Raw genomic sequence first — 144,179 nt, 5'->3', positions numbered from 1 at the left:
AATCTGTTATCTTTTTTTTTTTCTTTTTTTTAATTGCTCCAACTTTCATGGAATAGTTCAGCCTCTGGCTAATTAAACTGTGTGCAAATAATAGGTGGACTTTGAAGGACTTTTGTTAATGCGGACGGTTCTTTTTGCTTTTAATCAAATCATTTCCAGACCCTTCACACCAGCCCGGCGTCCCCTCTTCCCCCCGCTTTCCTTAGCAATGCAGGAGGGTGGGCAGATGAAGACAGTCTTTCATTCGAGTGGGTCCTGGTGATCAGGAAGAAATTAAGCTCCTAATAACGGCAAAATCAAAAGAAATTTTCACAAAATGATTTTGCATCAGAGATTTTGTTTACTAGCGGGTAATTAATTCTCCACATATGCTGGGAACATCTGTCGCACTGACCCGCACGGCGTTCCTGCAAAGTGACTGCTGTGTCGTTCCTCCACAGGTCATTAGCAGCGTACCTGGAAAAAACACTCCCGTTTCTCACCCGGCGGATTTTCAACTTACAGAGCAAGGGTGTTTTTTTCTTTTCACCTCCAATCCATTGAAGGGATATTGGGCCTGATTCCCAGTTACTGTAGAGGAAATTTTAAAAAAAAAGGTGCAAAAATGGAGCAATCTGCTCCTGGAACGAGCCATGGTGCAATGCAAGGGCGCAAATGTAGGCGGTTTTTATTTTTTTAATACAGGGGAATACGGTATGTAGCAAACGAATACTGGTTAGTGACAACTCCCAACTCTAAATCTCCACCTGCACCATGGTGCACCAGGTGCAGACTGCTGCTTTTTTTTATATGCTCCGAAATGTGAATTAGCCTTAGAGTGTCTCTAAACCACTATAAAATGACAAAGTGTAACGCAGTGTAGCACAGATATAGCCAGAACTTTGTGGGCCCCCCGGCAGCTGCACCCCCTGCTCCATCCCAACACCGGAATCCTGACACCACTTAGAATCCCAGCGCTGGAACACCGACCGCCGACATTCCAAAGGTAAGTATAGGGGTAACGGTTAGGATTAGGGCCCAGGGGCGGGGGTTAGGATTAGGCACTAGGGAGGGGGGTAACCATAGCTTCAACCCCCCAAATCTTAGCCCAAGCTGCCACCTCAGGCGGGTTAGGGTAGGGCACAGAGGAGGGGTAAAATAATTACCCCGTCCCCTGTTGCATTGCAATTTGGGGATGCTGGTGTCGGTCATGTGACCGCCGGGATACTCTATCACGCCCCCTGCGCCTGAGGCAGCTGCGCCATGCATTGTAGCCTTTCATTTATGCATTTTTATTTGAAATAAAGATTCACTTTTTTAAGACACCTGCACATCACTAGGAACAGGAGGGATTCCCAGAGATATCCTGAAAAATTAACTAACACTGATCTCAGTGCTCTACTAACAACTGAAAGTGACCTGACTGAGAAAAACTCCAAAAATGTCATTGTCACAATTTGTATTTTCAATCTATAAATTAGATTAGTTTTTTGCTACAGTATGCAAGGACAGTATACAAGGACAGTATACAAGGACAGTATATAAGGACAGTATACAAGAACAGTATTCAAGGACAGAATACAAGAACAGTATTCAAGGACAGTATGCAGGGATAGTATAGAATGACAGTATACAAGAACAGTATACAAGGATAGTATACAAGAACAGTATACAAGGGGGTATATTTACTAAGGTCCCGATTTTGACCGAGATGCCGTTTTTTCTTCAAAGTGTCATCTCGGTAATTTACTAAGCAAAAATCACGGCAGTGATGAGGGCATTCGTAATATTTTGGAAGTCCTAGGAAAAAATCACGAATCAATACACCATCGGTCAAATACGCCTGCAATTTGGTAGAAATCGGTCATTTACTAAAAAGTGCAAAACACAAACACTGCCGACAATAGCCAAACACTGCCGTGCTAAAATACAAATCGTGAAAAAGTGCTAAAAAAAAACAGACCTTCTTTTTTATCCCGTGTTTGTATAGGCATGCACGGATCCATGAGATCCGTGCATGTTTTTCAGTGGGAAGGGGGGGGAAATGTTATAATTTTTCCAAAAAAAAAATGCGTGGGGTCCCCCCTCCTAAACCAAACCAGCCTCGGGCTCTTTGAGCCGGCCCTGGTTGCAAAAATATGGGGAAAAAATTGACAGGGTTTCCCCCATATTTAAGCAACCAGCACCGGGCTCTGCGCCTGGTCCTGGTTCCAAAAATACGGGGGACAAAAAGCGTAGGGGTCCCCCGTATTTTTGAAACCAGCACCGGGCTCCACTAGCTGGACAGATAATGCCACAGCCGGGGGTCACTTTTATACAGTGCCTTGCGGCCGTGGCATCAAATATCCAACTAGTCACCCCTGGCCGGGGTACCCTGGGGGAGTGGGGACCCCTTCAATCAAGGGGTCCCCCCCCCCAGCCACCCAAGGGCCAGGGGTGAAGCCCGAGGCTGTCCCCCCCATCCAATGGGCTGCGGATGGGGGGCTGATAGCCTTTGTTGAAAGTAATGAATATTGTTTTTAGTAGCAGTACTACAAGTCCCAGCAAGCCTCCCCCGCAAGCTGGTACTTGGAGAACCACAAGTACCAGCATGCGGCGGAAAACCGGGCCCGCTGGTACCTGCAGTACTACTACTAAAAAAATACCCCAATAAAGACATTACACACACACACCTTAGTATAACTTTAATGCATACATACACACCACCATATACACATACTTACCTTATGTTCACACGAGGGTCGGTCCTCTTCTCCAGTAGAATCCATGGTGTACCTGTTGAAAAAATCCTACTCACCAAATCCAGTGTAGAGGGCTCCTCGGATAATCCATTTGTAATCCACGTACTTGTAAAAATAAAAAAACGGGACACCTGACCACGAACTGAAAGGGGCCCCATGTTTTCACATGGGACCCCTTTCCCCGAATGCCAGAAACCCCCTCTGACTGATGTCTAAGTGAGTTTCTTCAGCCAATCAGGGAGCGCCACGTTGTGGCACCCTCCTGATCGGCTGTGTGCTCCTGTACTGTCTGACAGGCGGCACACGGCAGTGTTACAATGTAGCGCCTATGCGCTCCATTGTAACCAATGGTGGGAACTTTGTGGTCAGCGGTTGACCGAAAGTGACCTCACCGCTGACCACAAAGTTCCCACCGTTGGTTACAATGGAGCGCATAGACGCTACATTGTAACACTGCCGTGTGCCGCCTGTCAGACAGTACAGGAGCACACAGCCGATCAGGAGGGTGCCACAACGTGGCGCTCCCTGATTGGCTGAAGAAACCCACTTAGACATCAGTCAGAGGGGGTTTCTGGCATTCGGAGAAAGGGGTCCCATGTGAAAACATGGGTCCCCTTTCAGTTCGTGGTCGGGTGTCCCGTTTTTTTATTTTTACAAGTACGTGGATTACAAATGGATTATCCGAGGAGCCCTCTACACTGGATTTGGTGAGTAGGATTTTTTCAACAGGTACACCATGGATTCTACTGGAGAAGAGGACCGACCCTCGTGTGAACATAAGGTAAGTATGTGTATATGGTGGTGTGTATGTATGCATTAAAGTTATACTTTCAAGGTGTGTGTGTAATGTCTTTATTGGGGTATTTTTTTAGTAGTAGTTCTACAGGTACCAGCGGGCCCGGTTTTCCGCCGCATGCTGGTACTTGTGGTTCTCCAAGTACCAGCTTGCGGGGGAGGCTTGCTGGGACTTGTAGTACTGCTACTAAAAACAATATTCATTACTTTCAACAAAGGCTATCAGCCCCCCATCCGCAGCCCATTGAATGGGGGGGACAGCCTCGGGCTTCACCCCTGGCCCTTGGGTGGCTGGGGGGGGACCCCTTGATTGAAGGGGTTCCCACTCCTCCAGGGTACCCCGGCCAGGGGTGACTAGTTGGATATTTGATGCCACGGCCGCAAGGCACTGTATAAAAGTGACCCCCGGCTGTGGCATTATCTGTCCAGCTAGTGGAGCCCGGTGCTGGTTTCAAAAATACGGGGGACCCCTACGCTTTTTGTCCCCCGTATTTTTGGAACCAGGACCAGGCGCAGAGCCCGGTGCTGGTTGCTTAAATATGGGGGAACCCTTGTCAATTTTTTGCCCATATTTTTGCAACCAGGGCCGGCTCAAAGAGCCCGAGGCTGGTTTGGCTTAGGAGGGGGGACCCCACGCAATTTTTTTTTTTTAAGATTAAACATTTTTTATTTTTTTTACAAGGTGCACAATGAAGCCCAGCACGGATCTCTCAGATCCGGCCGAGATTCATTGTATTAAAGTCGGCAGTGTTTTACAAGTCACTCACGTAAAACACTGCCTAAAAAAACGAATGACATCGACATCGGAAAAACCGAAAATGCAGAATACGGCAGCTTAGTAAATTAGTCGTAATCAATTCAAAAAGTTGCATATTTACACTTTCGATGTCATTCGTGATTGAACTTTGACCTCAAACGGGAAAATACGATTCTTAGTAAATTTACCCCAAGGACGGTATAGAAGGGTAGTATTCAAGGACAGTATACAAAGATAGTATACAAGGACAGCATACAAAGATAGTATACAAGGACAGCATACAAAGATAGTATACAAGGACAGCCTACGCCAGTATACAAGGACAGCATACAAGGACAGCATACAAGGACAGTATATAAGGACAGTATATAAGGGCAGTATATAAGGGTAGTATGCAAACACAGCATACAAGGACAGCATACAAGGATAGTATACAAGGATAGGGTAGACCTGCAAGTGAGCAAGACAAAAGAAGACTAAAAGTCTAACCCGGGGCACGCTTTCTGTATCTATAGATTTAAAATGTAACTTTTATTATTACTTGATAAAACTGTAAGTTACACAAAATCACTAGGTAATAGTATAAGACAATATTAAGACATAAATATTAGGCCACAAGGCCATTCATGGGAATATATTGAAAAGTAAGTTCTGACTAATGTGGCAGACCTTTCTCTGCCATGAGCGAAAATATTAATCGGTAATAATGCTCTAAGTTTTCATGTGGTGAAAACGCCTATAGCACATACCAGTGATACCATATATAGGTGTGCTGGTTCACCACATAAATTGGCGAGCACCAATGTTTAAATTATATTCTCTCCCACGGTCTATAACCAGATTGCCACAATAATAGGGAGAGTGAGCTTCACGGTGCGCGATTTCAAACCACCAGATTTGATTTCAAAAACATCCGCACACAATTCGTGTATGTTACATGTCATGAATGCAGGCGAGGTTGAAATCAAGCAATATCAGACCTATCCACATCTGTAGAGGGTTTTCATCATCATTTATGTGGATTTTATATGCACCTCAAACCTCCATTCAGAATTCATATCAAACTTCACCATATAATATAAATAAATAGATTATACTGCATGTCATTCACAATCAATTTCATCCCTGTGTGGGGTTTTGTATGTGCTTCAAATGCCAATTGTGAATAGGTAGAGCCGTAGGCCTCCTTCATGGAGAGTGCAGCTCAGCAGAAAATAATGCACAGTTTATCATGTGTGTGGGGTTTGTATGTACTTCAGACCGTCATTCAGAATTTGTATCCATCTGCACAGTATATTGTAGATAGAGAGCGCTACATATCATTCATAATCAATTTCAGTTCAGAATTCATATCAATCTATACACCACAATATGAGAAAAATGAATAGCATTGCATGTCATTCATAATTAATTTCATCACTGTGTAGAGTTTGTATGTGCTTCAAACCACAGTTGTAAATCAGTAAAACAGTGGACTTCCTTCATGGAGAGTACAACTCAGCCGGAGATAATGCACAATTTTGAGTACCCAATATCAATATTTTGGATTCAGCATTTAATGTAATTCACAATTTTTTTTTGAATAAAATAGAAAAGAATACCGGAGTATTTGGAAGGTACAGACCTTCTGCTGTCTCAACATCTGCTTAGAGCATCGAATGTCGGGATGAGACAGGCCTGTCCCCTTCACCACGGTATTGAATAAGAAAAATAGAGGTACCCACTTCTGCTTTTCCAATCTTGCTGCTCAGAGCTCTCTGTTGCTCAAAATATTGCAGAGTATCCCGGCTGCTGGAATGAGAGAGTGCGTATATAGAAAAGAGATCACACAGTTATTGAATTTAGGTAGAATTAGGAGGATAGAATTTAGTACCGGGGTACTTGAAGGGTAAGACCTTCTGCTGTCCCAATATCTGCTACTGGCATCGGATATCGGGATGAGAGGGGCCCGTTCCCTTCACTTCGGTATGAAATAGGAAAAGTAGAGGTCTCACTTCTGCTTTTCCAATATTGCTGCTCAGAGCCCTCTGTTGCTACATAACATTGCAGAGTAGCCGGCTGCTGAAATGAGAGAGTGAGTACCTATATAAATAAGATGAATAGAGAGCTATATAAGATGAAATGATTCTGCAAGTCTCTCTATGTTAAAGTATAGGGAATTGTCTAATAGACCATATTTATACTGCTGAGTTGTAAGGCTTCCGGTTGCGGACCCTGGACGCCGGAGGCTTCCCAGCGCGCGCAGACCATCAGATGCTTGTTATTGCTACCACACCAGCCCTTTACCCACAGATAAGTAGTGCCAGACACTGCATGGCAGTATTATAGCCAGCAGCAATTTTAGTCCGGTGCACCACATTTATATTATATATTTTCTCATTGATGTGGTTACAGTACATATTTTGTAGTAGATTCCACCTCATGTCCTACATTTGTGTATTGGGTAATATGTGGTAAATATAAATACTGCATGGTAGTATTGTAGCAAATAGCAAATTTCAGACTGGTGCACCACAGGTACCACATATATTCAGATTAATTATGGTCATAGTATATTTTCTGTGCCAAACTTTACAACTCAGCAGTATAAATATGGTCTATTAGACAATTCCCTATACTTTAACATAGAGAGACTTGCAGAATCATTTCATCTTATATAGCTCTCTATTCATCTTATTTCTATAGGTACTCACTCTCTCATTCCAGCAGCTGGCTACTCTGCAATGTTATGTAGCAACAGAGAGTTCTGAGCAGCAATATTGGAAAAGCAGAAGTGAGACCTCTACTTTTCCTATTTCATACCGAAGTGAAGGGAACGGGCCCCTCTCATCCCGATATCCGATGCCAGTAGCAGATATTGGGACAGCAGAAGGTCTTACCCTTCAAGTACCCCGGTACTAAATTCTATCCTCCTTATTCTACCTAAATTCAATAACTGTGTGATCTCTTTTCTATGTACGCACTCTCTCATTCCAGAAGCCGGGATACTCTGCAATATTTTGAGCAACAGAGAGCTCTGAGCAGCAAGATTGGAAAAGCAGAAGTGGGTACCTCTATTTTTCTTATTCAATACCGTGGTGAAGGGGACAGACCTGTCTCATCCCGACATTCGATGCTCTAAGCAGATGTTGAGACAGCAGAAGGTCTGTACCTTCCAAATACTCCGGTATTCTTTTCTATTTTATTCCCCCAAAAAATTGTGAATTACTTTAAATGCTGAATCCAAAATATTGATATTGGGTACTCAAAATTGTGCATTATCTCCGGCTGAGTTGTACTCTCCATGAAGAAAGTCCACTGTTTTACTGATTTACAACTGTGGTTTGAAGCACATACAAACTCTACACAGTGATGAAATTAATTATGAATGACATGCAATGCTATTCATTTTTCTCATATTGTGGTGTATAGATTGATATGAATTCTGAACTGAAATTGATTATGAATGACATGTAGCGCTCTCTAACTCTACACAGTGATGAAATCAATTATGAATGACATACAATGTTATCCATTTATTTATATCGTGGTGTATAGATTGATATGAATTCTGAACTGAAATTTATTATGAATGATATGTAGCGCTCTCTATTTATCTACAATATACTGGGCAGATGGATACAAATTCTGAATGACGGTCTGAAGTACATACAAACCCCACACAAATGATAAACTGCGCATTATTTTCTGCTGACCTGCGCTCTCCATGAAGGAGGCCTACGGCTCTACCTATTCACAATTGGGGTTTGAAGCACATACAAACTCTACACAGTGATGAAATTAATTATGAATGACATGCAATGCTATTCATTTTTCTCATATTGTGGTGTATAGATTGATATGAATTCTGAACTGAAATTGATTATGAATGACATGTAGCGCTCTCTAACTCTACACAGTGATGAAATCAATTATGAATGACATACAATGTTATCCATTTATTTATATCGTGGTGTATAGATTGATATGAATTCTGAACTGAAATTGATTATGAATGATATGTAGCGCTCTCTATTTATCTACAATATACTGGGCAGATGGATACAAATTCTGAATGACGGTCTGAAGTACATACAAACCCCACACAAATGATAAACTGTGCATTATTTTCTGCTGACCTGCGCTCTCCATGAAGGAGGCCTACGGCTCTACCTATTCACAATTGGGGTTTGAAGCACATACAAAACCCCACACAGGGATGAAATTGATTGTGAATGACATGCAGTATAATCTATTTATTTATATTATATGGTGCAGTTTGATATGAATTCTGAATGGAGGTTTGAGGTGCATATAAAATCCACATAAATGATGATGAAAACCCTCTACAGATGTGGATAGGTTTGATATTGCTTGATTTCAACCTCACCTGCATTCATGACATGTAACATACACGAATTGTGTGCGGATGTTTTTGAAATCAAATCTAGTGGTTTGAAATCGCGCACAGTGAAGCTCACTCTCCCTATTATTGTGGCAATCTGGTTATAGACCGTGGGAGAGAATATAATTTAAACATTGGTGCTCGCCAATTTATGTGGTGAACCAGCACACCTATATATGGTATCACTGGTATGTGCTATAGGCGTTTTCACCACATGAAAACTTAGAGCATTATTACCGATTAATATTTTCGCTCATGGCAGAGAAAGGTCTGCCACATTAGTCAGAACTTACTTTTCAATATATTTCCATGAATGGCCTTGTGGCCTAATATTTATGTATTAATATTGTCTTATACTATTACCTAGTGATTTTGTGTAACTTACAGTTTTATCAAGTAATAATAAAAGTTACATTTTAAATCTATAGATACAGAAAGCGTGCCCCGGGTCAGACTTTTAGTCTTCTTTTGTCTTGCTCACTTGCAGGTCTACCCTATCCAGTTTGTTGAACTAATTTCCTGGGAGCACCAACAACCCAGTGCCATAGGTAATAGGTATCACACTAATTGAGCCTTTATGTTGGTCTAGACATTACTGAGTAACTCCTAGAGAGTTGAAATTATCTGTGGCTACTTTCCACAGGTCCAGTGCGGTTTCAAAACCTTTTGTTTAGCTTAGTATACAAGGATAGTATGCAAGGACAGTATGCAAGGACAGCATACAAGGACATTATATAAGGGCAGTATTCAAGGGCAGTATGCAAGGACAGTATACAGGGACAGTATATAAGGGCAGTATGCAAGGAAATGCTAAATGAAGAGCAGCGTGAGGCTTAGCGTAGAATGACAGATATGCGGTTATTTTATAGTAATTTTCACTAGAGATGAGCGGGTTTGGTTCTCAGAGAACCAAACCCTACCGGACTTTGCCTACAGAGTTCGGTTCCGAGCCAGGCTCGGGTTTTCCCACCTGACTCGGAAACCCGAACGAGGCAAAACGTCATCATCCCGCTGTCGGATTCTCGCGGGATTTGGATTCAATATAAGGAGCCGCGCGTCGCAGCCATTTTCACTCCAGTCTCGGAGAGTGTATAGAGAGGACGTGTCCTCAGTGTTCAGTGTCTGTGTGGGGGCGGGAAAGTGGGGTGGCGACTCTTGTGCTGTGTTGTGCTGCTCAGTCCAGTCCAGTATAGTCACTCAGTGTATTGTGCTGCATCAGTCCAGCCAGTCACAGTGTTGGTGTCCTCTGCTGCCATATATCCAGTGTAGCTGTATAAAGTGGTGCTGTGTTGTGCTGCATCAGACCAGTGGTAGTGTCCTGTCCATCAGTAATTCCAGTGACGATATACGCTGCTGCTATATGTCCACTGCTGCAGTATAATAATTATAACAATAACCTGTTGTGCTGTATCAGACCAGTGGTAGTGTCCTGTCCATCAGTCATTCCAGTGACGAGGCAGTCACAGTGGTATACGCTGCTGTTTATGACAGTGTGAAGAGCGCCCGTAGGGCGGGATGAATCACATAGTATTATTATAATAGCTCCAAATAAAAGGGTTATTATCCAAATTAATTTTACAAGCTTTGCCGTGTGTGTGTGTGTGTGTGTGTGTGTGTGTGTGTGTGTGTGTTTTATAGGTACACTCTCCTGTGCCACCAATATTGTGCGTGTATTACATCTGGGCAAATTCCAGCACGTCCCATGTTGTTTGTGTCGGCCACTTGGGTCGCTTAGCTTAGTCACACAGCCACCTTGGTGCACCTCTTTTTCTTATTTCCATCATGTGCTGTTTGGGGAGGGTTTTTTGGAAGGGCCATCCTGTCTGACACTGCAGTGCCAATCCTAGATGGGCCAGGTGTTTGTGTCGGCCACTTGTGTCGCTTAGCTTAGCCATCCAGCGACCTTGGTGCACCTCTTTTTTTCTTTGCATCATGTGCTGTTTGGGGACTATTTTTTTGAAGTGTCATCCTGCCTGACACTGCAGTGCCACTCCTAGATGGGCCAGGTGTTTGTGTCGGCCACTTGTGTCGCTTAGCTTAGTCACACAGCGACCTTGGTGCGCCTCTTTTTCTTATTTGCATCATGTGCTGTTTGGGGACTATTTTTTGAAGTGCCATCCTGTCTGACACTGCAGTGCCACTCCTAGATGGGCCAGGTGTTTGTGTCGGCCACTTGGGTCGCTTAGCTTAGTCATCCAGCGACCTCGGTGCAAATTTTAAGCCTAAAAACAATATTGTGAGGTGTGAAGTGTTCAGAATAGACTGGAAATGAGTGGAAATGATTGTTATTGAGGTTAATAATACTATGGGATCAAAATGACCCCCAAATTCTGTGATTTTATCTGTTTTTATGTTTTTTTCAAAAATCATCCAGATCCAAAACCAAAATACGAAAATGGAATTAGAACTAAAACCAAAACACGAAAAGTGCCCGCCACACATCTCTAGTAATAAGTAATATATGTGTTACACATGTTCTGAGCATGTAATAAGTAATATATGTGTTACACATGTTCTGAGCATGTAATAAGTATATATGCGTTACACATGTTCTGAGCATGTAATAAGTATATATATGTGTTACACATGTTCTGAGCATGTAATAAGTATATATATATATATATATATATATATATATATATATATGTGTGTGTTACACATGTTCTGAGCATGTAATAAGTAATATATGTGTTACACATGTTCTGAGCATGTAATAAGTAATATATGTGTTACACATGTTCTGAGCATGTAATAAGTAATATATGTGTTACACATGTTCTGAGCATGTAATAATAAGTAATATATGTGTTACACATGTTCTGAGCATGTAATAAGTATATATATATATATATATATATATATATATGTGTGTGTTACACATGTTCTGAGCATGTAATAAGTAATATATGTGTTACACATGTTCTGAGCATGTAATAAGTAATATATGTGTTGCACATGTTCTGAGCATGTAATAAGTAATATATGTGTTACACATGTTCTGAGCATGTAATAAGTATATATGCGTTACACATGTTCTGAGCATGTAATAAGTATATATGCGTTACACATGTTCTGAGCATGTAATAAGTAATATATGTGTTGCACATGTTCTGAGCATGTAATAAGTATATATGTGTTGCACGTTAGAATGGTTATGGTATAGATTAGACTGAGCAATCTGGAGCCCCCGGAATTTGTCATTGTGCGCGATGACACCGTTATTGTGATTAATTACTTTTTAATCAGTCATAATTTTGTGTTAAGTGTTGTATAAATGCCCTTTGTTTCACGGCTTCAGCCCTCGCTGACTAACAATGTGAGGCACAGACTAGACTGTCATTAAAAGCCAAAAAAATCAATAGCACTTTTAATTAAAGACAGGGACTGTTCTGCCTCACATATGTAATTCCCTCCCCTGCTATCGCCGCTCTGTCACCGCAGAGTTCAGCCGCAGCCGCCATTGCTCATACCGCGTTATTCTGTGCATGACAATAGCACAGCGCGCTTACAGTATGTACTATAAGGAGCAGCATGCTCCCTACTGTAAGTGATGCTCTCCTCATTGTGCATTGTGTAGTACAGTAAGTAGCGCACACTGTCCAACACCTCGTCCATATCTTATGCTTATAGTGTACTCCAGCGGTCTATCGGCATTTATAAAATGTACTGGATCCAGGATGTACTGTATGGACTAATTCATGTCTGTACGCAGACGCATGTGCGATTCTCTAGGCTACGGAGCTGCTAGTGTGAGCAAGTGAAGCTGCCGCCCAAAAGAGACGCCCGCCGGACTCATCGCAACTCGCCACAATTGCGTACACATTCACGGCCTACACGCCAAAACAAAGACCATTGAGGCTACGGGAACGCAGACTGGACACCGCAGTACAGACGCAGGTGCCATGTTGTAGCACACAATAGCTCACAGCTGACGGCAGATACACGCTGCAAAAATGTCCATGACACACCTGCGTTTTATGTAACCACTCCCATTGAACTGAAGAGGGATCACAGCGGCACCTTGACGCAGCACATGCGCAGTCTGCGATAATCACTCCATTGCGTGATCATCCGCCATTGCATAAAAAGCTGAATTAGCCCCAATGTCCATCCCCGGGAGTCCTACTCTATGGTCTGTGTTCCTGCTGGGCAGACCCCCTCCCTCAGCGCTCAGAGCTTGGGCTGAAGTATATCCGTAATGGCGGCCAGAGACTACACGCTTACTGCAGACGATACCTGGAATGGGGGAGGAGCGAGAGCGCGATGATCAGTGTGTGGCCGTACCGTGCCTGCCAAACGCTGCACACACGTGACCCGATTCAGAGATGGACGTAACTGAGACAAATGCTGGTGCTCCCGGATATTCCTATGGTGCATGCGTGACCCGAGTGCTATGGTGTCAGGGGTCAGGGGGATCAGAAATGAGCGGTGACTGGGAGACGGCCCTAAGTGAACACGAAAAATCTCCACCATGTGGACGTGTCATGTGAGTGTCAGTGATGGCAGCTGCGTTCTCACGCACATCGCCATTTCCACAGAGATGGAGGCACTGCGTCTGCCATAGGTGGAGTGCAGGAGAACAGGCAATGGGCGTCCGATGGTGGAGTGCAGGAGCAGACAATGGGCATCCGATGGTGGAGTGCAGGAGCACAGACAATGGGCGTCCGATGGTGGAGTGCAGCAGGGCAGGCAAGAGAAATTCTGGGGCCAGGTACACCGATATCTCTGGGGCCCCCTGCAATCCCCCTTGATTTGGCAGAGTGGCTCTAAAAACACACATTATATATATATATATATATATATATATATATATACACACATACACATATATATACACATATATATATATATATATATACATACACATACATACACACATATATATATATATATATATATATATAATGCTTCAGTTATATGGTGGGAGAAGATTTGCTCCTGTCTGTGCACACATTATGATTAGCAGTTACCAGCTCTGGTTTTGCCTATAACACTGACTATACATAATGTGAATTGGTCCTGGACACCACCCAGCCCCCCCCTGCACGTGTCCTGAGTCCCCCCATGGTACACAGTGTGAGATCCTCTGGTCTAGGGGGTATTGCAGCTGGTCTGTGGGTTACAGCTCCCAGCTCCACTTCTGCAGAACAATGCAACAATGTAATGTGAGTGACAAGCTGCAGAGATTAACCCTTTCTGTGACTGCTGCAGAGGATCACACAACCTCTATTCATAGCGCTGAATTCAATTAGGGGAGAAGATCTCACCCCACGAGTAAGTGCAAGTATATACCGCACTTACCGTACAGCTGAATTCACAGATATGTTCTTGCAATGGGGGTCATTCCGAGTTGTTCGCTCGCTAGCTGCTTTTAGCAGCATTACACATGCTAGGCCGCTGCCCTGTGGGAGTGTATCTTAGCTTAGCAGAATTGCGATTAAATAATTCCTTGCAGTTTCTGAGTAGCTCCAGACTTAGTCCTACAATGCGATCAGCTCAGCCCGTTTCGTTCCTGGTTTGACGTCGCAAACACGCCCTGCGTTTGGCCAGCCACTCCCCCGTTTCTCCAGACACTCCCGCGTTTTATCCTGGCACGCCTGCGTTTTTCCGCACACTCCCAGAAAACGGGCAGTTTCCGCCCAGAAACACCCACTTCCTGTCAATCACACTCCGATCACTTTAACGATGAAAATTCTTAGTTCGGACGTGAGTAAATCTACTAAGTTTTGTGCTAAAATACTTAGCGCATGCGCACTGCGTACCATGCGCATGCGCATTTTTGCCTTAATCGCTCTGTTGCGAAAATCGGCAACGAGCAAACAACTCGAAATGACCCCCCTATATACATAGAAACACAGAATTCTACTGCAGATAAGAACCACATGGACCAGCCAGTCTGCCCTTTAGGATCTATGGGGCATTGCCAAGAGAAAGATGAGAGACATGAGACGGAGCAATGCAGAAGAGCTGAAGGCCGCTATTGAAGCATCCTGGTCTTCCATAACATCTCAGCAGTGCCACCGGCTGATAGAATCCATGCCACGCCGCATTGAGGCATTAATTCATGCAAAAGGGGCCCAAACCAAGGGCCTAATTCAGATCTGTTCGCTCGCTAGCGTTTTTTGCTGCGCAGCGATCAGGTAACTACTGCGCATGCGTATGCACCGCAATGCGCAGGCGCGTCGTACTTGTACAAAGCGGATCGTTCCTGTGCACTGGTTCTAGCGAAGAAACCAACCATTTGCACAGCCGATCGCAAGGAGATTGACAGGAAGAGGGCGTTTGTGGGTGGCAACTGACCGTTTTCGGAGAGTGTTTGGAAAAACGCAGGCGTGTCCAAGCGTTTGCAGGGCGGGTGTCTGACGTCAATTCCGGCCCCGGACAGGCTGAAGTGATCGCAGCGGCTGAGTAAGGTCAGAGCTAATCAGAAACTGCACAAACTGTTTTTGTACAGGGCGGCTGTACAAGTGTTCGCACACTTGCAAAGCTAAAATACACTCCCCTATAGGTGGCGACTATCTGTTCGCAGCGCTGCAAAAAATAGCTAGCGAGCGATCACATCTGAATTAGGCCCCAAGTACTGAGTACATAGGCATGATTATACTTTTCAGAGGGCCAACATTTCTGTATGTAAAATCCTTTTTTTATTGATTTTATGTAATATTCTAATTTCCTGAGATTTTGGATTTGGGGTTTTCTTAAACTGTAAACCACAATCATCACAATTATAACAAACAAAGGCTGAAATATCTCACTTTGTATGTAATGACTCTATATAATATATTACTTTCACCGTTCAAGTTGAATTACTGAAATAAATGAACTTTTGCACAATATTCTAATTTTCTGACTTTCACCTGTATATAATACTAATTGACACACACACACACACACACACACACACACACACACACACACACTATATATATATATATATATTTATATACATACTATATGAAAAGGGGATCACCTTCTTCTCTGTAGGGAGTGGCATTGGACAGCGGTGGGGCAGCGGGGGCATCTGTGTGGAGCCTTTGACTAAGTCAGTGACCCCGGCAGGTGGTTTCCTGCTGGGCTACCCGGCCCTTCGGTGGCAGGGACATACAGAATAGCGCCAATACAGCTTGGAACACAGGGGCTGGACACAGTGATGGGGGTAGGTCTGTACATGGTACAAGCTGCGTGGCAGTATATGTATAGGAGAGGTAAGTTACGCCTCCTTTGGATGTTGGTTCTCTGTAACTGTGTATGTACTTAGTGGGGTATCCAACAAGTCGCGGTTAATTGTCTCGCCGGGGGATATCCAATTAACCCTGTAAAGCCGCGGCTCGCGCTGGATTTTTTGCTTTTGTGTCACCTGCTTCAGGCAGGCAAATCCACATTTCCAGAGACTGCCCCGTTTTCATCCGAAAACACCCAGGTGTCACCGAGGCTGTGCGTTATCGGGAGATAATGTATTTTTTTTACAGGTGACCAAATTCGTTAGCCTGTAAAAAAAATCCAGGTGAAACATTGAGAAAAATCAGGAAAAACGGATGTATTACATGCCCAATGTTTCTTCACCTGTAATTGGATTCCCCTCGTAGTTGTAAGCCTGACAAAGGTCTGTATGGATTGAAACGTTGCAGAGGCGTCAAGTAAGCCATTAAAACATTTAGAAATGCTGCTGCTTTGGTGAGCGCCTTCCTCCTACACTTTGGGGCAAATGTAATAGGGTCCGAGTTTGCTGAGGTCCGGGAATTCGCCCGAGATTACCCATATTTTTAAAGCGGCGATCATCTACACGGTGAAACCAGGCTGGTATTACCCTGTAAATGATTGGCGCTATAAGAATATGGGTAATCTCTGTCGAAATCATGAACCTCAGCAAACTTTGGGGGTAATTCAGATCTGATCGCTGGGCTGCGTTTTTTGCTGCCCTGCGATCAGATAATCGCCGCCAACAGGCGGGAGTGTATAATCACTGTGCAAGTGTGCGATCGCTTGTGTTGCAGAGCTGCACAAAAAAATCAGTTTGTGCAGTGTGTACGCAGCCCAGGACGTACTCTTCCAGTGCGATGAGATGAGGCTGATCGGGCCGGAGCTGACGTCACACACCCTCCCTGAAAACGCCTGAACCCGCCTGTTCTTTTCCGGACTCTCCTGGAAAACGGTCAGTTGCCACCACAAATGACCTCTTCCTGTCAATCACCTTGCGAACGCCCGTGCGTTCGGATTTTTTGCACCATCCCATTGCTAGGCGCTGATACCTGTCGCTGTTGTGCGACGCACTGGCACATTGCGGTGCATACGCATGTACAGTTCGGATCTGATCGCCCGCTGGGCGAAAACGCACAGCAGCGATCAGATCTGAATTACCCACCTTGTCATTGTCAGAATTTGTGTCTGATACTTTGTTACATTTATTGTTCCAATAATACATTTATGTTATAAGAAAAGCAGCAGATTAGCGTCAGTTTGGCGGCATCTCACGGTGTATTTATTGTGCTACTTGGGTACGTTCAGCATCACTGAGGGACTCAGCTTGTTACTTATATCTCCAAGGGAGGCAGATTGGTCAGTGACTATAGGCAGCACTGAGTAATGGTGCTGGTCCTGTCACTGGTCAGCGCTGGTAGAAACTTATTGTCATTACAATCCCTGGGTATCAGGCCAGCTCACATATGGTAGATGCTGATGATGTCACAATGCGTTACTGGTCACTATGATGTCACAGGCTGATCACATTCTCTCAGCTACTTGGCTTTGGGATCACTCCTTGTTGGGAGCTTGTGGTAAGAGGCATCATGGGTTGCTGTGGCAGTAGGTGCTGTGGTGATGATGAGGCGGATGATGATGTGTATATTGCGGCACCGGTCAGAGGGCAGGATCCTGTTACTCCTACAGAGACAGAGTTCTCCGACATGGATCATGCGTATATTCTGATGAAAATTATGGTGACCCCGCCCATGTACCGGCGAAGCAGGATCCAACAGTTCCAGTGCTACAGCTTCACACCAACACTGTCCACCATTGATGAAGTGGAGGAACCTGCTGAGGAGCACGTGGAGGAGAGCGGTGAGAGCGGAGCAGAGGACATCACTGCCATAGTGTTATATAGGTATTGGTACTGGTAACTATGACGCCATAAGACGTTGCTAACGCTAAACACAAATTCTATTGCTTACAAAGTGTAATGAAATCTTGTGTAACATAAGGTGTAATATACCCTTACATTACATTACTGTTTATATAAGAAGTCACCCCAGGGTTCTGTGTATAACAAAAGGTGTAATATACCCCCTACATTACTGTACTGTGGATATAAGAAGTCACCCCAGGGTTCTGTGTATAACAAAAGGTGTAATATACCCCCTACATTACTGTACTGTGGATATAAGAAGTCACCCCAGGGTTCTGTGTATAACAAAAGGTGTAATATACCCCCTACATTACATTACTGTGGCTATAAGAAGTCACCCCAGGGTTCTGTGTAAAACATAAGGTGTAATATACCCCCTACATTACATTACTGTGGATATAAGAAGTCACCCCAGGGTTCTGTGTGTAACATAAGGTGTAATATACCCCCTACATTACATTACAGTGAATATAAGAAGTCACCCCAGGGTTCTGTGTGTAATATACCCCCTACATTACATTACTGTGGATATAAGAAGTCACCCCAGGGTTCTGTGTAAAACATAAGGTGTAATATACCCCCTACATTACATTACTGTGGATATAAGAAGTCACCCCAGGGTTCAGTGTATAACATAAGGTATAATATACCCCCTACATTACATTACTGTGGCTATAAGAAGTCACCCCAGGGTTCTGTGTGTAACATAAGGTGTAATATACCCCCTACATTACATTACAGTGAATAAAGAAGTCACCCCAGGGTTCTGTGTGTAATATACCCCCTACATTACATTACTGTGGATATAAGAAGTCACCCCAGGGTTCTGTGTGTAACATAAGGTGTAATATACCCCCTACATTACATTACCATGGATACTAGAAGTCACCCTACGGTTCTGTGTATAACATAAGGTGTAATATACCCCTACATTACATTACTGTGGATATAAGAAGTCACCCGAGGGTTCTGTGTATAACATAAGGTGTAATATACCCCCTACATTACATTACTGTGGATATAAGAAGTCACACCAGGGTTGTATGTGTAATATAAGGTGTAATATACCCCCTACATTACAGTACTGTGGATATAAGAAGTCACCCCAGGATTCTGTGTATATCATAAGGTGTAATATACCCCTACATTACATTACTGTGGATATAAGAAGTCACCCCCAGGGTTCTGTGTATATCATAAGGTGTAATATACCCCTACATTACATTACTGTGGATATAAGAAGTCACCCCAGGGTTCTGTGTATAACAGACTAGGCCTACAGACTTGTACATCTAGATGGTCCCTGAGGGCTGAGTTTTGGGGTTCCTGAGGGCTGAGTTTTGTGGCTCCTGGGGGCTGAGTTTTGGGGTTCCTGGGGGCTGAGTTTTGGGGTTTCTGGGGGCTGAGTTTTGGGGTTTCTGGGGGCTGAGTTTTGGGGTTCCTGAGGGCTGAGTGGGAGAAACACTGCTGTAGAGAGTAGATATTCCGCTGTATTCATACACAAAGTTATAATCAAGCCCAGGTCCGGCCCCAGGTCTACTAGCACCGTGTGAGAAGAATTTGTGGAACCCCCATTCCAACAGGATCCCCTCCAACAGTAACAAAGAACACACATTGGGTGGGATGTAATGAAGTTCGAGTTCGGTGGCTGAGCGGGATACTGGATGAACTCTGGCTTTTTTTTAAAGGGGAAATCATGTACTAGGTATGGTTTAGCCTTGTTCTACTAGCATCCCGCACGCCCGCTGAACTCAGACTCCATTACATCCCGGCCGTTGTTTCCCACAGAAAAAGAAAATAGATTAATTCCCCCCAGAAGACTGAGCAGATATGAAGACAGAGCTTCCATGGAACATACTGCAGAACTTGCAGTAGAGGCTCCCTCACTTGCCCTCCCTTACCCTTAGTGCAGCCTCAGAGAGTCAGTCACTGCAGGGAAATGAAAAGCGCTGGTATATGAGCAATTCTAATTCTGCTTTACAAATGACACATATTTATAAAACACAGACATACATATGTCAATAATCACATTAATAAACAGAGTTACTGGCTGGTACAATTATAAATTAAAAATTATTCTATTATATCACCAGCGTTGTATAAACCTTGCTGTAATAATTATGGGCCTAATTCAGCAAGGATCGCAAATCAGCAAAATTAGCAAAAAAAAGCGTAAAAACGCAAATTCAGCAACTTAAATAGCAAAAACTGAGACAAAAAAAATTTCTTGAGACTTAGCAAAAACTGCATATGCACTACGAAAAGTAGGCGTGTAGGGGGCGTACTAAAGGGCTGGACTCACAAAAACTACGATCAGGGGCGTGTTGTGGGCGTATGCTGATGGTCGGTGGGCGGTTCATTCGCAATTTTTACAACAGATCGCACATTTCTGATGTACAGTTTCTGAGTGACTACAGGTCACAAGCTGACCTCAGTTGTAGACTGTTCGATGTATACTGCAATCATTGCTTCATTACCCCCAGCTGAAGAAGCTCACGCCTCAGACCACAAATCACTTCATTCAGCTGTATTGGAACTTTCCCCTTCCCCCTTCCCCCTTCCCCCCTCCCCTGAACCTATATAGCAGTCCCTACCCCTCTTCCCTGAACCAGGGATGCCTACCCTCCCGCATTTAGCGGGAGGCTCCCGTTTTTAACATGAGCCTCCCGCTGCACCGCAAAAGCTCCGGGTCCTCCCGGTTTTTCATCCTACTCCCTGAAAGTGCGGACTACGCATGCGCGAGTCCGGATTGCCAGGGGGCGGACCTGCACGGCAACATCATGAAGGGGAAGTCATTATTTAAATGCCGGCCGCCCATACCCACAACCACGCGGTGGCTCTCATTTAAATTACATGACGCCCACATCATGATGCCGCCCGTGCAAGCCCCGCCCCTGTCATTCCGGACATGTGCAGTCCGCATTTTCTCGACGTCGGTATGGTCTGGCCACCGCGGAGTTGAGGGTTGCTGTGGCTTTGCCAGGAAGCCGTACTCCCCTGCTCTAGCGCTGTGGCTGTACTTCAAGCTCCTCCGTGTATTCTGTACGGCGAGAGGAGGCGGGCTGCAGCTGACACCAGCCAGCAGCAGCTGGTCTTGGGATGAGAGAACTGAGGCGGGGGTGCCCTCAGGTGGATCAGGCACAGCAGCGATGGAGCCCAGCCATGACTGGGGAAAGAGCAGAGAAACCCTTACAGGAAAAAAGGTTAGTGTGTGTGTGTGTACCAGGTGTGCACAGGAATCTGAGGAGTGAGGACAGCTATGGGCACCTGATTTATGTGGAGGCATGGGTAACTAAATGCAGGGACTCGGGCTGGAAGTCGGGACCCAGCAGAGCTGTGGACCTCCCCCTCTTGCTGCTGCTGTCTTTCACTTTAAACTCCTGCAACTCAGAGTCCCCTGTTTTCATTTGCCCACTTGAAGCCCCACCTCCTCTCACTGCACAGCTGTCAGTTGGCAATGTGAGTCTGCAGCTCACTGATACCCCTTTTCCACTAGCTCAAAAAACACGGGTAAATGCACTGGGGCGTGCATTTACCCGTGTTTTTTGCGAGTGGAAATGGCTCCCGGTAAGCTGTGCAGTGTAAACGGAAGCCGTGTCGATGTGACACGGCTCCTGTTCACAGTGTATGGAAGGGCGACGCTGGGAGATCATGTGATCTCCCAGCGCCGCCCCTGCCGCATCACCAGCAGCGTCACCAACCCGGCAATATGCTGGATTGGTGAGTGCAGTGGGAAAGGGGGCTCTGATGCGGTTCGCAGCCGAGTAGCACCCGTGTCAGGCTCCCGGCTGCGACCCGCATCACTAGTGAAAAAAAAGGGGGTATGAATAGAGATGAGCGCCTGAAATTTTTCGGGTTTTGTGTTTTGGTTTTGGGTTCGGTTCCGCGGCCGTGTTTTGGGTTCGAACGCGTTTTGGCAAAACCTCACCGAATTTTTTTTGTCGGATTCGGGTGTGTTTTGGATTCGGGTGTTTTTTTCAAAAAACACTAAAAAACAGCTTAAATCATAGAATTTGGGGGTCATTTTGATCCCAAAGTATTATTAACCTCAAAAACCATAATTTACACTCATTTTCAGTCTATTCTGAATACCTCACACCTCACAATATTATTTTTAGTCCTAAAATTTGCACCGAGGTCGCTGTGTGAGTAAGATAAGCGACCCTAGAGGCCGACACAAACACCGGGCCCATCTAGGAGTGGCACTGCAGTGTCACGCAGGATGGCCCTTCCAAAAAACCCTCCCCAAACAGCACATGACGCAAAGAAAAAAAGAGGCGCAATGAGGTAGCTGTGTGAGTAAGATAAGCGACCCTAGTGGCCGACACAAACACCGGGCCCATCTAGGAGTGGCACTGCAGTGTCACGCAGGATGTCCCTTCCAAAAAACCCTCCCCAAACAGCACATGACGCAAAGAAAAAAAGAGGCGCAATGAGGTAGCTGTGTGAGTAAGATTAGCGACCCTAGTGGCCGACACAAACACCGGGCCCATCTAGGAGTGGCACTGCAGTGTCACGCAGGATGTCCCTTCCAAAAAACCCTCCCCAAACAGCACATGACGCAAAGAAAAAAAGAGGCGCAATGAGGTAGCTGTGTGAGTAAGATTAGCGACCCTAGTGGCCGACACAAACACCGGGCCCATCTAGGAGTGGCACTGCAGTGTCACGCAGGATGTCCCTTCCAAAAAACCCTCCCCAAACAGCACATGACGCAAAGAAAAAAAGAGGCGCAATGAGGTAGCTGACTGTGTGAGTAAGATTAGCGACCCTAGTGGCCGACACAAACACCGGGCCCATTTAGGAGTGGCACTGCAGTGTCACGCAGGATGTCCCTTCCAAAAAACCCTCCCCAATCAGCACATGATGCAAAGAAAAAGAAAAGAAAAAAGAGGTGCAAGATGGAATTGTCCTTGGGCCCTCCCACCCACCCTTATGTTGTATAAACAAAACAGGACATGCACACTTTAACCAACCCATCATTTCAGTGACAGGGTCTGCCACACGACTGTGACTGATATGACGGGTTGGTTTGGACCCCCCCCAAAAAAGAAGCAATTAATCTCTCCTTGCACAAACTGGCTCTACAGAGGCAAGATGTCCACCTCATCATCACCCTCCGATATATCACCGTGTACATCCCCCTCCTCACAGATTATCAATTCGTCCCCACTGGAATCCACCATCTCAGCTCCCTGTGTACTTTGTGGAGGCAATTGCTGCTGGTCAATGTCTCCGCGGAGGAATTGATTATAATTCATTTTAATGAACATCATCTTCTCCACATTTTCTGGATGTAACCTCGTACGCCGATTGCTGACAAGGTGAGCAGCGGCACTAAACACTCTTTCGGAGTACACACTTGTGGGAGGGCAACTTAGATAGAATAAAGCCAGTTTGTGCAAGGGCCTCCAAATTGCCTCTTTTTCCTGCCAGTATAAGTACGGACTGTGTGACGTGCCTACTTGGATGCGGTCACTCATATAATCCTCCACCATTCTATCAATGTTGAGAGAATCATATGCAGTGACAGTAGACGACATGTCCGTAATCGTTGTCAGGTCCTTCAGTCCGGACCAGATGTCAGCATCAGCAGTCGCTCCAGACTGCCCTGCATCACCGCCAGCGGGTGGGCTCGGAATTCTGAGCCTTTTCCTCGCACCCCCAGTTGCGGGAGAATGTGAAGGAGGAGATGTTGACAGGTCGCGTTCCGCTTGACTTGACAATTTTGTCACCAGCAGGTCTTTCAACCCCAGCAGACTTGTGTCTGCCGGAAAGAGAGATCCAAGGTAGGCTTTAAATCTAGGATCGAGCACGGTGGCCAAAATGTAGTGCTCTGATTTCAACAGATTGACCACCCGTGAATCCTTGTTAAGCGAATTAAGGGCTCCATCCACAAGTCCCACATGCCTAGCGGAATCGCTCCGTGTTAGCTCCTCCTTCAATGTCTCCAGCTTCTTCTGCAAAAGCCTGATGAGGGGAATGACCTGACTCAGGCTGGCAGTGTCTGAACTGACTTCACGTGTGGCAAGTTCAAAGGGCATCAGAACCTTGCACAACGTTGAAATCATTCTCCACTGCGCTTGAGACAGGTGCATTCCACCTACTATATCGTGCTCAATTGTATAGGCTTGAATGGCCTTTTGCTGCTCCTCCAACCTCTGAAGCATATAGAGGGTTGAATTCCACCTCGTTACCACTTCTTGCTTCAGATGATGGCAGGGCAGGTTCAGTAGTTTTTGGTGGTGCTCCAGTCTTCTGTACGTGGTGCCTGTACGCCGAAAGTGTCCCGCAATTCTTCTGGCCACCGACAGCATCTCTTGCACGCCCCTGTCGTTTTTTAAAAAATTCTGCACCACCAAATTCAAGGTATGTGCAAAACATGGGACGTGCTGGAATTTGCCCATATTTAATGCACACACAATATTGCTGGCGTTGTCCGATGCCACAAATCCACAGGAGAGTCCAATTGGGGTAAGCCATTCCGCGATGATCTTCCTCAGTTGCCGTAAGAGGTTTTCAGCTGTGTGCGTATTCTGGAAAGCGGTGATACAAAGCGTAGCCTGCCTAGGAAAGAGTTGGCGTTTGCGAGATGCTGCTACTGGTGCCGCCGCTGCTGTTCTTGCGGCGGGAGTCCATACATCTACCCAGTGGGCTGTCACAGTCATATAGTCCTGACCCTGCCCTGCTCCACTTGTCCACATGTCCGTGGTTAAGTGGACATTGGGTACAACTGCATTTTTTAGGACACTGGTGAGTCTTTTTCTGACGTCCGTGTACATTCTCGGTATCGCCTGCCTAGAGAAGTGGAACCTAGATGGTATTTGGTAACGGGGGCACACTGCCTCAATAAATTGTCTAGTTCCCTGTGAACTAACGGCGGATACCGGACGCACGTCTAACACCAACATAGTTGTCAAGGCCTCAGTTATCCGCTTTGCAGCAGGATGACTGCTGTGATATTTCATCTTCCTCGCAAAGGACTGTTGAACAGTCAATTGCTTACTGGAAGTAGTACAAGTGGGCTTACGACTTCCCCTCTGGGATGACAATCGACTCCCAGCAGCAACAACAGCAGCGCCAGCAGCAGTAGGCGTTACACGCAAGGATGCATCGGAGGAATCCCAGGCAGGAGAGGAATCGTCAGAATTGCCAGTGACATGGCCTGCAGGACTATTGGCATTCCTGGGGAAGGAGGAAATTGACACTGAGGGAGTTGGTGGGGTGGTTTGCGTGAGCTTGGTTACAAGAGGAAGGGATTTACTGGTCAGTGGACTGCTTCCGCTGTCACCCAAAGTTTTTGAACTTGTCACTGACTTATTATGAATGCGCTGCAGGTGACGTATAAGGGAGGATGTTCCGAGGTGGTTAACGTCCTTACCCCTACTTATTACAGCTTGACAAAGGGAACACACGGCTTGACACCTGTTGTCCGCATTTCTGGTGAAATACCTCCACACCGAAGAGCTGATTTTTTTGGTATTTTCACCTGGCATGTCAACGGCCATATTCCTCCCACGGACAACAGGTGTCTCCCCGGGTGCCTGACTTAAACAAACCACCTCACCATCAGAATCCTCCTGGTCAATTTCCTCCCCAGTGCCAGCAACACCCATATCCTCCTCATCCTGGTGTACTTCAACACTGACATCTTCAATCTGACTATCAGGAACTGGACTGCGGGTGCTCCTTCCAGCACTTGCAGGGGGCGTGCAAATGGTGGAAGGCGCATGCTCTTCACGTCCAGTGTTGGGAAGGTCAGGCATCGCAACCGACACAATTGGACTCTCCTTGTGGATTTGGGATTTCGAAGAATGCACAGTTCTTTGCTGTGCTGCTTTTGCCAGCTTGAGTCTTTTCATTTTTCTAGCGAGAGGCTGAGTGCTTCCATCCTCATGTGAAGCTGAACCACTAGCCATGAACATAGGCCAGGGCCTCAGCCGTTCCTTGCCACTCCGTGTCGTAAATGGCATATTGGCAAGTTTACGCTTCTCCTCCGACAATTTTATTTTAGGTTTTGGAGTCCTTTTTTTTCTGATATTTGGTGTTTTGGATTTGACATGCTCTGTACTATGACATTGGGCATCGGCCTTGGCAGACGACGTTGCTGGCATTTCATCGTCTCGGCCATGACTAGTGGCAGCAGCTTCAACACGAGGTGGAAGTGGATCTTGATCTTTCCCTAATTTTGGAACCTCAACATTTTTGTTCTCCATATTTTAATAGGCACAACTAAAAGGCACCTCAGGTAAACAATGGAGATGGATACTAGTATACAATTATGGACTGCCTGCCGAGTGCAGACACAGAGGTAGCCACAGCCGTGAACTACCGTACTGTACTGTGTCTGCTGCTAATATAGACTGGTTGATAAAGAGATGTCTATGTAACTATGTATGTATAAAGAAGAAAGAAAAAAAAACCACGGTTAGGTGGTATACAATTATGGACGGACTGCCTGCCGAGTGCAGACACAGAGGTAGCCACAGCCGTGAACTACCGTACTGTACTGTGTCTGCTGCTAATAATATAGACTGGTTGATAAAGAGATGTCGTAGTAGTATGTATGTATAAAGAAGAAAGAAAAAAAAACCACGGTTAGGTGGTATACAATTATGGACGGACTGCCTGCCGAGTGCAGACACAGAGGTAGCCACAGCCGTGAACTACCGTACTGTACTGTGTCTGCTGCTAATATAGACTGGTTGATAAAGAGATGTCTATGTAACTATGTATGTATAAAGAAGAAAGAAAAAAAAACCACGGTTAGGTGGTATACAATTATGGACGGACTGCCTGCCGAGTGCAGACACAGAGGTAGCCACAGCCGTGAACTACCGTACTGTGTCTGCTGCTAATATAGACTGGTTGATAAAGAGATGTCTATGTAACTATGTATGTATAAAGAAGAAAGAAAAAAAAACCACGGTTAGGTGGTATACAATTATGGACGGACTGCCTGCCGAGTGCAGACACAGAGGTAGCCACAGCCGTGAACTACCGTACTGTACTGTGTCTGCTGCTAATATAGACTGGTTGATAAAGAGATGTCTATGTAACTATGTATGTATAAAGAAGAAAGAAAAAAAAACCACGGTTAGGTGGTATACAATTATGGACGGACTGCCTGCCGAGTGCAGACACAGAGGTAGCCACAGCCGTGAACTACCGTACTGTACTGTGTCTGCTGCTAATATAGACTGGTTGATAAAGAGATGTCTATGTAACTATGTATGTATAAAGAAGAAAGAAAAAAAAACCACGGTTAGGTGGTATACAATTATGGACGGACTGCCTGCCGAGTGCAGACACAGAGGTAGCCACAGCCGTGAACTACCGTACTGTACTGTGTCTGCTGCTAATATAGACTGGTTGATAAAGAGATGTCGTAGTAGTATGTATGTATAAAGCAGAAAAAAAAACCACGGTTAGGTGGTATACAATTATGGACGGACTGCCTGCCGAGTGCAGACACAGAGGTAGCCACAGCCGTGAACTACCGTACTGTGTCTGCTGCGACTGGATGATAAATGATATAAAAAATATATATATATCACTACTGCAGCCGGACAGGTATATATTATATATTATATAATGACGGACCTGCTGGACACTGTCTGTCAGCAGAATGAGTTTTATTTTTATAGAATAAAAAAAACAACAACACACAAGTGAAGTCACACGACGAGTGTTTAACTTTTTCAGGCAATCACAATATAAGTATACTACTAACTATACTGGTGGTCAGTGTGGTCAGGTCACTGGTCAGTCACACTGGCAGTGGCACTCCTGCAGCAAAAGTGTGCACTGTTTAATTTTAATATAATATTATGTACTCCTGGCTCCTGCTATAACCTATAACTGGCACTGCAGTGCTCCCCAGTCTCCCCCACAATTATAAGCTGTGTGAGCTGAGCAGTCAGACAGATATATAATATATATAGATGATGCAGCACACTGGGCTGAGCCTGAGCAGTGCACACAGATATGGTATGTGACTGAGTCACTGTGTGTATCGCTTTTTTCAGGCAGAGAACGGATATATTAAATAAACTGCACTGTCTGGTGGTCACTCACTATATAATATTATGTACTCCTGGCTCCTGCTATAACCTATAACTGGCACTGCAGTGCTCCCCAGTCTCCCCCACAATTATAAGCTGTGTGAGCTGAGCAGTCAGACAGATATATAATATATATAGATGATGCAGCACACTGGGCTGAGCCTGAGCAGTGCACACAGATATGGTATGTGACTGAGTCACTGTGTGTATCGCTTTTTTCAGGCAGAGAACGGATATATTAAATAAACTGCACTGTCTGGTGGTCACTCACTAGTAAACTCTCTGCACTCTCTACACTTCTACAGTACTCCTCCTAGTCCTAAGCTCCAGTAAATCTCTCTCTCTTATAATCTAAATGGAGAGGACGCCAGCCACGTCCTCTCACTATCAATCTCAATGCACGTGTGAAAATGGCGGCGACGCGCGGCTCCTTATATAGAATCCGAGTCTCGCGAGAATCCGACAGCGTCATGATGACGTTCGGGCGCGCTCGGGTTTACCGAGCAAGGCGGGAGGATCCGAGTCTGCTCGGACCCGTGAAAAAAACCATGAAGTTCGGGCGGGTTCGGATTCAGAGAAACCGAACCCGCTCATCTCTAGGTATGAATAACACCTTGTAAGTCTGAGCTGGCTTGAGGAGGGGAGCTCATGGATATGTTCCGTGGTGCCCCCTCTTTGAGAGGTGCTTTCCCTCCTCCTATTGCTGCTACTTTCTGCTGGCAGTTTCTTTACTTTTTACTTAGTTCTAAAAAATAGATCGTACGCAGAATTCCCATATGCACTGCCCTGGTTATTGGTCTGTGCAGCAGCTGTCTCCATTCCTGGGTACCCCTCTCTGTAAGTCTGTGTCCCCACCCCCTGACAGCAACACACACAGTCACAGGCAATGCTCGAAGTGGGACGGTATACACAGGGCCGGTTCTTGGTCTTGTGGCGCCCCGGGCAAAATATAGGGGCGTGGCTTCAAATGGGGGCGTGGTCACGATGCTGAAAGAAAAAAATTTATTAAAAAAAAAGTATACTTACCATCCCCGTTCCTGATCCAGACCGCTGCAGACCCCCTACGTCTCTCCCATAGAACAGCATAGACACTAGAGGTCAATTATGACCCCTAGTGTCTGTGCCACTATGCTGTGCGGTGCGCGATGATGTCATCGCGCATCGCACAGCAAAGGTCCTCTACATGAAGGGAAACTAGACCGTAGCGTCTAGTTTCCCTTCATGGAGAGGACCTTTGCTGTGCGGTGCGCGATGACGTCATCGCGCACCGCACAACTAAGGTCCTCTCAATGAAGGGAAACTAGACGCTACGCGTCTGGTTCCCTTCAAAGCGGGGGGGCACAGCAGGGCACTGCGGGGGGCACAGTGGCGGATCTTGCCCTGGTGCGGCGCCCTCCGGAAGGCAACGCCCCGGGCAAAAGTACCGCTTGCCCGTGGCAAGAACCGCCACTGGGTATACACTGGTATGGCATACCGGCACTTCAAGCACTGACCGCTGAAGACCCCTGCCGCCGCTATCATTCCAAATTTAGCGCTATTCAAGAGCCAATTGGACCCCCAAACCGGCAGCCAGTGAGGAGCGGCCGCTCCTGATTGGCTGCTGGTCCGCAACAGATTTGAAATGATAGGCGAACTGGATGCAGGGGGAGGCACCAGAGTTGCACTGAAGGCCACAGCAGTCGTCGCCGTCGACCACATCCTCATCTGTTCCGCCACCTACGACGACCACAGCCTCCTCCACACCACCGCTACAGCTAACCACAGCCTCCTCCTCGGTACCGCCGCCGCCAACCACAGCCTTCTCCTCCTCCACACCATTGCTGCAGCTGACCACAGCCTCCTCCTTGGTACCACCGCCGCCAATCACAGCCTCCTCCTCCGCACCACTGTCCATTAGGTAATCTTAACCTGCTGCCTTTCTCTCTCCCTACTGTATGTATTTCCTGTCCCTCTCTCTGTCACTCTCACTGTTCCTGCTGTCACTTTCCCTGTCCCTCTGTCATCTCTCTGTCCCTATGTCCCTGCTGTCACTCTCCCTGTCCCTCTGTCATCTCTCTGTGCCTATGTCCCTGCTGTCACTCTCCCTGTCCCTGCTGTCACTAAATTTTGTCTCATTCCGTGTGGCGTAATGTGAATTTTGGCTCATTCCATGTGGCGTAATGTGAATTTTGGCTCATTCCATGTGGGGTAATGTGAATTTTGGCTCATTCCATGTGGCGTAATGTGAATTTTGGCTCATTCCATGTGGGGTAATGTGAATTTTGGCTCATTCCATGTGGCATAATGAGAATTTTGGCTCATTCTGTGTGGCGTAATGTGATTTTTGGCTCATTCCATGTGATGTAATGTGAATTTTGGCTCATTCCATGTGGCATAATGAGAATTTTCGCTCATTCTGTGTAGTGTAATGGGATTTTTGGCTCATTCTGTGTGGTGTAATGGGATTTTTGGCTCATTCTGTGTGGCGTAATGTGAATTTTGGCTCATACTGTGTGGCATAATGTGAAAGGGGCAGTACCAGTACTAGATAGTATAAGAGGTCCTACTATTAAGGGTATACGGCGTGGTACAGTACATTTAAGGACATGCCCCCTTTTGAGAGGCCACACCCCATTTTCCAATGCGGCCTTTTCTACACCCTCACTTAAAAATTTTTACTTCCACCACTGGTCACAGGAGAATGGGCCGCATGAGAGGCAGAAGAATTATCTTTGAAATGTTAAGTGCTACAGGAAGAAAAGTAAATGTGGGGCTCTGAACCTCTTGCTAGGAAATACATTGTTAAAATATAATGAATGCTTCATTTGCATACAGTGTGTGGGGTCCTAAACAGAAAGGATTGCAATGGGAAGGTCCACCTCCAAATCAGGCTCAGAGTGTTCCGGACCTCAGCTACATCAATTTGTCTGATGTCTGAATCTCGTGTCTGGAGAGACACCCATACACAAACCCCCCAGGCAGCATGCTGCACTTAGGGCAGTGATGGCTAACCTTGACACTCCAGCTGTTGTTGAACTACACATCCCAGCATGCCCTGCATCAGTTTTAGCATGGCCAAATAGCAAAAATGTAGCAGGGCATGCTGGGATGTGTAGTTCAACAACAGCTGGAGTGTCAAGGTCAGCCATCACTGACTTAGGGGGTCATTCCTAAATGAAATTTAGTACAGCTACGATCATTCACACTGACATGCAGGGGGACGCCCAGCACAGGGCTATCCCGCACCGCATGTCAGTGCCCCCCCCCCCCCCCCCCAAAGAAGTGCAAAGGCATCGCACAGCGGCGATGCCTTTGCACTTCAAGAGTAGCTTTAGCGTGCTGGCCGGGAGCTACTCATCGATCCCCGGCCCACAGCGGCTGCGTGTGACGTCTCGCAGCCTCTCCGGCCCGCCCCCATTCGGTCCGGCCACACCTGCGTTGGCCGGACCACACCCACGAAACGGTGCATATGCAGTTCTGACCCGATCGCACCGCTGCAATAAACTGCAACGTGCGATCGGGTCAGAATGACCCCCTTAGTACTTTAGATTTCACCTGCCACTGCAGGACACACCCCTTAGTGACACTAAATACGCCCATAAGTGGAGCTAGATACACCCTTTGGGCGGAGCATGACACACCCTCTCATCGGTGCGGTGCATTCTACTACCAGCTAAAATCTCCCTCAAACTAGTTTTCAAAAGTAGGCAAGTATGCCCTGAACCTATATAGCAGTCCCTACCCCCCTTCCCCTGAACCTATATAGCAGTCCCTACCCCTCTTCCCTGAACCTATATAGCAGTCCCTACCCCCCTTCCCTGAACCTATATAGCAGTCCCTCTGCCCCTTCCCCCCTCCCCTGAACCTATATAGCAGTCCCTACCCCCCTTCCCCCCTCCCCTGAACCTATATAGCAGTCCCTACCCCCCTTCCCCCCCTCCCCTGAACCTACATAGCAGTCCCCACCCCCCTTCCCCCCTCCCCTGAACCTATATAGCAGTCCCTCCCCCCTCCCCCATATAGCAGTCACTACCCCCCTCCCCTGAACCTACATAGCAGTACCCACCCCCCTTCCCCCCTCCCCTGAACCTATATAGCAGTCCCTCCCCCCCTCCCCCTGAACCTATATAGCAGTCCCCACCCCCCCTTCCCCCCCTCCCCTGAACCTACATAGCAGTCCCCACCCTCCTTCCCCCCTCCCCTGAACCTATATAGCAGTCCCTCCCCCCTCCCCCCCTGAACCTATATAGCAGTCCCTACCCCCCTTCCCCCCTCCCCTGAACCTATATAGCAGTCCCTACCCCCCTTCCCCTGAACCTACATAGCAGTCCCCACCCCCCTTCCCCCCCTCCCCTGAACCTACATAGCAGTCCCTACTCCCCTGCCCCCCTCCCCTGAACCTATATAGCAGTCCCTACCCCTCTTCCCTGAACCTATATAGCAGTCCCTACCCCCCCTTCCCCTGAACCTATATAGCAGTCCCTACCCCTCTTCCCTGAACCTATATAGCAGTCCCTACCCCCCTTCCCCTGAAACTATATAGCAGTCCCTCTGCCCCTTCCCCTGAACCTATATAGCAGTCCCGACTCCCTACCCCCCTTCCCCTGAACCTATATAGCAGTCCCTACCCCCCTTCCCCTGAACCTATATAGCAGTCCCTCTCCCCCTTCCCATGAACCTATATAGCAGTCCCTCTCCCCCTTCCCCTGAACCTATATAGCAATCCCTCTCCCCCTTCCCCTGAACCTATATAGCAATCCCTCTCCCCCTTCCCCTGAACCTATATAGCAATCCCTCTCCCCCTTCCCCTGAACCTATATAGCAATCCCTCTCCCCCTTCCCCTGAACCTATATAGCAATCCCTCTCCCCCTTCCCCTGAACCTATATAGCAATCCCTCTCCCCCTTCCCCTGAACCTATATAGCAGGGACGTGCAGTCAGGGGAGGTAGGAGGCAGTGTCTCCCCTGTCATAATGATTAAAATAATAAAAAGAAGATATTTATAACAGAGTCTGTGATAAATATCTTCTTTTATTATTGTAATCATTTTTCCCCTCTTACAATGGCTGCATGTTAGTTAGGGTGGGAGGCAGCGGGAGAGGTGCCTCCTGCTGCTAACACTAAAAGTCCGAGCAGCGGGGGGCGGGCAGGGGGCGGGGCACAGCAATGGGCTGTGAAAGCCCATTGAAAATGAATGGTGAAGCGGCACCTTTACTGGTGCCTCAATGACATGGGCGTGCATTCAGCCCCGATGAATGCACGCCCCTGTCAGTGCCCCAGATGTGATTGGCCCAGCGGATCCAGTGCTGGATCCGCTGTCCAATCACTAGCAAGCCCCCTTCCCAGCTGCAGCGAGCGTCGTGGGCTGTGTGGGCGCCCGCTGCAGCAGGCGCCGCTGACTGACACCAGAGGTCATAATTGAACCCTAGTGTCTGAGTGGCGCTACTATGGGAGAGACGTCATGAGTCATGACGTCTCTCCCGTAGTAAAGAGGAGCCGGCGGCCAGAGACGGAGGCAGCACTGCAGGAGCGGTAAGTATGTGTGTGTGTGTGTATTTTTTTTTAATGTGTTTGTGTTGGTGGCACAGCAACTGGGGGCACAACTACAAGGGACACAGCAACTGGGGGCACAGCTACAAGGGGCACAGCAACTGGGGGCACAGCTACAAGGGGCACAGCAACTGGGGGGCACAACTACAAGGGGCACAGCAACTGGGGGGCACAACTACAAGGGGCACAGCAACTGGGGGGCACAACTACATATATATATATTTTGACTCCAAAAAAAGTGTGTTTGTTAAGACAAATCCCAATAATTGCTGTTGTGTAGGGTTAGAGGCGAGAATTCACACTCTCTCTAGGTGAATATATTTGAACACAGTTCTGGGCATTAGTCAATGTTTGAAGAAAAACACTCTGGTGTCTAAGATAATAATTGCTAAATTACCACAAGATCATTTGACCAATTAAGTGATGATTGAATTGATTTACAATTGTTGAGTAGTTTCTTTAATTTGGGTTCAGGAAAGTAGGTTGTGCAATTTTTAAGGGAAAAACACTTGTTAGCAAAAAATGCAACATCAGAAACATGGCCCTCATTCCGAGTTGTTCGCTCGGTATTTTTCATCGCATCGCAATGAAAATCCGCTTAGTACGCATGCGCAATGTTCGCACTGCGACTGCGCCAAGTAACTTTGCTATGTAGAAAGTAATTTTACTCACGGCTTTTTCATCGCTCCGGCGATCGTAATGTGATTGACAGGAAATGGGTGTTACTGGGCGGAAACACGGCGTTTCAGGGGCGTGTGGCTGAAAACGCTACCGTTTCCGGAAAAAACGCAGGAGTGGCCGGAGAAACGGTGGGAGTGCCTGGGCGAACGCTGGGTGTGTTTGTGACGTCAACCAGGAACGACAAGCACTGAACTGATCGCACAGGCAGAGTAAGTCTGAAGCTACTCTGAAACTGCTAAGTAGTTAGTAATCGCAATATTGCGAATACATCGGTCGCAATTTTAAGAAGCTAAGATTCACTCCCAGTAGGCGGCGGCTTAGCGTGTGTAACTCTGCTAAATTCGCCTTGCGACCGATCAACTCGGAATGAGGGCCCATGTACGCAAAAATTGCGATTATTAGGATGGTTTTCGCAATATTTGCACATTTCACAAGGCCACCTTCTTTTTGTTAAATTAAATTAGTGTTGCGGTTTTTCCATTTGGGCGTGCTTTTGCAATTTTGCTTTTGCGCACAATTTTTGCTAATTTGTCATGTTTGCAATCCTTACTGAATTTGCCCCAATATTCATTAGTAAGCAGGTATAGAGGAAAGAGCAGCTTGATGTTAGTAAATAGCCAGGGATAGTATTTCTCAGAATAGTCTATACAGAGCTGGGTAAGTGATAGATGTTATATGCTGTCTAATCACAGCGCAGCTGTAATTCCATTGTATGTATATAGGGTTATATAGATATTACCCCTACGCCTGGTAAGTGATTGCCGCTTTACACAAATGTCCGAGATCATGAGGCATCCCGCACCTCCGGCAAACACTGATCCTATTACATATGCCCCTGAGGCTGACTTACCGCAGCGCTGTCATATACCGTAGCGCTGTCATATACCGTAGCGCTCTCATATATCATACTGTATATAAATGATGCCTTAAGTGTGTAAGAAGATACAAGTGCAATACACAATCCTATTTCCCGCAATCTCCTGATATTACCCTAGTAATGAATGTGCGTATTAGTAATAATACATGCAGAAAGTATTGTTTATGTAGCGGCGTATTAGTGATAGGCTCCGGGGTGTAGCGGCGTATTAGTGATAGGCTCCGGGGTGTAGCGTGACATCCAGTACAGAATCATCCCTTCTAAGAGTGCGCTGCGGCAAAGTGTTCTGCCGTTACAGATATCCGCACATGCAGTGGGACGGAGTATATAATGAGATCTATGTGTGCGCAGCGCGCTCAGTGATGGCGGCGCCTTTGTTAGACAGTAAATAAGCAATGTTATGTAGGGTTGGTAAGTGACATAGAAAGTAGCTATTACCTGAGGGTTATTACTTAATGTCGCTTAGTCAGGTGAGATGGTCCCTAAAGTCCAGCGGTGCAAGTATGCGGGTACGGGTGGGTACGGCGTACCCTTAAGAATTTCGCCGTGGGAATGCCGTACCCACACCGACGGGCCGCCGCTCGCTACCGCTGATGTGAGGGGAGGAGAGCGCAGCCTGCGCCTCTCCTGCCCCTCAATGTCATCTTTCAAATCAGCACCACTCGTGAGCCAATCAGAGCTCGCGGAGCTTTGATTGGCTCACGAATCGGCGCTGAATTGAACTCACCCGCTGGAGACTGAGGGGAAGGAGAGGCGCAGGCTGCGCTCTCCTCCCCTCACACAATACAGCAGCAGCGGTGAGCAGGGGAAGGGGGGGGGGGATTCTGCTGCTTCATGAATATCTGGCACTGTGGGGGGCAATGTATACCTGGCACTGTGGGGGGCAATGTATACCTGGCACTGTGGGGGGCAATGTATACCTGGCACTGTGGGGGGCAATGTATACCTGGCACTGTGGGGGGCAATGTATATCTGGTACTGTGGGGGGGCAATGTATACCTGGCACTGTGGGGGGGGGCAATGTATACCTGGCACTGTGGGGGGGGCAATGTATACCTGGCACTGTGGGGGGGCAATGTATATCTGGCACTGTTGTGGGCAATGTATATCAGGCACTGTGGGGGGCAATTTATATCTGGCACTGTGGGGGGCAATGTATATCTGGCACTGTGGGGCATTCGTGTATCGGGCACTGTGGGGCATTCGTGTATCGGGCACTGTGGGGGCCATTTGTGTATCTGGCACTGTGGGCCATTCGTGTATCTGGCACTGTGGGCCATTCGTCTATCTGGCACTGTGGGCCATTCGTGTATCTGGCACTGTGGGCCATTCGTGTATCGGGCACTGTGGGCCATTCGTGTATCTGGCACTGTGGGGGTCATATGTGTATCTGCCCCTCCCCCATATGTGTATCACGCCCACGTTTTCATTGGCCACGCCGCATATGGCATTTGGCCACACCCATTTTTTGGCGCGCGCACACTATCTGTATGACATTTTCTCTAACGTCCTATAGGATGCTGGGGACTCCGTAAGGACATGGGGATAGACGGGCTCCGCAGGAGACATGGGCACTTTAAGAAAGAATTTAGTTCCTGGTGTGCACTGGCTCCTCCCTCTATGCCCCTCCTCCAGACCTCAGTTTGATACTGTGCCCAGACGAGCTGGGTGCTTTTCAGTGAGCTCTCCTGAGCTTGCTGTAAGAAAGTATTTTGTTAGGTTTTTTATTTTCAGGGAGATCTGCTGGCAACAGATTCCCTGCATCGTGGGACTGAGGGGAGAGAAGCAGCCCTACTCTCTGAAGCTAGGTCCTGCTTCTTAGGCTACTGGACACCATTAGCTCCAGAGGGATCGTACGCAAGATCTCACCCTCGCTGCCCGGTCCCAGAGCCGCGCCGCCGCCCCCCTCGCAGAGCCGGAAGACAGAAGCCGGGTGAGTATGAGAAGCAAAGAAGACTTCACAGGCGGCAGAAGATTCCGTGATCTTCACTGACGTAACGCACAGCACTGCAGCTGTGCGCCATTGCTCCCACACACCTCACATACTCCGGTCACTGTAAGGGTGCAGGGCGCAGGGGGGGGCGCCCTGGGCAGCAATATAAACATCTTATTTGGCAAAAGAAGCATATATACAGCTGGACACTGTATATATGTATGAGCCCCCACCAATTTTACACTTTTAGCGGGACAGAAGCCCGCCGTCGAGGGGGCGGGGCTTCTCCCTCAGCACTCACCAGTGCCATGTTTTTCTCCACAGCACCACTGAGAGGAAGCTCCCCGGACTCTCCCCTGCTTATACCCCGGTAGAAGAGAGGGTTTTAAAGAAGAGGGGGGGCACATAATTCGGCGCAGATAATAACAGCGCTACTGGGTAAACATTAAATTACTGTGTTTTTTCCTGGGTCATATAGCGCTGGGGTGTGTGGTGTGCTGGCATACTCTCTCTCTGTCTCTCCAAAGGGCCTTGTGGGGGAATTATCTTCAGAAGAGCATTCCCTGAGTGTGTGGTGTGTCGGTACGTGTGTGTTGACATGTCTGAGGTAAAAGGGTCCCCTAAGGAGGAGATGGAGCAAACGTGTGTGTGAGTGGTGTCTCCGTCGACAACGCCGACACCTGATTATATATGTGAAATAAAGTGCTGAGGTAAATTTATTGCACAAAAGATTAGAGAACAGACAGGGAATCTACCCATGTCTGTCCCTATGTCGCAGAGACCTTCAGAGTCTCACAATGCTCACTATCCAAAATAATAGACACTGATATCGACACGGAGTTTGACTCCAGTGTCGACTACGATAATGCAAAGTTACAGCCAAACAGTGTCGGACTGGGGCATGAAGGGCCCAACGGGAAATCCAGTGGTAGGGGCTCATGTTTAGGGGTGTAGTCAGTCTCCAGAGGGGGTGTGGCCAGCCGTTATATTGGATTGCCTAACCATTAGTGAGTGCATGGGCTGGGCCCCTTGACAAATATTTAAATACTTCTAGTGCGTGCATGATAATGTACCAGATAAATATTGGCAATACACTGTAGAGAATACATTATAGTCCTGTGTAGTATAAGGTAACATATGTATAATGTATAATTCATGTTCACAGTCTGGAACCTGATTACTAGAGGAGGAGGAGGGCCCCCAGGCAGTGGGGCCCACCGGTGGTTTCCCCTGTACCCCTGTGGGCTAGTCCGACACTGCAGCCAAAACTGTCAGAAAAGTATTCAATATATGATTATTGTAATAAAAGATGTTTTGCATATCACTGATGACCCATCTGTCCCTGACACGAGGGTACACAGGTTTAAGGGGAAGAAAACTGAGGTAAATTTCCCTCCTCTCATGATGAAAAAGAGCGGGAATCTCCAGACAAGAAGCTGCAGCTTCCCAAAAAGACTTCTCAGGCAGTATCCTTTCCCTACTAGAGCCAGGATACGATGGGAATCTTCCCCTAGGGTGGACAAAGCTTTGTCACGTTTACCCAAAAGTTAGCGCTGACTTTACAGCTATCCTCAGGGATCCTGCAGATAGCATGCAGTAAAAGTACTTTGAAGTCCATTTACACACATTCTGGTACACTACTCAGACCGGCGATTGTGTCGGCATGGGTTTATAGCGCTGCAGCAGCGTGGACAGATACCCTATCAGCGGAGATTGAAACCCTAGATAAGGATACCATGGTATTGACCCTAGTATATGTATGTATATATATATATATATATATATATATATAAATAAAAGATGCTGTCTTATATATATATATATATATATATATAAAACATGCCCACAGAGACATTAGTCTACTGGGTTCTAGAGTCAACGCTATGTCGATTTCTGCTAGAAGTGTCCTGTGGAACATGCAATGGACAGGTGATGCCGACTAAAAGAGGCATATGGAAGGTTTACCTTATAAGGCTGAGGAATTGTGTGGAGAAGGGCTCTCGGACCTGGTCTCCACAGCTATAGCTGGTAATTCTGATCTTTTGCCTTATATTCCCTCACAGCCTAAGAAAGCACGACATTATCAAATGCGGTCCTTTCGGTCGCAGAATAACAAGAAAGAACGAGGAGCGTCCTTTCTTACCAGAGGTAAGGGTACAGGGCACAGCTAGTTCCCAGGAACAGAAGTCCTCCCCGGCCTCTACTACATCCAACGCATGATGCTGGAGCTCCGCTAAGGGAGTCCGCCCCAGTGGGAGCACGTCTTCGACTCTTCAGCCACATCTGAGTTCACTCACAGGTGGTTCCCGGGGCAATAAAAAATTGTTTCTCAGGGTTACAAGCTGGAATTCGAAAGGTGCCTCCTCGCCGGTTTTTCCTTATCGGACCTACCGGCTTCTCCCCCAGGAAGGGAAATAATATTAAAGACAATTCACACATTGTATCTCCAACAGGTGGTGGTCAAGGTTCCCCTCCTGCAACAAGGAAGGCGATATGACTCAACCTTGGCTGTAGTCCCGAAACCGTACGGTTCGGTCAGACCTATTTTTAAAATTAAAATGAACCTATACGGGAAAAGGTTCAAATTTAAAGTGGAATCGCCCAGAGCGATCATCGCCAGCCTGGAAGGGGGGGATTTGATGGTGTATCTAAACATAAAGGCTGCATACCTTCATGTTCCCATTTATCCACCCCATCTGGCGTACCTGACAATTGCGGTACAGGATTGTCATGACCAATTTCAGGGTAATTGGCGGAAATAATGGTGCTCCTACGCAAGCAAGGAGTCACAGTTGTCCCATACTTGGACGATCTCCTAATAAGGGCGAGATCAAAAGAGCAGTTGTTGAACAGCGTGTCACTTTCGCTGAAGGTGTCACAGCAACACGGCTGGATTCTCAATTTCCAGAGGTCACAGTTGGTTCCTATAACTCGTCTGCCCTTCTTGGGTATGATTCTGGATATAGACCAGAAATGGGTTTACCTTCAGATAGAGAAGGCCCAGGAACTCATGACTCTAGTCAGGGACCTATTGAAACCAAGACAGGTGTCAGTGCATCACTGCACTCGAGTCCTGGGAAAAACATTCCCTTCAGCAGGTTCCATGCGAGGACTTTCCAATGGGACCTACTGGACAAGTGGTCCGGGTCACATCTACAGATTCATCAGTTGATCACCCTATCCCCCAGGGCCAGGGTATCTCTCCTGTGGTGGCTGCAGAGTGCTCACCTTCTAGAGGACCGCAGATTCGGCATTCAGGACTAGATCCTGGTGACCACGGACGCGAGCCTCCGAGGCTGGGGAGCAGTCACACAGGGAAGAAATTTCCAAGGTCTTTGGTCAAGTCAAGAGACTTGTCTTCACATCAACATATTGGAACTAAGGGCCATATACAATGCCCTATGTCAAGCGGAGACCTTTCTTCGCGACCAACCGGTTCTGATCCAGTCAGACAACGTCACCGCAGTAGCTCATGTAAACCACCAAGGCGGCACAAGGAGCAGAGTGGTGATGGCGAAAGCCACCAGAATTCTTCGCTGGGCGGAGAATCATGTAAGAGCACTGTCAACAGTGTTCATTCCGGAAGTGAACAACTGGGAAGCAGACTTCCTCACCAGACATACGTCCTGGAGAGTGGAGACTTCATCAGGAAGTCTTCGCACAGATTGCAGTTCGGTGGGGACTGCCACAGATAGACAGGATGGCGTCCCGCCTCAACAAAAAGCTGCAGGGTTATTGCGCCTGGTCAAGAGACCCTCAGGCAGTAGCGGTAGACGCCCTAGTGACACCGTGGGTGTTCCAGTCAGTCTATGTATTTCCTCCTCTTCCTCTCATACCCAAAGGTTGAGAATAATTAGAAAAAGGAGGAGTGAGAACAATCCTCATTGTTCCAGATTGGTCACGAAGGATCTGGTATCCGGATCTGCAGGAAATGCTTACAGAAAATCCGTGGCCTCTTCCTCTAGGGCAGGGCCTGTTGCAACAGGGCCCATGTCTGTTCCAAGACTTACCGCGGCTGCGTTTGACGGCATGGCGGTTGAACGCCGGATCCTAGCGGAAAAAGGCATTCCGGATGAGGTCATTCCTACGCTGATAAAGGCTAGGAAGGACGTGACATCTTAACATTATCACCGTATATGGCGAAGATATGTTTCTTGGTGTGAGGCCAGGAATGCTCCTACGGAAGAATTCCATCTGGGCCGTTTCCTTCACTTCCTACAAACTGGAGTGAATTTGGGCCTAAAACTTAGGCTCCATTAAGGTTCAGATTTCGGCCCTATCCATTTTCTTTCAAAAAGAGTTGGCTTCTCTACCAGAAGTTCAGACGTTTGTAAAAGGAGTGCTGCGTATTCAACCTCCTTTTATGCCTCCGGTGGCACCTTGGGATCTTAACGTGGTGTTAAGTTTCCTAAAGTCACACTGGTTTGAACCACTTAAAACGGCGGAGTTAAAATATCTCACGTGGAAGGTGGTCATGTTATTAGCCTTGGCTTCGGCTAGACGTGTGTCAGAATTAGCGGCTTTGTCACATAAAAGCCCCTATCTAGTTTTCCATATGGATAGAGCAGAATTGCGGACCCGTTCACAATTTCTGCCAAAAGTGGTATCATCTTTTCATATGAACCAACCTATTGTGGTGCCTGTGGCTACACGTGACTTGGAGGATTCCGAGTTACTTGATGTGGTCAGGGCTTTGAAAATTTACGTGGCCAGAACGGCTAGAGTCAGGAAAACTGAAGCGCTGTTTGTCCTGTATGCATCCAACAAGATTGGTGCCCCTGCTTCAAAGCAAACTATTGCTCGCTGGATTTGTAATACGATTCAGCAAGCGCATTCTACGGCTGGATTGCCGTTACCAAAATCGGTCAAGGCCCATTCCACTAGGAAGGTGGGCTCTTCTTGGGCGGCTGCCCGGGGGGTCTCGGCACTACAGCTGTGTTGAGCTGCTACTTGGTCGGGTTCAAACACTTTTGCTAAATTCTATAGGTTTGATACCCTGGCTGAGGAGGACCTCCTGTTTGCTCAATCTGTGCTGCAGAGTCATCCGCACTCTCCCGCCCGTTTGGGAGCTTTGGTATAATCCCCATGGTCCTCACGGAGTCCTCAGCATCCTCTAGGACGTTAGAGAAAATAAGATTTTACTTACCGGTAAATCTATTTCTCGTAGTCCGTAGAGGATGCTGGGCGCCCGTCCCAAGTGCGGACTTTCTGCAATACGTGTATATAGTTATTGCTTCAATAAGGGTTACGTTATAGTTGCATCGGTCTTGCACTGATGATATGTTGTTTTCATACTGTTAACTGGGTAGTTATCACAAGTTATACGGTGTGATTGGTTTGGCTGGTATGAATCTTGCCCTTGGATTAACAAAATCCTTTCCTTGTACTGTCCATCTCATCTGGGCACAGTTTCTCTAACTGAGGTCTGGAGGAGGAGCATAGAGGGAGGAGCCAGTGCACACCAGGAACTAAATTCTTTCTTAAAGTGCCCATGTCTCCTGCGGAGACCGTCTATCCCCATGGTCCTTAGGGAGTCCCCAGCATCCTCTACGGACTACGAGAAATAGATTTACCGGTAAGTAAAATCTTATTTTTTCTACTTGCACCACTGCTAAAGTCTCTGACACATTCTAGAGGAAATGGGGAAAATTGGGACAAATAATCCCGTCTTCCATCAGCCAGAACCTCTCCTGGGTGCAGCCTGGTGCACGGGATAATGGAAATATTAGCAGGGTCAGATTAACAATGGGGCGGATGGGGCGGATGCTCCAGGCCTCCACATAAAATAGGCCCATCCTCATGACAGCACGGGCGTCCATAAATCAGAAGTATTAAAATTCCATTTCTATTTTCCACACAGAATTTTGCAATTGTTGCACTTTTATATATTTAGGAGCCATTGGGGCTGATAGTGACGGGTGTACATACCTACATGATAGTGACGGGTGTACATACCTACATGATAGTGACGGGTGTACATACCTACATGGCACTGGCCTCATCTCCTCTACTTCTCATAATAGGCCCTTGTACATTTTCAGCTCCAGGCCCATGAGGTCTTTACTCCGGCCCTGCTGGCTTGTGAGCCGCACCCATCTAGGCCCTATATACAGTAGTGATGAGCGGGTTCCGTTCCTCGGAATCCGAACCCGCCCGAACTTCACCTTTTTTTTACACGGGTCCGAGCGACTCGGATCCTCCCGCCTTGCTCGGTTAACCCGAGCGCGCCCGAACGTCATCATCCCGCTGTCGGATTCTCGCGAGACTCGGATTCTATATAAGGAGCCGCGCGTCGCCGCCATTTTTCACACGTGCATTGAGATTGATAGGGAGAGGACGTGGCTGGCGTCCTCTCCGTTGTATTAGAAAAAAAAAAAAAACTGAGTGACTTAGTTATAATTGTGGGGAGGATTGGGGACGGGGAGCAGCTGTTAGGGAGTACAGTGCAGGGTTTTGAGTTTAATCCGTTGTTTCTCTGCCTGAAAAAAAACGCTCCACCATATCTGTGCTCACTCAGTGTGCTGCACTGCTGCATGATATATCTGTGCTACTGAGTGCACTGCTCACATTGCCTAATTGTGGGGACTGGGGAGCAGTTATAGCAGGAGTACAGTGCACAGTTTTGCTGACAGTGACCACCAGTCCAGTATACGTTTGTCTGCCTGAAAAACACTGTGGTGTTTTTTTTTTTCTTTCTTCATGCTAGTTTGTTTAGCAGTCTGCTGACAGTGTCCACCAGGTCCGTTATACAGTATATTATATATATAATTAAGCACTAAGCAGCAGTACGGTAGGCCACGGCTGTACCTACCTCTGTGTCGTCAGTGCACTCGTCGTCCATAAGTATAAGTAATACTATACTATCCATCCATCTACATTGTATACCTGTGGTGTTTTTTTTTTCTTTCTTCATACTAGTTTAGCAGTCTGCTGACAGTGTCCACCAGGTCCGTTATACAGTATAAATATCATATATATAAGCACTAAGCAGCAGTACGGTAGGCCACGGCTGTACCTACCTCTGTGTCGTCACTCGTCGTCCATAAGTATAAGTAATACTATACTATCCATCCATCTACATTGTATACCTGTGGTGTTTTTTTTTTCTTTCTTCATACTAGTTTAGCAGTCTGCTGACACTGTCCACCAGGTCCGTTATACAGTATATCATATATATAAGCACTAAGCAGCAGTACGGTAGGCCACGGCTGTACCTACCTCTGTGTCATCACTCGTCGTCCATAAGTATAAGTAATACTATACTATCCATCCATCTACATTGTATACCTGTGGTGGCTTTTAGTTGTGCGCAAAATATGGAGAACAAAAATGTGGAGGTTAAAAAAATAGGGAAAGATCAAGATCCACTTCCACCTCGTGCTGAAGCTGCTGCCACTAGTCATGGCCGAGACGATGAAATGCCATCAACGTCGTCTGCCAAGGCCGATGCCCAATGTCATAGTACAGAGCATGTAAAAAAAATGACCCAAAAATCAAAATTAAAAGCGTCTGAGGAGAAGCGTAAACTTGCCAATATGCCATTTACGACACGGAGTGGCAAGGAACGGCTGAGGCCCTGGCCTATGTTCATGGCTAGTGGTTCAGCTTCACATGAGGATGGAAACACTCATCCTCTCGCTAGAAAAAAGAAAAGACTTGCGGCAAAAGCACAGCAAAGAACTGTGCGTTCTTCGAAATCACAAATCCCAAAGGAGAGTCCAATTGTGTCGGTTGCGATGCCTGACCTTCCCAACACTGGACGGGAAGAGCTTGCGCCTTCCACCATTTGCACGCCCCCTGCAAGTGTTGAAAGGAGCACCCGCAGTCCAGTTCCTGATAGTGAAATTGAAGATGTCAGTGTTGAAGTACACCAGGATGAGGATATGGGTGTTGCTTGGGCTGGGGAGGAAATTGACAAGGAGGATTCTGATGGTGAGTTGGTTTGTTTAAGTCAGGCACCCGGGGAGACACCTGTTGTCCGTGGGAGGAATATGGCCATTGACATGCCTGGTGAAAATACCAAAAAAATCAGCTCTTCAGTGTGGAAGTATTTCAACAGAAATGCGGACAACAGGTGTCAAGCCGTGTGTTGCCTTTGTCAAGCTGTAATAAGTAGGGGTAAGGACGTTAACCACCTCGGAACATCCTCCCTTATACGTCACCTGCAGCGCATTCATAATAAGTCAGTGACAAGTTCAAAAACTTTGGGCGACAGCGGAAGCAGTCCACTGACCAGTAAATCCCTTCCTCTTGTAACCAAGCTCGCGCAAACCACACCACCAACTCCCTCAGTGTCAATTTCCTCCTTACCCAGGAAAGCCAATAGTCCTGCAGGCCATGTCACTGGCAAGTCTGACGAGTCCTCTCCTGCCTGGGATTCCTCCGATGCATCCTTGAGTGTAATGCCTACTGCTGCTGGCGCTGCTGTTGTTGCTGCTGGGAGTCGATCGTCATCCCAGAGGGGAAGTCGGAAGACCACTTGTACTACTTCCAGTAAGCAATTGACTGTCCAACAGTCCTTTGCGAGGAAGATGAAATATCACAGCAGTCATCCTGCTGCAAAGCGGATAACTGAGGCCTTGACAACTATGTTGGTGTTAGACGTCCGTCCGGTATCCGCCGTTAGTTCACAGGGAACTAGACAATTTATTGAGGCAGTGTGCCCCCGTTACCAAATACCATCTAGGTTCCACTTCTCTAGGCAGGCGATACCGAGAATGTACACGGACATCAGAAAAAGACTCACCAGTGTCCTAAAAAATGCAGTTGTACCCAATGTCCACTTAACCACGGACATGTGGACAAGTGGAGCAGGGCAGACTCAGGACTACATGACTGTGACAGCCCACTGGGTAGATGTATTGCCTCCCGCTGCAAGAACAGCAGCGGCGGCACCAGTAGCAGGATCTCGCAAACGCCAACTCGTTCCTAGGCAGGCTACGCTTTGTATCACCGCTTTCCAGAATACGCACACAGCTGAAAACCTCTTACGGCAACTGAGGAAGATCATCGCAGAATGGCTTACCCCAATTGGACTCTCCTGGGGATTTGTGACATCGGACAATGCCAGCAATATTGTGCGCGCATTACATCTCGGCAAATTCCAGCACGTCCCATGTTTTGCACATACCTTGAATTTGGTGGTGCAGAATTATTTAAAAACGACAGGGGCGTGCAAGAGATGCTGTCGGTGGCCAGAAGAATTGCGGGCCACTTTCGGCGTGCAGGCACCGCGTACAGAAGACTGGAGCACCACCAAAAAAACCTGAACCTGCCCTGCCATCATCTGAAGCAAGAGGTGGTAACGAGGTGGAATTCAACCCTCTATATGCTTCAGAGGATGGAGGAGCAGCAAAAGGCCATTCAAGCCTATACATCTGGCCACGATATAGGCAAAGGAGGTGGAATGCACCTGTCTCAAACGCAGTGGAGAATGATTTCAACATTGTGCAAGGTTCTACTGCCCTTTGAACTTGCCACACGTAAAGTCAGTTCAGACACTGCCAGCCTGAGTCAGGTCATTCCCCTCATCAGGCTTTTGCAGAAGAAGCTGGAGGCATTGAAGGAGGAGCTAAAACAGAGCGATTCCGCTAGGCATGTGGGACTTGTGGATGGAGCCCTTCATTCGCTTAACCAGGATTCACGTGTGGTCAATCTGTTGAAATCAGAGCACTACATTTTGGCCACCGTGCTCGATCCTAGATTTAAAACCTACGTTGGATCTCTCTTTCCGGCAGACACAAGTCTGCATGGGTTCAAAGAACTGCTGGTGAGAAAATTGTCAAGTCAAGCGGAACGCGACCTGTCAACATCTCCTCCTTCACATTCTCCCGCAACTGGGGGTGCGAGGAAAAGGCTACGAATTCCGAGCCCACCCGCTGGCGGTGATGCAGGGCAGTCTGGAGCGACTGCTGATGCTGACATCTGGTCCGGACTGAAGGACCTGCCAACGATTACTGACATGTCGTCTACTGTCACTGCATATGATTCTCTCACCATTGAAAGAATGGTGGAGGATTATATGAGTGACCACATCCAAGTAGGCACGACAGACAGTCCGTACGTATACTGGCAGGGAAAAGAGGCAATTTGGAGGCCCTTGCACAAACTGGCTTTATTCTACCTAAGTTGCCCTCCCTCCAGTGTGTACTCCGAAAGAGTGTTTAGTGCCGCCGCTCACCTTGTCAGCAATCGGAGTACGAGGTTACTTCCAGAAAATGTGGAGAAGATGATGTTCATTAAAATGAATTATAATCAATTACTCCATGGAGACATTCACCAGCAGCAATTGCCTCCAGAAAGTACACGGGGATCTGAGATGGTGGATTCCAGTGGGGACGAATTAATAATCTGTGAGGAGGGGGATGTACACAGTGAAAGGGGTGATGAATCGGACGATGATGATGAGGTGGACATCTTGCCTCTGTAGAGCCAGTTTGTGCAAGGAGAGATTGATTGCTTCTTTTTTGGTGGGGGCCCAAACCAACCAGTCATTTCAGTCACAGTCGTGTGGCAGACCCTGTCGCTGAAATGATGGGTTGGTTAAAGTGTGCATGTCCTGTTTATACAACATAAGGGTGGGTGGGAGGGCCCAAGGACAATTCCGTCTTGCACCTCTTTTTTCTTTCTTTTTTCTTTGCGTCATGTGCTGTTTGGGGAGTATTTTTTAGAAGGGCCATCCTGTCTGACACTGCAGTGCCACTCCTAGATGGGCCAGGTGTTTGTGTCGGCCACTTGGGTCGCTTATCTTACTCACACAGCTACCTCATTGCGCCTCTTTTTTTTCTTCTTTGCGTCATGTGCTGTTTGGGGAGTATTTTTTGGAAGGGCCATCCTGCCTGACACTGCAGTGCCACTCCTAGATGGGCCAGGTGTTTGTGTCGGCCACTTGGGTCGCTTATCTTACTCACACAGCTACCTCATTGCGCCTCTTTTTTTTCTTCTTTGCGTCATGTGCTGTTTGGGGAGTAGTTTTTGGAAGGGCCATCCTGCCTGACACTGCAGTGCCACTCCTAGATAGGCCAGGTGTTTGTGTCGGCCACTTGGGTCGCTTATCTTACTCACACAGCTACCTCATTGCGCCTCTTTTTTTTCTTCTTTGCGTCATGTGCTGTTTGGGGAGTATTTTTGGAAGGGCCATCCTGCCTGACACTGCAGTGCCACTCCTAGATGGGCCAGGTGTTTGTGTCGGCCACTAGGGTCGCTTAGCTTACTCACACAGCTACCTCATTGCGCCTCTTTTTTTCTTTGCGTCATGTGCTGTTTGGGGAGTATTTTTTGGAAGGGCCATCCTGCCTGACACTGCAGTGCCACTCCTAGATGGGCCAGGTGTTTGTGTCGGCCACTTGTGTCGCTTAGCTTAGCCATCCAGCGACCTCGGGGCAAATTTTAGGACTAAAAATAATATTGTGAGGTGTGAGGTGTTCAGAATAGACTGAAAATGAGTGGAAATTATGGTTATTGAGGTTAATAATACTATGGGATCAAAATGACCCCCAAATTCTATGATTTAAGCTGTTTTTTAGGTTTTTTTGTAAAAAAACACCCGAATCCAAAACACACCCGAATCCGACAAAAAAAATTCGGTGAGGTTTTGCCAAAACGCGTTCGAACCCAAAACACGGCCACGGAACCGAACCCAAAACCAAAACACAAAACCCGAAAAATTTCAGGTGCACATCCCTAATATACAGCAGCCTTGATTGGAAGCAGCCATGACAGCTGCGCTGCAATGGTCTGTCAGGCCTCTGTGTTAGTCATACTTGCCTACCTGCCCCTCTCCATGAGGGAGAAAATGCTCTGTTCCTGGACTTTCCAGGTAATGTATGATTGCCATCACCTGTGGTGAAACACCTTTCTTATCAATTACCTGGCTCACCACAGGTGATGGCAATCATACATTACCAGGAAAGTCCAGGAACAGAGCATTTTCTCCCTCATGGAGAGGGTCAGGTCAGGTAGGTATGGTGTTAAGGTGCATACACACGGAGCGATATAACTGCATACCTCCCAACATGACCCTCTCCAGGAGGGACAGAATGCTCTGCTTCTAGACTTTTCTCCTTATTTATGATCGCCTGCACCTGTGTTGAACAGTTTAATGGAGAAGAAAGGTGTTTCAGCACAGGTGATGGCAATCATACATAAAGAGGGAAGTCCGGGAGCAGAGCATTGTGTCCTCCTGGAGAGGTCATGTTGGGAGGTATGACATAGGTATGAGCACTGGGTCAGTATTAGGGTACAGCACAGGTGATGGTAATCATACAGTAAGAGGGAAGAGCAGGAGCAGAGCATTGTGTCCTCCTGGAGAGGTCATGTTGGGAGGTGTGACTTAGGTATGAGCACTGGGTCAGTATTAGGGTGCAGCACAGGTGATGGTAATCATACAGTAAGAGGGAAGAGCAGGAGCAGAGCATTGTGTCCTCCTGGAGAGGTCATGTTGGGAGGTATGACATAGGTATGAGCACTGGGTCAGTATTAGGGTACAGCACAGGTGATGGTAATCATACAGTAAGAGGGAAGAGCAGGAGCAGAGCATTGTGTCCTCCTGGAGAGGTCATGTTGGGAGGTATGACATAGGTATGAGCACTGGGTCAGTATTCGGGTACAGCACAGGTGATGGTAATCATACAGTAAGAGGGAAGAGCAGGAGCAGAGCATTGTGTCCTCCTGGAGAGGGTCATGTTGGGAGGTATGACATAGGTATGAGCACTGGGTCAGTATTAGGGTACAGCACAGGTGATGGTAATCATACAGTAAGAGTGAAGAGCCGGAGCAAAGCATTGTGTCCTCCTGGAGAGGTCATGTTGGGAGGTATGACATAGGTATGAGCACTGGGTCAGTATTAGGGTACAGCACAGGTGATGGTAATCATACAGTAAGAGGGAAGAGCAGGAGCAGAGCATTGTGTCCTCCTGGAGAGGTCATGTTGGGAGGTATGATATAGGTATGAGCACTGGGTCAGTATTAGGGTACAGCACAGGTGATGGTAATCATACAGTAAGAGGGTAGAGCAGGAGCAGAGCATTGTGTCCTCCTGGAGAGGTCATGTTGGGAGGTATGACATAGGTATGAGCACTGGGTCAGTATTAGGGTACAGCACAGGTGATGGTAATCATACAGTAAGAGGGAAGTCCGGGAGCAGAGCATTGTGTCCTCCTGGAGAGGGTCATGTTGGGAGGTATGACATAGGTATGAGCACTGGGTCAGTATTAGGGTACAGCACAGGTGATGGTAATCATACAGTAAGAGGGAAGAGCAGGAGCAGAGCATTGTGTCCCTCCTGGAGAGGTCATGTTGGGAGGTATGTAACTGAGCGATTTTAACTATATAGTCAGAATCGCTCAGAAAGTTAGTGCATGTCGCTCTGTGTGTACACAGCCAGCGATAGCGATGCGCGTCCCCGCCAGGTCGCTATCGCTGCTAAAAATAGACTGCGCAGGCAAGTCAATTTTGGCTAGGTCGCTGGAAAAGAAAAAGCATCCCCTTGCTTAAATGAGTTAGCCAAAATCGCCCATAGCCAAAATCACTGGTAAAGTTAGTCAAAATCTCCTACAGCCAGTTCAAGGGAAAACGCTCAGTCAAAATCTCTCATAGTCAAAATCTCTCCGTGTGTATGCACCTTTAGTGTAGGGACTTGCAGAGAGTTGGGGTCCCTGATGACGGGCCGCAAGCAAAGATGTTATCATAATATAAACAAAATCCCCAATACGGTTATGTGCTGGATGCGCCCAGACTTGCAGCGCTAGTGATAAGTGCCGACACCATCCGTCTATCTATATGTTGCAGAGTCGTATTCTGCTGCCCCCTACATGCCAGTCATACTATGCACAGACTGTGCCCCCACCCCCTGGCATTATTACACTCCCTCTATAAAGACGTGACACATATAACGTTTCCCAGCTACAGCATTAATAATAGAGATGTGCACTTGAAATTTTTCGGGTTTTGTGTTTTGGTTTTGTGTTCGGTTCCGCGGCCGTGTTTTGGGTTCGACCGCGTTTTGGCAAAACCTCACCGAATTTTTTTTGTCGGATTCGGGTGTGTTTTGGATTCGGGTGTTTTTTTCAAAAAACACTAAAAAACAGCTTAAATCATAGAATTTGGGGGTCATTTTGATCCCAAAGTATTATTAACCTCAAAAACCATAATTTCCACTCATTTTCAGTCTATTCTGAATACCTCACACGTCACAATATTATTTTTAGCCCTAAAATTTGCACCGAGGTCGCTGGATGACTAAGCTAAGCGACCCAAGTGGCCGACACAAACACCGGGCCCATCTAGGAGTGGCACTGCAGTGTCACGCAGGATGGCCCTTCCAAAAAACACTCCCCAAACAGCACATGACGCAAAGAAAAAAAGAGGCGCAATGAGGTAGCTGTGTGAGTAAGATAAGCGACCCTAGTGGCCGACACAAACACCGGGCCCATCTAGGAGTGGCACTGCAGTGTCACGCAGGATGGCCCTTCCAAAAAACACTCCCCAAACAGCACATGACGCAAAGAAGAAAAAAAGAGGCGCAATGAGGTAGCTGTGTGAGTAAGATAAGCGACCCTAGTGGCCGACACAAACACCTGGCCCATCTAGGAGTGGCACTGCAGTGTCACGCAGGATGGCCCTTCCAAAAAACACTCCCCAAGCAGCACATGACGCAAAGAAGAAAAAAAGAGGCGCAATGAGGTAGCTGTGTGAGTAAGATAAGCGACCCTAGTGGCCGACACAAACACCGGGCCCATCTAGGAGTGGCACTGCAGTGTCACGCAGGATGGCCCTTCCAAAAAACACTCCCCAAACAGCACATGACGCAAAGAAGAAAAAAAGAGGCGCAATGAGGTAGCTGTGTGAGTAAGATAAGCGACCCTAGTGGCCGACACAAACACCTGGCCCATCTAGGAGTGTCACTGCAGTGTCACGCAGGATGGCCCTTCCAAAAAACACTCCCCAAACAGCACATGACGCAAAGAAGAAAAAAAGAGGCGCAATGAGGTAGCTGTGTGAGTAAGATAAGCGACCCTAGTGGCCGACACAAACACCGGGCCCATCTAGGAGTGGCACTGCAGTGTCACGCAGGATGGCCCTTCCAAAAAACACTCCCCAAACAGCACATGACGCAAAGAAGAAAAAAAGAGGCGCAATGAGGTAGCTGTGTGAGTAAGATAAGCGACCCTAGTGGCCGACACAAACACCGGGCCCATCTAGGAGTGGCACTGCAGTGTCACGCAGGATGGCCCTTCCAAAAAACACTCCCCAAACAGCACATGACGCAAATAAAAATGAAAGAAAAAAGAGGTGCAAGATGGAATTGTCCTTGGGCCCTCCCACCCACCCTTATGTTGTATAAACAGGACATGCACACTTTAACCAACCCATCATTTCAGTGACAGGGTCTGCCACACGACTGTGACTGAAATGACTGGTTGGTTTGGACCCCCACCGAAAAAGAAGCAATTAATCTCTCCTTGCACAAACTGGCTCTACAGAGGCAAGATGTCCACCTCATCATCATCCTCCGATATATCACCGTGTACATCCTGCTCCTCACAGATTATCAATTCGTCCCCACTGGAATCCACCATCTCAGCTCCCTGTGTACTTTGTGGAGGCAATTGCTGCTGGTCAATGTCTCCACGGAGGAATTGATTATAATTCATTTTAATGAACATCATCTTCTCCACATTTTCTGGAAGTAACCTCGTACGCCGATTGCTGACAAGGTGAGCGGCGGCACTAAACACTCTTTCGGAGTACACACTTGTGGGGGGCAACTTAGGTAGAATAAAGCCAGTTTGTGCAAGGGCCTCCAAATTGCCTCTTTTTCCTGCCAGTATAAGTACGGACTGTCTGACGTGCCTACTTGGATGCGGTCACTCATATAATCCTCCACCATTCTTTCAATGGTGAGAGAATCATATGCAGTGACAGTAGACGACATGTCCGTAATCGTTGTCAGTTCCTTCAGTCCGGACCAGATGTCAGCATCAGCAGTCGCTCCAGACTGCCCTGCATCACCGCCAGCGGGTGGGCTCGGAATTCTGAGCCTTTTCCTCGCACCCCCAGTTGCGGGAGAATGTGAAGGAGGAGATGTTGACAGGTCGCGTTCCGCTTGACTTGACAATTTTGTCACCAGCAGGTCTTTGAACCCCAGCAGACTTGTGTCTGCCGGAAAGAGAGATCCAAGGTAGGTTTTAAATCTAGGATCGAGCACGGTGGCCAAAATGTAGTGCTCTGATTTCAACAGATTGACCACCCGTGAATCCTTGTTAAGCGAATTAAGGGCTCCATCCACAAGTCCCACATGCCTAGCGGAATCGCTCCCTTTTAGCTCCTCCTTCAATGCCTCCAGCTTCTTCTGCAAAAGCCTGATGAGGGGAATGACCTGACTCAGGCTGGCAGTGTCTGAACTGACTTCACGTGTGGCAAGTTCAAAAGGTTGCAGAACCTTGCACAACGTTGAAATCATTCTCCACTGCGCTTGAGACAGGTACATTCCACCTCCTATATCGTGCTCAATTGTATAGGCTTGAATGGCCTTTTGCTGCTCCTCCAACCTCTGAAGCATATAGAGGGTTGAATTCCACCTCGTTACCACTAGAGATGAGCGGGTTCGGTTCCTCGGAATCCGAACCCGCCCGAACTTCAGCTTTTTTTACACGGATCCGAGCGACTCGGATCTTCCCGCCTTGCTCGGTTAACCCGAGCGCGCCCGAACGTCATCATGACGCTGTCGGATTCTCGCGAGGCTCGGATTCTATCGCGAGACTCGGATTCTATATAAGGAGCCGCGCGTCGCCGCCATTTTCACACGTGCATTGAGATTGATAGGGAGAGGACGTGGCTGGCGTCCTCTCCATTTAGATTAGAAGAGAGAGAGTGAGATTGAGACAGAGACACTTGATTTACTGGAGCTTAGGAGTACTAGAGAGTGCAGAGTTTACTAGTGACTGACCACTGACCAGTGACCACCAGTGCAGTTTTATTTAATATAATCCGTTCTCTGCCTGAAAAAAACGATACACAGTGACTCAGTCACATACCATATCTGTGTGCTCAGCCCAGTGTGCTGCATCATCTATGTATAATATCTGACTGTGCTCACACAGCTTAATTGTGGGGGAGACTGGGGAGCAGTTATAGGTTATAGCAGGAGCCAGGAGTACATATTATTAAAATTAAACAGTGCACACTTTTGCTGCAGGAGTGCCACTGCCAGTGTGACTGACCAGTGACCTGACCACACTGACCACCAGTATAGTATACTATATTGTGATTGCCTGAAAAAGTTAAACACTCGTCGTGTGACTTGTGTGGTGTTTTTTTTTTTATTCTATAAAAAACTCATTCTGCTGACAGACAGTGTCCAGCAGGTCCGTCATTATATAATATATACCTGTCCGGCTGCAGTAGTGATATATATATATTTTTTATATCATTATTTATCATCCAGTCGCAGCAGACACAGTACGGTAGTTCACGGCTGTAGCTACCTCTGTGTCGGCACTCGGCAGTCCATCCATAATTGTATACCACCTACCCGTGGTTTTTTTTTCTTTCTTCTTTATACATACTACATCTCATTATCATCCAGTCTATATTAGCAGCAGACACAGTACAGTACGGTAGTCCACGGCTGTAGCTACCTCTGTGTCGGCACTCGGCAGTCCGTCCATAATTGTATACCACCTACCCGTGGTTTTTTTTTCTTTCTTCTTTATACATACATACTACATCTCATTATCAACCAGTCTATATTAGCAGCAGACACAGTACAGTACGGTAGTCCACGGCTGTAGCTACCTCTGTGTCGGCACTCGGCAGTCCGTCCATAATTGTATACCACCTACCCGTGGTTTTTTTTTCTTTCTTCTTTATACATACATACTACATCTCATTATCAACCAGTCTATATTAGCAGCAGACACAGTACAGTACGGTAGTCCACGGCTGTAGCTACCTCTGTGTCGGCACTCGGCAGTCCATCCATAATTGTATACCACCTACCCGTGTTTTTTTTTTCTTTCTTCTTTATACATACTACATCTCATTATCATCCAGTCTATATTAGCAGCAGACACAGTACAGTACGGTAGTCCACGGCTGTAGCTACCTCTGTGTCGGCACTCGGCAGTCCATCCATAATTGTATACCACCTACCCGTGGTTTTTTTTTCTTTCTTCTTTATACATACTACATCTCATTATCATCCAGTCTATATTAGCAGCAGACACAGTACAGTACGGTAGTCCACGGCTGTAGCTACCTCTGTGTCGGCACTCGGCAGTCCGTCCATAATTGTATACCACCTACCCGTGGTTTTTTTTTCTTTCTTCTTTATACATACTACATCTCATTATCATCCAGTCTATATTAGCAGCAGACACAGTACAGTACGGTAGTCCACGGCTGTAGCTACCTCTGTGTCGGCACTCGGCAGTCCGTCCATAATTGTATACCACCTACCCGTGGTTTTTTTTTCTTTCTTCTTTATACATACTACATCTCATTATCATCCAGTCTATATTAGCAGCAGACACAGTACAGTACGGTAGTCCACGGCTGTAGCTACCTCTGTGTCGGCACTCGGCAGTCCATCCATAATTGTATACCACCTACCCGTGTTTTTTTTTTTCTTTCTTCTTTATACATACTACATCTCATTATCAACCAGTCTATATTAGCAGCAGACACAGTACAGTACGGTAGTCCACGGCTGTAGCTACCTCTGTGTCGGCACTCGGCAGTCCGTCCATAATTGTATACCACCTACCCGTGGTTTTTTTTTCTTTCTTCTTTATACATACATACTACATCTCATTATCAACCAGTCTATATTAGCAGCAGACACAGTACAGTACGGTAGTCCACGGCTGTAGCTACCTCTGTGTCGGCACTCGGCAGTCCATCCATAATTGTATACTAGTATCCATCCATCTCCATTGTTTACCTGAGGTGCCTTTTAGTTGTGCCTATTAAAATATGGAGAACAAAAATGTTGAGGTTCCAAAATTAGGGAAAGATCAAGATCCACTTCCACCTCGTGCTGAAGCTGCTGCCACTAGTCATGGCCGAGACGATGAAATGCCAGCAACGTCGTCTGCCAAGGCCGATGCCCAATGTCATAGTACAGAGCATGTCAAATCCAAAACACCAAATATCAGTAAAAAAAGGACTCCAAAACCTAAAATAAAATTGTCGGAGGAGAAGCGTAAACTTGCCAATATGCCATTTACCACACGGAGTGGCAAGGAACGGCTGAGGCCCTGGCCTATGTTCATGGCTAGTGGTTCAGCTTCACATGAGGATGGAAGCACTCAGCCTCTCGCTAGAAAAATGAAAAGACTCAAGCTGGAAAAAGCACAGCAAAGAACTGTGCGTTCTTCGAAATCCCAAATCCACAAGGAGAGTCCAATTGTGTCGGTTGCGATGCCTGACCTTCCCAACACTGGACGTGAAGAGCATGCGCCTTCCACCATTTGCACGCCCCCTGCAAGTGCTGGAAGGAGCACCCGCAGTCCAGTTCCTGATAGTCAGATTGAAGATGTCAGTGTTGAAGTACACCAGGATGAGGAGGATATGGGTGTTGCTGGCGCTGGGGAGGAAATTGACCAGGAGGATTCTGATGGTGAGGTGGTTTGTTTAAGTCAGGCACCCGGGGAGACACCTGTTGTCCGTGGGAGGAATATGGCCGTTGACATGCCTGGTGAAAATACCAAAAAAATCAGCTCTTCGGTGTGGAAGTATTTCACCTGAAATGCGGACAACATTTGTCAAGCCGTGTGTTCCCTTTGTCAAGCTGTAATAAGTAGGGGTAAGGACGTTAACCACCTCGGAACATCCTCCCTTATACGTCACCTGCAGCGCATTCATAATAAGTCAGTGACAAGTTCAAAAACTTTGGCCGACAGCGGAAGCAGTCCACTGACCAGTAAATCCCTTCCTCTTGTAACCAAGCTCACGCAAACCACCCCACCAACTCCCTCAGTGTCAATTTCCTCCTTCCCCAGGAATGCCAATAGTCCTGCAGGCCATGTCACTGGCAATTCTGAAGATTCCTCTCCTGCCTGGGATTCCTCCGATGCATCCTTGCGTGTAACGCCTACTGCTGCTGGCGCTGCTGTTGTTGCTGCTGGGAGTCGATGGTCATCCCAGAGGGGAAGTCGTAAGCCCACTTGTACTACTTCCAGTAAGCAATTGACTGTTCAACAGTCCATTGCGAGGAAGATGAAATATCACAGCAGTCATCCTGCTGCAAAGCGGATAACTGAGGCCTTGACAACTATGTTGGTGTTAGACGTGCGTCCGGTATCCGCCGTTAGTTCACAGGGAACTAGACAATTTATTGAGGCAGTGTGCCCCCGTTACCAAATACCATCTAGGTTCCACTTCTCTAGGCAGGCGATACCGAGAATGTACACGGACGTCAGAAAAAGACTCACCAGTGTCCTAAAAAATGCAGTTGTACCCAATGTCCACTTAACCACGGACATGTGGACAAGTGGAGCAGGGCAGGGTCAGGACTATATGACTGTGACAGCCCACTGGGTAGATGTATGGACTCCCGCCGCAAGAACAGCAGCGGCGGCACCAGTAGCAGCATCTCGCAAACGCCAACTCTTTCCTAGGCAGGCTACGCTTTGTATCACCGGTTTCCAGAATACGCACACAGCTGAAAACCTCTTACGGCAACTGAGGAAGATCATCGCGGAATGGCTTACCCCAATTGGACTCTCCTGTGGATTTGTGGCATCGGACAACGCCAGCAATATTGTGTGTGCATTAAATATGGGCAAATTCCAGCACGTCCCATGTTTTGCACATACCTTGAATTTGGTGGTGCAGAATTTTTAAAAAAACGACAGGGGCGTGCAAGAGATGCTGTCGGTGGCTTGAAGAATTGCGGGACACTTTCGGCGTACAGGCACCACGTACAGAAGACTGGAGCACCACCAAAAACTACTGAACCTGCCCTGCCATCATCTGAAGCAAGAAGTGGTAACGAGGTGGAATTCAACCCTCTATATGCTTCAGAGGTTGGAGGAGCAGCAAAAGGCCATTCAAGCCTATACAATTGAGCACGATATAGGAGGTGGAATGCACCTGTCTCAAGCGCAGTGGAGAATGATTTCAACGTTGTGCAAGGTTCTGATGCCCTTTGAACTTGCCACACGTGAAGTCAGTTCAGACACTGCCAGCCTGAGTCAGGTCATTCCCCTCATCAGGCTTTTGCAGAAGAAGCTGGAGACATTGAAGGAGGAGCTAACACGGAGCGATTCCGCTAGGCATGTGGGACTTGTGGATGGAGCCCTTAATTCGCTTAACAAGGATTCACGGGTGGTCAATCTGTTGAAATCAGAGCACTACATTTTGGCCACCATGCTCGATCCTAGATTTAAAGCCTACCTTGGATCTCTCTTTCCGGCAGACACAAGTCTGCTGGGGTTGAAAGACCTGCTGGTGAGAAAATTGTCAAGTCAAGCGGAACGCGACCTGTCAACATCTCCTCCTTCACATTCTCCCGCAACTGGGGGTGCGAGGAAAAGGCTCAGAATTCCGAGCCCACCCGCTGGCGGTGATGCAGGGCAGTCTGGAGCGACTGCTAATGCTGACATCTGGTCCGGACTGAAGGACCTGACAACGATTACGGACATGTCGTCTACTGTCACTGCATATGATTCTCTCACCATTGAAAGAATGGTGGAGGATTATATGAGTGACCGCATCCAAGTAGGCACGTCACACAGTCCGTACTTATACTGGCAGGAAAAAGAGGCAATTTGGAGGCCCTTGCACAAACTGGCTTTATTCTACCTAAGTTGCCCTCCCACAAGTGTGTACTCCGAAAGAGTGTTTAGTGCCGCCGCTCACCTTGTCAGCAATCGGCGTACGAGGTTACATCCAGAAAATGTGGAGAAGATGATGTTCATTAAAATTAATTATAATCAATTCCTCCGCGGAGACATTGACCAGCAGCAATTGCCTCCACAAAGTACACAGGGAGCTGAGATGGCGGATTCCAGTGGGGACGAATTGATAATCTGTGAGGAGGGGGATGTACACGGTGATATATCGGAGGATGATGATGAGGTGGACATCTTGCCTCTGTAGAGCCAGTTTGTGCAAGGAGAGATTAATTGCTTCTTTTTTGGGGGGGGTCCAAACCAACCCGTCATATCAGTCACAGTCGTGTGGCAGACCCTGTCACTGAAATGATGGGTTGGTTAAAGTGTGCATGTCCTGTTTTGTTTATACAACATAAGGGTGGGTGGGAGGGCCCAAGGACAATTCCATCTTGCACCTCTTTTTTCTTTTATTTTTCTTTGCGTCATGTGCTGTTTGGGGAGGGTTTTTTGGAAGGGCCATCCTGCGTGACACTGCAGTGCCACTCCTAGATGGGCCCGGTGTTTGTGTCGGCCACTAGGGTCGCTTATCTTACTCACACAGTCAGCTACCTCATTGCGCCTCTTTTTTTCTTTGCGTCATGTGCTGTTTGGGGAGGGTTTTTTGGAAGGGACATCCTGCGTGACACTGCAGTGCCACTCCTAGATGGGCCCGGTGTTTGTGTCGGCCACTAGGGTCGCTTATCTTACTCACACAGTCAGCTACCTCATTGCGCCTCTTTTTTTCTTTGCGTCATGTGCTGTTTGGGGAGGGTTTTTTGGAAGGGACATCCTGCGTGACACTGCAGTGCCACTCCTAGATGGGCCCGGTGTTTGTGTCGGCCACTAGGGTCGCTTATCTTACTCACACAGTCAGCTACCTCATTGCGCCTCTTTTTTTCTTTGCGTCATGTGCTGTTTGGGGAGGGTTTTTTGGAAGGGACATCCTGCGTGACACTGCAGTGCCACTCCTAGATGGGCCCGGTGTTTGTGTCGGCCACTAGGGTCGCTTATCTTACTCACACAGCTACCTCATTGCGCGTCTTTTTTTCTTTGCATCATGTGCTGTTTGGGGAGGGTTTTTTGGAAGGGCCATCCTGCGTGACACTGCAGTGCCACTCCTAGATGGGCCCGGTGTTTGTGTCGGCCACTAGGGTCGCTTATCTTACTCACACAGTCAGCTACCTCATTGCGCCTCTTTTTTTCTTTGCGTCATGTGCTGTTTGGGGAGGGTTTTTTGGAAGGGACATCCTGCGTGACACTGCAGTGCCACTCCTAGATGGGCCCGGTGTTTGTGTCGGCCACTAGGGTCGCTAATCTTACTCACACAGCTACCTCATTGCGCCTCTTTTTTTCTTTGCGTCATGTGCTGTTTGGGGAGGGTTTTTTGGAAGGGACATCCTGCGTGACACTGCAGTGCCACTCCTAGATGGGCCCGGTGTTTGTGTCGGCCACTAGGGTCGCTTATCTTACTCACACAGCGACCTCGGTGCAAATTTTAGGACTAAAAATAATATTGTGAGGTGTGAGGTATTCAGAATAGACTGAAAATGAGTGGAAATTATGGTTTTTGAGGTTAATAATACTTTGGGATCAAAATGACCCCCAAATTCTATGATTTAAGCTGTTTTTTAGGGTTTTTTGAAAAAAACACCCGAATCCAAAACACACCCGAATCCGACAAAAAAAATTCGGTGAGGTTTTGCCAAAACGCGGTCGAACCCAAAACACGGCCGCGGAACCGAACCCAAAACCAAAACACAAAACCCGAAAAATTTCAGGCGCTCATCTCTAGTTACCACTTCTTGCTTCAGATGATGGCAGGGCAGGTTCAGGCGTTTTTGGTGGTGCTCCAGTCTTCTGTACGTGGTGCCTGTACGCCGAAAGTGTCCCGCAATTCTTCTGGCCACCGACAGCATCTCTTGCACGCCCCTGTCGTTTTTTAAAAAATTCTGCACCACCAAATTCAAGGTATGTGCAAAACATGGGACTTGCTGGAATTTGCCCATATTTAATGCACACACAATATTGCTGGCGTTGTCCGATGCCACAAATCCACAGGAGAGTCCAATTGGGGTAAGCCATTCCGCGATGATCTTCCTCAATTGCCGTAAGAGGTTTTCAGCTGTGTGCGTATTCTGGAAACCGGTGATACAAAGCGTAGCCTGCCTAGGAAAGAGTTGGCGTTTGCGAGCTGCTGCTACTGGTGCCGCCGCTGCTGTTCTTGCGGCGGGAGTCCATACATCTACCCAGTGGGCTGTCACAGTCATATAGTCCTGACCCTGCCCTGCTCCACTTGTCCACATGTCCGTGGTTAAGTGGACATTGGGTACAACTGCATTTTTTAGGACACTGGTGAGTCTTTTTCTGACGTCCGTGTACATTCTCGGTATCGCCTGCCTAGAGAAGTGGAACCTAGATGGTATTTGGTAACGGGGGCACACTACCTCAAGAAATTGTCTAGTTCCCTGTGAACTAACGGCGGATACCGGACGCACGTCTAACACCAACATAGTTGTCAAGGCCTCAGTTATTCGCTTTGCAACAGGATGACTGCTGTGATATTTCATCTTCCTCGCAAAGGACTGTTGGACAGTCAATTGCTTGGTGGAAGTAGTAAAAGTGGGCTTACGACTTCCCCTCTGGGAGGACCATCGACTCCCAGCAGCAACAACAGCAGCGCCAGCAGCAGTAGGCGTTACACGCAAGGATGCATCGGAGGAATCCCAGGCAGGAGAGGACTCGTCAGAATTGCCAGTGACATGGCCTGCAGGACTATTGGCATTCCTGGGGAAGGAGGAAATTGACACTGAGGGAGTTGGTGGGGTGGTTTGCGTGAGCTTGGTTACAAGAGGAAGGGATTTACTGGTCAGTGGACTGCTTCCGCTGTCGCCCAAAGTTTTTGAACTTGTCACTGACTTATTATGAATGCGCTGCAGGTGACGTATAAGGGAGGATGTTCCGAGGTGGTTAACGTCCTTACCCCTACTTATTACAGCTTGACAAAGGGAACACACGGCTTGACAAATGTTGTCCGCATTTCTGTTGAAATACTTCCACACCGAAGAGCTGATTTTTTTGGTATTTTCACCAGGCATGTCAACGGCCCTATTCCTCCCACGGACAACAGGTGTCTCCCCGGGTGCCTGACTTAAACAAACCACCTCACCATCAGAATCCTCCTTGTCAATTTCCTCCCCAGCGCCAGCAACACCCATATCCTCCTCATCCTGGTGTACTTCAACACTGACATCTTCAATCTGACAATCAGGAACTGGACTGCGGGTGCTCCTTCCAGCACTTGCAGGGGGCGTGCAAATGGTGGAAGGCGCATGCTCTTCACGTCCAGTGTTGGGAAGGTCAGGCATCGCAACCGACACAATTGGACTCTCCTTGTGGATTTGGGATTTCGAAGAACGCACAGTTCTTTGCGGTGCTTTTGCCAGCTTGAGTCTTTTCATTTTTCTAGCGAGAGGCTGAGTGCTTCCATCCTCATGTGAAGCTGAACCACTAGCCATGAACATAGGCCAGGGCCTCAGCCGTTCCTTGCCACTCCGTGTGGTAAATGGCATATTGGCAAGTTTACGCTTCTCCTCCGACAATTTTATTTTAGATTTTTGAGTCCTTTTTTTACTGATATTTGGTGTTTTGGATTTTACATGCTCTGTACTCTGACATTGGGCATCGGCCTTGGCAGACGACGTTGCTGGCATTTCATCATCTCGGCCATGACTAGAGGCAGCAGCTTCAGCACGAGGTGGAAGTGGATCTTGATCTTTCCCTAATTTTGGAACCTCAACATTTTTGTTCTCCATATTTTAATAGGCACAACTAAAAGGCACCTCAGGTAAACAATGGAGATGGATGGATACTAGTATACTTATGGATGGACGAGCGACTGCCGACACAGAGGTAGCTACAGCCGTGGACTACCGTACTGTGTCTGCTGCTAATATAGACTGGATGATAATGAGATGAAATCAATATATATATATATAATATCACACTAGTACTGCAGCCGGACAGGTAGATATATTTATTATGTAATGACTGATGACGGACCTGCTGGACACTGTCAGCTCAGCTGCACCGCAGACTGCTACAGTAAGCTACTATAGTAGTATGTATCAAGAAGAAAGAAAAGAAAAAAACCACGGGTAGGTGGTATACAATTATGGATGGACCAGCGACTGCCGACACAGAGGTAGCTACAGCCGTGGACTACCGTACTGTGTCTGCTGCTAATATAGACTGGATGATAATGAGATGAAATTAATATATATATATATATATATAATATCACTAGTACTGCAGCCGGACAGGTATATATATTTATTATGTAATGACTGATGACGGACCTGCTGGACACTGTCAGCTCAGCAGCACCGCAGACTGCTACAGTAAGCTACTATAGTAGTATGTATCAAGAAGAAAGAAAAAAAAAACCACGGGTAGGTGGTATACAATTATGGATGGACCAGCGACTGCCGACACAGAGGTAGCTACAGCCGTGGACTACCGTACTGTGTCTGCTGCTAATATAGACTGGATGATAATGAGATGAAATTAATATATATATATATATATATATATATAATATCACTAGTACTGCAGCCGGACAGGTATATATATTTATTATGTAATGACTGATGACGGACCTGCTGGACACTGTCAGCTCAGCAGCACCGCAGACTGCTACAGGAAGCTACTATAGTAGTATGTATCAAGAAGAAAGAAAAAAAAAACACGGGTAGGTGGTATACAATTATGGATGGACCAGCGACTGCCGACACAGAGGTAGCTACAGCCGTGGACTACCGTACTGTGTCTGCTGCTAATATAGACTGGATGATAATGAGATGAAATTAATATATATATATATATATATATATATAATATCACTAGTACTGCAGCCGGACAGGTATATATATTTATTATGTAATGACTGATGACGGACCTGCTGGACACTGTCAGCTCAGCAGCACCGCAGACTGCTACAGTAAGCTACTATAGTAGTATGTATCAAGAAGAAAGAAAAAAAAAAACACGGGTAGGTGGTATACAATTATGGATGGACCAGCGACTGCCGACACAGAGGTAGCTACAGCCGTGGACTACCATACTGTGTCTGCTGCTAATATAGACTGGATGATAATGAGTTGAAATTAATATATATATATATATATAATATCACTAGTACTGCAGCCGGACAGGTATATATATTTATTATGTAATGACTGATGACGGACCTGCTGGACACTGTCAGCTCAGCAGCACCGCAGACTGCTACAGTAAGCTACTATAGTAGTATGTATCAAGAAGAAAGAAAAAAAAAACCACAGGTAGGTGGTATACAATTATGGATGGACCAGCGACTGCCGACACAGAGGTAGCTACAGCCATGGACTACCGTACTGTGTCTGCTGCTAATATAGACTGGATGATAATGAGATGAAATTAATATATATATATATATAATATCACTAGTACTGCAGCCGGACAGGTATATATATTTATTATGTAATGACTGATGACGGACCTGCTGGACACTGTCAGCTCAGCAGCACCGCAGACTGCTACAGTAAGCTACTATAGTAGTATGTATCAAGAAGAAAGAAAAGAAAAAAACCACGGGTAGGTGGTATACAATTATGGATGGACCAGCGACTGCCGACACAGAGGTAGCTACAGCCGTGGACTACCGTACTGTGTCTGCTGCTAATATAGACTGGATGATAATGAGATGAAATTAATATATATATATATATATATAATATCACTAGTACTGCAGCCGGACAGGTATATATATTTATTATGTAATGACTGATGACGGACCTGCTGGACACTGTCAGCTCAGCAGCACCGCAGACTGCTACAGTAAGCTACTATAGTAGTATGTATCAAGAAGAAAGAAGAAAAAAAAAACCACGGGTAGGTGGTATACAATTATGGATGGACCAGCGACTGCCGACACAGAGGTAGCTACAGCCGTGGACTACCGTACTGTGTCTGCTGCTAATATAGACTGGATGATAATAAGATGAAATTAATATATATATATATAATATCACTAGTACTGCAGCCGGACAGGTATGTATATTTATTATGTAATGACTGATGACGGACCTGCTGGACACTGTCAGCTCAGCAGCACCGCAGACTGCTACAGTAAGCTACTATAGTAGTATGTATCTAGAAGATAGAGAAAAAAAAAACCACGGGTAGGTGGTATACAATACATATACAATTATATATATATTATATACAATTATATATATATATATATATATATATATATATATATATATATTAAACTGGTGGTGATTAATTAAACTGGTGGTCAGGTCACTGGTCACACTATCAGCAACTTGCAAGTAGTACTCCTAAGCAGACAATCACAATATATACTGGTGGTCAGTGTGGTCACAATGGCAGTGTGGCACTCTGGCAGCAGAGTGCCAGCAAAAGTGTGCACTGTACGTTAAAATATGTACTCCTGCTCTCAGACTCTAACTGCTCCCCACTGTCTCCCCCACAAGTCAGATATACAGTCACACTATCACTTCAGCAAGTAGTAGTACTCCTCCTAATGCTCCCCAAAATTACTAAAGTAAATAATACTGTGTCTCTCTCTACTCTAGTAGTCTCACTCTCTATAAACGGAGAGGACGCCAGCCACGTCCTCTCCCTATGAATCTCAATGCACGTGTGAAAATGGCGGCGACGCGCGGCTCCTTATATAGAATCCGATTCTCGCGATAGAATCCGAGCCTCGCGAGAATCCGACAGCGGGATGATGACGTTCGGGCGCGCTCGGGTTAACCGAGCAAGGCGGGTAGATCCGAGTCGCTCGGACCCGTGTAAAAAAAACTGAAGTTCGGGCGGGTTCGGATTCCGAGGAACCGAACCCGCTCATCTCTAATTAATAATTGACCATATTCAGCGGCATATTATAATATATTATATTATATTTTACCAAAAGTTACCGTATTTCATAATAACTGTAAGAAAGTTCCAGAAAGTGAAGCAGCCACTTATCACACAAGTAATAATCCGGCAAATAAAACAAATGCTACAACAAGTGCTGCTCTTTCTGCGCACGGCGAGAGCCCCCTGCGCTGAGCAGCTGCCTGGCAGTGTGCTCTTAGGTACAGATGTCTAAGCAACGCTGTCACTTTTACTCATAGCCAGAGGCCCAATCCAGGGCTGGGGCGCGCGGTGAGCGGAGGTCGCTGCAAGGAGACCGGGAGGAGCTGGCTGTGCTGCAGAATGCAGGGACTGTAAGCTGTGCTCATACATGACATGGGAAAAGACCGGGGGATTAATGCTGTGTACTTGTAGCAACACAAATGGCAGAGCATTGTATATCCGGTGTGGTGTCCGCCATGGCGCTGTGTCCTGCTGAGAGTAGCCACGTGTGATCCCGCGTGCGTACTGCAGACGCCTCTCTGACACATTACTACTGCACCTCTTGTACAATTCTACATGTCACCTCCATGATGGAGACGCTAGCCAGAATAAACAGTTACGTAACGACAAGCAGCGTAGAGATGAGCGCCTGAAATTTTTCGGGTTTTGTGTTTTGGTTTTGGGTTCGGTTCCGCGGCCGTGTTTTGGGTTCGACCGCGTTTTGGCAAAACCTCACCGAATTTTTTTTGTCGGATTCGGGTGTGTTTTGGATTCGGGTGTTTTTTTCAAAAAACACTAAAAAACAGCTTAAATCATAGAATTTGGGGGTCATTTTGATCCCAAAGTATTATCAACCTCAAAAACCATAATTTACACTCATTTTCAGTCTATTCTGAATACCTCACACCTCACAATATTATTTTTAGTCCTAAAATTTGCACCGAGGTCGCTGTGTGAGTAAGATAAGCGACCCTAGTGGCCGACACAAACACCGGGCCCATCTAGGAGTGGCACTGCAGTGTCACGCAGGATGTCCCTTCCAAAAAACCCTCCCCAAACAGCACATGACGCAAAGAAAAAAAGAGGCGCAATGAGGTAGCTGTGTGAGTAAGATTAGCGACCCTAGTGGCCGACACAAACACCGGGCCCATCTAGGAGTGGCACTGCAGTGTCACGCAGGATGGCCCTTCCAAAAAACCCTCCCCAAACAGCACATGACGCAAAGAAAAAAAGAGGCGCAATGAGGTAGCTGTGTGAGTAAGATTAGCGACCCTAGTGGCCGACACAAACACCGGGCCCATCTAGGAGTGGCACTGCAGTGTCACGCAGGATGGCCCTTCCAAAAAACCCTCCCCAAACAGCACATGACGCAAAGAAAAAAAGAGGCGCAATGAGGTAGCTGTGTGAGTAAGATTAGCGACCCTAGTGGCCGACACAAACACCGGGCCCATCTAGGAGTGGCACTGCAGTGTCACGCAGGATGTCCCTTCCAAAAAACCCTCCCCAAACAGCACATGACGCAAAGAAAAAAAGAGGCGCAATGAGGTAGCTGTGTGAGTAAGATTAGCGACCCTAGTGGCCGACACAAACACCGGGCCCATCTAGGAGTGGCACTGCAGTGTCACGCAGGATGTCCCTTCCAAAAAACCCTCCCCAAACAGCACATGACGCAAAGAAAAAAAGAGGCGCAATGAGGTAGCTGTGTGAGTAAGATTAGCGACCCTAGTGGCCGACACAAACACCGGGCCCATCTAGGAGTGGCACTGCAGTGTCACGCAGGATGTCCCTTCCAAAAAACCCTCCCCAAACAGCACATGACGCAAAGAAAAAAAGAGGCGCAATGAGGTAGCTGACTGTGTGAGTAAGATTAGCGACCCTAGTGGCCGACACAAACACCGGGCCCATCTAGGAGTGGCACTGCAGTGTCACGCAGGATGTCCCTTCCAAAAAAACCCTCCCCAATCAGCACATGATGCAAAGAAAAAGAAAAGAAAAAAGAGGTGCAAGATGGAATTGTCCTTGGGCCCTCCCACCCACCCTTATGTTGTATAAACAAAACAGGACATGCACACTTTAACCAACCCATCATTTCAGTGACAGGGTCTGCCACACGACTGTGACTGATATGACGGGTTGGTTTGGACCCCCCCCAAAAAAGAAGCAATTAATCTCTCCTTGCACAAACTGGCTCTACAGAGGCAAGATGTACCTCATCTTCACCCTCCGATATATCACCGTGTACATCCCCCTCCTCACAGATTATCAATTCGTCCCCACTGGAATCCACCATCTCAGCTCCCTGTGTACTTTGTGGAGGCAATTGCTGCTGGTCAATGTCTCCGCGGAGGAATTGATTATAATTCATTTTAATGAACATCATCTTCTCCACATTTTCTGGATGTAACCTCGTACGCCGATTGCTGACAAGGTGAGCGGCGGCACTAAACACTCTTTCGGAGTACACACTTGTGGGAGGGCAACTTAGGTAGAATAAAGCCAGTTTGTGCAAGGGCCTCCAAATTGCCTCTTTTTCCTGCCAGTATAAGTACGGACTGTGTGACGTGCCTACTTGGATGCGGTCACTCATATAATCCTCCACCATTCTATCAATGTTGAGAGAATCATATGCAGTGACAGTAGACGACATGTCCGTAATCGTTGTCAGGTCCTTCAGTCCGGACCAGATGTCAGCATCAGCAGTCGCTCCAGACTGCCCTGCATCACCGCCAGCGGGTGGGCTCGGAATTCTGAGCCTTTTCCTCGCACCCCCAGTTGCGGGAGAATGTGAAGGAGGAGATGTTGACAGGTCGCGTTCCGCTTGACTTGACAATTTTGTCACCAGCAGGTCTTTCAACCCCAGCAGACCTGTGTCTGCCGGAAAGAGAGATCCAAGGTAGGCTTTAAATCTAGGATCGAGCACGGTGGCCAAAATGTAGTGCTCTGATTTCAACAGATTGACCACCCGTGAATCCTTGTTAAGCGAATTAAGGGCTGCATCCACAAGTCCCACATGCCTAGCGGAATCGCTCCCTTTTAGCTCCTTCTTCAATGCCTCCAGCTTCTTCTGCAAAAGCCTGATGAGGGGAATGACCTGACTCAGGCTGGCAGTGTCTGAACTGACTTCACGTGTGGCAAGTTCAAAGGGCATCAGAACCTTGCACAACGTTGAAATCATTCTCCACTGCACTTGAGACAGGTGCATTCCATCTCCTATATCGTGCTCAATTGTATAGGCTTGAATGGCCTTTTGCTGCTCCTCCAACCTCTGAAGCATATAGAGGGTTGAATTCCACCTCGTTACCACTTCTTGCTTCAGATGATGGCAGGGCAGGTTCAGTAGTTTTTGGTGGTGCTCCAGTCTTCTGTACGTGGTGCCTGTACGCCGAAAGTGTCCCGCAATTTTTCTGGCCACCGACAGCATCTCTTGCACGCCCCTGTCGTTTTTTAAAAAATTCTGCACCACCAAATTCAAGGTATGTGCAAAACATGGGACGTGCTGGAATTTGCCCATATTTAATGCACACACAATATTGCTGGCGTTGTCCGATGCCACAAATCCACAGGAGAGTCCAATTGGGGTAAGCCATTCCGCGATTGTCACGAACCTCGGGCAGCGGCGACCGCGCTTGTCCCTGCGGGTGGCCTGGTCTGCCCGGCGCCTCTCTTCCCCTGTCAGTCTCCGGCTTCAGCGGCGGGTCGGCGCTGCTCTCCGGCGGCTTCCCGGAAGCAAGGGCGCCGCCATCACAAGCAAGGGCAAGGAGGCGGAGCAGGTCTGACGTCACCTGCCTGCTCCGCCAATCAGGCTAGGGCGGGGAATTTAAAATCAGATACCAGGCAGAGATCCGATGCCTGAGTATCTTCGTTTCTCCTGTGGAAGCTATGATCCAGAGCTCCCTCGTCCCTGCAAGCATCCTGTGCTTCCAAGCATCCTGTCCCTGCAAGCATCCTGTGCTTCCAAGCATCCTGTCCCTGCAAGCATCCTGTGCTTCCAAGCATCCTGTCCCTGCAAGCATCCTGTGCTTCCAAGCATCCTGTCCCTGCAAGCATCCTGTGCTTCCAAGCATCCTGTCCCTGCAAGCATCCTGTGCTTCCAAGCATCCTGTCCCTGCAAGCATCCTGTGCTTCCAAGCATCCTGTGCCTACAAGCAACCTGTGCTTCCAAGCATCCTGTGCCTACAAGCAACCTGTGCTTCCAAGCACCTCCGTGCCTCCAAGCACCTCCGTGCCTCCAAGCACCTCGTGCCTCCAAGCACCTCGTGCCTCCAAGCACCTCCGCGCCTCAAGCACCTCCGTGCCTCCAGTTACCTCCGTGCCTCCAGTTACCTCCGTGCCTCCAGTTACCTCCGTGCCTCCAAGCACCTCCGTGCCTCCAAGCACCTCGTGCCTCCAAGCACCCCGTGCCTCCAAGCACCTCCGCGCCTCAAAGCACCTCCGTGCCTCCAGTTACCTCCGTGTCTCCAAGCACCTCGTGCCTCCAAGCACCTCGTCCCTCCAAACACCTCGGTGTCTCCAAACACCTCCGTGCCTCCAAGCACCTCCGTGCCTCCAAACACCTCCGTGCCTCCAAGGGTCTCCCAGCACTCCCTGTACTCCCAGTACCTCAGTGCCTTCAATACCACAGTGTCTCCAATATCTCAGTACCCCAGCCTTCATTATTTCTACAAGTCTTGTCTTACAGGAGACCTACAAGAATTCCTCTGGGCCTCCCGCCTGCCGTCTTAGTTCTGCATGAGGAAGACCTACATCCGGCCATCTCTACTACGACCCAGTGGCGGTTCCTCTTCCCGGTCATCGGAAGAAGCCCCGAGTCCACAACACTCCCAAACCAGGTCAGTGATAGTATACTCAGGCCTCATGGACTCGGGGGATCGGAACACGGACTCTAGTGCCATCCAGAACCTGGCTTCTCGAGTGCAAAGTCAGGAAGCAGCACAAGGTCAGGTGATGCAGTACCTCCAGCAGTTGTCCGGGCGTCTGGATCAGATTCAGGCGTCTCTGGCCTCAGTAATTCCGGCTCCTGTTCCAGCAGTCGCACCAGTTGCCGTTGCCAGCAATGTTCAACCATCGGCCGGTGTCACTCCACGCCTTCAGTTGCCTACTCCGTCCCGCTATAATGGGAATCCCAAAAATTGTCGTGGTTTCTTGAACCAGTGCGAGGTACATTTCGAGCTACTTGCACACAACTTTCCTACAGACCGGTCCAAGGTAGCATATATTATTTCTCTGTTGGAAGGTTCTGCTTTGGATTGGGTGTCTCCATTATGGGAACGATCTGATCCCATGGTTTCCAACTACACCAACTTCATCTCGTCCTTTCGAAGGATTTTCGACGAGCCCGGCAGAATGACCACTGCTTCTTCCGATTTGCTCCGTGTTCGGCAGGGCGCCCGTTCCGTGGGCCAGTACGTGGTTCATTTCCAGACCATTGCTTCCGAACTACGCTGGAATAATGATGCCCTGAGAGCTGCCTTCTGGAACGGTCTTTCCGACCGGCTGAAAGACGAGCTGGTTACTAGAGATCTGCCGGATCCATTAGAAGATTTGATTTCCCTTTGCGTCAAGGTGGATCTTCGGATGCAGGAGCGTGGAAGAGAACGTAACCGTTCGGATCGTTCCAGGTTCCGGAATCCTACTCCTAGGCCGGTGGCCTCACCTAGCTCAGATGAGCCCATGCAAATTAACCGCTCCCGACTGTCTCCGGAAGAACGACAGCGTCGTCGTGAGGGTAAACTCTGCCTTTACTGTGGAGCCGCAGATCATTTTCTTAAATCTTGTAAAGTCCGTCCGGGAAACGGGCAGACCTAGCTTGTTCCGGAGGAGTCAAGCTGGGAGTTACGACAAAAGCTTCTCCAACTTCGGACTGCTTGCTTCCAGTAACTCTAGTCTCCAATTCAGTCTCCAGGTCTTGTGAAGCCCTATTGGATTCCGGAGCTGCAGGGAACTTCGTTTCTTCCTTCTGTGCCCAAAGTTTGGGTTTAAAGTTACGGCCTATCGAGCGGCCAATTTCACTGACGGCTATCAACGGGACTAGAATTTCCAAAGGTCTCATAATGTGGCGCACGGGGCCAGTTAAGCTGCGGGTCGGGGCTCTACATCAGGAAGATTTGGAACTCTTGGTAATCCCAGAAATGCCCCATGATCTGGTTCTTGGAATGCCTTGGCTGAAAAGTCATAACCCCCACATCGATTGGAAGTCGTCACAAATTCTGTCCTGGAGTTCCTTTTGTCACACTAATTGTCTTACTCCTGTTTGTCCGCTCCGTGTTACCTCCAAAACGGATGAAGAGCACATTCCGGAGGCATATCAAGGGTACAAGGACGTATTTTCGGAACAAGCTGCTGACCTGTTACCACCTCACAGGCCTTGGGACTGCCCTATTGACCTTGTCCCAGGGAAGACGCCACCTCGTGGTCGCACATATCCTCTGTCTCTTCCCGAGACTCAAGCCATGTCGGAGTATATTAAGTCCAATATGCTCAAGGGATTCATTCGCCCCTCTTCCTCCCCTGCTGGTGCAGGCTTCTTTTTCGTGAAGAAAAAGGACGGGGGGTTGAGACCATGCATCGACTACCGCGGCCTAAACGACATTACTATTAAGAATAAATACCCCTTGCCACTAATCACAGAGTTATTTGATAGGGTTCGTGGTGCCCGCATTTTTTCAAAACTCGACTTGAGAGGAGCTTATAATCTTATACGCATCCGAGAGGGGGATGAATGGAAGACTGCCTTTAATACCCGAGATGGGCATTACGAATACTTGGTGATGCCGTTTGGTCTTAGTAATGCTCCCGCGGTTTTCCAGGGATTCGTCAACGAAATCTTTCGTGATATGCTGTATCAGAGCGTTGTGGTATATCTGGACGACATACTGATTTTTTCCAAGAATCTTGTCGAACACAGGACTCAAGTCAAAGAGGTGCTACACCGTTTACAAGAGAATCATCTCTACGCCAAGCTTTCCAAATGTACCTTTGAAGTAACATCTATTCCGTTCCTCGGTTATGTCATCTCGGGGACGGAGCTTCGCATGGATCCGGAAAAGTTGTCGGCCATTCGTGATTGGACTCAGCCTCTTTCCCTGAAAGCAATACAAAGGTTCCTGGGCTTTGCGAACTACTACAGGAAATTCATTAAAGGTTTCTCCACCATTGTTGCACCCATTACTGCCCTGACGAGAAAGGGTTCTAATCCTAGTTTGTGGCCTCCGGAAGCCATTGTAGCTTTTTCTCGCTTAAAGTTAGCTTTCACGACGGCTCCAGTTCTCCAACAACCAAATTTCGAGGAACCCTTCTTCTTAGAAGTTGATGCATCTTCAGTCGGGGTGGGGGCTGTCCTCTCCCAGCATTCCTCTGATAAGAAATTACATCCGTGTGGCTTCCACTCTCGTAAATTCTCTCCAGCCGAACGAAATTACTCTATTGGAGACCAGGAACTCTTGGCAATCAAATCTGCCTTGGAAGAATGGAGATATCTTCTAGAAGGGGCTAAACATGTGTTTACCATCTACACGGATCACAAGAATTTACTGTACATCAAATCCGCACAATGTTTGAATCCTCGCCAGGCGAGATGGGCACTTTTCTTTTCCCGATTCTCGTTCATTATCAAGTACCGTGCCGGGACTCTCAATATTAAAGCAGATGCGCTTTCCCGTTCACAGGTTCCCACAGACGAGGATGAACCTCCGGAGCGGGGTTTAATTCTGAATCCAGTTTCTGTCTCTGCTGCTTTAACTACTCCAGCTCCTCCTCCTGGAAGAATGTCCGTACCAGCTAGATTCCGCCCAGGAATACTACGGTGGGTCCATAACTCCAAGTTTTCCGGTCATCCCGGCGCTCAGAAGATGTACAAGTTTCTGCAAAGGTCTTACTGGTGGAACACCATGAGGAAGGATGTACAAGATTGCGTTAATTCATGTCCCCAATGTACACAACATAAATCTCCTCGTCTGCCTCCTGCAGGGTTACTTCGTCCTCTGCCTATCCCTGTGAGACCCTGGACTCACATTTCCATGGACTTCATCACTGACTTGCCCTGTTCCAAGGGTTGCAACACCGTTTGGGTTATCGTTGACCGTTTTTCGAAGATGGCACACTTTGTGCCCTTGACTGGTCTTCCGACAGCACCGAAACTGGCTCTATTGTTTATCCGAGAACATTTTCGTTTGCATGGGTTGCCACAAGAGATTGTTTCTGACCGTGGAGTACAGTTCACCGCCAGGTTTTGGAAAGCCCTTTGTTCAACTCTACACATTAAACTTAAGTTTTCGTCGGCTTATCATCCCCAAACAAATGGACAAACGGAACGAGTCAATCAAGATCTAGAGACTTTTCTTCGGTTGTATCTCTCTCCTTCACAGGACAACTGGGTGGAGTTGTTGCCTTGGGCGGAGTTTGCCCATAACCATTTGTTTCATTCTTCCACTGGGGAATCACCATTTTTCGTCAACTACGGGTTCCATCCCCGTGTTCCGGAATTTCCAAGCCTTCCGATAATAGAGGTTCCTGCTGTAGCGTCCACTCTACGACACTTTGGACAAATTTGGAGAAAGGTTCATGCTAATCTTAAGCAGGTTTCTGTTCGGTACAAGTTCTTTGCAGATAAGAAACGGCAAGCCGCACCTCAATATAAAGTTGGGGACAGGGTATGGCTGTCCACACGGAATCTCCGGTTGAAGGTGCCCACCATGAAATTCGCTCCAAGGTTCATCGGTCCTTACCCTGTGCTACAAGTCTTAAATCCTGTGGTCTGTAAACTGGGTTTGCCTGCCCATCTTCGCATACCTAACGCCTTCCATGTTTCTCTACTCCGTCCCCTCATACTGAATCGATTCCACTCAGCACTCCCAAGGCCAACGTCCGTAGTGGCAGAAGCTGGAGCGGAGTTTGAAATCAAAGCTATTCTGGACTCTCGTTATCTTCATAAAAAATTACAGTACTTGGTGGACTGGAAGGGTTATGGACCTGAGGAGAGAAGTTGGATTGGGGCTACTGAAGTAACGGCTCCTCGTCTGATTCGGATCTTCCACTCCAGACATCCGACTAAGCCCGGGAAGTGTCCAGGGGCCACTCCTGGAGGAGGGGGTACTGTCACGAACCTCGGGCAGCGGCGACCGCGCTTGTCCCTGCGGGTGGCCTGGTCTGCCCGGCGCCTCTCTTCCCCTGTCAGTCTCCGGCTTCAGCGGCGGGTCGGCGCTGCTCTCCGGCGGCTTCCCGGAAGCAAGGGCGCCGCCATCACAAGCAAGGGCAAGGAGGCGGAGCAGGTCTGACGTCACCTGCCTGCTCCGCCAATCAGGCTAGGGCGGGGAATTTAAAATCAGATACCAGGCAGAGATCCGATGCCTGAGTATCTTCGTTTCTCCTGTGGAAGCTATGATCCAGAGCTCCCTCGTCCCTGCAAGCATCCTGTGCTTCCAAGCATCCTGTCCCTGCAAGCATCCTGTGCTTCCAAGCATCCTGTCCCTGCAAGCATCCTGTGCTTCCAAGCATCCTGTCCCTGCAAGCATCCTGTGCTTCCAAGCATCCTGTCCCTGCAAGCATCCTGTGCTTCCAAGCATCCTGTCCCTGCAAGCATCCTGTGCTTCCAAGCATCCTGTCCCTGCAAGCATCCTGTGCTTCCAAGCATCCTGTGCCTACAAGCAACCTGTGCTTCCAAGCATCCTGTGCCTACAAGCAACCTGTGCTTCCAAGCACCTCCGTGCCTCCAAGCACCTCCGTGCCTCCAAGCACCTCGTGCCTCCAAGCACCTCGTGCCTCCAAGCACCTCCGCGCCTCAAGCACCTCCGTGCCTCCAGTTACCTCCGTGCCTCCAGTTACCTCCGTGCCTCCAGTTACCTCCGTGCCTCCAAGCACCTCCGTGCCTCCAAGCACCTCGTGCCTCCAAGCACCCCGTGCCTCCAAGCACCTCCGCGCCTCAAAGCACCTCCGTGCCTCCAGTTACCTCCGTGTCTCCAAGCACCTCGTGCCTCCAAGCACCTCGTCCCTCCAAACACCTCGGTGTCTCCAAACACCTCCGTGCCTCCAAGCACCTCCGTGCCTCCAAACACCTCCGTGCCTCCAAGGGTCTCCCAGCACTCCCTGTACTCCCAGTACCTCAGTGCCTTCAATACCACAGTGTCTCCAATATCTCAGTACCCCAGCCTTCATTATTTCTACAAGTCTTGTCTTACAGGAGACCTACAAGAATTCCTCTGGGCCTCCCGCCTGCCGTCTTAGTTCTGCATGAGGAAGACCTACATCCGGCCATCTCTACTACGACCCAGTGGCGGTTCCTCTTCCCGGTCATCGGAAGAAGCCCCGAGTCCACAACACTCCCAAACCAGGTCAGTGATAGCGATGATCTTCCTCAGTTGCCGTAAGAGGTTTTCAGCTGTGTGCGTATTCTGGAAAGCGGTGATACAAAGCGTAGCCTGCCTAGGAAAGAGTTGGCGTTTGCGAGATGCTGCTACTGGTGCCGCCGCTGCTGTTCTTGCGGCGGGAGTCCATACATCTACCCAGTGGGCTGTCACAGTCATATAGTCCTGACCCTGCCCTGCTCCACTTGTCCACATGTCCGTGGTTAAGTGGACATTGGGTACAACTGCATTTTTTAGGACACTGGTGAGTCTTTTTCTGACGTCCGTGTACATTCTCGGTATCGCCTGCCTAGAGAAGTGGAACCTAGATGGTATTTGGTAACGGGGGCACACTGCCTCAATAAATTGTCTAGTTCCCTGTGAACTAACGGCGGATACCGGACGCACGTCTAACACCAACATAGTTGTCAAGGACTCAGTTATCCGCTTTGCAGTAGGATGACTGCTGTGATATTTCATCTTCCTCGCAAAGGACTGTTGAACAGTCAATTGCTTACTGGAAGTAGTACAAGTGGGCTGATTTTTTTGGTATTTTCACCAGGCATGTCAACGGCCATATTCCTCCCACGGACAACAGGTGTCTCCCCGGGTGCCTGACTTAAACAAACCACCTCACCATCAGAATCCTCCTTGTCAATTTCCTCACCAGCGCCAGCAACACCCATATCCTCCTCATCCTGGTGTACTTCAACACTGACATCTTCAATCTGACTATCAGGAACTGGACTGCGGGTGCTCCTTCCAGCACTTGCAGGGGGCGTGCAAATGGTGGAAGGCGCATGCTCTTCACGTCCAGTGTTGGGAAGGTCAGGCATCGCAACCGACACAATTGGACTCTCCTTGTGGATTTGGGATTTCAAAGAACGCACAGTTCTTTGCGGTGCTTTTGCCAGCTTGAGTCTTTTCAGTTTTCTAGCGAGAGGCTGAGTGCTTCCATCCTCATGTGAAGCTGAACCACTAGCCATGAACATAGGCCAGGGCCTCAGCCGTTCCTTGCCACTCCGTGTGGTAAATGGCATATTGGCAAGTTTACGCTTCTCCTCCGACAATTTTATTTTAGGTTTTGGAGTCCTTTTTTTACTGATATTTGGTGTTTTGGTTTTGACATGCTCTGTACTATGCCATTGGGCATCGGCCTTGGCAGACGACGTTGCTGGCATTTCATCGTCTCGGCCATGACTAGTGGCAGCAGCTTCAGCACGAGGTGGAAGTGGATCTTGATCTTTCCCTAATTTTGGAACCTCAACATTTTTGTTCTCCATATTTTAATAGGCACAACTAAAAGGCACCTCAGGTAAACAATGGAGATGGATGGATTGGATACTAGTATACAATTATGGACGGGCTGCCGAGTGCCGACACAGAGGTAGCCACAGCCGTGAACTACCGCACTGTACTGTGTCTGCTGCTAATATATAGACTGGTTGATAAAGAGATAGTATACTCGTAACTAGTATGTATGTATAAAGAAAGAAAAAAAAACCACGGTTAGGTGGTATATACAATTATGGACGGGCTGCCGAGTGCCGACACAGAGGTAGCCACAGCCGTGAACTACCGCACTGTACTGTGTCTGCTGCTAATATATAGACTGGTTGATAAAGAGATAGTATACTCGTAACTAGTATGTATGTATAAAGAAAGAAAAAAAAAACACGGTTAGGTGGTATATACAATTATGGACGGGCTGCCGAGTGCCGACACAGAGGTAGCCACAGCCGTGAACTACCGCACTGTACTGTGTCTGCTGCTAATCTATAGACTGGTTGATAAAGAGATAGTATACTCGTAACTAGTATGTATGTATAAAGAAAGAAAAAAAAACCACGGTTAGGTGGTATATACAATTATGGACGGGCTGCCGAGTGCCGACACAGAGGTAGCCACAGCCGTGAACTACCGCACTGTACTGTGTCTGCTGCTAATATATAGACTGGTTGATAAAGAGATAGTATACTCGTAACTAGTATGTATGTATAAAGAAAGAAAAAAAAAACACGGTTAGGTGGTATATACAATTATGGACGGGCTGCCGAGTGCCGACACAGAGGTAGCCACAGCCGTGAACTACCGCACTGTACTGTGTCTGCTGCTAATATATAGACTGGTTGATAAAGAGATAGTATACTCGTAACTAGTATGTATGTATAAAGAAAGAAAAAAAAACCACAGTTAGGTGGTATATACAATTATGGACGGGCTGCCGAGTGCCGACACAGAGGTAGCCACAGCCGTGAACTACCGCACTGTACTGTGTCTGCTGCTAATATATAGACTGGTTGATAAAGAGATAGTATACTCGTAACTAGTATGTATGTATAAAGAAAGAAAAAAAAACCACGGTTAGGTGGTATATACAATTATGGACGGGCTGCCGAGTGCCGACACAGAGGTAGCCACAGCCGTGAACTACCGCACTGTACTGTGTCTGCTGCTAATATATAGACTGGTTGATAAAGAGATAGTATACTCGTAACTAGTATGTATGTATAAAGAAAGAAAAAAAACCCACGGTTAGGTGGTATATACAATTATGGACGGGCTGCCGAGTGCCGACACAGAGGTAGCCACAGCCGTGAACTACCGCACTGTACTGTGTCTGCTGCTAATATATAGACTGGTTGATAAAGAGATAGTATACTCGTAACTAGTATGTATGTATAAAGAAAGAAAAAAAAACCACGGTTAGGTGGTATATACAATTATGGACGGGCTGCCGAGTGCCGACACAGAGGTAGCCACAGCCGTGAACTACCGCACTGTACTGTGTCTGCTGCTAATATAGACTGGTTGATAAAGAGATAGTATACTACTAATATTATATACTGGTGGTCAGGTCACTGGTCACTAGTCACACTGGCAGTGGCACTCCTGCAGCAAAAGTGTGCACTGTTTAATTTTAATATAATATTATGTACTCCTGGCTCCTGCTATAACCTATAACTGGCACTGCAGTAGTGCTCCCCAGTCTCCCCCACAATTATAAGCTGTGTGAGCTGAGCAGTCAGACAGATATATAATATATATATAGATGATGCAGCACACTGGCCTGAGCCTGAGCAGTGCACACAGATATGGTATGTGACTGACTGAGTCACTGTGTGTATCGCTTTTTTCAGGCAGAGAACGGATATATTAAATAAACTGCACTGTGTGTCTGGTGGTCACTCACTATATAATATATTATGTACTCCTGGCTCCTGCTATAACCTATAACTGGCACTGCAGTAGTGCTCCCCAGTCTCCCCCACAATTATAAGCTGTGTGAGCTGAGCAGTCAGACAGATATATATAATATTATATATAGATAATAGATGATGCAGCACACTGGCCTGAGCCTGAGCAGTGCACACAGATATGGTATGTGACTGAGTCACTGTGTGCTGTGTATCGCTTTTTTCAGGCAGAGAACGGATTATAAATAAAAGTGGTGGTCACTGGTCACTATCAGCAAAACTCTGCACTGTACACTACTGAGTACTCCTAATGCTCCCCAAAATTAGTAAATCAAGTGTCTCTCTAATCTATTCTAATTCTAAACAGAGAGGACGCCAGCCACGTCCTCTCCCTATCAATCTCAATGCACGTGTGAAAATGGCGGCGACGCGGGCTCCTTATATAGAATCCGAGTCTCGCGATAGAATCCGAGCCTCGCGAGAATCCGACAGCGTCATGATGACGTTCGGGCGCGCTCGGGTTAACCGAGCAAGGCGGGAAGATCCGAGTCGCTCGGACCCGTGAAAAAAAACATGAAGTTCTGGCGGGTTCGGATTCAGAGAAACCGAACCCGCTCATCTCTAAGCGTAATACGACTGCAAGGCGTTCTCTTCCATCGGACGGGCTGATGTTTCGGGCGGAGCTATCGCTTCCACGTGGTGAAGGCAGCCATTTTTATTAGTGAGAGACGCTATTCACTTACAAAATGCAAACGTGAAAGATTGATTGGCCACCAATCACTTACAGGGAGATCTGTATGTGGTTGCAGGTAAGTCGCAGCCAGATCGCAGTATGTGGCGTGATTGGCAGCAGCGGTGCATGTAGCATTTGAGGGGGGTTGACGATACATCCTGCCACTTATCGGGTACATACCCACATTAATATAGCCGGTATGGGCCTATTGCAAAGAGCAGTTCTCCTGATAAGAACTGTCCTTTGTGATTTCTGGACTTCTGTGTTTAGGACCCGGGAGCCCTTCTGACCATGCACAGGGAGACGCATGTGCCGCTGGGGGTGTTGGGAGGGATCTGATTGGATCGCGTTCAGGGGGTAATGAGAAGAGAAGCCCCAGGCTTCTACAGGGCTTCACCACTGGGTGCACGCTCCAACATAGAATAATGGATAGAGGTGGTCATTCCGAGTTGATCGCTAGCTGCATTCATTCGCTGTGTAGCGATGAGGTAAAAAAACGGCACTTCTGCGCATGCGTATTTCGCGCAATGCGCACGCACGTTGTACTATTACAACGGCCGATGTAGTTTCACACAAGGTCTAGCAAAGCATTTGAGTCGCACTGCTGGCCGCAGAGTGATTGACATGAAGAGGGCGTTTTCTGGGTGTCAACTGACCGTTTTCAGGGAGTGTTCGAAAAAAACGCAGGCGTGCCAGGAAAAACGCAGGCGTGCCAGTGCGAACACAGGGCATGTTTGTGACGTCAAAACAGGAACTGAACAGTCTGAAGTCATCGCAAGCGCTGAGTAGGTCTGGAGCTACTCTAAAAGTGCACAAAAAAACTTCGCCGCCGCTCTGCGATCCTTTCGTTCGCACTTCTGCTAAGCTAAAATACACTCCCGGGGGGAGGCGGCATAGCGTTTGCACGACTGCTAAAAACTGTTAGCGAGCGATCAACTCGGAATGACCACCAAAGTGTGTGGAGAAAGGTGTTATTATAATTACTATTATTATTATTATTATTATTATTATTACACATCTTTCATTTTTGCCAGTTACAGAACCTCTCCTCGTCATCTCCCTGATGTGATGGAAGTGCTGCCATTTGCAGAACACAACAATAGGAATAATCAGATTTCTGCGCTGTGAGTGACATGCTCTTATTATATTACTATCCCAATAAAACTCCCCGTAAGTCTAACACTTCAGAACTTAATTATTGTAAGTAGGGGGAGAGGAAATAATATACGTCTGGAACTTTTATTTACATTTTCTCTAATGTTTCAGTCGGATTTCCCCGGCGTGCCTCACAGGAGAGTGTGACCTTCTGCAAGATCTCAATGCGTTTTCCTTACAGGAGGACGTGCGGATTAAATTATACACCCGTAAGTGCTGTCGCCCCAGATGCTAAATCATTTACAGCCCTGCGCTCCACAATCTCTACTGAACTTTTTTGTTTAATATTATTACAATTTAATAACAAAGATAAGTTATAAATGAGGAGACACAGAGGAGTATTATAGCTGAGCTGGGATAGATATATTGGAGGGATGGCCATCGGTGGGGTGTCCATTGATGGTTGCCATCGATGATACCATCGATGATAACCATTGATGGTACACAAACCATCTATGGTGATCCATCGATGGTTTGCACCACTCGATGGCCACCACTGAAAGGTGCTGGCTGGTCCGCGGACTAATAAAAAACCAGGGGCAGGCCTTAGCGGGTGTCAGGGGGTGGAGCTATGCTCCGTGTCCTGGCACCACATTAAAAAAAAGAAGTATTTGGTTATACCTTTCCATTGATGGAGGGAAACCATCCGGTGCTCCCACATCAATGGCGAAAGTATTCTACATCGGCCATAAACCATTGATGACTTTGAATCATCGATGGTCGATGGCCATCCCTAATATTGAGTGTCAATAAAGTGGTGGAAGGTTGGGCTTATACCTGCGAATCATCCAAGTACTGAACTGACCCCATCCCCTGTGAGTCACCCTACCTCCCCCCAGGTGTCCCTTCTCCGTCCCCACGCCGCACACAGTGCGGAAGTCAGCCTACACACCCGTCACATTCCCCATGCGTCCGCATGACCTCCGCCCAGTCATTGCCCAACGACGCCCAGTACACGGAGAATGAGTGCTCCATCCGCACTTGCAATCTCCACCCCTGTGCGTATGCCTAAACCAGCGCGTGCGCAGCCGGCGATTTCTTTCTATGACACGTGCGCAGTACGCCGACATATACGGCATCCCTCCGCACTTCCAAATGCATCAGACTCAGCCCCTGTATCTGCACAGGAAGCGCCAGATGATGGCTGAAGTAGAGGGCGGTGGCGTTGGAATGATCGGACTAATCTATAATAATGTGACGGGCATTAGCATACCATGGCGCAGTGCACGGTGGGAATGAGAGCTGAACTTCTGTTACTGCCCTTACTACACGTGCGCACAGCGTCGCCTTAGCCGGGCGCCCTGCATTCTAAGCAAATTAACGTAAACTTGCAAACTCAGCATATTCAGGAAGGTTAAACAGGGCAGGTCAGCACCGCCGGCACGCAGCAATCTCTAAAGTGATTTCATAGCGTACAAACAGTTCCCTGTTACTATCGGAGACGGTCCTGCACAAAGTACAAGCAGAACAAGCTTACAGCCTTTACTCCCAATGTCTTTCAATTTAATATCACCCTGGGAGGAGGCGGGAAGGAGACAGCGCGGGGGATTAGATGGACTGGGATTATGTTTAACTGTTCAACGCTTGTCACAGGTGCTGCAACATTCCGGCGACATCAGGTAACTGGACCGATAGTCCTCCGTGTTATCCTGTGGGCCCACACTCCCTGCAAGAGCACTGGCCTGTGTGAGAGGTCATCTTACGTATGTACTAACAGTTCCCAGGGATGACCCGGGTGCTGGAGGGTAAGAGGTCTCAGCAGGGCCGCTCCGGAGGGAATGAATCCCTGGGACAGATAGAATGGGCCCCTTGTTACACAGGATACGGATACCATAAAACTGGACGTGGAGATACACTATGCCCAAGGGCGGATTGGGATCGAAAACCAGCCCGGGAAATGTATGGAAGCAGCCCTAATGGGGGCAGGGTCTGCCGAGTGGGTGGAGTCTGTCAAGAGGGCGGGATCACTCCTAAGGCCTGATTCTGAGTTGGACGCAGTTGCGGCCTCCTTATGGGGGTCATTCCGAGTTGATCGCTAGCTGAATTTGTTCGCAGCGCAGCGATCAGGCAAAGAATCGGCAGTTCTGCGCATGTGTATCCGGCGCAATTCGCACGCACGATGTACGGGGACACCACGAACGATGTAGTTTCACACAGGGTCTAGCGAAGCTTTTCAGTCGCACTGCTGGCCGCAGAGTGATTGACAGGAAGTGGGCGTTTCTGGGTGTTATCTGACCGATTTCAGGGAGTGTTCGAAAAAACGCAGGTGTGCCAGGAAAAACGCAGGCGTGGCTGGGCGAAGGCAGGGCGTGTTCGTGACGTCAAAACAGGAACTGAACAGTCTGAAGTGATCGCAAGCGCTGAGTAGGTTTTGAGCTACTCTGAAACTGCACAAAATAACTTTGTAGTCGCTCTGCGATACAACCATTCACACTTCTGCTAAGCTAAAATACACTCCCAGTGGGAGGCGGCACAGCGTTTGCACGGCTGCAAAAACTAGCCAGTGAGCGATCAACTCGGAATGACCCCCTATGTCTTGTGCTGCTGTTGCGTCTGCGTGCTAATACCACTACACCGCCCTCTCTGGTCTACATCCGTCCATCTGCCTGTTTAAGGATGTAGACCCCCTCTGTCAGTGTCTACAGACGCTGCAATCATGCTTTAGACGCCGCCATCAGTCGCACCCAGATTAAGGGGGGGCCCAGGGGGTAAGTAGTACCCCGGGCTCCCCTTTCCAAAAGGGCCCCCTGACACACCACAGATCGGATCTCTCTTCCGATCCAATCTGCGGTGCTGCGCTACCCGGCTCCCATCCCCACTGCAGCGGCGGCCGCACAGACAGGACAGCTGAGCTGAGCGACGGCTCAGCTGTCCAATAATGTATGAATGAAGCAGCCTGCCCCCGCAGCCTGTGTGCCCAGCCAATGACTGAGCAGCTGCTTCATTCATACATTATTGGGCAGCTGAGCCGTCGCTCAGCTCAGCTGTCCTGTCTGTGCGGCCGCCGCTGCAGTGGGGATGGAAGTGCAGGGGAGGAGTTTGGCTGGCATGTGATGTGTCGTGTTCAATCATGAAAGGCATAGCTTGCCGACGTTTCAGCGCCACGCAGGGCGCTTTTTTCAAGGCTGTATGCTGTGAAGCATACAGCCTTGAAAAAAGCACCCTGCATGGCGCTGAAACGTCGGCAAGCTATGCCTTTCATGATGTACTAACCTCCCCTGCCGCGTTCTTTAACTTTTTTCAGCGCTCCTTGTCATATCTTCGCGGCTACTGGTCTCCGCTACGCTGCGGTGATGAGCGCTGAGAAAAGCCAAAAGAACGCAGCAGTGGAGGTTAGTACATCCCGCCCTAAGTTTCTATATGTCTGTAAAAGACCCCAAGACCCTCTGACTCCTCATCTCATTGCTCTACAGGTGCACACACACTATGCAATAATTTAAACGGTGGCGCTAATCTTCCCCCTTCTAAGTGATATCGTTTGTAATATCAGGGGTAATTCAGAGTTGATCGCAGCAGCAAATTTGTTAGCAGTTGGGCAAAACCATGTGCAGTGCAGGTGGGGCAGATGTAACATGTGCAGAGAGAGTTAGATTTGGGTGGATTATTTTGTTTCTGTGCAGGGTAAATACTGACTGCTTTATTCTAACACTGCAATTTAGATTTCAGATTGAACACACCCCACCCAAATCTAACTCTCTCTGCACATGTTACATCTGCCCCCCCCCCCCCCCCCCCCTGCAGTGCACATGGTTTTGCCCAACTGCTAACTAATTTGCCTCTGCGATCAACTCTGAATTAGGTCCATCGCCCAGTGTGTACGCGGCGTACGATTGACTATGCACACTCCCTGGGTTGTTAACAACAGTAGCTCTATATATTCATTTATTACCAGTTATGTAGCGCTAGCATATTCCATGGCACTGTCTTTCAAAGTTGGGCAGAAACGGAATGGCCTCGCATGGACAGCACCAGAGGTATACCGTGTAACCATGGCGACAGCACCAGAGGTATACCGTGTAACCATGACGACAGCACCAGAGGTATACCGTGTAACCATGACGACAGCACCAGAGGTATACCGTGTAACCATGACGACAGCACCAGAGGTATACCGTGTAACCATGGCGACAGCACCAGAGGTATACCGTGTAACCATGACGACAGCACCAGAGGTATACCGTGTAACCATGGCGACAGCACCAGAGGTATACCGTGTAACCATGACGACAGCACCAGAGGTATACCGTGTAACCATGGCGACAGCACCAGATGTATACCGTGTAACCATGGTGACAGCACCAGAGATATACAGTGTAACCATGGCGACAGCACCAGAGGTATACCGTGTAACCATGGCGACAGCACCAGAGGTATACCATGTAACCATGGCGACAGCACCAGAGGTATGCCATGTAACCATGGCGACAGCACCAGAGGTATACCGTGTAACAATGGCGACAGCACCAGAGGTATACCGTGTAACCATGGCGACAGCACCAGAGGTATACCGTGTAACCATGGCGACAGCACCAGAGGTATGCCGTGTAACCATGGCGACAGCACCAGAGGTATACCGTGTAACCATGGTGACAGCAACAGAGGTACACCGTGTAACCATGGCGACAGCATGAGAGGTATACCGTGTAACCATGGTGACAGCACCAGAGATATACAGTGTAACCATGGCGACAGCACCAGAGGTATACCGTGTAACCATGGTGACAGCACCAGAGGTATACCATGTAACCATGGCGACAGCACCAGAGGTATGCCATGTAACCATGGAGACAGCACCAGAGGTATACCGTGTAACAATGGCGACAGCACCAGAGGTATACCGTGTAACCATGGCGACAGCACCAGAGGTATACCGTGTAACCATGGCGACAGCACCAGAGGTATGCCATGTAACCATGGCGACAGCACCAGAGGTATACCGTGTAACCATGGTGACAGCACCAGAGGTACACCGTGTAACCATGGCGACAGCATCAGAGGTATACCGTGTAACCATGACGACAGCACCAGAGGTATGCCATGTAACCATGGCGACAGCACCAGAGGTATACCGTGTAACCATGGTGACAGCACCAGAGGTATACCATGTAACCATGGCGACTGCACCAGAGGTATACCGTGTAACCATGGTGACAGCACCAGAGGTATACCGTGTAACCATGGCAACAGCACCAGAGGTATACCGTGTAACCATGGCGACAGCACCAGAGATATACCGTGTAACCATGGCGACAGCACCAGAGGTATACCGTGTAACCATGGCGACAGCACCAGAGGTATACCGTGTAACCATGGCGACAGCACCAGAGGTATACCGTGTAACCATGGCGACAGCACCAGAGGTATACTGTGTAACCATGGTGACAGCACCACAGATATACCGTGTAACCATGGCGACAGTACCAGAGGTGTAACCATGGCGACAGTACCAGAGGTATACCGTGTAACCATGGCGACAGCACCAGAGGTATACCGTGTAACCATGGTGTCAGCACCAGAGGTATACCGTGTAACCATGGCGACAGCACCAGAGGTATACCGTGTAACCATGGTGTCAGCACCAGAGGTATACCGTGTAACCATGGCGACAGCACCAGAGGTATACCGTGTAACCATGGTGACAGCACCAGAGATATACCGTGTAACCATGGCGACAGCACCACCCCACACATGTCACAAACAAAACAGTCTCTGCATGCACATTGGCCCACCGAGGAACTTCCCTGTGATCAATACACCCATGACTATTGCCCACCTGGCGCACACATTTGGGCAGAGCCACGCAGCACATCATGCTGGGAACAATCAGTGGTGAGATTGATACCTCCCAACTTTGAAGTAAGCCGATGCGGGATTCCTTTGCGCAGCAAAGCCGAAAATAGGGGTGTGGGCTCTGCAAAAGGGAGCATGGCTTCGCGGGAATGCCGCGATCCCCTGCCACGCCCCCATTTTCTGTCACTGAGGGGGCATGCCCAATGCTCTGTGAGCTGCTGCCATGCTCCCTCTCCCTCTGTCTCCTGTGTATAGACGCTGTGCCCCCCCCCCCCCCCCCCCACCGCGGGACACTGGGACAGCGGGACAGTCACAAAAAACTGGACTGTCCCGCGTAAATCGGGACAGCTGGGAGGTATGCTGTGGGCTGATGGGACATAGATGGCGGGAGGAGGGGGGGCACTACCTCCTGGTTTCCCGGTGTATTGCAGCGTCAAAGAGGGTACACACTGCGGGACGATGAGACATAGATGGCGGGAGGAGGGGGGGGCACTACCTCCTGGTTTCCCGGTGTATTGCAGCGTCAGAGAGGGTACACACTGTGGGACGATGGGACATAGATGGCGGGAGGAGGGGGGGCACTACCTCCTGGTTTCCCGGTGTATTGCAGCGTCAGAGAGGGTACACACTGCGGGACGATGGGACATAGATGGCGGGAGGAGGGAGGGCTCTACCTCCTGGTTTCCCGGTGTATTGCGGCATCACAGAGGGTACACACTGCGGGACGATGGGACATACATGGCGGGAGGAGGGGGGCACTACCTCCTGGTTTCCCGGTGTATTGCAGCATCAGAGAGGGTACACAATGCGGGACGATGGGACATAGATATCGGGAGGAGGGGGGGCACTACCTGCTGGTTTCCTGGTGTATTGCAGCGTCAGAGAGGGTACACACTGCGGGACGATGGGACATAGATGGCGGGAGGAGGGGGGGCACTACCTCCTGGTTTCCCGGTGTATTACAGCGTCAGAGAGGGTACACACTGCGGGATGATGGGACATAGATGGCGGGAGGAGGGGGGGGGGGGCACTACCTCCTGGTTTCCCAGTGTATTGCAGCGTCAGAGAGGGTACACACTGCGGGATGATGGGACATAGATGGCGGGAGGAGGGGGGCACTACCTCCTTGTTTCCCGGTGTATTGCAGCGTCAGAGAGGGTACACACTGCGGGGTGATGGGACATAGATGGCGGGAGGAGGGGGGCACTGCCTCCTTGTTTCCCGGTGTATTACAGCATCAGAGAGGGTACACACTACGGGACGATGGGACATAGATGGCGGGAGGAGGGGGGCACTACCTCCTTGTTTCCCGGTGTATTGCAGCGTCAGAGAGGGTACACACTGCGGGATGATGGGACATAGATGGCGGGAGGAGGGGGGCACTACCTCCTTGTTTCCCGGTGTATTACAGCATCAGAGAGGGTACACACTACGGGACGATGGGACATAGATGGCGGGAGGAGGGGGGCACTACCTCCTTGTTTCCCGGTGTATTGCAGCGTCAGAGAGGGTACACACTGCGGGACGATGGGACATAGATGGCGGGAGGAGGGGGGGGCACTACCTCCTGGTTTCCCGGTGTATTGCAGTGCCAGAGAGGGTACACACTGCGGGATGATGGGACATAGATGGCGGGAGGAGGGGGGGGCACTACCTCCTGGTTTCCCGGTGTATTGCAGTGCCAGAGAGGTTACACACTGCGGGATGATGGGAAATAGATGGCGGGAGGAGGGGGGGGGGCACTACCTCCTGGTTTCCCGGTGTATTGCAGTGCCAGAGAGGGTACACACTGCGGGACGATGGGACATAGATGGCGGGAGGAGGGGGGGGGAGGCACTACCTCCTGGTTTCCCGGTGTATTGCAGCGTCACAAAGAGTACACACTGCGGGATGATGGGACATAGATGGCGGGAGGAGGGGGGGCACTACCTCCTGGTTTCCCGATGTATTGCAGTGCCAGAGAGGGTACACACTGCGGGATGATGGGACATAGATGGCGGGAGGAGGGGGGGGCACTACCTCCTGGTTTCCCGGTGTTATGCAGCGTCAGAGAGGGTACACACTGCGGGATGATGGGACATAGATGGCGGAAGGAGGGGGCACTACCTCCTGGTTTCCCGGTGTATTGCAGTGCCAGAGAGGGTACACACTGCGGGTCAATGGGACATAGATGGCGGGAGGAGGGGGGCACTACCTCCTGGTTTCCCGGTGTATTGCAGCGTCAGAGAGGGTACACACTGCGGGACGATGGGACATAGATGGCGGGAGGAGGAGGGGGGGGGCACTACCTCCTGGTTTCCCGGTGTATTGCAGCGTCAGAGAGGGTACACACTGCGGGATGATGGGACATAGATGGCGGGAGGAGGGGGGGGGGGGGGGCACTACCTCCTGGTTTCCCGGTGTATTGCAGCATCAGAGTGGGTACACACTGTGGGACATAGATGCGGGAGAAGGGGGGGCACTACCTCCTGGTTTCCCGGTGTATTGCAGCATCAGAGAGGGTACACACTGCGGGACGATGGGACATAGATGGTGGGTGGAGGGGGGGGCACTACCTCCTAGTTTCCCGGTGTATTGCGGCATCACAGAGGGTACACACTGCGGGATGATGGTACATAGATGGCGGGAGGAGGAGGGGGGGCACTACCTCCTGGTTTCCCGGTGTATTGCAGCATCAGAGAGGGTACACACTGCGGGACGATGGGACATAGATGGTGGGAGGAGGGGGGGGCACTACCTCCTGGTTTCCCCGGTGTATTGCAGCGTCAGAGAGGGTACACACTGTGGGACGATGGGACATAGATGGCGGGAGGAGGAGGGGGCACTACCTCCTGGTTTCCCGATGTATTGCAGCGTCAGAGAGGGTACACACTGCGGGATGATGGGACATAGATGGAGGGAGGAGGGAGGGCTCTACCTCCTGGTTTCACGGCATATTGCAGCGTCAGAGAGGGTACACACTGCGGGAAGATGGGACATAGAAGGCGGAAGGAGGGGGGCACTACCTCCTGGTTTCCCGGTGTATTGCAGCATCAGAGAGGGTACACACTGCGGGACGATGGGACATAGATGGTGGGAGCAGGGGGGGGGCACTACCTCCTGGTTTCCTGGTGTATTGCGGCATCACAGAGGGTACACACTGCGGGATGATGGGACATAGATGGCGGGAGGAGGAGGGGGGGCACTACCTCCTGGTTTCCCAGTGTATTGCAGCATCAGAGAGGGTACACACTGCGGGACGATGGGACATAGATGGTGGGAGGAGGGGGGGCACTACCTCCTGGTTTCCCGGTGTATTGCAGCGTCAGAGAGGGTACACACTGCGGGACGATGGGACACAGATGGCGGGAGGAGGAGGGGGCACTACCTCCAGGTTTCCCGGTTTATTGCAGCGTCAGAGAGGGTACACACTGCGGGACGATGGGACATAGATGGCGGGAGGAGGGGGGGGCACTACCTCCTGGTTTCCCGGTGTATTGCAGCGTCAGAAAGGGTACACACTGCGGGACGATGGGACATAGATGGCGGGAGGAGGGGCAGTACCTCCTGGTTTCGCGGTGTATTGCAGTGCCAGAGAGGGTACGCACTGCGGGACGATGGGACATAGATGGCGGGAGGAGGAGGGGCACTACCTCCTGGTTTCCCGGTGTATTGCAGCATCAGAGAGGGTACACACTGTGGGACGATGGGACATAGATGGCGGGAGGAGGGGGGGCACTACCTCCTGGTTTGCAGGTGAATTGCAGCATCAGAGAGTGTACACACTGCGGGATGAAGGGACATAGATGGCGGGAGGAGGGGGGGGCACTACCTCCTGGTTTCCCGGTGTATTGCAGCGTCAGAGAGGGTACACACTGCGGGACGATGGGACATAGATGGCGGGAGGAGGGGGTGGGGGCACTACCTCCTGGTTTCCCGGTGTATTGCAGCGTCAGAGAGGGTACACACTGCGGGACGATGGGACATAGATGGCGGGATGAGGGGGGGGCACTACCTCCTGGTTTCGCGGTGTATTGCAGTGCCAGAGAGGGTACACACTGCGGGACAATGGGACATAGATGGCGGGAGGAGGGGGGGCACTACCTCCTGGTTTCCCGGTGTATTGCAGCGTCAGAGAGGGTACACACTGCGGGACGATGGGACATAGATGGCGGGAGGAGGGGGGGGCACTACCTCCTGGTTTCCCGGTGTATTGCAGCGTCAGAGAGGGTACACACTGCGGGACGATGGGACATAGATGGCGGGAGGAGGTGGGGGGGGCACTACTTCCTGGTTTCCCGGTGTATAGCAGCGTCAGAGAGGGTACACACTGCGGGACGATGGGACATAGATGGCGGGAGGAGGGGGCACTACCTCCTGGTTTCGCGGTGTATTGCAGCGTCACAAAGAGTACACACTGCGGGATGGCGGGAGGAGGGGGGGCACTACCTCCTGGTTTCCCGGTGTTATGCAGCGTCAGAGAGGGTACACACTGCGGGATGATGGGACATAGATGGCGGAAGGAGGGGTGCACTACCTCCTGGTTTCCCGTTGTATTGCAGTGCCAGAGAGGGTACACACTGCGGGTCAATGGGACATAGATGGCGGGAGGATTTGGGCACTACCTCCTGGTTTCCCGGTGTATTGCAGCGTCAGAGAGGGTACACACTGCGGGACGATGGGACATAGATGGCGGGAGGAGGGGGGGCACTACCTCCTGGTTTCCCGGTGTATTGCAGCGTCAGAGAGGGTACACACTGCGGGATGATGGGACATAGATGGCGGGAGGATGGGGGGGGGGCACTACCTCCTGGTTTCCCGGTGTATTGCAGCATCAGAGTGGGTACACACTGTGGGACGATGGGACATAGATGGCGGTAGAAAGGTGGGCACTACCTCCTGGTTTCCCCATGTATTGCAGCGTCAGAGAGGGTACACACTGCGGGATGATGGGACAGAGATGGCGGGAGGAGGGAGGGCTCTACCTCCTAGTTTCCCGGCGTATTGCAGCGTCAGAGAGGGTACACACTGCGGGACGATGGGACATAGATGGCGGGAGGAGGGGGGCACTACCTACTTGTTTCCCGGTGTATTGCAGCATCAGAGAGGGTACACACTGCGGGACGATGGGACATAGATGGTGGGAGGAGGGGGGGGCACTACCTCCTGGTTTCCCGGTGTATTGCAGCATCAGAGAGGGTACACACTGCGGGACGATGGAACATAGATGGCGGGAGGAGGGGGGCACTACCTCCTGGTTTCCCGGTGTATTGCAGCGTCAAAGAGGGTACACACTGTGGGACGATGGGACATAGATGGCGGGAGAAGGGGGGGCACTACCTCCTGGTTTCCCCATGTATTGCAGCGTCAGAGAGGGTACACACTGCGGGATGATGGGACATAGATGGCGAGAGGACGGAGAGCTCTACCTCCTAGTTTCCCGGCGTATTGCAGCGTCAGAGAGGGTACACACTGCGGGACGATGGGACATAGATGGCGGGAGGAGGGGGGCACTACCTCCTTGTTTCCCGGTGTATTGCAGCATCAGAGAGGGTACACACTGCGGGATGATGGGACATAGATGGTGGGAGGAGGGGGGGGGGCACTACCTCCTGGTTTCCCGGTGTATTGCAGCGCCAGAGAGGGTACACACTGCGGGACGATGGGACATAGATGGCGGGAGGAGGGGGGGGGCATTACCTCCTGGTTTCCTGGTGTATTGCAGTGCCAGAGAGGGTACACACTGCGGGACGATGGGACATAGATGGCGGGAGGAGGGGGGGGGGGGGGCACTACCTCCTGGTGTCCCGGTGTATTGCAGTGCCAGAGAGGTTACACACTGCGGGATGATGGGACATAGATGGCGGGAGGAGAGGGGGGGGGGGGGGGGCACTACCTCCTGGTTTCCCGGTGTATTGCAGTGCCAGAGAGGGTACACACTGCGGGACGATGGGACATAGATGGCGGGAGGAGGGGGGGGGGGGCACTACCTCCTGGTTTCCCGGTGTATTGCAGCGTCACAAAGAGTACACACTGCGGGATGATGGGACATAGATGGCGGGAGGAGGGGGGGGGGCACTACCTTCTGGTTTCCCGGTGTTATGCAGTGTCAGAGAGGGTACACACTGCGGGATGATGGGACATAGATGGCGGAAGGAGGGGGGCACTACCTCCTGGTTTCCCGTTGTATTGCAGCGTCAGAGTGGGTACACACTGCGGGTCAATGGGACATAGATGGCGGGAGGAGGGGGGCACTACCTCCTGGTTTCCCCATGTATTGCAGCGTCAGAGAGGGTACACACTGCGGGATGATGGGACATAGATGGCGGGAGGAGGGAGGGCTCTACCTCCTGGTTTCCCGGCGTATTGCAGCGTCAGAGAGGGTACACACTGCGGGACGATGGGACATAGATGGCGGGAGGAGGGGGGCACTACCTCCTTGTTTCCCGGTGTATTGCAGCATCAGAGAGGGTACACACTGCGGGATGATGGGACATAGATAGTGGGAGGAGGGGGGGGCACTACCTCCTGGTTTCCCGGTGTATTGCAGCGTCAGAGAGGGTACACACTGCGGGACGATGGAACATAGATGGCGGGAGGAGGGGGGCACTACCTCCTGGTTTCCCGGTGTATTGCAGCGTCAAAGAGGGTACACACTGTGGGACGATGGGACATAGATGGCGGGAGGAAGAGGGGGCACTACCTCCTGGTTTCCCGGTGTATTGCAGCGTCAGAGAGGGTACACACTGCGGGACGATGGAACATAGATGGCGGGAGGAGGGGGGCACTACCTCCTGGTTTCCCGGTGTATTGCAGTGCCAGAGAGGGTACACACTGCGGGACGATGGGACATATATGGCGGGAGGAGGGGGGGGCACTACCTCCTGGTTTCCCGATGTATTGCAGTGCCAGAGAGGTTACACACTGCGGGATGATGGGACATAGATGGCGGGAGGAGAGGGGGGGGCGGCACTACCTCCTGGTTTCCCGGTGTATTGCAGTGCCAGAGAGGGTACACACTGCGGGACGATGGGACATAGATGGCGGGAGGAGGGGGGGGGGGGAGGCACTACCTCCTGGTTTCCCGGTGTATTGCAGCGTCACAAAGAGTACACACTGCGGGATGATGGGACATAGATGGCGGGAGGAGGGGGGGTACTACCTCCTGGTTTCCCGATGTATTGCAGTGCCAGAGAGGGTACACACTGCGGGATGATGGGACATAGATGGCGGGAGGAGGGGGGGGGGGGGGGGTATTACCTCCTGGTTTCCCGGTGTTATGTAGCGTCAGAGAGGGTACACACTGCGGGATGATGGGACATAGATGGCGGAAGAAGGGGGGCACTTCCTCCTGGTTTCCCGGTGTATTGCAGTGCCAGAGAGGGTACACACTGCGGGTCAATGGGACATAGATGGCGGGAGGAGGGGGGCACTACCTCCTGGTTTCCCGGTGTATTGCAGCGTCAGAGAGGGTACACACTGCGGGACGATGGGACATAGATGGCGGGAGGAGGGGGGGGCACTACCTCCTGGTTTCCCTGTGTATTGCAGCGTCAGAGAGGGTACGCACTGCGGGATGATGGGACATAGGTGGTGGGAGGAGGGGGGGGGCACTACCTCCTGGTTTCCCTGTGTATTGCAGCATCAGAGTGGGTACACACTGTGGGACGATGGGACATAGATGCGGGAGAAGGGGGGGGGGCACTACCACCTGGTTTCCCGGTGTATTGCGGCATCACAGAGGGTACACACTGCGGGATGATGGGACATTGATGGCGGGAGGAGGAGGGGGGGCACTACCTCCTGGTTTCCCGGTGTATTGCAGCATCAGAGAGGGTACACACTGCGGGACGATGGGACATAGATGGTGGGAGGAGGGGGGGGGGCACTACCTCCTGGTTTCCCGGTGTATTGCAGCGTCAGAGAGTGTACACACTGCGGGACGATGGGACATAGAGGGCGGGAGGAGGAGGGGGCACTACCTCCTGGTTTCCCGGTGTATTACAGCGTCAGAGAGGGTACACACTGCGGGACGATGGAACATAGATGGCGGGAGGAAGGGGGGCACTACCTCCTGGTTTCCCAGTGTATTGCAGCGTCAGAGAGGGTACACACTGCAGGACGATGGGACATAGATGGCGGGAGGAGGGGCACTACCTCCTGGTTTCGCGGTGTATTGCAGTGCCAGAGAGGGTACACACTGCGGGACGATGGGACATAGATGGCGGGAGGTGGGGGGACACTACCTCCTGGTTTCCCGGTGTATTGCAGCGTCAGAGAGGGTACACACTGTGGGACGATGGGACATAGATGGCGGGAGGAGGGGGCACTACCTCCTGGTTTCCTGGTGTATTGCAGCATCAGAGAGGGTACACACTGCGGGATGATGGGACATAGAAGGCGGGAGGAGGGGGGGGCACTACCTCCTGGTTCCCGTTGTATTGTAGCGTCACAGAGGGTACACACTGTGGGATGATGGGACATAGATGGCGGGAGGAGGGGAGCACTACCTCCTGGTTTCCCGGTGTATTGCAGCGTCAGAGAGGGTACACACTGAGGGACGATGGGACATAGATGGCGGGAGGAGGGGGGGGGCACTACCTCCTGGTTTCCCGGTGTATTGCAGCGTCAGAGAGGGTACACACTGCGGGACGATGGGACATAGATGGTGGGAGATGGGGGGGGTACTACCTCCTGGTTTCCCGGTGTATTGCAGCGTCAGAGAGGGTACACATTGCGGGATGATGGGACATAGATGGCAGGAGGAGGGGGGCACTACCTCCTTGTTTCCCGGTGTATTGCAGCGTCAGAGAGGGTACACACTGCGGGATGATGGGACATAGATGGCGGGAGGAGGGGGCACTACCTCCTTGTTTCCCGGTGTATTACAGCGTCAGAGAGGGTACACACTGCGGGACGATGGGACATAGATGGCGGGAGGGGGAGGGGGGGGGCACTACCTCCTGGTTTCCCGGTGTATTGCAGCGTCAGAGAGGGTACACATTGCGGGACGATGGGACATAGATAGCGGGAAGAGGGGGGGGCACTACCTCCTGGTTTCGCGGTGTATTGCAGTGCCAGAGAGGGTACACACTGCGGGACGATGGGACATAGATGGCGGGAGGAGGGGGGGCACTACCTCCTGGTTTCCCGGTGTATTGCAGCGTCAGAGAGGGTACACACTGCGGGACGATGGGACATAGATGGCGGGAGGAGGGGGGGGCACTACCTCCTGGTTTCCCGGTGTATTGCAGCGTCAGAGAGGGTACACACTGCGGGACGATGGGACATAGATGGCGGGAGGAGGGGGGGGGGGCACTACCTCCTGGTTTCCCGGTGTATTGCAGCGTCAGAGAGGGTATACACTGCGGGACGATGGGACATAGATGGCGGGAGGAGGGGGGGGGGGCACTACCTCCTGGTTTCGCGGTGTATTGCAGCGTCACAAAGAGTACACACTGCGGGATGATGGGACATAGATGGCGGGAGGAGGGGGGGCACTACCTCCTGGTTTCCCGAGTTATTGCAGTGCCAGAGAGGGTACACACTGCGGGATGATGGGACATAGATGGCGGGAGGAGGGGGGGGGGGGCACTACCTCCTGGTTTCCCGGTGTTATGCAGCGTCAGAGAGGGCACACACTGCGGGATGATGGACATAGATGGCGGAAGGAGGGGGGGGGGGAGCACTACCTCCTGGTTTCCCATTGTATTGCAGTGCCAGAGAGGGTACACACTGCGGGTCAATGGGACATATATGGCGGGAGGAGGGGGGCACTACCTCCTGGTTTCCCGGTGGATTGCAGCGTCAGAGAGGTTACACATTGCGGGATGATGGGACATAGATGGCAGGAGGAGGGGGGCACTACCTCCTTGTTTCCCGGTGTATTGCAGCGTCAGAGAGGGTACACACTGCGGGATGATGGGACATAGATGGCGGGAGGAGGGGGGCACTACCTCCTTGTTTCCCGGTGTATTACAGCGTCAGAGAGGGTACACACTGCGGGACGATGGGACATAGATGGCGGGAGGAGGGGGGGGGGGGGCACTACCTCCTGGTTTCCCGGTGTATTGCAGCGTCAGAGTGGGTACACACTGCGGGACGATGGGACATAGATAGCGGGAGGAGGGGGGGGCACTACCTCCTGGTTTCGCGGTGTATTGCAGTGCCAGAGAGGGTACACACTGCGGGACGATGGGACATAGATGGCGGGAGGAGGGGGGGCACTACCTCCTGGTTTCCCGGTGTATTGCAGCGTCAGAGAGGGTACACACTGCGGGACGATGGGACATAGATGGCGGGAGGAGGGGGGGGCACTACCTCCTGGTTTCCCGGTGTATTGCAGCGTCAGAGAGGGTACACACTGCGGGACGATGGGACATAGATGGCGGGAGGAGGGGGGGGGGGGCACTACCCCCTGGTTTCCCGGTGTATTGCAGCGTCAGAGAGGGTATACACTGCGGGACGATGGGACATAGATGGCAGGAGGAGGGGGGGGGGGACTACCTCCTGGTTTCGCGGGTGTATTGCAGCGTCACAAAGAGTACACACTGCGGGATGATGGGACATAGATGGCGGGAGGAGGGGGGGCACTACCTCCTGGTTTCCAGAGTTATTGCAGTGCCAGAGAGGGTACACACTGCGGGATGATGGGACATAGATGGCGGGAGGAGGGGGGGGGGGGGCACTACCTCCTGGTTTCCCGGTGTTATGCAGCGTCAGAGAGGGTACACACTGCGGGATGATGGGACATAGATGGCGGAAGGAGGGGGGGGGGGGGAGCACTACCTCCTGGTTTCCCATTGTATTGCAGTGCCAGAGAGGGTACACACTGCGGGTCAATGGGACATATATGGCGGGAGGAGGGGGGGCACTACCTCCTGGTTTCCCGGTGTATTGCAGCATCAGAGAGGGTACACACTGCGGGACGATGGGACATAGATGGCGGGAGGAGGGGGGGCACTACCTCCTGGTTTCCCGGTGTATTGCAGCGTCAGAGAGGGTACACACTGCAGGATGATGGGACATAGATGGCGGGAGGAGGGGGGGGGCACTACCTCCTGGTTTCCCGTTGTATTGCAGCATCAGAGAGGGTACACACTGTGGGATGATGGGACATAGATGGCGGGAGAAGGGGGGGCACTACCTCCTGGTTTCCCCATGTATTGCTGTGTCAGAGAGGGTACACACTGCGGGATGATGGGACATAGATGGCGGGAGGAGGGAGGGCTCTACCTCCTGGTTTCCCGGCGTATTGCAGCGTCAGAGAGGGTACACACTGTGGGACGATGGTACATAAATGGCGGGAGGAGGGGGCACTACCTCCTGGTTTCCCGGTGTATTGCGGCATCACAGAGGGTACACACTGCGGGATGATGGGACATAGATGGCGGGAGGAGGAGGGGGGCACTACCTCCTGGTTTCCCGGCGTATTGCAGCATCAGAGAGGGTACACACTGCGGGACGATGGGACATACATGGCGGGAGGAGGGGGGCACTACCTCCTGGTTTCCCGGTGTATTGCGGCATCACAGAGGGTACACACTGCGGGATGATGGGACATAGATGGCGGGTGGAGGAGGGGGGGGGGCACTACCTCCTGGTTTCCCGGTGTATTGCAGCATCAGAGAGGGTACACACTGCGGGATGATGGGACATAGATGGTGGGAGGAGGGGGGGCACTACCTCCTGGTTTCCCGGTGTATTGCAGCGTCAAAGAGGGTACACACTGTGGGACGATGGGACATAGATGGCGGGAGGAGGAGGGGGCACTACCTCCTGGTTTCCCGGTGTATTGCAGCGTCAGAGAGGGTACACACTGCGGGACGATGGGACATAGATGGCTGGAGGAGGGGGGGCACTACCTCCTTGTTTCCCGGTGTATTACAGCGTCAGAGAGGGTACACACTGCGGGATGATGGGACATAGATGGCGGAAGGAGGGGTGGCACTACCTCCTTGTTTCCCGGTGTATTACAGCATCAGAGAGGGTACACACTGCGGGAAGATGGTACATAGATGGCGAGAGGAGGGGGGCACTACCTCCTTGTTTCCCGGTGTATTGCAGCGTCAGAGAGGGTACACACTGCGGGATGATGGGACATAGATGGCGGGAGGAGGAGGGGGGGGCACTACCTCCTGGTTTCCCGGTGTATTGCAGCATCAGAGAGGGTACACACTGCGGGACGATGGGACATAGATGGTGGGAGGAGGGGGGGGGGGCACTACCTCCTGGTTTCCCGGTGTATTGCAGCGTCAGAGAGGGTACACACTGCGGGACGATGGGACATAGATGGCGGGAGGAGGGAGGGCACTACCTCCTGGTTTCCCGGTGTATTGCAGCGTCAGAGAGGGTACACACTGCGGGACGATGGGACATAGATGGCGGGAGGAGGGGGGGCACTACCTCCTTGTTTCCCGGTGTATTACAGAGTCAGAGAGGGTACACACTGCGGGACGATGGGACATAGATGGCGGGAGGAGGGGGGGGGGGGCACTACCTCCTGGTTTTGCGGTGTATTGCAGTGCCAGAGAGGGTACACACTGCGGGACGATGGGACATAGATGGCGGGAGGAGGGGGAGGCACTACCTCCTGGTTTCCCGGTGTATTGCAGTGCCAGAGAGGGTACACACTGCGGGACGATGGGACATACATGGTGGGAGCAGGGGGGGGCACTACCTCCTGGTTTCCCGGTGTATTGCAGTGCCAGAGAGGGTACACACTGCGGGATGATGGGACATAGATAGCGGGAGGAGGGGGGGCACTACCTACTGGTTTCACGGTGTATTGCAGTGCTAGAGAGGGTACACACTGCGGGACGATGGGACATAGATGGCGGGAGGAAGGGGGCACTACCTCCTGGTTTCCCGGTGTATTGCAGCGTCAGAGAGGGTACACACTGCGGGACGATGGGACATAGATGGCGGGAGGAGGGGGTCACTACCTACTGGTTTCCCGGTGTATTGCAGTACCAGAGAGGGTACACACTGCGGGACGATGGGACATAGATGGTGGGAGGAGGGGGGGGGGGGGGGGGGGGCACTACCTCCTGGTTTCCCGGTGTATTGCAGTGCCAGAAAGGGTACACACTGCGGGACGATGGGACATAGATGGCGGGATGAGGGGGGGGGGGGAGGCACTACCGCCTGGTTTCCCGGTGTATTGCAGCGTCACAAAGAGTACACACTGCGGGATGATGGGACATAGATGGTGGGAGGAGGGGGGGCACTACCTTCTGGTTTCCCGGTGTATTGCAGTGCCAGAAAGGGTACACGCTGCGGGATGATGGGACATAGATGGCGGGAGGAGGGGGGGGGGGGGCTCTACCTCCTGGTTTCCCGGTGTTATGCAGCGTCAGAGAGGGTACACAATGCGGGATGATGGGACATAGATGGCGGAAGGAAAGGGGGCACTACCTCCTGGTTTCCCGGTGTATTGCAGTGCCAGAGAGGGTACACACTGCGGGACGATGGGACATACATGGTGGGAGGAGGGGGGGGGGGGGGCACTACCTCCTGGTTTCCCGGTGTATTGCAGCGTCAGAGAGGGTACACACTGCGGGACGATGGGACATAGATGGCGGGAGGAGGGGGGGGGGGGGCACTACCTCCTGGTTTCCCGGTGTTATGCAGCGTCAGAGAGGGTACACACTGCGGGATGATGGGACATAGATGGCAGAAGGAGGGGGGGGGGGAGCACTACCTCCTGGTTTCCCATTGTTTTGCAGTGCCAGAGAGGGTACACACTGCGGGTCAATGGGACATATATGGCGGGAGGAGGGGGGCACTACCTCCTGGTTTCCCGGTGTATTGCAGCATCAGAGAGGGTACACACTGCGGGACGATGGGACATAGATGGCGGGAGGAGGGGGGGCACTACCTCCTGGTTTCCCGGTGTATTGCGGCATCACAGAGGGTACACACTGCAGGATGATGGGACATAGATGGCGGGAGGAGGGAGGGGGCACTACCTCCTGGTTTCCCGTTGTATTGCAGCATCAGAGAGGGTACACACTGTGGGATGATGGGACATAGATGGCGGGAGAAGGGGGGGCACTACCTCCTGGTTTCCCCATGTATTGCAGTGTCAGAGAGGGTACACACTGCGGGATGATGGGACATAGATGGCGGGAGGAGGGAGGGCTCTACCTCCTGGTTTCCCGGCGTATTGCAGCGTCAGAGAGGGTACACACTGTGGGACGATGGTACATAAATGGCGGGAGGAGGGGGCACTACCTCCTGGTTTCCCGGTGTATTGCGGCATCACAGAGGGTACACACTGCGGGATGATGGGACATAGATGGCGGGAGGAGGAGGGGGGGGGCACTACCTCCTGGTTTCCCGGTGTATTGCAGCATCAGAGAGGGTACACACTGCGGGATGATGGGACATAGATGGTGGGAGGAGGGGGGGCACTACCTCCTGGTTTCTCGGTGTATTGCAGCGTCAAAGAGGGTACACACTGTGGGACGATGGGACATAGATGGCGGGAGGAGGAGGGGGCACTACCTCCTGGTTTCCCGGTGTATTGCAGCGTCAGAGAGGGTACACACTGCGGGACGATGGGACATAGATGGCTGGAGGAGGGGGGGGCACTACCTCCTTGTTTCCCGGTGTATTACAGCGTCAGAGAGGGTACACACTGCGGGATGATGGGACATAGATGGCGGAAGGAGGGGTGGCACTACCTCCTTGTTTCCCGGTGTATTACAGCATCAGAGAGGGTACACACTGCGGGAAGATGGTACATAGATGGCGAGAGGAGGGGGGCACTACCTCCTTGTTTCCCGGTGTATTGCAGCGTCAGAGAGGGTACACACTGCGGGATGATGGGACATAGATGGCGGGAGGAGGAGGGGGGGCACTACCTCCTGGTTTCCCGGTGTATTGCAGCATCAGAGAGGGTACACACTGCGGGACGATGGGACATAGATGGTGGGAGGAGGGGGGGGGGGCACTACCTCCTGGTTTCCCGGTGTATTGCAGCGTCAGAGAGGGTACACACTGCGGGACGATGGGACATAGATGGCGGGAGGAGGGAGGGCACTACCTCCTGGTTTCCCGGTGTATTGCAGCGTCAGAGAGGGTACACACTGCGGGACGATGGGACATAGATGGCGGGAGGAGGGGGGGCACTACCTCCTTGTTTCCCGGTGTATTACAGAGTCAGAGAGGGTACACACTGCGGGACGATGGGACATAGATGGCGGGAGGAGGGGGGGGGGCACTACCTCCTGGTTTTGCGGTGTATTGCAGTGCCAGAGAGGGTACACACTGCGGGACGATGGGACATAGATGGCGGGAGGAGGGGGAGGCACTACCTCCTGGTTTCCCGGTGTATTGCAGTGCCAGAAAGGGTACACACTGCGGGACGATGGGACATACATGGTGGGAGCAGGGGGGGGCACTACCTCCTGGTTTCCCGGTGTATTGCAGTGCCAGAGAGGGTACACACTGCGGGATGATGGGACATAGATGGCGGGAGGAGGGGGGGCACTTCCTACTGGTTTCACGGTGTATTGCAGTGCTAGAGAGGGTACACACTGCGGGACGATGGGACATAGATGGCGGGAGGAAGGGGGCACTACCTCCTGGTTTCCCGGTGTATTGCAGCGTCAGAGAGGGTACACACTGCGGGACGATGGGACATAGATGGCGGGAGGAGGGGGTCACTACCTACTGGTTTCCCGGTGTATTGCAGTACCAGAGAGGGTACACACTGCGGGACGATGGGACATAGATGGTGGGAGGAGGGGGGGGGGGGGGGGGGCACTACCTCCTGGTTTCCCGGTGTATTGCAGTGCCAGAAAGGGTACACACTGCGGGACGATGGGACATAGATGGCGGGATGAGGGGGGGGGGGGAGGCACTACCGCCTGGTTTCCCGGTGTATTGCAGTGCCAGAAAGGGTACACACTGCGGGACGATGGGACATACATGGTGGGAGCAGGGGGGGGCACTACCTCCTGGTTTCCCGGTGTATTGCAGTGCCAGAGAGGGTACACACTGCGGGATGATGGGACATAGATGGTGGGAGGAGGGGGGGCACTACCTCCTGGTTTCCCGGTGTATTGCAGCGTCAGAGAGGGTACACACTGCGGGACGATGGGACATAGATGGCGGGAGGAGGGGGGCACTACCTCCTGGTTTCCTGGCGTATTGCGGCATCACAGAGGGTACACACTGCGGGATGATGGGACATAGATGGCGGGAGGAGGGGGGGCACTACCTCCTGGTTTCCCGGTGTATTGCAGCATCAGAGAGGGTACACACTGCAGGACGATGGGACATAGATGGCGGGAGGAGAGGGGGCACTACCTCCTGGCTTCCGGGTGTATTGCAGCGTCAGAGAGGGTACACACTGCGGGATGATGGGACATAGATGGCGGGAGGAGGGGGGGGCACTACCTCCTTGTTTCCCGGTGTATTGCAGTGCCAGAGAGGGTACACACTGCGGGATGATGGGACATAGATGGGGGAGGAGGGGGGGCACTACCTCCTGGTTTCCCGGTGTATTGCAGTGCCAGAGAGGGTACAGACTGCGGGACGATGGGACATAGATGGCGGGAGGAGGGGAGGCACTACCTCCTGGTTTCCTGGTGTATTGCAGTGCCAGAGAGGGTACACACTGCGGGATGATGGGACATAGATGGCGGGAGGAGGGGGGGCACTACCTCCTGGTTTCCCGGTGTATTGCAGCATCAGAGAGGGTACACACTGCGGGATGATGGGACATAGATTGCGGGAGGGGGGGGGCACTACCTCCTGGTTTCCCGGTGTATTGCAGCGTCAGGGAGGGTGCACACTGCGGGACGATGGGACATAGATGGCGGGAGGAGGCACTACTTCCTCGTTTCCCGGTGTATTGCAGCGCCAGAGAGGGTACACACTGCGGGATGATGGGACATAGATGGCGGGAGGAGGGGGGGCACTACCTCCTGGTTTCCCGGTGTATTGCAGCATCAGAGAGGGTACACACTGCGGGACGATGGGACATAGATGGCGGGAGGAGGGGGGGCAATACCTCCTGGTTTCCCGGTTTATTACAGCATCAGAGAGGGTACACACTGCGGGACGATGGGACATAGATGGCGGGAGGAGGGGGGCACTACCTCCTAGTTTCCTGGTGTATTACAGCGTCAGAGAGGGTACACACTGCGGGATGATGGGACATAGAATGGCGGGAGGAGGGGGGGGGGGCGCTATCTCCTGGTTTCCCGGTGTATTACAGCGTCAGAGAGGGTACACACTGCGGGACGATGGGACATAGATGGCAGGAGGAGGGGGGGCACTACCTCCTGGTTTCCCGGTGTATTACAGCGTCAGAGAGGGTACACACTGCGGGACGATGGGACATAGATGGCGGGCGGAGGGGGGGCACTACCTCCTGGTTTCCCGGTGTATTACAGCGTCAGAGAGGGTACACACTGCGGGACGATGGGACATAGATGGCGGGAGGAGGGGGGGGCACTACCTCCTGGTTTCCTGGTGTATTACAGCGTCAGAGAGGGTACACACTGCGGGACGATGGGACATATATGGCGGGAGGAGGGGGCACTACCTCCTGGTTTCCTGGTGTATTACAGCGTCAGAGAGGGTACACACTGTGGGACGATGGGACATAGATGGTGGGAGGAGGAGGGGGCACTACCTCCTTGTTTCCCGGTGTATTGTAGCGTCAGAGAGGGTACACACTGTGGGACAATGGGACATAGATGGTGGGAGGAGGAGGGGGCACTACCTCCTTGTTTCCCGGTGTATTGCAGCGTCAGAGAGGGTACACACTGTGGGACAATAGGACATAGATGGAGGGAGGAGGGAGGGCACTACCTCCTGGTTTCCCGGTGTATTGCAGCATCAGAGAGGGTACACACTGTGGGATGATGGGACATAGATGGCGGGAGGAGGGGGGGGGGGTACTACCTCCTGATTTCCCTGTGTATTGCAGCGTCAGAGAGGGTACACACTGCGGGACGATGGGACATAGATGGCGGGAGTAGGGGGGGCACTACCTCCTGGTTTCCCGGTGTATTGCAGCGTCAGAGAGGGTACACGCTGCTGGATGATGGGACATAGATGGTGGAAGGAGGGGGGGCACTACCTCCTGGTTTCCCGGTGTATTGCAGCATCAGAGAGGGTACTCACTGTGGGACGATGGGACATAGATGGCGGGAGGGGGGGGGGCACTACCTCCTGGTTTCCCGGTGTATTGTAGCGTCAGAGAGGGTACACACTACGGGACGATGGGACATAGATGGCGGGAGGAGGGGGGCACTACCTCCTGGTTTCCCGGTGTATTGCAGCATCAAAGAGGGTACACGCTGTGGGATGATGGGACATAGATGGCGGGAGGAGAGGGGGGCACTACCTCCTGTTTTCCCGGTGTATTGCAGTGCCAGAGAGGGTACACACTGCAAGATGATGGGACATAGATGGCAGGAGGAGGGGGGGCACTACCTCCTGGTTTCCCGGTGTATTGCAGTGCCAGAGAGGGTACACACTGCAGGACGATGGGACATAGATGGCGGGAGGAGGGGGGGCACTACCTCCTGGTTTCCCGGTGTATTGCAGTGCCAGAGAGGGTACAGACTGCGGGACGATGGGACATAGATGGCGGGAGGAGGGGAGGCACTACCTCCTGGTTTCCTGGTGTATTGCAGTGCCAGAGAGGGTACACACTGCAGGATGATGGGACATAGATGGCGGGAGGAGGGGGGGCACTACCTCCTGGTTTCCCGGTGTATTGCAGTGCCAGAGAGGTTACACACTGCGGGACGATGGGACATAGATGGCGGGAGGAGGGGGGGCACTACCTCCTGGTTTCCCGGTGTATTGCAGTGCCAGAGAGGGTACACACTGCAGGACGATGGGACATAGATGGCGGGAGGAGGGGGGGCACTACCTCCTGGTTTCCCGCTGTATTGCAGCGTCAGAGAGGGTACACACTGCAGGACGATGGGACATAGATGGCGGGAGGAGGGGGGGCACTACCTCCTGGTTTCCCAGTGTATTGCAGTGCCAGAGAGGGTACACACTGCAGGACGATGGGACATAGATGGCGGGAGGAGGGGGGGCACTACCTCCTGGTTTCCCGCTGTATTGCAGCGTCAGAGAGGGTACACACTGCAGGACGATGGGATATAGATGGCGGGAGGAGGGGGGGCACTACCTCCTGGTTTCCCGGTGTATTTTAGCGTCACAGAGGGTACACATTGCGGGACCATGGGACATAGATGGTGGGAGGAGGGGGGGCACTACCTCCTGGTTTCCCGCTGTATTGCAGCGTCAGAGAGGGTACACACTGATAATGCCGTTTTATATGCAGGAATGAGAAGCTATACCTTATACACACTTTAAATACACTTTACCATGGAGCCGCTGCGGCCGCTAAACTTAATACACACTCTACGCACCTTTTACGCTGTTAGCATACTGAGTCCCGTACCGTGTACGGACTTTGCGTACAAACGCCGCGCTGACGGTACAAAGTACACACAGCGCGTACACACCGAATGAATACACTTTAAACCTTATGCAGCAATGCAGTGCGATGCTATTACACTTTAAACCTTAGCAGGGAAAGGAAGACACGACACCAGTCTGTAGTTAAACCACTGGGTTCCGACACCACAGCGTATTATTGCTGAAAGGGGGTTACAATATAAACAATTCAATACAACAGAATAATGGCTACATTCAATGGTACATACTAGTGATGAGCGGGTTCGGTTTCTCGGAAACCGAACCCCCCCGAACTTCACCCATTTTACACGGGTCCGAGGCATACTCGGATTCTCCCGTATGGCTTGGTTAATCCGAGCGCGCCCGAACGTCATCATCCCGCTGTCGGATTCTCGCGAGATTCGGATTCTATTTAAGGAGCCGCGCGTCGCCGCCATTTTCACTCGTGCATTGGAAATGTTAGGGAGAGGACGTGGCTGGCGTCCTCTCCGTTTGTGCTTATTGCTTAATTGTAGGGGACTGGTGAGCAGCAGTATTATATAGGAGGAGTACAGTGCAGAGTTTTGCTGACCAGTGACCACCAGTATACGTTGTCTGCCTGAAAAACACTCCATATCTGTGCTCAGTGTGCTGCATATATCTGTGCTCACACTGCTTTATTGTGGGGACTGGGGACCACCAGTATATTATATAGGAGGAGTACAGTGCAGAGTTTTGCTGACCAGTGACCACCAGTATACGTTGTCTGCCTGAAAAACACTCCATATCTGTGCTCAGTGTGCTGCATATATCTGTGCTCACACTGCTTAATTGTGGGGACTGGGGAGCAGCTGTATTATATAGGAGGAGTACAGTGCAGAGTTTTGCTGACCAGTGACCACCAGTATACGTTGTCTGCCTGAAAAACACTCCATATCTGTGCTCAGTGTGCTGCATATATCTGTGCTCACACTGCTTTATTGTGGGGACTGGGGACCACCAGTATATTATATAGGAGGAGTACAGTGCAGAGTTTTGCTGACAGTGACCACCAGTATAAGTTGTCTGCCTGAAAAACACTCCATATCTGTGCTCAGTGTGCTGCATATATCTGTGCTCACACTGCTTAATTGTGGGGACTGGGGAGCAGCTGTATTCTATAGGAGGAGTACAGTGCAGAGTTTTGCTGACCAGTGACCACCAGTATACGTTGTCTGCCTGAAAAACACTCCATATCTGTGCTCAGTGTGCTGCATATATCTGTGCTCACACTGCTTAATTGTGGGGACTGGGGAGCAGCTGTATTATATAGGAGGAGTACAGTGCAGAGTTTTGCTGACCAGTGACCACCAGTATACGTTGTCTGCCTGAAAAACACTCCATATCTGTGCTCAGTGTGCTGCATATATCTGTGCTCACACTGCTTAATTGTGGGGACTGGGGAGCAGCTGTATTCTATAGGAGGAGTACAGTGCAGAGTTTTGCTGACCAGTGACCACCAGTATACGTTGTCTGCCTGAAAAACACTCCATATCTGTGCTCAGTGTGCTGCATATATCTGTGCTCACACTACTTAATTGTGGGGACTGGGGAGCAGCTGTATTATATAGGAGGAGTACAGTGCAGAGTTTTGCTGACCAGTGACCACCAGTATACGTTGTCTGCCTGAAAAACACTCCATATCTGTGCTCAGTGTGCTGCATATATCTGTGCTCACACTGCTTTATTGTGGGGACTGGGGACCACCAGTATATTATATAGGAGGAGTACAGTGCAGAGTTTTGCTGACAGTGACCACCAGTATATATAGCAGTACGGTACGGAAGGCCACTGCTCTACCTACCTCTGTGTCGTCAAGTATACTATCCATCCATACCTGTGGTGCATTTCAGTTGTGCGCAGTATATATAGTAGTAGGCCATTGCTATTGATACTGGCATATAATTCCACACATTAAAAAATGGAGAACAAAAATGTGGAGGGTAAAATAGGGAAAGATCAAGATCCACTTCCACCTCGTGCTGAAGCTGCTGCCACTAGTCATGGCCGAGACGATGAAATGCCATCAACGTCGTCTGCCAAGGCCGATGCCCAATGACATAGTAGAGAGCATGTAAAATCCAAAAAACAAAAGTTCAGTAAAATGACCCAAAAATCAAAATTAAAAGTGTCTGAGGAGAAGCGTAAACTTGCCAATATGCCATTTACGACACGGAGTGGCAAGGAACGGCTGAAGCCCTGGCCTATGTTCATGGCTAGTGGTTCAGCTTCACATGAGGATGGAAGCACTCATCCTCTCGCTAGAAAACTGCAGTGCCACTCCTAGATGGGCCAGGTGTTTGTGTCGGCCACTTGTGTCGCTTAGCTTAGTCACACAGCGACCTTGGTGCGCCTCTTTTTTTCTTTGCATCATGTGCTGTTTGGGGACTATTTTTTTGAAGTGCCATCCTGTCTGACACTGCAGTGCCACTCCGAGATGGGCCAGGTGTTTGTGTCGGCCACTTGTGTCGCTTAGCTTAGTCACACAGCGACCTTGGTGCGCCTCTTTTTTTCTTTGCATCATGTGCTGTTTGGGGACTATTTTTTTGAAGTGCCATCCTGTCTGACACTGCAGTGCCACTCCTAGATGGGCCAGGTGTTTGTGTCGGCCACTTGGGTCTTTGTGTCGGCCACTTGGGTCGCTTAGCTTAGTCACACCGCTACCCCATTGCGCCTCTTTTTTTCTTTACATCATGTGCTGTTTGGGGACTATTTTTTTGAAGTGCCATCCTGTCTGACACTGCAGTGCCACTCCTAGATGGGCCAGGTGTTTGTGTCGGCCACTTGGGTCTTTGTGTCGGCCACTTGGGTCGCTTAGCTTAGTCACACAGCTACCTCATTGCGCCTCTATTTTTCTTTGCATCATGTGCTGTTTGGGGACTATTTTTTTGAAGTGCCATCCTGTCTGACACTGCAGTGCCACTCCTAGATGGGCCAGGTGTTTGTGTCGGCCACTTGGGTCTTTGTGTCGGACACTTGGGTCGCTTAGCTTAGTCACACAGCTACCTCATTGCGCCTCTTTTTTTCTTTGCATCATGTGCTGTTTGGGGACTATTTTTTTGAAGTGCCATCCTGCCTGACACTGCAGTGCCACTCCTAGATGTTAGGCGCCGGGGTCCGCTCGTCGGTGCGGCCCGGCACCTAGCAACCAGGGACGCCGTGCGCGTACAGCCGCCGGCTCCCTGGCAACGCTGGACGCCGGGCGCACGGAGCCGCTCAGACCCTAGCAACGGGGACGCCACGTTCGGGCCGCGTTCCCCGTTGCTGGGTCTTTTCTAATTTGTATTAATGGTGTGCTGGCCGTGCAGCATGCAAGCTGCACGGCATTACTTGTGATTACCCAGTCTGGCTCCTGATTGGGGAGCTCACAGTTATAAGCACCCTTTGGACTTCTCACAGACGCCGGTGATAGCTTCCTGTTTGCCTGTGTCAGTTACAGAGAGTTTCCAGTCCTGCTCAATCCGGTTGTTCCTGTCCTCAGTGATCCTGTACTCGGAAGTTTGTCATCTATTCCTGGAGTCTGACCGAGCACCTTTAACATCCTGTGGTGTTCGTGAGTCGCGGCATAGCCGTGTGTTGCGGCTTGACCGCTTACTGTTTATTATTTTGTATCTTTGTGTTCTGGAGCTTTTGCGGAGGACTCCGCTCTCCCTGGTCCACTCTGGTGTCCAGCGGTGCTGGATAGGAGTGACGGATCAGTGGATCTTTGGTTGTCCTTTTCCCTGGCGGCTAGTCCGCACATACTTCTTTGGTTAAGTTAGTTAGCTTGTAACCCCTGGCCTGGTTGCTTAGTCAGAGGGCCCCTTGTTATCACCCTGTCTCGGATTTCCCTTTGTCTCCCATTAAGACCTGAGGGGGCATCGGGGTTGGGCAGACATAATCCGCCCTTCGAACGCGGCTGCCATGGGCTCAAGCAACCATAGTCTCGCAGGGGATTTCTGATAACACGGGCGAGACAACGGAGTTAGGGCGCCAGGGGTTACTAGGCTCTCCTGCTCCCACAAACCAGTATATCTTTCCTGTACTCAGACCTCTGCCATAAGATCTCCTCTGGTCTGGAGTACGGGAATCATAACATTATCACCGGCCAGACTAAAATTTAAAATTAACAGGAGTTAATTTTTCCCTTGTTCAGTTGGGAGATTTGTCGGCCTCATGAATCCCACCGGTGTCGGGCCAAATCCTGGCCAGCTTCTAGTTAGCCAGATTCAAGAACTTACTCAGATGGTTCAGGATCTGTCCCTTCGGGTGAGGTCACAGGAAGATCTGTTACGGACTTCCCCAAGGGTCATTCCTGAACCAAAAATGCATCTGCCTGACCGTTTTTCTGGGGATAGAAAACAGTTTTTTAATTTTAAAGAGTCTTGTAAACTTTATTTTCGTTTGAGACCAGTCTCCTCAGGTACGGAGGCTCAGCGGGTTGGAATTATTATTTCTCTGCTTCAGGGGGATCCTCAGACCTGGGCTTTTGGTTTAAAGACAGACGATCCGGCTTTATTTTCTGTAGACGCCTTTCTGAAGTCTTTTGGACTGTTATATGACGACCCTGATAGAGAGGCATCCGCCGAGACTCAGTTGCGTGCTCTCAGACAGGGTAGGAATCCCGCAGAGAATTATTGTACGGAGTTTCGCCGTTGGTCGAATGACTGTGGATGGAATGACCCAGCCCTGCGCAGTCAGTTTCGCCTCGGCTTATCTGAGTCTATAAAAGACAGTCTCCTTCAGTATCCCGCTCCTGAGACTCTCGATAAACTCATGGAGCTCTCTATTAAGATTGATCGTCGGCTCAGAGAGCGGAGGGCTGAAAAAGGAGCATCTGTCGGGTCAACTCCTTGTGTTTTTTCCATCCCTGTAGACATAGAGGAGCCTATGCAGATAGGTCTCTCCAAACTGTCTCCTGAAGAAAGAACCAGAAGGCAAAATTCTGGTCTTTGTTTATACTGTGGAGGTAAGGGACATTTTGCCCGTAGTTGTCCGAACAAGTCGGGAAACGTCTCGACCAAGTGAATTGTGAGGGGGTTCACTTTGGTCTGCAGCTTATCTCCTCAAATAATTCACTGTTAGTCCCAGCTAAAGTTTCCTTTGGCAGCCTCTGTTCCTCGGTCTCTGTTTTTGTGGACAGTGGAGCTGCAGGGAACTTTATGGATTTAACATGGGCCAAGACCTTAGGTATTCCTCAGTTAGCCTTGGGTAGGTGTATCACCATGCATGGTTTAGATGGGAGTCCCTTGTCCAATGGGGTTATTTCTCTCTGTACACCTCCTGTTCTACTCTCGGTAGGAGCTCTGCATTCTGAAAAAAATGAGTTTTTCCTCACCCATTGCCCAGCAGTTCCAGTGGTTCTGGGTCACCCTTGGCTGGCCTTTCATAATCCCATCATTGATTGGCAGTCGGGGGAGATCTCACAATGGGGTACCATCTGTAATAAAGAATGTATTACGCTTCCCATCAGAATAGCTGCTGCCATTCCCGCACCCATTCCTGTGGAATACCAGGATTTTGTTGATGTTTTTTCCAAGGGCAATGCGGATATTCTGCCTCCCCATAGGCCTTATGATTGTGCTATTGAGCTAATTCCTGGTGCCACTTTGCCTAAGGGAAGGTTATATGCATTGTCCGGACCTGAAACCGTGGCCATGAATGAGTATGTTAAAGAAAGCCTAGGGAAAGGATTTATCAGGCCATCTAAATCCCCTTTAAGTGCAGGCTTCTTTTTCGTAGAGAAGAAGGATGGTTCACTCAGACCCTGCATTGACTTTAGAGCCTTGAATAAAATCTCAGTAAAAAATACTTACCCTCTGCCACTGATCTCTGTCCTCTTTGATCAGCTACGTTCGGCTGTGATTTTTTCTAAGATTGACCTGAGAGGAGCATATAACCTTATCAGAATCAAGTCAGGGGATGAGTGGAAAACGGCATTCAGTACTCAGTCAGGCCACTATGAGTATCTGGTTATGCCATTCGGCCTGTCTAACGCTCCGGCAGTTTTCCAGGATCTCATTAACGATGTGCTCCGTGAATTTCTTGGAAAATTCGTTGTAGTCTACTTAGACGATATTTTGATTTATTCTGACTCGGTAGAACAACATGTTACCCAGGTGCGTCAGGTTCTAAAAAAATTACGTGAAAATCACCTATATGCCAAGCTGGAGAAGTGTGAATTTCATGTCACGGAGGTATCCTTTTTAGGATACATTATTTCCCCTCGGGGATTCCGTATGGAACCAAAAAAGCTCCAAGCCATCCTCAGTTGGGCGCAACCCACCAACTTAAAAGCAATTCAGCGCTTTTTAGGGTTTGCGAACTACTATAGAAGATTTATTCACTCTTTCTCTGACCTAGTTGCTCCCATTGTGGCACTGACTAAAAAGGGAGCAGATCCTACCAATTGGTCACGTGAAGCTGAGTTATCTTTTCAGGCCTTGAAACAAGCCTTTGTCTCAGCCCCTGTCCTCAGACACCCCAACCCAGAATTGCCTTTCATTGTTGAGGTTGATGCCTCAGAGGTTGGAGTAGGGGCTATCCTGTCTCAGAAGGATCCGGATTCCCTTGAATTACATCCTTGTGCCTTTATGTCCAGGAAATTCTCTTCTGCTGAATCCAACTACGATGTTGGTAACCGGGAATTGCTGGCTATTAAATGGGCTTTCGAGGAGTGGAGGCATTGGCTTGAGGGAGCGACTCATATCATTTCAGTTTTGACTGATCACAAAAATCTTCAATACATTGAATCAGCTAAACGACTGAATGCCCGGCAGGCTCGTTGGGCTTTATTTTTTACTCGTTTCAAATTCATTATCACCTTCAGGCCAGGTTCCAAGAATACCAAGGCAGATGCCCTGTCACGCAGTTTTCTTCCAGTTCAAGACAACAGTCCTGTTACTCCCATACTTCCGTCTTCAGTCATTCGGGCAGGCCTCACACAGGATTTATTTACCCAGTTAAAGCTGCTTCAACATCAAGCTCCTGGAAATACTCCTGCTGGTCGTCTTTTTGTCCCTGAGTTTTTGAGAGCAACTGTTTTGACGGAGTTTCATGATAGCAAAGTTGCCAGGCATCCGGGAATCGCTAAGACTTTGGAATTAGTCTCCCGCTCAGTATGGTGGCCTGGTCTTTCCAAAGACATTAAAGAGTTTGTTTTTTCGTGTCAGGTCTGTGCACAGCATAAAGTTCCCCGTTCTTTGCCTATCGGTCAGCTTATGCCCTTGAATGTTCCTCTTAGGCCATGGTCTCATATCTCCATGGATTTTGTGGTGGACCTCCCTCTGTCAGCCGGATGCCGAGTCATATGGGTGGTAGTGGACCGTTTTAGCAAAATGGCCCATTTCATTGCTCTTCCCCGATTGCCATCTGCCCAGGGATTGGCAGTCTTGTTCCTCCGCCATGTTTTCAGACTCCATGGGTTACCCACTGATATTGTTTCTGATCGGGGTCCACAATTCATTGCACAGTTTTGGAAATCTTTTTGTGTCTCATTGATGATGAAATTATCTTTAACGTCAGGCTACCATCCCCAATCCAACGGGCAGACTGAGCGAGTTAATCAATCACTAAAACAATATTTGCGTTTGTACTTGGCCAAACTCCAAAATGACTGGTCTGAGTTTCTTCCATTGGCGGAGTTCGCTTACAATAATGCCTGTCATTCCTCCACCAATGTGTCTCCATTTTTTGCAGTTTTTGGTTTTCACCCCAGAGCAAATTCCTTTTTTCAACATTCCTCTGTCTCCTCACTGACCTTGACCTCTCATCTTAGGCTCATTTGGAGAAAAGTGCACCTGGCTCTCAGAAAAGCGGCATTTCAGGAAAAGAGATTTTCTGACAAGCTCCGGCGGCCGTGCACTTTTAAAGTAGGAGATAGGGTATGGTTGTCGACTCGCAACATTAAACTTCGACAAACCTCAGCCAGATTGGGTCCTAAATTTATTGGACCATTTCACATTATCAAAAAAGTCAATCCAGTTGCCTTCCGGTTACGTTTACCAAAAACTTTACGGATCGGAAATACTTTCCATTGCTCTTTGCTGAAACCATTTGTCTCGTCCAGTAGATTTCCTCGTAAGATATCTCAGGGGAGATCACCAATAGATGTACAGGGTCAGCAGGAGTTCTTGGTGGAGAAGGTTCTCGATTCCAAGTTGTCCCGGGGTCGGCTTTATTTTTTGGTGCATTGGAGAGGTTATGGTCCAGAAGAAAGGTCTTGGGTCCTGGATAAGGATCTCCATGCCCCGAGGCTCAAGAGGGCATTTTTTCGAGAATTTCCCCAGAAACCTGGCTTTAGGGGTTCCTTGACCCCTCCTCAAGGGGGGGTACTGTTAGGCGCCGGGGTCCGCTCGTCGGTGCGGCCCGGCGCCTAGCAACCAGGGACGCCGTGCGCGTACAGCCGCCGGCTCCCTGGCAACGCTGGACGCCGGGCGCACGGAGCCGCTCAGACCCTAGCAACGGGGACGCCACGTTCGGGCCGCGTTCCCCGTTGCTGGGTCTTTTCTAATTTGTATTAATGGTGTGCTGGCCGTGCAGCATGCAAGCTGCACGGCATTACTTGTGATTACCCAGTCTGGCTCCTGATTGGGGAGCTCACAGTTATAAGCACCCTTTGGACTTCTCACAGACGCCGGTGATAGCTTCCTGTTTGCCTGTGTCAGTTACAGAGAGTTTCCAGTCCTGCTCAATCCGGTTGTTCCTGTCCTCAGTGATCCTGTACTCGGAAGTTTGTCATCTATTCCTGGAGTCTGACCGAGCACCTTTAACATCCTGTGGTGTTCGTGAGTCGCGGCATAGCCGTGTGTTGCGGCTTGACCGCTTACTGTTTATTATTTTGTATCTTTGTGTTCTGGAGCTTTTGCGGAGGACTCCGCTCTCCCTGGTCCACTCTGGTGTCCAGCGGTGCTGGATAGGAGTGACGGATCAGTGGATCTTTGGTTGTCCTTTTCCCTGGCGGCTAGTCCGCACATACTTCTTTGGTTAAGTTAGTTAGCTTGTAACCCCTGGCCTGGTTGCTTAGTCAGAGGGCCCCTTGTTATCACCCTGTCTCGGATTTCCCTTTGTCTCCCATTAAGACCTGAGGGGGCATCGGGGTTGGGCAGACATAATCCGCCCTTCGAACGCGGCTGCCATGGGCTCAAGCAACCATAGTCTCGCAGAGGATTTCTGATAACACGGGCGAGACAACGGAGTTAGGGCGCCAGGGGTTACTAGGCTCTCCTGCTCCCACAAACCAGTATATCTTTCCTGTACTCAGACCTCTGCCATAAGATCTCCTCTGGTCTGGAGTACGGGAATCATAACACTAGATGGGCCAGGTGTTTGTGTCGGCCACTTGGGTCGCTTAGCTTAGTCACACAGCGACCTTGGTGCACCTCTTTTTTTCTTTGCATCATGTGCTGTTTGGGGACTATTTTTTTGAAGTGCCATCCTGCCTGACACTGCAGTGCCACTCCTAGATGGGCCAGGTGTTTGTGTCGGCCACTTGTGTCGCTTAGCTTAGCCATCCAGCGACCTCGGTGCAAATTTTAGGAGTAAAAATAATATTGTGAGATGTGAGGTGTTCAGAATAGACTGAAAATGAGTGGAAATTATGGTTATTGAGGTTAATAATACTATGGGATCAAAATGACCCCCAAATTCTATAATTTAAGCTGTTTTTGAGGGTTTTTTGTAAAAAACACCCGAATCCAAAACACACCCGAATCCGACAAAAAATTTTCAGGGAGGTTTTGCCAAAACGCGTCCGAATCCAAAACACGGCCGCGGAACCGAATCCAAAACCAAAACACAAAACCCGAATAATTTCCGGTGCACATCACTAGTACATACGTGATTGGATTCGCCGCGCTACCCCGTCCGGTCCTCGGTCATCTATAACTTTGTGAGTCTTGTGTCTGACCGGGCCTGACACTGCAGTGCCACTCCTAGATGGGCCAGGTGTTTGTGTCGGCCACTTGGGTCTTTGTGTCGACCACTTGGGTCGCTTAGCTTAGTCACACAGCTACCTCATTGCGCCTCTATTTTTCTTTGCATCATGTGCTGTTTGGGGACTATTTTTTTGAAGATCCATCCTGTCTGACACTGCAGTGCCACTCCTAGATGGGCCGGGTGTTTGTGTCGGCCACTTGGGTCTTTGTGTCGGCCACTTGGGTCGCTTAGCTTAGTCACACAGCTACCTCATTGCGCCTCTATTTTTCTTTGCATCATGTGCTGTTTGGGGACTATTTTTTTGAAGTGCCATCCTGTCTGACACTGCAGTGCCACTCCTAGATGGGCCAGGTGTTTGTGTCGGCCACTTGGGTCTTTGTGTCGACCACTTGGGTCGCTTAGCTTAGTCACACAGCTACCCCATTGCGCCTCTTTTTTTCTTTGCATCATGTGCTGTTTGGGGACTATTTTTTTGAAGATCCATCCTGTCTGACACTGCAGTGCCACTCCTAGATGGGCCGGGTGTTTGTGTCGGCCACTTGGGTCTTTGTGTCGGCCACTTGGGTCGCTTAGCTTAGTCACACAGCTACCTCATTGCGCCTCTATTTTTCTTTGCATCATGTGCTGTTTGGGGACTATTTTTTTGAAGTGCCATCCTGTCTGACACTGCAGTGCCACTCCTAGATGGGCCAGGTGTTTGTGTCGGCCACTTGTGTCGCTTAGCTTAGCCATCCAGCGACCTCGGTGCAAATTTTAGGAGTAAAAATAATATTGTGAGATGTGAGGTGTTCAGAATAGACTGAAAATGAGTGGAAATTATGGTTATTGAGGTTAATAATACTATGGGATCAAAATGACCCCCAAATTCTATAATTTAAGCTGTTTTTGAGGGTTTTTTGTAAAAAACACCCGAATCCAAAACACACCCGAATCCGACAAAAAATTTTCAGGGAGGTTTTGCCAAAACGCGTCCGAATCCAAAACACGGCCGCGGAACCGAATCCAAAACCAAAACACAAAACCCGAATAATTTCCGGTGCACATCACTAGTACATACGTGATTGGATTCGCCGCGCTACCCCGTCCGGTCCTCGGTCATCTATAACTTTGTGAGTCTTGTGTCTGACCGGGCCTGACACTGCAGTGCCACTCCTAGATGGGCCAGGTGTTTGTGTCGGCCACTTGGGTCTTTGTGTCGACCACTTGGGTCGCTTAGCTTAGTCACACAGCTACCCCATTGCGCCTCTTTTTTTCTTTGCATCATGTGCTGTTTGGGGACTATTTTTTTGAAGATCCATCCTGTCTGACACTGCAGTGCCACTCCTAGATGGGCCGGGTGTTTGTGTCGGCCACTTGGGTCTTTGTGTCGGCCACTTGGGTCGCTTAGCTTAGTCACACAGCTACCTCATTGCGCCTCTATTTTTCTTTGCATCATGTGCTGTTTGGGGACTATTTTTTTGAAGTGCCATCCTGTCTGACACTGCAGTGCCACTCCTAGATGGGCCAGGTGTTTGTGTCGGCCACTTGGGTCTTTGTGTCGGCCACTTGGGTCGCTTAGCTTAGTCACACAGCTACCTCATTGCGCCTCTTTTTTTCTTTGCATCATGTGCTGTTTGGGGACTATTTGTTTGAAGTGCCATCCTGCCTGACACTGCAGTGCCACTCCTAGATGGGCCAGGTGTTTGTGTCGGCCACTTGTGTCGCTTAGCTTAGCCATCCAGCGACCTCGGTGCAAATTTTAGGACTAAAAATAATATTGTGAGATGTGAGGTGTTCAGAATAGACTGAAAATGAGTGGAAATTATGGTTATTGAGGTTAATAATACTATGGGATCAAAATGACCCCCAAATTCTATAATTTAAGCTGTTTTTGAGGGTTTTTTGTAAAAAACACCCGAATCCAAAACACACCCGAATCCGACAAAAAATTTTCAGGGAGGTTTTGCCAAAACGCGTCCGAATCCAAAACACGGCCGCGGAACCGAATCCAAAACCAAAACACAAAACCCGAATAATTTCCGGTGCACATCACTAGTACATACGTGATTGGATTCACCGCGCTATCCCGTCCGGTCCTCGGTCATCTATAACTTTGTGAGTCTTGTGTCTGACCGGGCCTGCTGCAGGCTCTCTTTATACAATTCATCCAAAACATAACACAATGGATACTGTAATCTCTTTGTCCATTGGACACAGGGATGGTCATTTACAGTACAGGAGAGGTCATAGGTCGGTTTGAATAGGTGGATGATGTCTGTTCCAACTGCTCTTGTGGGTGGTCTCCTCTGGATTCCCGCCGCATACATAATGTACAGTAAATACAGTTTATATCTATATTCTGCTCCTGCACATAACTATCCGCAGGAACATGCGATCTTCCTCAAACCAACACCGGAATGTTACCCTTAAAATACCCTACAGCTGGATACCAAACACCACATAATAACCTTGTTCTGTCCCCTCCTATCCTGTAAAGGTGAATCCCTTTGTTCTGTTACCATTTAAACTGCTGTTACTTTCTGATGTGGTGTAGGGAGACTATGTGTACATTGTGCACTATTTGGATTAAATGGGATGCGGTCAAGATGCCGCCGTCCGGAATCCCAGCGGTCGAAATACCGACGCCGGAATCCCGACCGCCACAATCCCGACATATTCTCCCTCCGTGGGTGTCCACGACACCCATAGAGGGAGAATATAATAGTGTGCCGAGCGTAGCGAGGCACCGTGCCCGCAGCATGGCGAGCGAAGCGAGACCGCAAGGGGCTGCGTTCCGCTCGCCACCCCTGTCGGGATTGTGTGGTCGGGATTCCGGCGTCGGTATTTCGACCGCCGGTATTCCGGTCGGCAGCATTTAGTACTGGTCCCGGATTAAATATGTAATGTGTTTTGATAGCTTTCCATGCGTTCACAAACTCTACCGTAAATACCCATACCATGCGCTAATGCGCAGGACCGCGGGAGTGACCATACGCAAATTGCGGATATCTGCACGCACGGCAGAACCAGTACACGCGCGGAGTAGTTTGTACGTGATGTGTGTACTGCAATATTTTTCGACTTTGAGAGTCCACCCTTTGGCAGTCACCAATAACTGCCACTATCTAATCACTAAACAGAAAAATATCCATACAATATCTACAGATGATCGGGGAGAGTTGTAGGTGGGAAATGTATGACCTAGTGGGATAGTAAAAAGCATGTATGTATGAATCCATGTCTGAGGGGCATGTATCATCGTGCCGTATATGTTCTAAATAAGCTTCGAGGTATTGCGAAGTATACATTAAATCCTTCTCATCCCGTATTAAGGGTCTGTAAGTGGGCCAACAAACACTACCGAGCTCTTTTCGGCTTCTTGTTCCAACAAATGGGGTGCACATTTAGTTGATGATACATGGAGGGGGAAACATATGTGAGTGCTAGTATATGTGGATATCACCTGTCGACTATGTGTGCCATTAACTGGAGGTTGCAGAGATGAAGATAAGACACATATCTAAAATACATTCACATAAACATTTTGGGTAGGGCTGATGTCTTTTCCGGATGGATGTATCTGGGCAGGGGGGGAAACAAAAGAAAAACGGGTGAACGAAACAGGCCATGAAATTCATTTGCAATCCTTATCATAACACTGTCTCTATGGATGGGTCGTAAATTAAATCTGCTGCTGTAACAGTACCCTTGCTCCTTAGACTCATCAATTTTGTGCCGTGCTTGCCCCGCGTAAGAATTCGAACACACCTAAATATCAAACCAATAATTATGACGACTCCCAGGATACAAAGGAGAAATTTCCCTACACTCATGATGACATTTTGAGCCCACTCTCCTAAACCTGAGAACCAATTGCGTGGGTTCAACCATGAGACCCAGCTGGTCAGTTCATTACTCACAGTCGCCAAGGTAAGGTTGTGCTTCCTCCTGAACTCCCACTTCAACTGCAAGATATCGTCCATCTTTTGATCGATGATCTCCGTGGGGTCGTAAGTGCTGTTCGTAATATACGTACAGCACTTCACACCATATTGAGTTGCCAGAGTAACACAGTACCCACCTGTCACGGCTGTGATATAATTAAGGACCATCCTGTGCTGAATCAGTTCCTTCTTGTAGGCTTGTAACTCCCTCCCCGTATACCTGAAGGTGTCATCATACATCTCAGTGATATTATCTATCAAGTTCGCTAGCGCATGGATATACCTATAATTTATAGTTCCTCTGGCTGTACAGGTGATGTCTAATGCGAGAAGGAACTGAATCCCGGTGGATTCGTGGATTAAATCAGAGGCTGTGTGCTCTGCCCTATCTATGAGGTGTCTCTTGATGATGTGTTCATAGTGAGTATGAGTATAAGGAGCCTGAGCACTGCGGTGAACGTCTTTCATCTTATCATGGGTTATGGTCATGACCTCTGGCAGTACTCTCCCAATATAACACAATCCCTCTGAGCTCGGGACAAGCCACTTGTAAGCCTTCCTCCCACATATGAAATAGGCATCATCTGGGAAAACATAGGGGGCAAAGTATGACATCGCCATATTACAAACTTTCCAAGTAAAGAAACCAATCCCTAATTCTCCCATCTGCTCAGTACAAGTATCAGGCTGGATGATATGGGCACAATACCCTGGCGATACTTTTCCAACCCACATGGTCTTTCTTCCACGAGTATACCTATACCGATAATACCTCCCACTTTTGGCTATTTGGCGTACAAGTTCAGAGTCTATGGGTATCCTATCAGCTCTGTGTGAAAAGGTCATTGTCTGGTTAGTCCACGTCACTTCCCAATTTCCCGGTTTTCGGTAATTGGAAATATTAAAACACAATAAGGACCTGTCTACATGTTACTAGTGGAGCTTCAAACTAGGGGGCCTAGAGATATTGAATTTCTTGTCCACCGGTCTCCCACCCCGTAATTCGAGTACCTCATCTATTGCTAAAGGGTACGGTACTAATCCTGACTTGCTCTGACCTTGAGGTATGTGAGCACACCCAGCATTCTGTCTGGTTTAAGACCTTACCCACTAGTGAGTGGTAATCACTCAACGGATGACGGTCCATGTTGATATTAAGGTTGGACTGACATCTCTGGATGCACCCATCCTCAACTATATTCTCACAATTCCTACAAATACAATATTCATCAGACAATAACCCCTCACAGTGCCTCCGAGCTCCCTGACTACCAGAGCGCTTACTGATGCAAGCCTTTATTAAAGTGATGCACTGATCCTGAGATCCTACAAATTCATACTCGTCATTAGAACCCATTCCAGATCCCTGCTCGACCTCTCTGGGACCCTCACCAAAACAAACTGTCTTGATCAAAACCAGAATTTCTAATAGAACCCGAAACGCAGTCTCTTGTGATCTATCCATTTTGTTTAGGGAAAGGAGGAAAATAAGAAGGGGAAAAGACAGGAAAATGCAGGGGGAGGTGAAAAAAAGAATGATACTACAACCATTTTAGATCTTGTTACTCTCTGTGCTCAGATGCCCTTCAACAGTCCTGCCTCTCAACCTTCCCGGAACAGACACTCCAGTGATACGAGGTTCTCTACACTCTGCTCTTTGTCACGAGTTCTCTCCGGGTCAGCGACCTTTCTGTAGGGAACATAAATCTTGCATTTCAATGTGTTTAACTGTTGTGTATTATCAGTTGTGTGAAGTAAACCATCTGTGGAAAGTGAAAAGAGAAAGGAAATAATAAAAAGAAAATTTTTCAGATTTGCGTTCACCATCAGGCTGTCATTCATATCGGTGTCTATATACTGTCATTCATATCGGTGTCTATATACAGTCTCCCTTCACCCGTATTCCCATTCCACACCCTTTGTGCATGACCAGGCACACTGATACTGGTGTCCCTATGCTGGTGAGATATACTGGATTTGGGCAGAGCTCTGAAAGACCGAGTAGGCATGTGGCGTCTGAACTGTAACCCTGTCGGTGAACATAAGAGATGAAGAGGAAACTTTGAAGACAAATCACATAGAGTTTAGTAACAGATAAGTTGGTAGAGGCAAAGAATATTTTACAAAGTTTGACATCTGGATTGGGCACTACGGGGAATGATTCTCTACTTGGTCTGCTCCCCCCCCAAAAAATCTATGTGTGTTATATCTCTACTGGGACTATCCCAGCCATCAGTCCAGTGTCCTGTTCATTCTAAGTTCATAGGGAACCCGGTATCTTTGAAATAATTTCCTCTAGAGATGAGCGCCTGAAATTTTTCGGGTTTTGTGTTTTGGTTTTGGGTTCGGTTCCGCGGCCGTGTTTTGGGTTCGAACGCGTTTTGGCAAAACCTCACCGAATTTTTTTTGTCGGATTCGGGTGTGTTTTGGATTCGGGTGTTTTTTTCAAAAAACACTAAAAAACAGCTTAAATCATAGAATTTGGGGGTCATTTTGATCCCAAAGTATTATTAACCTCAAAAACCATAATTTACACTCATTTTCAGTCTATTCTGAATACCTCACACCTCACAATATTATTTTTAGTCCTAAAATTTGCACCGAGGTCGCTGTGTGAGTAAGATAAGCGACCCTAGTGGCCGACACAAACACCGGGCCCATCTAGGAGTGGCACTGCAGTGTCACGCAGGATGTCCCTTCCAAAAAACCCTCCCCAAACAGCACATGACGCAAAGAAAAAAAGAGGCGCAATGAGGTAGCTGTGTGAGTAAGATTAGCGACCCTAGTGGCCGACACAAACACCGGGCCCATCTAGGAGTGGCACTGCAGTGTCACGCAGGATGGCCCTTCCAAAAAACCCTCCCCAAACAGCACATGACGCAAAGAAAAAAAGAGGCGCAATGAGGTAGCTGTGTGAGTAAGATTAGCGACCCTAGTGGCCGACACAAACACCGGGCCCATCTAGGAGTGGCACTGCAGTGTCACGCAGGATGTCCCTTCCAAAAAACCCTCCCCAAACAGCACATGACGCAAAGAAAAAAAGAGGCGCAATGAGGTAGCTGACTGTGTGAGTAAGATTAGCGACCTTAGTGGCCGACACAAACACCGGGCCCATCTAGGAGTGGCACTGCAGTGTCACGCAGGATGTCCCTTCCAAAAAACCCTCCCCAATCAGCACATGATGCAAAGAAAAAGAAAAGAAAAAAGAGGTGCAAGATGGAATTGTCCTTGGGCCCTCCCACCCACCCTTATGTTGTATAAACAAAACAGGACATGCACACTTTAACCAACCCATCATTTCAGTGACAGGGTCTGCCACACGACTGTGACTGATATGACGGGTTGGTTTGGACCCCCCCCAAAAAAGAAGCAATTAATCTCTCCTTGCACAAACTGGCTCTACAGAGGCAAGATGTCCACCTCATCTTCACCCTCCGATATATCACCGTGTACATCCCCCTCCTCACAGATTATCAATTCGTCCCCACTGGAATCCACCATCTCAGCTCCCTGTGTACTTTGTGGAGGCAATTGCTGCTGGTCAATGTCTCCGCGGAGGAATTGATTATAATTCATTTTAAGGAACATCATCTTCTCCACATTTTCTGGATGTAACCTCGTACGCCGATTGCTGACAAGGTGAGCGGCGGCACTAAACACTCTTTCGGAGTACACACTTGTGGGAGGGCAACTTAGGTAGAATAAAGCCAGTTTGTGCAAGGGCCTCCAAATTGCCTCTTTTTCCTGCCAGTATAAGTACGGACTGTGTGACGTGCCTACTTGGATGCGGTCACTCATATAATCCTCCACCATTCTATCAATGTTGAGAGAATCATATGCAGTGACAGTAGACGACATGTCCGTAATCGTTGTCAGGTCCTTCAGTCCGGACCAGATGTCAGCATCAGCAGTCGCTCCAGACTGCCCTGCATCACCGCCAGCGGGTGGGCTCGGAATTCTGAGCCTTTTCCTCGCACCCCCAGTTGCGGGAGAATGTGAAGGAGGAGATGTTGACAGGTCGCGTTCCGCTTGACTTGACAATTTTGTCACCAGCAGGTCTTTGCACCCCAGCAGACTTGTGTCTGCCGGAAAGAGAGATCCAAGGTAGGCTTTAAATCTAGGATCGAGCACGGTGGCCAAAATGTAGTGCTCTGACTTCAACAGATTGACCACCCGTGAATCCTTGTTAAGCGAATTAAGGGCTGCATCCACAAGTCCCACATGCCTAGCGGAATCGCTCCCTTTTAGCTCCTTCTTCAATGCCTCCAGCTTCTTCTGCAAAAGCCTGATGAGGGGAATGACCTGACTCAGGCTGGCAGTGTCTGAACTGACTTCACGTGTGGCAAGTTCAAAGGGCATCAGAACCTTGCACAACGTTGAAATCATTCTCCACTGCACTTGAGACAGGTGCATTCCACCTCCTATATCGTGCTCAATTGTATAGGCTTGAATGGCCTTTTGCTGCTCCTCCAACCTCTGAAGCATATAGAGGGTTGAATTCCACCTCGTTACCACTTCTTGCTTCAGATGATGGCAGGGCAGGTTCAGTAGTTTTTGGTGGTGCTCCAGTCTTCTGTACGTGGTGCCTGTACGCCGAAAGTGTCCCGCAATTTTTCTGGCCACCGACAGCATCTCTTGCACGCCCCTGTCGTTTTTTAAAAAATTCTGCACCACCAAATTCAAGGTATGTGCAAAACATGGGACGTGCTGGAATTTGCCCATATTTAATGCACACACAATATTGCTGGCGTTGTCCGATGCCACAAATCCACAGGAGAGTCCAATTGGGGTAAGCCATTCCGCGATGATCTTCCTCAGTTGCCGTAAGAGGTTTTCAGCTGTGTGCGTATTCTGGAAACCGGTGATACAAAGCGTAGCCTGCCTAGGAAAGAGTTGGCGTTTGCGAGATGCTGCTACTGGTGCCGCCGCTGCTGTTCTTGCGGCGGGAGTCCATACATCTACCCAGTGGGCTGTCACAGTCATATAGTCCTGACCCTGCCCTGCTCCACTTGTCCACATGTCCGTGGTTAAGTGGACATTGGGTACAGCTGCATTTTTTAGGACACTGGTGACTCTTTTTCTGAGGTCTGTGTACATTTTCGGTATCGCCTGCCTAGAGAAATGGAACCTAGATGGTATTTGGTACCGGGGACACAGTACCTCCAACAAGTCTCTAGTTGGCTCTGCAGTAATGATGGATACCGGAACCACGTTTCTCACCACCCAGGATGCCAAGGCCTCAGTTATCCGCTTTGCAGTAGGATGACTGCTGTGATATTTCATCTTCCTCGCAAAGGACTGTTGAACAGTCAATTGCTTACTGGAAGTAGTACAAGTGGGCTTACGACTTCCCCTCTGGGATGACCATCGACTCCCAGCGGCAACAACAGCAGCGCCAGCAGCAGTAGGCGTTACACGCAAGGATGCATCGGAGGAATCCCAGGCAGGAGAGGACTCGTCAGAATTGCCAGTGACATGGCCTGCAGGACTATTGGCATTCCTGGGGAAGGAGGAAATTGACACTGAGGGAGTTGGTGGGGTGGTTTGCGTGAGCTTGGTTACAAGAGGAAGGGATTTACTGGTCAGTGGACTGCTTCCGCTGTCACCCAAAGTTTTTGAACTTGTCACTGACTTATTATGAATGCGCTGCAGGTGACGTATAAGGGAGGATGTTCCGAGGTGGTTAACGTCCTTACCCCTACTTATTACAGCTTGACAAAGGGAACACACGGCTTGACACCTGTTGTCCGCATTTCTGGTGAAATACCTCCACACCGAAGAGCTGATTTTTTTGGTATTTTCACCTGGCATGTCAACGGCCATATTCCTCCCACGGACAACAGGTGTCTCCCCGGGTGCCTGACTTAAACAAACCACCTCACCATCAGAATCCTCCTGGTCAATTTCCTCCCCAGCGCCAGCAACACCCATATCCTCCTCATCCTGGTGTACTTCAACACTGACATCTTCAATCTGACTATCAGGAACTGGACTGCGGGTGCTCCTTCCAGCACTTGCAGGGGGCGTGCAAATGGTGGAAGGCGCATGCTCTTCACGTCCAGTGTTGGGAAGGTCAGGCATCGCAACCGACACAATTGGACTCTCCTTGTGGATTTGGGATTTCGAAGAATGCACAGTTCTTTGCTGTGCTGCTTTTGCCAGCTTGAGTCTTTTCATTTTTCTAGCGAGAGGCTGAGTGCTTCCATCCTCATGTGAAGCTGAACCACTAGCCATGAACATAGGCCAGGGCCTCAGCCGTTCCTTGCCACTCCGTGTGGTAAATGGCATATTGGCAAGTTTACGCTTCTCCTCCGACAATTTTATTTTAGGTTTTGGAGTCCTTTTTTTTCTGATATTTGGTGTTTTGGATTTGACATGCTCTGTACTATGACATTGGGCATCGGCCTTGGCAGACGACGTTGCTGGCATTTCATCGTCTCGGCCATGACTAGTGGCAGCAGCTTCAGCACGAGGTGGAAGTGGATCTTGATCTTTCCCTAATTTTGGAACCTCAACATTTTTGTTCTCCATATTTTAATAGGCACAACTAAAAGGCACCTCAGGTAAACAATGGAGATGGATACTAGTATACAATTATGGACTGCCTGCCGACTGCAGACACAGAGGTAGCCACAGCCGTGAACTACCGTACTGTACTGTGTCTGCAGCTAATATAGACTGGTTGATAAAGAGAAGATGTCTATGTAACTATGTATGTATAAAGAAGACTGAAAAAAATCCACGGTTAGGTGGTATACAATTATGGACGGACTGCCTGCCGAGTGCAGACACAGAGGTAGCCACAGCCGTGAACTACCGTACTGTACTGTGTCTGCAGCTAATATAGACTGGTTGATAAAGAGAAGATGTCTATGTAACTATGTATGTATAAAGAAGAATGAAAAAAAACCACGGTTAGGTGGTATACAATTATGGACGGACTGCCTGCCGAGTGCAGACACAGAGGTAGCCACAGCCGTGAACTACCGTACTGTACTGTGTCTGCAGCTAATATAGACTGGTTGATAAAGAGAAGATTTCTATGTAACTATGTATGTATAAAGAAGAATGAAAAAAATCCACGGTTAGGTGGTATTACAATTATGGACGGACTGCCTGCCGAGTGCAGAGACACAGAGGTAGCCACAGCCGTGAACTACCGTACTGTGTCTGCTGCGACTGGATGATAAATGATGTAAAAAATATATATATATCACTACTGCAGCCGGACAGGTATATATTATATATTATATAATGACGGACCTGCTGGACACTGTCTGTCAGCAGAATGAGTTTTATTTTTATAGAATAAAAAAAAAAAAAACACACAAGTGAAGTCACACGACGAGTGTTTAACTTTTTCAGGCAATCACAATATAAGTATACTACTAACTATACTGGTGGTCAGTGTGGTCAGGTCACTGGTCAGTCACACTGGCAGTGGCACTCCTGCAGCAAAAGTGTGCACTGTTTAATTTTAATATAATATGTACTCCTGGCTCCTGCTATAACCTATAACTGGCACTGCAGCAGTGCTCCCCAGTCTCCCCCACAATTATAAGCTGTGTGAGCTGAGCAGTCAGACAGATATATATAATATTATATATAGATAATAGATGATGCAGCACACTGGCCTGAGCCTGAGCAGTGCACACAGATATGGTATGTGACTGACTGAGTCACTGTGTGTATCGCTTTTTTCAGGCAGAGAACGGATATATTAAATAAACTGCACTGTGTGTCTGGTGGTCACTCACTATATAATATATTATGTACTCCTGGCTCCTGCTATAACCTATAACTGGCACTGCAGTAGTGCTCCCCAGTCTCCCCCACAATTATAAGCTGTGTGAGCTGAGCAGTCAGACAGATATATATAATATTATATATAGATAATAGATGATGCAGCACACTGGCCTGAGCCTGAGCAGTGCACACAGATATGGTATGTGACTGACTGAGTCACTGTGTGTATCGCTTTTTTCAGGCAGAGAACGGATATATTAAATAAACTGCACTGTGTGTCTGGTGGTCACTCACTATATAATATATTATGTACTAGAGATGAGCGCCTGAAATTTTTCGGGTTTTGTGTTTTGGTTTTGGGTTCGGTTCCGCGGCCGTGTTTTGGGTTCGAACGCGTTTTGGCAAAACCTCACCGAATTTTTTTTGTCGGATTCGGGTGTGTTTTGGATTCGGGTGTTTTTTTCAAAAAACACTAAAAAACAGCTTAAATCATAGAATTTGGGGGTCATTTTGATCCCAAAGTATTATTAACCTCAAAAACCATAATTTACACTCATTTTCAGTCTATTCTGAATACCTCACACCTCACAATATTATTTTTAGTCCTAAAATTTGCACCGAGGTCGCTGTGTGAGTAAGATAAGCGACCCTAGTGGCCGACACAAACACCGGGCCCATCTAGGAGTGGCACTGCAGTGTCACGCAGGATGTCCCTTCCAAAAAACCCTCCCCAAACAGCACATGATGCAAAGAAAAAAAGAGGCGCAATGAGGTAGCTGTGTGAGTAAGATTAGCGACCCTAGTGGCCGACACAAACACCGGGCCCATCTAGGAGTGGCACTGCAGTGTCACGCAGGATGGCCCTTCCAAAAAACCCTCCCCAAACAGCACATGACGCAAAGAAAAAAAGAGGCGCAATGAGGTAGCTGTGTGAGTAAGATTAGCGACCCTAGTGGCCGACACAAACACCGGGCCCATCTAGGAGTGGCACTGCAGTGTCACGCAGGATGTCCCTTCCAAAAAACCCTCCCCAAACAGCACATGACGCAAAGAAAAAAAGAGGCGCAATGAGGTAGCTGACTGTGTGAGTAAGATTAGCGACCCTAGTGGCCGACACAAACACCGGGCCCATCTAGGAGTGGCACTGCAGTGTCACGCAGGATGTCCCTTCCAAAAAACCCTCCCCAATCAGCACATGATGCAAAGAAAAAGAAAAGAAAAAAGAGGTGCAAGATGGAATTGTCCTTGGGCCCTCCCACCCACCCTTATGTTGTATAAACAAAACAGGACATGCACACTTTAACCAACCCATCATTTCAGTGACAGGGTCTGCCACACGACTGTGACTGATATGACGGGTTGGTTTGGACCCCCCCCAAAAAAGAAGCAATTAATCTCTCCTTGCACAAACTGGCTCTACAGAGGCAAGATGTCCACCTCATCTTCACCCTCCGATATATCACCGTGTACATCCCCCTCCTCACAGATTATCAATTCGTCCCCACTGGAATCCACCATCTCAGCTCCCTGTGTACTTTGTGGAGGCAATTGCTGCTGGTCAATGTCTCCGCGGAGGAATTGATTATAATTCATTTTAATGAACATCATCTTCTCCACATTTTCTGGATGTAACCTCGTACGCCGATTGCTGACAAGGTGAGCGGCGGCACTAAACACTCTTTCGGAGTACACACTTGTGGGAGGGCAACTTAGGTAGAATAAAGCCAGTTTGTGCAAGGGCCTCCAAATTGCCTCTTTTTCCTGCCAGTATAAGTACGGACTGTGTGACGTGCCTACTTGGATGCGGTCACTCATATAATCCTCCACCATTCTATCAATGTTGAGAGAATCATATGCAGTGACAGTAAACGACATGTCCGTAATCGTTGTCAGGTCCTTCAGTCCGGACCAGATGTCAGCATCAGCAGTCGCTCCAGACTGCCCTGCATCACCGCCAGCGGGTGGGCTCGGAATTCTGAGCCTTTTCCTCGCACCCCCAGTTGCGGGAGAATGTGAAGGAGGAGATGTTGACAGGTCGCGTTCCGCTTGACTTGACAATTTTGTCACCAGCAGGTCTTTCAACCCCAGCAGACCTGTGTCTGCCGGAAAGAGAGATCCAAGGTAGGCTTTAAATCTAGGATCGAGCACGGTGGCCAAAATGTAGTGCTCTGATTTCAACAGATTGACCACCCGTGAATCCTTGTTAAGCGAATTAAGGGCTGCATCCACAAGTCCCACATGCCTAGCGGAATCGCTCCCTTTTAGCTCCTTCTTCAATGCCTCCAGCTTCTTCTGCAAAAGCCTGATGAGGGGAATGACCTGACTCAGGCTGGCAGTGTCTGAACTGACTTCACGTGTGGCAAGTTCAAAGGGCATCAGAACCTTGCACAACGTTGAAATCATTCTCCACTGCACTTGAGACAGGTGCATTCCACCTACTATATCGTGCTCAATTGTATAGGCTTGAATGGCCTTTTGCTGCTCCTCCAACCTCTGAAGCATATAGAGGGTTGAATTCCACCTCGTTACCACTTCTTGCTTCAGATGATGGCAGGGCAGGTTCAGTAGTTTTTGGTGGTGCTCCAGTCTTCTGTACGTGGTGCCTGTACGCCGAAAGTGTCCCGCAATTTTTCTGGCCACCGACAGCATCTCTTGCACGCCCCTGTCGTTTTTTAAAAAATTCTGCACCACCAAATTCAAGGTATGTGCAAAACATGGGACGTGCTGGAATTTGCCCATATTTAATGCACACACAATATTGCTGGCGTTGTCCGATGCCACAAATCCACAGGAGAGTCCAATTGGGGTAAGCCATTCCGCGATGATCTTCCTCAGTTGCCGTAAGAGGTTTTCAGCTGTGTGCGTATTCTGGAAAGCGGTAATACAAAGCGTAGCCTGCCTAGGAAAGAGTTGGCGTTTGCGAGATGCTGCTACTGGTGCCGCCGCTGCTGTTCTTGCGGCGGGAGTCCATACATCTACCCAGTGGGCTGTCACAGTCATATAGTCCTGACCCTGCCCTGCTCCACTTGTCCACATGTCCGTGGTTAAGTGGACATTGGGTACAACTGCATTTTTTAGGACACTGGTGAGTCTTTTTCTGACGTCCGTGTACATTCTCGGTATCGCCTGCCTAGAGAAGTGGAACCTAGATGGTATTTGGTAACGGGGGCACACTGCCTCAATAAATTGTCTAGTTCCCTGTGAACTAACGGCGGATACCGGACGCACGTCTAACACCAACATAGTTGTCAAGGACTCAGTTATCCGCTTTGCAGTAGGATGACTGCTGTGATATTTCATCTTCCTCGCAAAGGACTGTTGAACAGTCAATTGCTTACTGGAAGTAGTACAAGTGGGCTTACGACTTCCCCTCTGGGATGACCATCGACTCCCAGCGGCAACAACAGCAGCGCCAGCAGCAGTAGGCGTTACACGCAAGGATGCATCGGAGGAATCCCAGGCAGGAGAGGACTCGTCAGAATTGCCAGTGACATGGCCTGCAGGACTATTGGCATTCCTGGGGAAGGAGGAAATTGACACTGAGGGAGTTGGTGGGGTGGTTTGCGTGAGCTTGGTTACAAGAGGAAGGGATTTACTGGTCAGTGGACTGCTTCCGCTGTCACCCAAAGTTTTTGAACTTGTCACTGACTTATTATGAATGCGCTGCAGGTGACGTATAAGGGAGGATGTTCCGAGGTGGTTAACGTCCTTACCCCTACTTATTACAGCTTGACAAAGGGAACACACGGCTTGACACCTGTTGTCCGCATTTCTGGTGAAATACCTCCACACCGAAGAGCTGATTTTTTTGGTATTTTCACCTGGCATGTCAACGGCCATATTCCTCCCACGGACAACAGGTGTCTCCCCGGGTGCCTGACTTAAACAAACCACCTCACCATCAGAATCCTCCTGGTCAATTTCCTCCCCAGCGCCAGCAACACCCATATCCTCCTCATCCTGGTGTACTTCAACACTGACATCTTCAATCTGACTATCAGGAACTGGACTGCGGGTGCTCCTTCCAGCACTTGCAGGGGGCGTGCAAATGGTGGAAGGCGCATGCTCTTCACGTCCAGTGTTGGGAAGGTCAGGCATCGCAACCGACACAATTGGACTCTCCTTGTGGATTTGGGATTTCAAAGAACGCACAGTTCTTTGCGGTGCTTTTGCCAGCTTGAGTCTTTTCAGTTTTCTAGCGAGAGGCTGAGTGCTTCCATCCTCATGTGAAGCTGAACCACTAGCCATGAACATAGGCCAGGGCCTCAGCCGTTCCTTGCCACTCCGTGTGGTAAATGGCATATTGGCAAGTTTACGCTTCTCCTCCGACAATTTTATTTTAGGTTTTGGAGTCCTTTTTTTACTGATATTTGGTGTTTTGGTTTTGACATGCTCTGTACTATGCCATTGGGCATCGGCCTTGGCAGACGACGTTGCTGGCATTTCATCGTCTCGGCCATGACTAGTGGCAGCAGCTTCAGCACGAGGTGGAAGTGGATCTTGATCTTTCCCTAATTTTGGAACCTCAACATTTTTGTTCTCCATATTTTAATAGGCACAACTAAAAGGCACCTCAGGTAAACAATGGAGATGGATGGATTGGATACTAGTATACAATTATGGACGGGCTGCCGAGTGCCGACACAGAGGTAGCCACAGCCGTGAACTACCGCACTGTACTGTGTCTGCTGCTAATATATAGACTGGTTGATAAAGAGATAGTATACTCGTAACTAGTATGTATGTATAAAGAAAGAAAAAAAAACCACGGTTAGGTGGTATATACAATTATGGACGGGCTGCCGAGTGCCGACACAGAGGTAGCCACAGCCGTGAACTACCGCACTGTACTGTGTCTGCTGCTAATATATAGACTGGTTGATAAAGAGATAGTATACTCGTAACTAGTATGTATGTATAAAGAAAGAAAAAAAAACCACGGTTAGGTGGTATATACAATTATGGACGGGCTGCCGAGTGCCGACACAGAGGTAGCCACAGCCGTGAACTACCGCACTGTACTGTGTCTGCTGCTAATATATAGACTGGTTGATAAAGAGATAGTATACTCGTAACTAGTATGTATGTATAAAGAAAGAAAAAAAAACCACGGTTAGGTGGTATATACAATTATGGACGGGCTGCCGAGTGCCGACACAGAGGTAGCCACAGCCGTGAACTACCGCACTGTACTGTGTCTGCTGCTAATATATAGACTGGTTGATAAAGAGATAGTATACTCGTAACTAGTATGTATGTATAAAGAAAAAAAAAAAACCACGGTTAGGTGGTATATACAATTATGGACGGGCTGCCGAGTGCCGACACAGAGGTAGCCACAGCCGTGAACTACCGCACTGTACTGTGTCTGCTGCTAATATATAGACTGGTTGATAAAGAGATAGTATACTCTAGAGATGAGCGCCTGAAATTTTTCGGGTTTTGTGTTTTGGTTTTGGGTTCGGTTCCGCGGCCGTGTTTTGGGTTCGAACGCGTTTTGGCAAAACCTCACCGAATTTTTTTTGTCGGATTCGGGTGTGTTTTGGATTCGGGTGTTTTTTCCAAAAACACTAAAAAACAGCTTAAATCATAGAATTTGGGGGTCATTTTGATCCCAAAGTATTATTAACCTCAAAAACCATAATTTACACTCATTTTCAGTCTATTCTGAATACCTCACACCTCACAATATTATTTTTAGTCCTAAAATTTGCACCGAGGTCGCTGTGTGAGTAAGATAAGCGACCCTAGTGGCCGACACAAACACCGGGCCCATCTAGGAGTGGCACTGCAGTGTCACACAGGATGTCCCTTCCAAAAAACCCTCCCCAAACAGCACATGACGCAAAGAAAAAAAGAGGCTTTTTACTGATATTTGGTGTTTTGGATTTGACATGCTCTGTACTATGACATTGGGCATCGGCCTTGGCAGACGACGTTGCTGGCATTTCATCGTCTCGGCCATGACTAGTGGCAGCAGCTTCAGCACGAGGTGGAAGTGGATCTTGATCTTTCCCTAATTTTGGAACCTCAACATTTTTGTTCTCCATATTTTAATAGGCACAACTAAAAGGCACCTCAGGTAAACAATGGAGATGGATGGATTGGATACTAGTATACAATTATGGACGGGCTGCCGAGTGCCGACACAGAGGTAGCCACAGCCGTGAACTACCGCACTGTACTGTGTCTGCTGCTAATATATAGACTGGTTGATAAAGAGATAGTATACTCGTAACTAGTATGTATGTATAAAGAAAGAAAAAAAAACCACGGTTAGGTGGTATATACAATTATGGACGGGCTGCCGAGTGCCGACACAGAGGTAGCCACAGCCGTGAACTACCGCACTGTACTGTGTCTGCTGCTAATATATAGACTGGTTGATAAAGAGATAGTATACTCGTAACTAGTATGTATGTATAAAGAAAGAAAAAAAAACCACGGTTAGGTCACTGGTATATACAATTATGGACGGGCTGCCGAGTGCCGACACAGAGGTAGCCACAGCCGTGAACTACCGCACTGTACTGTGTCTGCTGCTAATATATAGACTGGTTGATAAAGAGATAGTATACTCGTAACTAGTATGTATGTATAAAGAAAGAAAAAAAAACCACGGTTAGGTCACTGGTATATACAATTATGGACGGGCTGCCGAGTGCCGACACAGAGGTAGCCACAGCCGTGAACTACCGCACTGTACTGTGTCTGCTGCTAATATATAGACTGGTTGATAAAGAGATAGTATACTCGTAACTAGTATGTATGTATAAAGAAAGAAAAAAAAAACCACGGTTAGGTGGTATATACAATTATGGACGGGTTGCCGAGTGCCGACACAGAGGTAGCCACAGCCGTGAACTACCGCACTGTACTGTGTCTGCTGCTAATATATAGACTGGTTGATAAAGAGATAGTATACTCGTAACTAGTATGTATGTATAAAGAAAGAAAAAAAAACCACGGTTAGGTGGTATATACAATTATGGACGGGCTGCCGAGTGCCGACACAGAGGTAGCCACAGCCGTGAACTACCGCACTGTACTGTGTCTGCTGCTAATATATAGACTGGTTGATAAAGAGATAGTATACTCGTAACTAGTATGTATGTATAAAGAAAGAAAAAAAAACCACGGTTAGGTCACTGGTATATACAATTATGGACGGGCTGCCGAGTGCCGACACAGAGGTAGCCACAGCCGTGAACTACCGCACTGTACTGTGTCTGCTGCTAATATAGACTGGTTGATAAAGAGATAGTATACTACTAATATTATATACTGGTGGTCAGGTCACTGGTCACTAGTCACACTGGCAGTGGCACTCCTGCAGCAAAAGTGTGCACTGTTTAATTTTAATATAATATTATGTACTCCTGGCTCCTGCTATAACCTATAACTGGCACTGCAGTAGTGCTCCCCAGTCTCCCCCACAATTATAAGCTGTGTGAGCTGAGCAGTCAGACAGATATATAATATATATAGATGATGCAGCACACTGGCCTGAGCCTGAGCAGTGCACACAGATATGGTATGTGACTGAGTCACTGTGTGCTGTGTATCGCTTTTTTCAGGCAGAGAACGGATTATAAATAAAAGTGGTGGTCACTGGTCACTATCAGCAAAACTCTGCACTGTACACTACTGAGTACTCCTAATGCTCCCCAAAATTATTAAATCAAGTGTCTCTCTAATCTATTCTAATTCTAAACGGAGAGGACGCCAGCCACGTCCTCTCCCTATCAATCTCAATGCACGTGTGAAAATGGCGGCGACGCGCGGCTCCTTATATAGAATCCGAGTCTCGCGATAGAATCCGAGCCTCGCGAGAATCCGACAGCGTCATGATGACGTTCGGGCGCGCTCGGGTTAACCGAGCAAGGCGGGAAGATCCGAGTCGCTCGGACCCGTGAAAAAAAACATGAAGTTCTGGCGGGTTCGGATTCAGAGAAACCGAACCCGCTCATCTCTAATTTCCTCTACCTGTGATGGACATGTATCTAGAACAGTGAAATGCAACCTTAGTCTTCGTGGGTATCCAACATAATTCGTACTTCCTGGGCGGGAGCACTCAATATGTATACCATCTCTAACAAAACTTCTGCTAAATTAATTAGAGGTCACTTCTGCTAGAGAGAGAAGCAAAAGTTTAGAGACCTCCTCTTAACTAGAGATGAGCGGGTTCGGTTTCTCTGAATCCGAACCAGCCAGAACTTCATGTTTTTTTTCACGGGTCCGAGCGACTCGGATCTTCCCGCCTTGCTCGGTTAACCCGAGCGCGCCCCGAACGTCATCATGACGCTGTCGGATTCTCGCGAGGCTCGGATTCTATCGCGAGACTCGGATTCTATATAAGGAGCCGCGCGTCGCCGCCATTTTCACACGTGCATTGAGATTGATAGGGAGAGGACGTGGCTGGCGTCCTCTCCGTTTAGACACTTGATTTACTAATTTTGGGGAGCATTAGGAGTACTCAGTAGTGTACAGTAGAGATGAGCGGGTTCGGTTTCTCTGAATCCGAACCCGCCAGAACTTCATGTTTTTTTTCACGGGTCCGAGCGACTCGGATCTTCCCGCCTTGCTCGGTTAACCCGAGCGCGCCCGAACGTCATCATGACGCTGTCGGATTCTCGCGAGGCTCGGATTCTATCGCGAGACTCGGATTCTATATAAGGAGCCGCGCGTCGCCGCCATTTTCACACGTGCATTGAGATTGATAGGGAGAGGACGTGGCTGGCGTCCTCTCCGTTTAGAATTAGAATAGATTAGAGAGACACTTGATTTACTAATTTTGGGGAGCATTAGGAGTACTCAGTAGTGTGTACAGTGCAGAGTTTTGCTGATAGTGACCAGTGACCACCACTTTTATTTATAATCCGTTCTCTGCCTGAAAAAAGCGATACACAGCACACAGTGACTCAGTCACATACATACCATATCTGTGTGCACTGCTCAGGCTCAGGCCAGTGTGCTGCATCATCTATATATATTATATATCTGTCTGACTGCTCAGCTCACACTGCTTATAATTGTGGGGGAGACTGGGGAGCACTACTGCAGTGCCAGTTATAGGTTATAGCAGGAGCCAGGAGTACATAATATTATATTAAAATTAAACAGTGCACACTTTTGCTGCAGGAGTGCCACTGCCAGTGTGACTAGTGACCAGTGACCTGACCACCAGTATATAATATTAGTAGTATACTATCTCTTTATCAACCAGTCTATATTAGCAGCAGACACAGTACAGTGCGGTAGTTCACGGCTGTGGCTACCTCTGTGTCGGCACTCGGCAGCCCGTCCATAATTGTATATACCAGTGACCTAACCGTGGTTTTTTTTTTCTTTCTTTATACATACATACTAGTTACGAGTATACTATCTCTTTATCAACCAGTCTATATATTAGCAGCAGACACAGTACAGTGCGGTAGTTCACGGCTGTGGCTACCTCTGTGTCGGCACTCGGCAGCCCGTCCATAATTGTATATACCACCTAACCGTGGTTTTTTTTTCTTTCTTTATACATACATACTAGTTACGAGTATACTATCTCTTTATCAACCAGTCTATATATTAGCAGCAGACACAGTACAGTGCGGTAGTTCACGGCTGTGGCTACCTCTGTGTCGGCACTCGGCAGCCCGTCCATAATTGTATATACCACCTAACCGTGGTTTTTTTTTCTTTCTTTATACATACATACTAGTTACGAGTATACTATCTCTTTATCAACCAGTCTATATATTAGCAGCAGACACAGTACAGTGCGGTAGTTCACGGCTGTGGCTACCTCTGTGTCGGCACTCGGCAGCCCGTCCATAATTGTATATACCACCTAACCGTGGTTTTTTTTTCTTTCTTTATACATACATACTAGTTACGAGTATACTATCTCTTTATCAACCAGTCTATATATTAGCAGCAGACACAGTACAGTGCGGTAGTTCACGGCTGTGGCTACCTCTGTGTCGGCACTCGGCAGCCCGTCCATAATTGTATATACCAGTGACCTAACCGTGGTTTTTTTTTCTTTCTTTATACATACATACTAGTTACGAGTATACTATCTCTTTATCAACCAGTCTATATATTAGCAGCAGACACAGTACAGTGCGGTAGTTCACGGCTGTGGCTACCTCTGTGTCGGCACTCGGCAGCCCGTCCATAATTGTATATACCACCTAACCGTGGTTTTTTTTTCTTTCTTTATACATACATACTAGTTACGAGTATACTATCTCTTTATCAACCAGTCTATATATTAGCAGCAGACACAGTACAGTGCGGTAGTTCACGGCTGTGGCTACCTCTGTGTCGGCACTCGGCAGCCCGTCCATAATTGTATACTAGTATCCAATCCATCCATCTCCATTGTTTACCTGAGGTGCCTTTTAGTTGTGCCTATTAAAATATGGAGAATATGGAGAATTGTCAGCAATCGGCGTACGAGGTTACATCCAGAAAATGTGGAGAAGATGATGTTCATTAAAATGAATTATAATCAATTCCTCCGCGGAGACATTGACCAGCAGCAATTGCCTCCACAAAGTACACAGGGAGCTGAGATGGTGGATTCCAGTGGGGACGAATTGATAATCTGTGAGGAGGGGGATGTACACGGTGATATATCGGAGGGTGAAGATGAGGTGGACATCTTGCCTCTGTAGAGCCAGTTTGTGCAAGGAGAGATTAATTGCTTCTTTTTTGGGGGGGGTCCAAACCAACCCGTCATATCAGTCACAGTCGTGTGGCAGACCCTGTCACTGAAATGATGGGTTGGTTAAAGTGTGCATGTCCTGTTTTGTTTATACAACATAAGGGTGGGTGGGAGGGCCCAAGGACAATTCCATCTTGCACCTCTTTTTTCTTTTCTTTTTCTTTGCATCATGTGCTGATTGGGGAGGGTTTTTTGGAAGGGACATCCTGCGTGACACTGCAGTGCCACTCCTAGATGGGCCCGGTGTTTGTGTCGGCCACTAGGGTCGCTAATCTTACTCACACAGTCAGCTACCTCATTGCGCCTCTTTTTTTCTTTGCGTCATGTGCTGTTTGGGGAGGGTTTTTTGGAAGGGACATCCTGCGTGACACTGCAGTGCCACTCCTAGATGGGCCCGGTGTTTGTGTCGGCCACTAGGGTCGCTAATCTTACTCACACAGTCAGCTACCTCATTGCGCCTCTTTTTTTCTTTGCGTCATGTGCTGTTTGGGGAGGGTTTTTTGGAAGGGACATCCTGCGTGACACTGCAGTGCCACTCCTAGATGGGCCCGGTGTTTGTGTCGGCCACTAGGGTCGCTAATCTTACTCACACAGTCAGCTACCTCATTGCGCCTCTTTTTTTCTTTGCGTCATGTGCTGTTTGGGGAGGGTTTTTTGGAAGGGACATCCTGCGTGACACTGCAGTGCCACTCCTAGATGTGCCCGGTGTTTGTGTCGGCCACTAGGGTCGCTAATCTTACTCACACAGCTACCTCATTGCGCCTCTTTTTTTCTTTGCGTCATGTGCTGTTTGGGGAGGGTTTTTTGGAAGGGCCATCCTGCGTGACACTGCAGTGCCACTCCTAGATGGGCCCGGTGTTTGTGTCGGCCACTAGGGTCGCTAATCTTACTCACACAGCTACCTCATTGCGCCTCTTTTTTTCTTTGCGTCATGTGCTGTTTGGGGAGGGTTTTTTGGAAGGGACATCCTGCGTGACACTGCAGTGCCACTCCTAGATGGGCCCGGTGTTTGTGTCGGCCACTAGGGTCGCTAATCTTACTCACACAGTCAGCTACCTCATTGCGCCTCTTTTTTTCTTTGCGTCATGTGCTGTTTGGGGAGGGTTTTTTGGAAGGGCCATCCTGCGTGACACTGCAGTGCCACTCCTAGATGGGCCCGGTGTTTGTGTCGGCCACTAAGGTCGCTAATCTTACTCACACAGCTACCTCATTGCGCCTCTTTTTTTCTTTGCGTCATGTGCTGTTTGGGGAGGGTTTTTTGGAAGGGACATCCTGCGTGACACTGCAGTGCCACTCCTAGATGGGCCCGGTGTTTGTGTCGGCCACTAGGGTCGCTTATCTTACTCACACAGCGACCTCGGTGCAAATTTTAGGACTAAAAATAATATTGTGAGGTGTGAGGTATTCAGAATAGACTGAAAATGAGTGTAAATTATGGTTTTTGAGGTTAATAATACTTTGGGATCAAAATGACCCCCAAATTCTATGATTTAAGCTGTTTTTTAGTGTTTTTGGAAAAAAACACCCGAATCCAAAACACACCCGAATCCGACAAAAAAAATTCGGTGAGGTTTTGCCAAAACGCGTTCGAACCCAAAACACGGCCGCGGAACCGAACCCAAAACCAAAACACAAAACCCGAAAAATTTCAGGCGCTCATCTCTAGTGTACAGTGCAGAGTTTTGCTGATAGTGACCAGTGACCACCACTTTTATTTATAATCCGTTCTCTGCCTGAAAAAAGCGATACACAGCACACAGTGACTCAGTCACATACCATATCTGTGTGCACTGCTCAGGCTCAGGCCAGTGTGCTGCATCATCTATTATCTATATATAATATTATATATCTGTCTGACTGCTCAGCTCACACAGCTTATAATTGTGGGGGAGACTGGGGAGCACTACTGCAGTGCCAGTTATAGGTTATAGCAGGAGCCAGGAGTACATAATATATTATATAGTGAGTGACCACCAGACACACAGTGCAGTTTATTTAATATATCCGTTCTCTGCCTGAAAAAGAATTCGAGGGACAAACTAGGCCCGAGAATAAATAAGCGTCCTGGGTTTTTTAAAGAAGGAGCCTAGGGCAAGGAAGGAGAGAAAAGGGGAGGGGAGGGGAGGGGGGGGGGGATAGAACAGGTAGCATAGCAGCATCCTATAGGTAAGAGGGGGAGGAGAGTTACCTGGGAGGTACAAAAGAGCAGGAGTGCCAGGCAGGCTCCCTCTTTCAGGCTGATCAAGGATACAAGAAGGCACCCACCTCACAGCTCCTGGAATCAAGGGAAAGGAATAAGTACAATTTTATTATAAGCCCCCTCTCATACACTTCAGTTATACACACACTGCAGCCCAAAATCTAGACCCCCCTCCTTACAGTTCACCACAAAATATACTCACTGCACCAAACGCAGCCCAGTCATCTAGCGCCCGCACACCAGAATGCCCAGACCCAGGAGGAATGCCCCCGCCCCCCGGCGCCTCATCCAGGCGGACCAGGCAGCGCACGGTTCACAGCACGCTGCTCACTCCCGAGGGCCCCGGACGGGATCGGCGAGACCGCCGACCGCGTCACCCCTACGCACGTGGCTGGCGCGCGGCGGCCCGGAAGCAGGCTCCGGCGAGCCAGCCCGTAGCCAGCCGCAGGCCGCACCCCCCCCCCCTCCTTCCGGCGCCGAGCGATCGCGTCACGCTCGGCGCCGCCCAGCCACAGCAGCAGCTACAATCCCCGTCTACGGCGGGTCAGGTCCTAAGAAACTTAACAGGCCGCCGCCAGAGCCCGCACTCACACCCCCAGCGACGCTGCACAGTAGCGGCGCGTACCGACACACGCAGGTACGCGCCCAGCAGCGACAGCAGGCACAGATAGCGGCTCCGGCGGGACAGACACCACCGCAGGAGCCCGTGATTGCTGTGGGTGGAATACTCTACTTCTCACTAAGAAACTTAACATGCTTTCCTTTTTAAAATACTTTTATTAGTATTTTCATGTTTTTAACTAAAAATTAAAGGTAAACGGTACAGCAGAATGTGTTCTAAATCTTTAATCAAAATAAGAACAAAGTGGTAAATAAATATGATACAATAAAAATAATAAGAGCAAAGTGGTAAGTAAATATGATACAATAAAAATATAACATGAAAATATAACATTATAGGAAAGTAAGATTTCAAAAATGTAAAGATCATTTGGAGTAATCCACATTTTACAGGTCACAGTTTCTCATTCTTTATAACAGCACCATGTTAGCTTACATTTTATCTGTGTATACTCCTATGTCGGTAATTGAGTAATGTTTATATAGAAAAATAGTTGCTAAACACTCATTTTGCACAGCCAGAGCAAGTGGGATGGGGGCAGCAGCTTGCAGCGCTCCCCCCCCCCCCCCCCCCCTCGGGTGGCATGCGGGACAGCACTTCCCCACAGCCCATTATCCGCAGTGGGCAAGCTGCTGGCCCGCCGCAGCCCACTCCACCGGGTATCAGCCCCGCCATATCCGCCAGGCTGCACGGGCGCTAGCCAGTACCAATACCCATATCAATCAGCCAGCCTATTTATTAATTCAAGTTATTGGGTTGTTAGTTAATTAATTATTTCCATGAATGTTCCCTTTTCGGTCATGTTACTTTGTAATATGGTACTTTTCCCTCTCACTTACTGTACTTACTTACAGATGATCAGGCTACTCGTCTCGCTTCTCCCTACGGCTTAGCTTCAGGGGGAGCCCACGCGAAACTTTGCAATCTAATGATTCCTTAGGAGGCACGCAGAGGGACCACCCAGATAAGTATCATGTATTTACAGGCTAGGGGTATGGCTTCTGCGCTATGGCTTAGTGGGGTAAAGCGACTGTCTGGTAAGAAAACATAAGATAATCACTCCAGCCTTGGAGTTGGTTTTAAAAGACAAACGCATGGGACATTCAGCTGCTGCAGGGATAGCAAACACCACATCTAAGCAACCCCCCCCCCCCCCTTCCCCGTTGCTAAGGCTTCCCGCATAAAATCTTTGCTCTCACAGTAATACAATAGCTTCCCCCCTTCTTAATTACTGATAGCATGTCCAGCAGACGCTATCTGGCTGGGGGTTATCTTATCTCCCCTCCTCCAACAATGGTGGTGGTTCCCTTTCATCTTCTCCCCTGCACATAACCCCTCCCAGCAGGGTGACCAGTGTAAGGTATACGAGGGAGGGGGTGTAAAAATAAAAATACATAAATAAAGGAAATAAAAGGGCAGTGGGGGGCTGGGTAGAATTACAGGGTTGTGGGGGTTATGGCAGCGCATAGTGTGTAATAGTGTCATAGTAGACAGTATAACATGGGTCAGTGGTTACATTGCAGTCAGTATTAAATTACAGCGTATAAAGTATGATAAGGTTATAATATGCGAGTGATGCAAGGATCGCAGAAGTGCAACGGCGTGTATATATTGCAGGGTAGAATAGGTACTAGCAATGCTGCTCACATCGCAAAACCTGCTTTTGAAACGGTATTTGAAACGGTTCTTAAAACGGGTTTGAGCAGTTAAACCCCTTTCACATCTCATGTTGTAACCAGTATATTACCATTTCATTAATTTTTTTTTGGTACCTTTCACACTGAACCCGTTTCACCCATAGAAAACAGTGGTTGTCGCTATAAATGGACTTTTCTAACCACACATTATTAATAAGTATTAATTAATTAATTATTAATAAATTTGGATAGTAGTACGATGGAACCCAGCAGCTTGAAGCATTTTGCTATGTTTTTATATATGAGGGTATTCTTGACTGTCCCAGTAATTTGTCTGCAGATTTCCTCATCCCCTCTGATCCTAAAGCAGCTCCCTCACCTCTTCATCACTCCAATGAGACATTTTATAGTGGCTTTGCAGTATAAAAGTTTATAAAGCCACTCTCACATGGGTCTCCGGTGTTTTCCAAGCTGTTTCCTGGTTGTGGCTGCTGACATCACACATGGAGACAGCCTATGACCTGCTGGGGCTGGCAAATACCGTTTCAGACCCTTTCACACTGCACAGTGAAATGGGACTGAAACGGGGAGGACCCTTCTTTTACCGTTCAAAATACCTGTAGTTGAAAGCGGTAAATTGAAGGGGACCCCTTTTCACATCGCAGTTTTGACCCGTTTAGGAAGCCAGTTAAAATGGCAAAATACCGGGTACGGGCGGCAGTGTGAAAGGGGAAGTATACGAGATAAAGCAAATCAGCGATGTCATTGCCGCATGGGTATATTACAGGGTACGGGTCGTACTAGGTATACAGCGTAATGATTACTGAGGGCATGGCGGCAAGAGCATATTTCAGCATCATAGGTATACTAGCTGAATTATATAATATAAGGCAGAACAGTCATCGCATTGCCGTGAGCATGTACTATTGCATTGATAGTAGGTATATAAGAACAGTATAATACAGATCAGTGGGGGACAGTCACGCACCATAACGTTCATACTAGCAAATTTTTTCAGTATTACCCGTGGCCTTAGCTCCATTATTATTGTATTGCAGTTAGTAGGAAGGCGTCACAGGCGATTTGCAATGCCTTGCACAG

This window comes from Pseudophryne corroboree, chromosome 4 (genome assembly GCF_028390025.1).
Source record: "Pseudophryne corroboree isolate aPseCor3 chromosome 4, aPseCor3.hap2, whole genome shotgun sequence".
Classification (NCBI taxonomy): Eukaryota; Metazoa; Chordata; class Amphibia; order Anura; family Myobatrachidae; genus Pseudophryne; species Pseudophryne corroboree.
Note: the sequence above shows the minus strand (reverse complement) of the source record.